Genomic DNA, 143,644 nt, shown 5'->3' with positions numbered 1-143,644 from the left:
AATTTGAGCTAGAAAAAATGATCCACTTAAAGGAAGTATGATTTTGGAAAGAGCTTAATAGATGATAAAGAAGGACCATATGTTTCACCTGGAGAGCTCAGCAGACAGATGCTGTGCCCCTCCTTTCTGTGCGTTGGCATGAGCTTAGGGCAAGAGGAAAATAACCCAAAAAGGCTTTCCCAAGGTGACCCTGTGCAAAGTTCTGTCAGGGGAGATCCCACTGTCTCCAGCAGGTGAGGTGTCCCAATGGTGGTGACTGCAGAGCAGTAGGAAAATGCCCTGATGTGGGTGACCCCCTTGAAAAAAGGTGTGCTCAAATTTGCATAAACACTTAGTTCTCATTAAGCATTTAAATGGAGTGGCACAAAATGCACCCCACAGCTACACCTGAACGGATTTATTCTAACTTAAGTAAGAAGCCAAACAAACCCAGTGGACCCAGACTTGCTGACAGAATCAGGGACACACAGAAGCGGTATAAAGCTCATAATTTTTTTTAGATCCTGTGTTGGATCCTGCTCATCCAGCCCAGAGGACCTGGAGGCTTTGTGGCACTCCCACCGGGGCATTCCATGAGAGCCTGGCTTCTATGCCAGGATAAAACATGGGGCTCTACTTTCAGGGTGATGCCAGGGAGGGTTTTGGGAAGCATATCACTGAGCAGCAGTTGTAGGGGCTGGGCAGTTGCCAAACAATCCCTCTGCAAGATCTCCTTCCCCAGGTGTGTAGGATCTGCCTTGCTCATGGGCTGCAGGTTTTTGTCTCTTGGCAGCTCTGCATGTTGTGCCATGCCATTACACAGCAGATCTGCTGAGTGGCTGGGAGGAACTTCTAAAATAATTGTGCCACAGTTATTCACCAGGGTACATTACATTTGGAATCAGAGGTCACTTTCCTTTCTTTACAAGGGAAAACATTGTGAGTGAACCTGTAATTTTGCGTACACTAACTCCAAGACATTTGCAGATACCAAGTGGTTTCCTGGAATAACAGCCTCTCTCAAGAGAAACGTCAAATGCATTTAATCAGCCACATTTAGAGCTCTGCTACATCTACAAATGAATTATTAACGATCTCAAATGTTTTTGAATGATCCAAAAGTCAGGAATAACATGGCTCTTCAGCTAATCAGCTGTGATTCAGGGCTTCTCCTTTCCACTTTATGCACTAGAGGCTCTGCACCTGCCTGCTGCTGCTAACTGGAGCTCCTGTAGCTCACATTAACCTCTTTGGAGGCGCCTGGGTAGCAGAACAAACGCAGAGTGCAGCTGACATCCAGCTGTGTCTGTATGGATTTGTGCAGCGCGGAGTAAACAGCCGTGGAGCCGGGGGAAGGATGCTCCAGGGAATGCTGCAGTCACCCCTGCACACCCCCAGAGCTGCTCTGCTGCCGTGGTGCCATGTGTCACCTGGCTAAGGGGAGATGGGCTGGCTCAGGTGTGTCTGGAGATGCAGGTTTGGGTCATTAGTGCTCTCATTAGCAGCAGCAAGAGTGGCAGGGTGGAGCTGTGAGACAAAGCACAGCTCAGGCTGCCTGGGCTCCAGCCCTGGCTCCCCTTTGTCATGTTAAGAAAATCATGGCTTATGTCACTTCTCCTGCAGAACAAGTGTCTCGTAAAGTGCTTGGGGAAACAGTTACAACTGTCACATTACATGCAACTCAACCCCCTCCACTGCACCGTGGAAATACTCTTTTAGAAGGAAATAATTGCTACAATCTCATTTCTCCAGTCGAGGTAATTTGGTTACATTAATTTTTGAATCAACAAGTGTTCTCATTTAAGAGCTCCAGCTGACAAAATAATGGAATCATCAAGAGGCAGATGTAAACAAAGCACTTGCAGTAGCATATGAATTAATGAAAAAAACAAAGCAGCATTTACTCTTATGGGTACTAATAAATGAATTCTAGGGTATGTACAAAGAAGAACTACCTCAGATCCTGAGGAAGCTGTTCAGTAGTTTGATGTATTAGCATCAAATACAGAATTTCTGTTCAATCTGCTTGTTGGGGAGGACCTTAAATATGAGGAGACAATGAAGCAAGTTTTAGGAGGAAGATTTGAGCAGAAACATTTTCTTTGCTGGACAAAAGCCACTGACACACAGAGTATAAACCAGCTGCATCTGGGATGCTGTCAAATCATAACACAAAAAGGGAATTAAAAATCTGTTCCTCACTTTGCCCGAGTAAAAATTGCAGGGTGGTCACTTTATTTTGTATATAATTATAGTAATAAGCTTGATAGTGTATCTGTTATGGATTATGCATTCTGTATGCATTATTAACAACATGACTGTTTGTCCCACTGCACCCATAAGGAAAACACAAACCACAGACAAATGAAAGCAGAAGCAGCCATGGCTATTAAGAACAATTAAGTACTACACAGCCTCTCTGCAGGGGGAGGCTCTGGAGTGGTTTAATGGAGCAGATCTCATGATGGGATGTACGTTTGGATAATGCTGTCTTGCATATTCAGGTGTAACTATTGCTCTGCTGCAGGAGCCCTGGTTGCATAGCAAGAGACAGCTATAGCTACCAGGAGAGTGCTGCCTATTTAATATTTTCTCATTTCATATAATTCCAATATAGAGTTGCAGATGAGTTTGTTAAAAATAAAGCTCTTCATAGGGAGATCAGTTGTCTGCTTTCTGTGGCTTGAAGAGGGAAAAGTACCGGTGTAACTTACTAGCTTGAAATCAGCTTGACACTTCCACATAGCTCTGTTGGACAAAGTTCTGTTACTAGAGTTGCAGATGAGTTTGTTAAAAATAAAGCTCTTCATAGGGAGATTAGTTGTCTGCTCTCTGTGGCTTGAAGAGAGAAAAGTACCGATGTAACTTCTTAACTTGAAATCAGGTTGACACTTCCACAAAGTTCTGTTATTTCAAGCACAACCCCCCTTTTGTTATTTGTGAAGATGAACCACAAAGTCCCCAATGGCTTCCACACACTGTGAGTGAGGTGTTCTTCTAAAAAGTGATGTAGTTACTCATGCCAAGATTAGCATTTTCCAAAGCTTGTTTCCTCTTCCACGCAGTGTCTGACAGCACCTGTCCTTTTATGCATAGGTTTGTACTACTGGTTTCTCAGATCCAAAGTCGTTCTGGTATCCAAAAGTGTCATTGAGCTCTCCGTGAGCAGGAGCCTGGAGGCAGCCAAGCAGCTCCCCAGGGCTTTGGTCAGCTCAGGAGCCTGGGTAGCCCAGGGCAAGGGAGTGCTGCAGGCTGTGCCAGGAGGGGAATGACGCTCAGGGACTCCCACCTGTCATGTGTCACCACGTGTGACATCTCTTCCAGGTCCTACACATCCCTGGAAAATCAGACATGTTGTTGTCTGGTGTGCATTCAAGGAGCAATGGCTGGAACAGGGGCTGAGCTCCTGTCTGCTGTGAATGCTCGGGGTAGTGGCGACACTGCAGATTAAGTTTTATTTCTGCAGCCTTTGTACTTCATTAGACATTGCCTGGCCAAAAATCATCCCCACCCCACTTAGCCCAAAATACCTGCAGAATACCACAGGGAAAACCACTTTTAAACTCTAATCCTGGAAATGAGCTGTCCCAGTGAAAACCGCCTCTGACTCACAGAGTTATGCAAGCACATTTCCTTCTGAAAAGAGCCAGAACCTTTCCAGAACACCTACTGCAGGTCATAACAGGAGCTCAAGAGTAATTTCAAGTGCCCAGATAGCGTGCTGAATAGTAAAGGTTTTCTGTGTATTTATGTGACATGTAATGGTCATTTCATGGAGAAGAAAATAATATTTTTATCAGACAAAACAACGCTGTTCCCACAGGGGAGTTCCCTGCCTGCCTAGCCTTGGAGCCTGCCTCTTTCTTTGTGGTTGTCATCGTGAGAGATGGAGGGGGACTCATCTGCAGAGCTCCCCAGAGCTCACCTAGGAAGGTTCCATTTTGGTTTTTTTCAGAGCTTCATCATCAAGTCTGTCTCAGATCATTTGTGTTCCTCCTGCTGCCAATAGATACTGATATACCTCTTAATTATATGAGGCCAAATTTTCAGTTGTAGGTAATGCAGTTATTACACTGATTGACTTCAGCAAGCTCTTTAGGTACCCCCAGTCCTTATGGACCCCATCAACACCAGTTGATGTTCTTTATGCTTACAACTTAATTTGTAGGAAAAATAATATATTTCAGAAGAGTCATCTCTAGAAGTAAAAATTTGTTTCCAATTAGTATGACTTTATCAACAGTCACAAAGAAACAAAGTCGATTGTCCAGAAATAATTTATTCATCAACAATAAAACACTGAATAGAAAAAGCCTTGTAAATAAAACTATATATATATATAATGCTTTATTTTTTATTTGATACTGCACAAAAACCACTACAGACAGTAACAAAATAATCCAATTAATCTTAAAAATTTCAAATTATAATTGTCACTCTTCATTTATCATGTTTTATTAACAATGCAAAGGTCATTTGTTTACATGTTATACTTTTACTTGATATCATTAAATTGTTTCTTAAAACACTTGAAGCAATTTGTTGTTTGCCCCATAATTTATAACATATATCAATAAACAATATAACAGCTCTGAGAAAGATATGCAGACTGTTCAATGGTAAATAGTCTACCATAGGTTGTTTAGTGTGAGAGCAGGAATAAATCACAACTGAATCGGGATAGAAGTCAACACATTGAAGAGAAATAATACTCGGGGAACAATTACATGTTTTCCATTGCTCGCTTGGTGATGTGATCTCTTTCAAGCTCTGATTTCTCCTGTTTTAGATACTCCAGCACCTTTGCCAGCATATCCTCATCCAGGTACTGCCTGCTCTGTGTGTCATCAGCCTCGCCGGCCATGGAGAGCCTTTTGCTGAGCGAAGCCAGCTTGGCAGCCTCCTGTGGTCCCAGCTGGTTTAGGTGCTCTCGGATGGCCTGCTCCAGGTGCTCCTCTTCCTGCAGGCTGCTCTCCGAGGCTGCAGCCGGGACTCGTTTCATCTGGTTGGTATTGATCACCTCGGGGTATTTTGCCAGCACCTTTGCCAAGTAATCAGCCAGCTCTTCGTCCTTCTCGTTCAGTTTCTCGTACTCCGTTTGTCGCCTTTCCAAGTCGTTCATCCAGGCAGCTTTAGGGAACAGGTGTCCTTTCAATCTTCTGGGAATGTAAGACAGTCTTGGCAAATCATTTTCTTGATTAAGACGATTTAGTAAGTAGGAGGGATTCTGATTAGCTAAGTTGTCATTTCCCAGAAGGCTGACAATATCTTCAATATTGAGGTCTTCAGGTAGATTTTCTGGAATAAGAGGCTGCTTCATGTACCCGTTTTTAGAGTTTATATTATTTTTAAATATATCACTCTGTCCTAGATTGGTTTCAGTTATCTCGTCGAGGTCTTCTGGGAATTCCATTTCCTGCTCAGCTTCCAACCTTTCGCTCTGAAGCTGCTTTTTTTCTCCAGCTTTCAACATGTCTATTAAATCCTCAGGAGGAATTTGCAAATTCCTTGAGATTTCTATCAGCTGAGCTATAGCCTGAGGATCAAGTTGTTTATCCAAAAACATGGATGCTCTTTTTTCCTCAAGTTCTCCTCCAGTCCTTAATTTCCTATTCCCAGCACTACCCATCAGCCTCTTCAGGTAGTAATTCATTAGTTTTGAAACATCCTCTGACACTTGATCTTTATTTTCTCTTCTTATTTCATCCTCAAGGTAGCTGAGTTTTCCTGATCTTTTCATTTCATCGTCAATCTCCTCTTCATGTTTATCAATTTCCTCTTTGCTGTCTTTTATCTCTTCCTGGGTTTGGCTTTCCACTTTTTCCTCTATGGGATTCCAATCTTCTCCTCCAACCACATCTTCATAGGCAATGTTATTCACTTTATACACATCATCTTCATCATCTGTATACAATTTCTGGTCCTCATCCAGCCTTTCTTTCTTGTGGCTGCTGGGTCCTGCCATCTTGCCCAGCTCCTGGAACACGGACTCCAGCGTGGCAAGGCTCTGGGGGGTGTACTGCTCTTCCACGATTTCGTTGGTGCGCTTGAAGGGACTGTCTCTTGAGCTGTCTTCATAGTGCCCCAGCGGCATCTTGAGGTACTTCTGCCACCTCTCAGGCCACTTGTAAGCCTCGTAATCATCAGTTACTCCAGCTGGGAAGTTGTTATCTGAACTCAGACCGTAAGGTTTATTCTCCTTTGGGCCAGCTTTTGACTCCTTCTCGGCTTGCCGCAAGGCTTCCAGCATTACCTTAACCCACTGGGACTCATCTTCAGTCAGAGAGTCCCGCACACCATCCGGGAGGTGAAGCTGGTCCTTGCTGTCTCTCTGTGGGAGGAGGAACGGGACACTTTGATAGGAGCTGTAGTCAGGGCTGCTTTCTCCCTTGTTGGTTTGCTTGCGAAGGTCCTCTATGTATTCCAGGGCCTTGATCATATCGGGGTTTGGGAGCCTTTGTAAGTTTTTCATTGCATAGTCTGGGTCTTTCTGAAGCAGCTGGTGCTGCTGGAAGGAGGCTGCATCAACCCAACAGATCAGGACAAAGAAAAAGCTGAGAGCACAGGCTGCTCCAGGCTGGAAGGTTTTAGTTTCTGCCATGTTTAAAATATTTCCTTTGAATAAAGAAGAAGAAAGAAAAAAAGAAGCTGTTAACATATGGCAACAGGCTTAGAAAACAGAGCTATGCAAGAAATTTCTTATCTCTATGCTCCATGTACTTTATGAACATTAATTATCCAATGGCAGCACCAAAGTACAAAATGGCAATACTATATAACTCATGAAATACCCATAGACACACCTACATGTCATTTTGATCATGATAACAAAGCACCTAAATGACAAAATTGATGTATCCATACATTTAAATGCTGTTCAAAATACTAATATTAAAACTACAGACTTTGTGAGATTGCTCCATAGGGCATCTAATTTCATGCCAGGACAATACTGCTCAATGGTGCTAAACTGCAATAAAATTAATGTGATGAAGTGAACATGACATTTAAAATTACTTGCAAGTTTATTTATGTCAGCACTGATAGTACTGAGGCTATTATTTCCTTTGTTTTGATATTTCACTTAAAAAAATTATTTGTGTTACAAGGGAATATCAGTTAATGACTCTATGATTCATCTTCCTAGGGCAATGATCTCTTTTATGAGAGGAAAAATATAATTTATCCTAAAGGTATAAAATAATTTTACTGAATCCTTGAAAGCCCATCTTGGAAATGAGCTCAAGTAGGTAGGTTCTGAGTGGTGATTTCATTCATTTGCTTATTCATTCACTCCAGCAGAAATTGAATCAGGTCCCAGGACAGGCAGAAACATGACCACTGGCAAATTTGGTTAGAATAGATCAGTAGAAGCCCATGTCTGCCCAGCTTACACCAGACAAAAATAAACTCTGGTACAGAACTGGGGAAAATACACCTCTGACAGAATTAAGATGATGACAGCATCCCTGAGCATGAGGACAGAGCAGCAAAAGCCCAGCCTTGCAGGGAGCTGGGCACCTTCCACACGGCACAGGGGGAAATTGCCATCAGTCTTTCCTCAGGACACGCTCAGGCACTGGCACACTGGGGCCACAGGATAGATGAGACTTTTCTGACCCAGTTACATTAACAAATAAAGTACAATAATGAGAAAGGAATGATAAAGATATCAGCTGCTTTGATTAATCGACCTATTTTGGTTCCTTTGGTTTTTGGCTTGGTAAAAGCATCCTGTTGAGACTCTGGTGGTTCATGAGAGCCTGAAAGAGCTGTGTAAACCTGTGTTTACCCTCTGCTGGAAGCAGAAAGGGAGCATGAATACAACTCATTTCAGTTCACTTGTAGATCTTTCCACTCCATTTTTGTCCTTAATGTGACTTAACTAAATAATTAAAGCACTATCAGTTCAGAGAGCTGCTTATTTTTCCCCCTTCAGTATGCACGAGCAGGCTAACAGGCGTAATAGCAAACAATTTCCCCAAACATTTCTGACTTCAAGCCTGGATACATTTGAGCATTGATTTCACAAATGATTAGTTCAACAGCTAATTAGACAGTCCCACCCTCCGGATCTGAGTTTGCCCTGAGTCAAAGCCAACACATTGCTTCATTTTCTGTCACAGAAAAGGCATTAGCCCTGTACATAAATGTAGAGATCCATTAAAAACAAACAAACAAAAAAACCCCAAACAACCAAACATCACCTAATTTTCTATCTCTGTAGCAAATAAGTGAAATTAAGACTTTCTTTTTCAGCAGAGACTGGTTATTAACAGAGTTCTTTTGATCAGCACATGAGAAACTGTCCTTTCCAAGGGATGGGGGAAGGGAGAGTCATTCTATAATCATCTGCCAAGCACCTCCCACTCACAAAGACCAGGAACTCACCCTCCTTCACTGCACACAATTTGGATTGTTACAGCCTTTGCAAGAGCTGTCAGCATCCCACTAGAATCAAAATGTGTGCACCCAGGCAAAGTTTACTTTAGTGCTCCACAAGGATGTTGCTCAATTGGGTATTTCCTTTGCAGGGATAACAGATCATTGGCTCCTCTCTCCATATTCTGTGTGCATTTGCCTCTAGGTCAATTTTTACTTCTAATTTATCGGTAGATGATATTTGAAAGCCTTGTCAAACAGACTTGGGAATGATTTCTTTTACAAGCTCTGAGTTCGGGTCATAAATCTTGTCAGTAAATATACTGCGCTATCTAAGGCAAGAGGATTCCTCCCCAATCTTTCAGACTTTAATTCCACGTTTGTTTTTAAAACAGGACATTTTAGCCTATCTTTAGGAAATATTGTAAACATTCTCTCCTGTGCCTCTCAAAGGACAATATGCTAAAACAGCTCTTTTGTCTCCAGATCGATAACTGTGAAGCCAGTCTAGATGGAGAGCACATTTTCTCCTCTATTAGAACCTAACAAACAGGAAAATCATCTTTTAGCCAACAAACGAAGATGAAGAACCTCCTCTTTACAAAATGAGGCAATCATGAGAAAAATTTAACACATACAAAGGCAATACAGACTGAAAAAAGTTGTCTAAAAAACAGGCACAGAAAATATCTTCTTTCTGGGATGTTTCCATGGTAGCAGTAATTTTCTCTCTGATTCTCCTGGCAGTTCTTTCTGATGTGACTCTAATGTTTTCCAGTGAAATTAAGCTATGAAAGCTTGTAGGTTTTTCCTATAGATGTGTCCCTGCTCTGACAGACTTAGGTGAAACATAAGAACAGTTTTCCATAGGGAAAATAAATATATCATGCACTCTTCCTCTCGTTTATTTTTTGCAATAAAATAACACTACTGCAGCAAATTTGCCTTGTTTAAAAGCATCTTTAAGCATCATTCCACCGCCTTTACCCTGTGGAAGGTACAGAAAACACAAACAAAACAAGCAACGAAGGGTAAAAGCCCAAACCCACGGCAGTCCTAGTGCATATAAGGACTGTTTGCATGCGGATCCATCTGGGAAGTGGCTCGGGGGGTGTTTGCATCGCGGGGAACGCCGGAGCGCGGTGCGGGCATGGCTGAGCGCCGCCGCTCCGGGAGCGCTCCGCTCCGTCTGAGCCCGGCTGACAGCGCACGGCTGCGATACCCGAGCACTTACACACGAACATACCTACATCTTTATGTGTGTACTATATACATAGTGACTATATACATATATACTGCGCTCCCTTGCAAACCCCAGCCGCGGCACCGCCGCCTCTCGGTGCGACTTCCCCGCTCTGTCGGTGTCGGCTCCTCCTGCGCAGCCCTGGGGCTCCTCCGCGCTCCCTACATCCCAATCTGCATCCCTGTATCCCTACATCCCTGTATCCCAATCTACATCCCTGCGTCCCCACGGCCCTGCAGCCTACCTGCGCTGCCGCCGCTCCGCCGCTCCGCCGCCTTCAGCACCGGGACAGCGCCCGCTTATAGCGCCCGCTGGCCGCGGCCCGCCGCGCGTCACGCCGCGCCCCGCCCGCCCCGCCCGGCACGGCCCCGGCAGCGGGAAAGGGGGGCAGAGAAAACGGGGAGACAAATACAGAGCGGGGGAAAAGGCACGAGGGTAACAGGGAGAGAAAAGCAAGGCAAGGAAGAAAGTGGGGGGAATCGGGAAAAAAAGGTTTAAAAATAAAAAAGAAAGAAAAAGGCAGGCGTGATACAGGCAGTGCTTTCTGCTCCTTAGGCTGGGAGGAAGGAGTTGATGAACCCGACCCGCACCTCGCACCAAGCCAGCAGCAGGGCACACGCCCAGGGCTGCGCGGCTGGAGCGAAGCTGGGGGCACACGGGGCTGGAGGTGGGTGCCAGCCCAGCTGTGAGGATGACTCTGCACCCCAGGGTCGGTGTGTGTGTGCCTGGCTGTGCCCATACCCTGGCAGGAGACGGCCTTTCAACAGCTATGGCCAGCAGGGGTTTTTTTTTTAATTTTTTCTCTTTAGTTCATTGACTGAGCTATTGTGGCACATTTCTGGCACTGTCACAGGGCAGGGAAAATTCATGGCCTTGTCATCATGTGTAGGAGGCCCTGGAGCTCTGGACCAACTAAAGATGGGTGCTCCTGAGGCAGGGGGCTGAGGGGAAGGACATCCCTCCATTGTTTGTCTGAGGTAGATGAATAAACTGAAGCACATTGGGAAAATACAAGGCAGAAGGTTCCTCCTACCCCAGCAGCCCCCATCCCAGGCTGTGTCCCTGGATGTAGTGGCTGTGGCATGGAACAGGGGCCAGGCTGGCACTCCTCTGGATGGGGATGGAGCCACAGAGGGACCACCCATCCCTGGGGCACTGCCAGGCACTGCTGACAAGGCCCTCATGGTTTCACCTCCATTCTCAGTACTCAAAAAGGGCAGCACTTGCACACCTGAATCAGTGGGGCGAGTGAATACCACCATGCCACAAATCACAAAACACAAGGTGTAACACATGGCTTCAGCTGATAGGTCAGAGTTTTACCTTGTTCCTTCTGCTTCCTTTCTATTACAGAAAGGTTTTTTTGCTCTGGCTTTTAAATAAGGATTCCTTTTCCCCAAAAATAAATCTTTCCTGACAATTTTGACCTTTTACAGCACAAAATGAAAAAAAAAAAACCCAAAAACCTAGGATGAATGTACCTTCCAAGCCAATAAACATTACAAAATTAAATTATTGTAAGGACAGTAAGCTAGAAATAATTGTAGCCATGAACAGGCAACAAGAAAATCCTGGCTGCATTTGCTGTAGCTGACATGGAGATCTGGAAACAGAGATCATGTTTCGCCTCATGCAGTTTTATGAGTAAAATACAGTACCAGTTTTTGTGCTGAAATTCTTCAGCAGCAGCTTTATTCTGACCCCAGATCCCATCCAACTTTCATTACCAGACCCAGGAAGAAAAGAGCCCAAAAAATATTGCATTAGTGCCCATGATAGCAGCCCTGAGGAAGGGAAACAAAGGCTTTGCTGCAGTCAGCAGAGGGCAAGGTCCAAGTGCCCTCTGAGCAGCTGGGAATGCATTGCTGACCACCACACCCCCTCCAGCAGGGCTCTGCATGCCCACAAAACACAGCTCTGCACACACTGCTGCCACTGATACGCCTCAGTCCACGCACAGGATACTCAATGTAATCAAAGCCAACAAACAAAATAACAACAAAAAGAACCCAGCAGAAAATTACTCGATTCAGACTTTCAGGAATTTTCTTGTGCTTCTGCAGGTGTTTCCAGCAGGCTCTTGTGCATTCTGTCACCAAATGATTGATACTTATGGAGCAAATCCTTTCCCATTAAATCATCCTGTTGAACCCCATCCATCTATCCCTGATCTTCTGCATTAGAGCACATTTCAGACAACCCAAATTATTTGGCACATCAGCAAGATTCCATCCTCCTTAACTACTCACCTCAGATTTACAGCATATAAAGTCAGCCAGACACTTGGCTTAGGTCTCTGCTGTGGCTATTCTGGGTTCAGTGGATAAAATTTTCCAAAGGCTCTCTAGAATCCATCTGTCAGTTTTACTCCATATCAAAAAGTGTTGCCTGGACTTTGTGCTTAGGATGGATTGCATCCACACAGCCCTGTAAGGAGGGCCTTACTGAATGTACTTTTTTTGGTCATGTTGAATGTACAGCATTCTTTTCCTCAGAATGAGTCATGCGGCTGAAAATTGGATCTGTTCTGTCATCAGAAGTTCCATGGCATTTTATACAAGAGTAAGATCACATCACAGCATCTCTCAATTTTAGGAAATTGCATTAGAATTAGCTCAATGTCAACTGCTTAAGCAAAGGAGCGGGGTAATCTTGTTTTTCTGAGTGAATTTTGACCATGGGCATCCTTTTGTGGATCCTGGGAACAGCCCAGCTCTATCTGCAGTGATTTCTCTGAACAGCTTGCCTTGTCACATGCTCTCCCTTACCTAGCCATGCATCATGAGAAGATAAAAGTTAATCAATCCACCCTGCACCTTGCAGCAAAAGGCTTTGCTTTCATTTCATGCAAGAAAGAGGGCATGGGGTTGGGAGGGGACCTTCACTGCAGCAAACAGAGGCTGGAGGGCTCCAGCCCACTCTGTTTTGTCGTACCCCAGCTGGAATATCATCAGTGGGGAAAGAAAAGCAGGGAGCTTGTCTGGAGGAGGAAGCATGGTCTGGCAAAGGGTCCTGGGGTCACTGGTGCCCCAGGACACACCAGAGCCAGGGGGAGAGGGTGGCCAGAGCCACAGCCCTTCATGGGCTCCCTCCACACCTGCCCAGCTCCCAGCAGAGGGTGGAATGATGATCTGCCTGGGATCACCCTCCCAGCACATTTCTCTGGGGCTGTGGCTCTTTTCTAAACACCAGAATGGTTTGCACTCCTGCAGCTCAAGCTCTCTCCTCCTCTAATTGGTGCCACCAAGATCAGCACTGCTTAAAAATAAAGCAGGGTTGCGTCAATATTGATTATTTCCCTCCCTTCTTCTGTTTCTAGTGGCAACTAAAAATAATTTACAATTCATTACAGACATGACATCTCCTGCAGAATAAATGCCATTGTCACATTTAAAATTCAGTCCATATCTGACTTGAATATCTTCATTTACTCTGAATATAATGAGAAAGAGGAGGTTTTATTTCCTCAGAAAAGCTCATCTGCCATCATAGATACAGATTCTTTTAAATTATTTTAATTTTAAAATACTTGAGCTCTGCTTGTATCCAACATCAGACTCATCATTTTCTGCTCATTTTGCATGCTTGAAAGATCAATCACATTTGTATGCAAATATTTTTGGCCTCCCTAAATTTAGTGCACAATAAATGGCTCAAATTTCATTTCCAAAGCCATAAGGGGAGGGATAAATACAGCATTGTAAGGAAAAAGAAGGGTTTTGCCGTTTTTAACCACAGTCCTTTAAAAGCAGGGATGTCGAGGCAAGCATCCACTGGCTGTAGATCACTGGGCTTTATTCAACACTGCAATGAGATTAGGCAGGTTTAACAGCAGCCTGCCCTACACACCTCCCTGAGGGGACATTTCAAGAGCAGGAAAAGCTAAGAAAAAACAAAAAAAAAACCCCCAAATCTGGACTTTTATCCAACATTTACAAGTTCAGGATTTCAGGCTGCCTGCTTATTAAAAAAAAAAAAAAAAATAACAGCAGAGGAGCCTTGGGCAAGGCTTGGCTGCCCCCCTGCAGGTTGGGGTGTGCCATGGGAACCATCACCTCACCCGCTGTGCTCCAGGGCTGGGCTCAGCTGTGCCACGCCTGCTCAGAGCCCTTCCCCAGGGCTGTGCCACCCCTCCGGGGCCTCTCCAGTGGCTGCAGGAGGAGCCCAGCCCTGCTGCCTCTGCTGTCACCTGCCCAGTGACCTGCAATTACTATGGGATGCCTGAAGCTTGGGATAATCCAGCTCCACCCCACAGGAGAGACCCCCTGCTCATGGGGTCTGTCAGCTCGGCCAGGGCCAGAGGGGCAGAGAAGCCTGGGCTGGAAGGAGCTGCAAAAGCAGCAAATGAATCAACAGGGAAAGAGTTTACTGCTATACTTGTTCCAGCACAGCAGCCTCCACTTTGAGTACCCTGCACAGGAATAGCAAAACACCAACGGATTAAGGAATATATGCCTTCTCATAGAAGCACAGAATTATTTTTAACTCCAGGCCTCCCACACACATACTCACATATTTTCTCCTGTGGAGTTTCAAGGCTTTTCACAAGCCTGTGACATCTGCTTACCAACATTTGGTGTAAAAATATCGATATCTGCTCTGCATAGCTGTTCTGAGCGCTACATTTACCAGCCAGTAAAGATCAAGAGTCTCCTGGGAGCTGGCTGGATCAAACTGTCATGATTTCAGCACTGCTTTGCGTCAGACAGCAGAATTTAAAGTCAAAACACAGATAGTTCAGGGAGGAAGACAATGTGAAGCCCTGAGTCATACCCTGCTGAGGGTGAGGAGAACGGATTAATAGACAGCAAACATGAATGAAACTGAAGGGCTCATTTAGTCATGCGGCTGCTTCTGAAACCCAAAATAGGATTTATTTTTAGTTGTCGGGCACGAAAAGAGGATTTCTTTGCACTTTGCCAAGGAGAAGTTGAGAGAAGAGTTTTAATTAGCATGGGGCAGGGTCCCCTTTGCCTTGACACCCCGAGGGGCTCAGCTGCAGGGCTGGCTGTGCTCAGGCAGGGCTGCTGCTCGCAGCCTGCTCCAACAATTCATCATCCAGGGAATGCTGCACGACCCAACAACTTTCAGCATCATTCAGAAGTGGAAGAGGAGCCGTTAGTCCAGCCCCAGCCAACTCTGCTAAAGCTGAGGCACAACAGTCTGCTTGTGGCCAGGGCGGTTTGTTTCTTTTTTTTTGCTCTGCTCCCACTGCTGGCTCTTGGGGAAAGGACACAAAGCAGCCCTGCCGTGGCAGTTGGAGAATCTGCACAGGTCGACCCCAAACCATTGGAGATTGCATAACTGAAACCCTTCAGAGCAGCAGCAGCCAGCAAAACCAGTTTGCCTGTGCCTTCCCAGGGCATGCCAGCTGCTGGTGTCAAGACCCTCAGCTGGTGTGAGAGCCCAGCCTGGGGTGTTGGCCACCTTGGGTGTCTGGCTCAGCCAGGATTGCCCTTCAGTGATGCTTTCTCATGAGAGAACACAAAAGTTTTACATGGGAAGGGGAAAAGTTTGCACAACAGTGATCTGTACACACATTTATGTGAGTTTTCATTTTAAATAAACAGAGAGAAGCGTTTTCACAGCTGTGCATAAGATTAGGTCCATTATTTAGTCCTCTGCTAAATCATTCAGCAATTCTGCTCTGCAGAAACTTCATGGTCTTGGGGCTAAGTAATTTCTATTCCTTACTTACATTAAAGCCTCATTAATTTTTACATTAATCACTCATAAACATGAAGAAGCTCAGTGAATTTGGATCTCTGTGTCTCTGGCAGAAAAGTGTGCATTTTGTGATCTGCTGCCTCGTCTGACAACACAGAATTGGGGTTAGAGGAGCAAAATTGCCACTCCAAATTAACACTTCTGTGCTTCCTCTTTTTTTTGAGAGTCCAACCATTCCCAAAGCATGAGCCAGCATGTTGGCATTACTGCACGTGGGCAAAGGTTCTTCCATGCCCAAGCCATGAGGGCAACAGGTGCTTCAGCAATGGAGCACGTGGAATTCATGTGCTAAAGCTAGGAGGGCAAAAAGCCCTGCTCTGCTCCCTGCCATAAAACATTATCACCATTTTCTCGTGCATTGTCCTTGTCAGGGTCATTTGTTTCCCTGGTTTCATTACAGCCCATTTCACGGCCATAGGTTTGTCCTTTGCTCAGTACATATGTGCATGAATTCCAACCCTATTGCTGCAGTAATTTATACAGATCTGGGTCAAAATAAAATCCAGGATTGGTCAAGAATGTGACAAAAATAGGCAAAAGAGACTCAGTGCAAGGCACAGCACAGAGACAGTGTTATAGAATTCCCTCCTTCTACAAGAAAAGAGCAAACAATTTGATTTGTTAGCTTGTGTGGACAAGGCAAAACCACCCTTTTAAAAAAATGTATATTAAATTAAAAGTTTAATCAAGATAATTATGAGTGATTGCATCAAAAAGAGAGCACAAATTCATGTCCTCCAACGTGGTTGTGGCTATTAGCATTTGTCACATCAGCATCAAAGCAGAAATCTTGTTGTTCTAGGGTTCAGCTGTGCTGACTTGGAATTTCAGGGAGAGATGGCTGGCTTCAATGGCAGCTTCCCTACTCGATTAGCATTTGTCACATCAGCATCAAAGCAGAAATCTTGTTGTTCTAGGGTTCAGCTGTGCTGACTTGGAATTTCAGGATATAGACCCAGGAAGAGCTGACTGGCTCCAATGGCAGCTTCCCTACTCCAGTGGCTGTGGAATGAAGGCAAGTCCAGAGTCTCAGTGCAAAAAGCAGAGCAGGTGCAGGTTAATCATTCACCCCCACTGCTGCAGGCTGCACTCAGAGCCAGCACAGCCCACTGACCTACTGACACCCACTCCTGGCTGCTGAGGGCTCCATGCACCAAACACATGGACAGGAGGCAGATTCTGGGCAGCAGGAGACAGAGAAATCAAACAGTGTGATCTGTGAGCTGCACAATTCCTCAGTGGAATTGAGGAATTGTGTACCTGGAAAGGCACCCTGCTCCATCCAGCATGGGATGGGCTGGGAGCCAGAGGGTGGGTGCAGCTGGTACATGGCACAACATGGCATCCATCCAATGCAATATTAAGAGCTCTGTTAACGTCTGCAATTTGTTTTTTCTTATCACTCAGTCATGAAAAGGTCTCTTGAGGCAGGAAAAAACTGATAGGCAGGCTGCTCCCTTCTCTGGCAAAAGTGGTGACAAGTGGTGACATTGGAGCCTGTTTGGAGAAATAATCTAGAGGACAACTACTGACATTTCTGCAAGCTGGGAAGAACGTTTGTTTGGATGTCCAAACTGTTTTAGATAGCAGTCTCACATCTCTCTCAGCTATAAGAGCCTTGACTGGCAAGTAAAATCCATATAATCAGGTGAAAATGCTGTGATTTTCCCCTAAGGTAAATACTTTCTGTCTTACATGCCTCGCTGGTAAGTGCCTGAGATGGGCTGAGTGCCCTTCCCAGCCCCGAGGCTCCTGCTTGGGAGGGTACATTTTTCACCAGACTTGTAGCTGGTGCCTTTATTTTGAAGCAGTTCTGCCGCTGCCACTCGCTGCAAAACATCATCCCAGGTTCATCCTGCCAGCAGCAGGGCTGCAAAACCCGAAAAGCACAGCCCAGGAGCTGCTCACAGATGCAACTTACATTCCCAAGGACTCAAGGGCCATCTTCCAAAAAAACACCAGGTATCCTGTCATCTGCTCCTCCTGCGTTCAGCATGATGCTGCATCCCATAGAAGTGTTCTGCTCTCCCAAAATAAATGGTCTGAAATTCAAGGCAAAAGCAATTCACTGTAGCTGTTTAAAATCAGGTCAGGAAGCCCTCAATGAGCTGCTGTCAGCATCACCCCAGCGTGGCTCCCAGGTGCTCCTGTGTGGACATGGGGTCACAGGGAGCTCTTTGGCTGCCTGTGGGTTTCCACAAGAGGACCTCAAAGATGGACCAAAAGGCCAGATGCTCTGCCTGGCACTGGAGATCTTGTCTGAAGAACTAAATGGATTACTTGTGCATGCCAGGAGGTTTTCACCATCTGCTGCAGATGTAATTTTGATGAGGTTCTCAACTGTACATAACCATTTCACAATGCTGTTGTATGAAAAGCACACAAACAAAACCAAACCCAGCCATTCCGGGTTGCTGATGCTTGCTTTGGGTCAGGGAGCCACGACCAATCTGTCTGCTGAGGTGGATTCTCCTGGTTTCTCCTGATGTGCTGGTGCCTGTTGTGCAGCTGTGTGTCCCCGTGGTGCCACGCTGTGCCTCTCTGACCAGGGCTGCAGAGACTTTGTGGGGCCCCTGCTGGCTGTTCTCACCCTGAGGCACCCAGGTCCCTTTCTCACTCCTCATCCTCTCTTCTGCAGGGACCTGGTGTGTGGCATTCACATTCTATGAACAGAGAGAGACATAATTCTCTCTCTTAGGGTTTTTTTCCTGGAGAAGCACAGAGAGAAGAAAGAGAAAACAATTCTTATCTCTACTTGCTGCTCCTGTCATTTTTGCACATGTGGAATGCGTTAAGATTGCTTACCTGAAGTGATTTGGCAATTAGATTCTGCTGAATTCTGGCAATTAGATTCACTTTGTTTCCTTGGCCAGTTGGAAAAAGCTGTGTTCTGGCTGTCTGGAGACAGCCACAAGTTTTCTTTAGTATGTAATTTGGTATAGTATAGTATTAATGTAATACAGTTTTAATAAATCAATTGTTCAGCATTCTGAATCAATCATTCCCTGTTGGGGCACCCTGTATGACTATACCTGGCAGGTACAGCCTTGGTCCTGTGCCCAAGCAGAGCCCCCCGAGCTCCTGGGAAGGACACCAACCCCACTTTATTACATTTTTCGAAGCACGGAGGTATTTTGTATAGGACAGGAAGAAATGGGAAGGAAGAACTGTAACGTGAGGAGACACAGCAGGAGTTGGTAAGTGAAGGAGGCAGCCAGCTGCCAGGGGTGCAGCTGCAGTGCCTGAGCCAGCAGAGCAGAGACAGAGCTCCTCTGGAAACCACGGACACAGGCTGGAGCTGGGAAGAGCAGATGGTGCAGGAGCTGAGGCAGGAATGCTGAGTCTCTCTTTGAGAGTCAGTGCCAAGGAGGTGGGACCAAAGGGTAATGAGGCTGATGAGCAGTGATATTAAATGTATTAAATGAGGCTTAAATGTAAGAGAAATCTTAGGAAAAATTAGTTGAAGGGAGAAGCATAACAGAGTGAATCCCAGCACAATCAACCTGCAGGGAAGCAGAAACACAGAACCTGCTCCTAAAAGTAAATCCACATAAAACCTCCAGTAATGCTCCCTGATTTTTACCTACCAAGCACATATATGAATTCCAGCCATTTATTTGCTTTTAAAAAGCAGCAAACCCACGGGATTCAAAATATATGCTTCCGTTGTAATGAGACCAAATATATTTGGAATATGCACAAAATTAAAAACATACCTAACGGCTTTGAGCAGCAGTCAGTGTTTGCTGAATGAGAGCCCTTAACCATGATTTGTAAATAGCATTGACAAAAACTTTAATACTAAGTTCATGTTGTTACTCCTCACAGCTGCATAGACAGGCAGGGCTCAGAGACCATCTATCGACAGCAACACCCACTCAGCACTGGCTTGGAAACCAAACACAACTGCAGAGGCTTCTCTGTGCCAGTGGCATCAGACAAAACCAAACCAAATCAAACCTGTTTTTGTAATTATTATAACCTAGCCCAACCAGTCCTTTTACAAAACAATGACACATCAGGAGAAGAGAGCCAAAAAAACACAAGCAAGCAAAAAAAATTTCAGGCAGACAGATAATAAAACAAGCATTCAAATGTGATTGCTCTGTTGATCATCAAAAGCAACACCTGCAAAGCTGCCTACAATCTACTGATAAATCTGGTATCTTCCCATGGCTATATTGCATATTAGCCTAAGACTACTCTGACCTACAGAGTAGCTGTTGGATTCATACTTTGCATTGTGCTGAAGTAAGTCTTAAATTCATAAAACAACATGAATTTTAATAATGCTGAGCAAGTCTTGCCTGAAATATCAGCTGCAGTAGCTTAAAAAAGATGGATCACCAAATACAATAGTATGCAACCACATGTGCAGAAAATTGTACACACCCCAAAAAGGTGGTTTGATCAGGTTTTTTAGGCAGAAAACAATGCAAAGCAAAGCAATTCAGGCTACATAGTTTTCTGAGTCCCTAGATCCTTACATAGCACAGACAAAAGTTCTGAGATGACCCTGTGCCTCAGTGAGGGCTCTAAGTACTTTGGGTGCTGTGAATCATTCCTCTCCAAAACTTACTTTCAATTGTCTTGTGAGTATAGAGGTCTTGTGAAGTAGTTGCCATTCCTATACATTTCTTTCTGCTTCATTTAGAGGCTACCAAGACACCTTAAAATAATCTGGAACAGCTGTGATGTACAAATAACTCCAGCTGCAAAACAGCATCCTAGAAAGAACCAGGAGTGCTCGTTTTGCTGGGTCACAGCAAGGATATCCACTCTTGCACAGACAGAGGAGGCAGACATGACTCTAAATGAGGGCAAGTGCAGCACTTGCAGGGGACATAGGTGGAGGATGGTTAATTTAACCTTCCACAGACCACTAAAATGCTGACACATTCTAACACATGTTTTTTTCTGCAATCTTGCCTCTCCTTCATCACATTTCTGAGCATTCTCTACTGTTTCTAATCCAATGAAACCCTGGCTGGGACCAGCAGAATCTGCTATGAACAGTTTGTGAGGATTAAATCTCATTAATACCAGTCTGGGGGAACATAGAGCATTTTCTTCTGTCTAACTGGGTTCAGGTTAAAAAAACTTTATATGCAAGTAGGAATCTGTCCCTCTGTTTCTTTAATCCTGGTTTGCAGTATTTAACAGCATCCTACCACACTGGAGTGTAACTCCTCATACAGAACTGGCAGATAGGAAAAAAGCAGCTTCCACTGCACTTTTCTTACCAAGCTTTCCATAATCTTCCTGTAGACTTTCCTGTAGCAGTCCAGGGCAGTCTAAGCCTTGGTGGCCTTGCTGCTGAGTGACAGTAACCCTGTGACCATTCTATTAATGTCATATGAACAAAAGTTCTGTAAGACATTTGCCCACATTTGTTATCTACAGGTATTTTGAACAGCCACCTTCACAGGAAGTCACATCACAGAGACAAGAATGTTTCCTTCACCAATTGTTTGCTATTCTCTGGTGCAACCCTGAAATATTTTGAAGTGGTTTGCTTATGACTCAAGAAAGGAAAAAATAAGTAAATAAAAAAGGAAAGATCAGAATCAAAGATTTTGCAGTTGATGCAGTCAGCTGACATTCATGACCTCTTGTACTATTTAAAACTAGACTGAAGGTGCAGAAGGCAAAGGCAGAGTAGCAGCTAACTTGCAAGATTGATGAGGGAAAGAGAAGTTTCCAAAACTGCAGTGCACCCTTTTGCACTGTCGTAGTGGCAGCAGAGCATTACTCAGGCAGACAGAGAGCTTTCATCTAAAGCAGGAATATTAGCATGCAGAGCCTGACTGCATTTTCATTTGAAGCTGAGCAAGGCAGGCTCATTCTCTCCAGCAAGTCAGGCTGATGCATTCTCCCAAGAATCATGTCTTACAGAAAAATAACCATGAAATATTAATCATTTCCTATTTAGAGCTACAACTGTCACAAATGATGTAGCTCTCTCATGTACAACCTCTTGCTGAAAAGCTGCATATGGAACACAGCAAACGTCACCTGCTTCCTGGGCAGAGAGAAAGCCTGGACTGTGTGAGCAGGGGTAGTGCTGAGTCCTGTGGCCAAACCCAAGCCAGGTCATCCCCTGCCCACTACCAGGCCACCCCAGCTCCCTGCACCACTAGTTTGGAGCCAAGGAAACGCTGCCAGGACCTGCTCACAGAGCTGTGAACAAAGGGGCTCGGGATTGCCCTGCACACAGGGAGCACTGTGCATTGCCCTAGCCAGCAATGAACACAGCACAGGAACACGAGGAGAGCCCAGAAATCCATCTGTGTGAGGGTTTGTGCTCAGAGCACGCCTGTGGCACTGCTGGAGGATCATCCTGGAAGCTCCATGTGAGCTGGGGAGCTGCTCACTCAGGGCTCAGACTCAGTGACTTGCAAGGACTGCCATTCAGGCAAAACTGCAAATGATGAGAAATAATGTCTCTGCATAGCTGATAGGCAATCCAGAGCATGGAGCCATTTGCATAAAACAGTCATTGTCATTTCACACATGCAGATCTCTGGCAGTCAAAACCTCACAGCAGATCATTCAGGCATCGAGGGAGAGAAATGAAATCAGTTGTTTGCTACAAATAACTCATCCAGCTGTGTCTGACGTGACACTGCCTCATCACTAGGTACTGTCAGTGCTGCAAGGTGTGACCTGTGCCCAGGATCTCAGGGCATCAAACCCTGTGTGACATCTGAATGCACACACTTGGCTGTTGCAGGCTGCTGCAAATGGGCCAGGAAGATCAAATTTTTCACATGGGTCAGGGGGAAAAAGCACTCCCAAAATAAAGGTGATGTCCACAGACAGAACTGGGTGATCTAGACCACAAGAAATTGTTTGTAATTGAGTGTTTGTAACTGGGACACTTTTGGGTTTCACGATAATTTTTTTTTTCTATTATCTAATACACCTTCAGTCACATATTTAGTGGGTGTCTTCTGATCTTTTTCAATAACAATTACATTTTTTTCTGAAATAAGAGTTTCCTTTCACAATATAACATTTGTTACATGTGCAATTTCTTGAAACCATGTGATTCTGTAGCACTTTTTCCCTCCTGATACCATGGAAATTAGTTTTTAGACAGAATTAAAACATCCAACTATTACCTCTGTAACCAGGTACTTCTTGGAGACAGAGAGGGAAGCCATTTCAATGGAGCTGGCTTCAGTATCCACAAAAAGTTTCCCAACCTTCAGTTCCAGTAATGCTTGCAAAACACTTTCTTCAGCCATTGCAGTGTGATGCCATCCAAGTTTGGGCTAGAAAACCTTGAAACCCTTGCTAGGGACAATTAGCAGTTGCTCTCTAATGCTGGAAGGCAAATCAGGATTGCTGTGCATCCACATTTACCCGCTTCCCAGCCAAGGGAGAAGGGCTGGATGGAGGTGATGAGCGCCTTTCTGCCTGCTCACAGTGTCCCTGAGGGTGGGGTTTGTGCCAAACACCCACAGCCACCTTCCCCAGCTGTCTCATCTCACTGGAGGCTGCCACTTTGCTTTTGCTCTGTCTCCACTGACAATGGCAGCCTGCAGGAAGAGCTGGCAGAGAAAGCAGGTTCCTCTTCCTAACAGAGCTAGGACGATGTGTTTTCCCACTGAAAACAAAGCAGCTGATGAAGTTTTCCAGCCACAGCCATGGATCCAGGGTGAGGCAGTGGTGGGAATCCAGCTTGTGTGCCCTTCTGCTGGCTGTGTGCACCAGTCTGGCTGCAGGGACTCCATCCCTGAGCCTCCCTGCTCCCAGCTTCTCTCCCTGCAGGACAGACAGCTTTCCCTGCCCATCTCAGCTTGAGCATTAAACATTCAAGACCAAGAGGCCCCTTTACTATAAAAAAAAGGCATAAAATTTTCAGCAGGTTTTGAGGGGGGTATGAAGGCAACTCACAGGATAGAAAACTGCTCAAAATAAACTACATGAAAAGAGAAATGTGACATAATAGCCCCTTGTATTGTGACTGAAATCAACTTTAGTTGATTTGATCTATGTCTTTGTACAGAAGTTACCTGCAAAAATTTCTGTGTTCTATAGCTTGTGGCATTAGAGCAGGCTCTAGCTCTGAAGCACAATGAATTTAATACTATTTTAAAATATAGCTGTTTACAGCCTAACTAAAGAACTTTTACATTTTAAGCTATACCACTGAAATCCAGTGGTGAGAACAAAAAGGCCAGGTTCAGCTATTCAGAGCTGTGCATCTTTTTCTCCTGATGTGCCATACACTGAAAGGCATCAACGCTGTAACAAATATTAAGAAATCTGTCACTTGCTATCATCCAGCTGGAAAGAACAAACTCCCCAGGGCTCACTGTTGACAGCGCTGAAAGAAAGAGCCTCACCTGGAATCACACTTTATTTCATCACAGGGAACGCTTCAGTGTGCAGCCCTTCCCCTTCAGATATGGGCAACTGGCTATTTTCTGCACTAATTAAAGGATGTTAAAATGAAATCAGCCACTTCTTATTGCCTGTCTCACATTTTGTGTTCACAGGCGTGTTGAAGCACGGCTAGGGGTGGCTAAATATTAACCATGAACAACTGGAAAAAGAAAATCAATAATTTCTAGATTAGTTGCCTTTTATTTCCCCATTCTAGTGACTAGAATTTCATATGCCATTTACTTATTTATCATTCACCTGGCTGAAGCACCCCTGGAACTAGTGAATAACCACACATCCAGATCTCCCCCCTAAACTGAAGGATTTGTGGGAAATGGAGCCCAGGATCCCTGTGGGCAGGTACATGTGCATGTGCTGGCAGCAAATCCATGCTGGAGCGAGCAGAGCTCTGGGGCTGCTGAGCTGGGCTCCCCCCAGCAGGCTGCACAGGCAGGCAGGGCAGGCACAGCGTGTGCCAGGTGCCAGTGCCCCCCTCACTCACCCCCAGGGTGTTTGGGCTTTCTCTGCACCACAGTGCTCCTTTCCTGGTGCAGCACGGAAGGGAGGGGACAGAGCTTTACAAACAGCCATGGCCCCACTGCCAGCCTGGCCCCAGGTACCCAGCGTGCTCACACACTGTGGGGGACACAGAGCCAAAAATCAGGGCTGCCCCAGCCCACAGAAACACCTCAGCCCCTGCCCCACCCTCACCCTGAGCCCCACAGAGCCCCAGCACACCCCATGTGCAGTGACATGTCACTGTCAAAGCACACCACAGCCTTTCCACAGACCAGGCTCTGCTACAGAGACAAAGCCACACCACACCTGCATCAGAACAGGTACAAGAAATGCCAAGAATTTCCCCAATGGCAACCACACACCTTGCTTTGCTACGGCCCTACTGCCCACACAAAAGCCAGTTTAGGTTTGTTCCTCCCAGGAGCACAGAATGAAATCCAAGTGTCTCAGCTCTGTGACCCCCCAGGAGCAGAGGGGAGAGCACAGAGACATTTGGGGTGCAGCCAGGGCAGAGCCCAGGGGGTGAGCCCTCGCTGCCTGCTGTGTGCCAGCAGCACTGACAGTGCCAGGGGCAGGCAGGAGGGCACACAGGAGCAGAGAGAGCAGCACTGCCTCTCTCAGGGCTCAGCAGAGAGCTCAGGGCTCTGCTGCTCCAGCCCTGCCCAGCACCAGCAGTACCAGTGAAATTTCACCTGATTGGTGAGAGGAATGATGAGCAGGACTCCATGATATCAGAAGGCTAATTAATTACTTTATTATACTATATTAATCTGTACTATATTACACTACATCTAAACTGAAACTGCACGAGCACTCAACTGGACAGAATCTTGTGACTCTCTCCTGACCAACAGTCTGGACTTGTGCTTGGCCCCGACAGGCAAAGGAAACAAAACCCCATCACTGTGGGTAAACCATCTCCACATTGCATTCTACTTTGGCACAACACAGGAGCAGCAAACGAGATAAGAATTGTTTTGATCATCCTCTTCTCTCAGGTTCAGAGAATGTGAACCCCACCCAGGAGAGCCCTGGCTGCAGGACCTCTCTGTCACAGCACTGATGGCAAGGTTTCCTCTGCTGGGAACAACTGGAAGCCCCAGTGCAGGATCACTTGCCCAGAAAACCAGCACAGCTGGCATGATTAAAGCCTGCCAGCGGAGGGACAGAGCAGGCTAATAATGCATGCTGTCCCCACTGTGTGACACGCCAGCCAGCACAGCACAAGACAGATGGCTGCTGCCTCTGACAGGCGCCACCAGAAATCGTATTTCAGACAAGTCAAATCCATCCATTCTAGCAAAACACCAAAACATCCCAGCTCGGAAGCTCCATCTCCTTACTGACAACAGTGAAAGAAAACAGCTCAGATATCAGTCACACAAGTTTCTTTTTGCTGTTGGCAAGTTAAGAAAGCGCGTTCAAAACAACAGTAAATAATCTGCCTAACAATTCAGAAATATCTGCATTGTATTGCGCCTCTGTTACAGCATTAATCTCCCTGGAGATCCTTCAGTGGCATGGACTCACTCAAAAAGCAGTAGTGCAAAACCCCACATGGCACACAGTCAGCTTGTTTGTCACACGGGCTGCTCTCTGGAGCCCAAAGTCTGAAATGCATCAGGATAAGACAGGAAACAAGATCAGCAGCAGCCTCTGCATCTGCCTGATAGCAGCACAGAATGAGGACAAATTAAGAAACACAGGGCCTGCATTTGGCTATGTCACAGCAAAGGTTATCTCCGTGCCAACTTGTCACCTGGATTGATTCTAATGCCTTGTAAGTCTCTGCTAAGGGCACAGAGTTACCCATCTGCAAGCAAGAGAGAACACAATCTCAACATTACCAGGTACAAAATGTTTCTAGCTCAGGTGGTTTTCCCTGCTGATGAAGCTGAGTCACACAGGTGCTGGGGGTGCACACAGGCAGCTGCCCTCAGCCCCCTCCTCTCAAGTCACCAGAGCTGAGGGTCAATAGTTACAGAAACTTATTGCTGCTGCTGGAACTCCTCAAGGGGAGAGGTGAAACCAAGAGTGTTTCTTGCTCCAGGGGAATTCTTGCCTTTATTACCAACTCAAATTACAGAGAGTGACCACTGCAATTTAAAATCCTCTATCTATGCTTTGACCTCTGTTCCCATGGGGGAAATCCCCACCACTGCACTGGAACACCACGGTGCTCTGCCTGTTGTTCAGCAGCACACTGAACACTGGGAAGCCATTCTTGTGAAGATGACACTCCCCAGGGCACTCTCCAGGCTGGGGTCCCTCAGCCAGCCCTCTCTGGGGGCTGGAGTCAATGCTGTTTCCAGGCTGCTTCAAGCCCAGCCCAGCCAAGGGCAGTTTGAGAGGTGAGAATTGCTCGTCTTGCTCTGGCTGTCCACAGCTAAACTGACTCCACATCGAACATTAAGAGAGCTCAACCTGCATAAGGTGAGCACCATCCAAAGTGATCACGTTTTGAAAAAATCAGCCCAAGTCCTGGCACACATTAGTGACACTCTGTGGAAGATTTCTGCTCTGTAGGATCTGCAGAAGGTGACACCAGGTAAAACCCAGCCCGCCCACCACACCCACACATTCCTGCTTATCAGCTCATGCTGAATTTCAGACACCATTCAAACAAGACAACAGAATTTTTTCATCAACATCAAAGATTAACTATATTTTTAATTAAAAAGACTGCTTTCAGATTGAAATGGCCTTTATAATGTCTCTGTTGCACTGGAAAGGGATGAGAGGTGAGGAACTTCCCTAACTGCTGCTGGTACCAAACTCTGCTTCAAGGTCTCCCATGCAAGAGTAATGTCAATGCATGGGCTCAGCCTTTAAATTCAGCTGAAATTTTAGAAGTACCTGAGTTCATAGGAAGAAATAGCAGCAGTGGCAATGACCACCATCAGTCCCAAAATAGTTTTAATCACTTTTTACTCCACCTTTACTGTAATTATATGAGCCCTCCTTTGCAATAATTACACGTCATACCATGGACAGATGGCTTTTGATTTAGTGATCTCCTTCAGTAACTAATGGTAAGATTAAGACAGTCCTTCATTAAACATTAATGATTAATACATCAATACATCTAATAGCTAAAGATATTAGAGTAGTTTCTTCATATTCAATTATTGTCCAGAATGATGGCTCAGGAGGGCTTCCATAGGAATATGGGGAGTTCTGGGAAAGGGTTAATTATCCTTCATGAGTCGCTAAGCAACAGTGTTCTGCTCCTGTGGCATGTTTTGCCAGCCAGAGCCTTGCAATGATGCAACCTCTCTGCATCTTATCCAGAGAGCTGGCTGAAAACTTGCCTGCCCAAATAGCAAACCCCTGGGCTGCTCACAGACTTAAATTTAGCTTCTGGTAGCTATTGGTTTTCAGATTGATTTATAGCATTTAATTTTCTGTTCCAAAGCAGACTGTTTTTTAATATGAGTTAAATGATGGAAAAGAGGTCTAACTAAAATGCAGCTGTAGAACTAAGAACAAAGAAGCCCTCATATTCCTCAATATTCATATGCCACTAATAAGCCACTTCAAGAGACATGTCAAATATAACAAACAAAAGCAAACTTGAAAGACTGCAGAAATTCAGAAGCCAGGTTCAGGCTTCAGGAATGGTCTGTTCTCCCTCCCAGAGGGAAAAGAGAGGTACAAGGTAGGTACAGACAGTGTCAAGCAGCTGCACTGGAGGTGCAACCCAAACCACACCAAGAGTGCATCAATCATCAAGAATTACTGAGGGCTGGTAACTCATGAATCAGTCTTATTTATTTGTGTTCATCTGGCAACACATAGCTCATAAAGACTTAATCAGAGGGAAGGATGCCTCCTATAATGAGCAAGGCCAAAAAACCAGGGACCTGGGAAGTACATTTCCAGCCTTTGAAAGTTAATTTTCAGGGACTCGCTTCTGCACAGACTTGGGGAACATTTAAATCCACATATGAAAATCAAGATTGTTTTGGGCACAGCACATGTAAATCAAGCACTCCTTGCTCAGCCTCAGTCACTCACTATCAGCCAACCTCTGTGAAACAACACAAAATCTCTGTGCTGCCAGCATTCACTAGCAAAAACTACTAATCAGATTTAATGGAGCCAGGTTTTGCTTTGTTTCCTGCTAATTTCCCCGCTGCCTTATACAATACAGTAAGACCTGCTTACAGTAATATTGTGCTCTGTGTTTGTTCCAGGGGATGTATCCTCACTGGGGCAAGGAAGCTCTCAGCTGCTGCCACGGGATCTGTGCAGGAGCCAGACACAACCACAGGGCTGGGAAGGCAGCCAGCAGCTCTGCAGGTGCTCTCACCCTCCTTTGGTCATCCACTCATCACTAGGTCTTAGCAAAGCAAAAAACCCCAGAGCTGCTCTGGACTAACACCTGGGTTGATAGATGGAAGTATCTGGAGAGGGTCAACAGCTCTCATGAGCAGGAACACTTTTACTTGGGGGCAGAAAAGGTGTCCCTGTAGAGCAGGTCTCTGAACAGCGACTTTGCCTTCTGGAAGGTTGCTTCAAGCAGGCTGGGGGATCTCCTTTGGAAATACTGAAACTAAAGACAAGGTCTGTGTGAAGGAATGTTACATTATATTGCCTTGCTACATAATTATTGCCTTAGGCAGCCAAATCACAAGAAAAAGAATGAAAACCTATGAATTTGTGGTGCTGGCTAGCCTAACTTGACTGAGAAATAAATGATGCATCTAGCTTTCTTTCAGTCTCAATGCTGATGCTGGTATTTGTTCCCTACATTTTATAAGGACATTTTAAAAAGTGAGCATTTTTTCTAAGAAAGCTGGGGTATAGTGTCTTAAGTTAGTTTTCATCTAAATTTCTTAAAACAGGATGACTTCAATATTGATGCAGAACAAAAAACCTTTGCGTAAAGAAATACAAAAAAATCCTTTAAATATACACAAATGCTTGTTTCAGATAATTCTCTATTTTGTAATGAACTGGGTTTGCTTTTAAAATACCTTGATCTCTTGCCATGTGTGGATGGATTATGTGAGGAGAGGCTGAGCAGGCTCATGCCTGAGACCACAGCAGCTCCTGGACTTGCAGCTGGACCAGGGAGACTTGTGGGATGCAGTCACCCCAAGCACTGGGAAACCTGACTGGAAAGACAAAAGTGTGGGGAGCTGGCAGCATTTCTGGAAGCAGAACCAGCAGATGAAAAAAAGAGCTCAAAGAGCCAGAAGGAAACCTGGGAAGAGGAAAGCTGAGGTGGGGTGGAGGTGTTCCTGATGGTTTCCTCAGTAAATTAGTTCCTGAGGTTCCCCGAGCTCAAAGAGCCAGAAGGAAACCTGGGAAGAGGAAAGCTGAGGTGGGATGGAGGTGTTCCTGAAGGTTATTCCCCTCCTGCTCAGACAGGAGCTCAAAGGCACACAAATAGGGCTGGGCACTCAGTCAGGTCCTTCCTTCACTGTACACTTGAGCTTGGTGCTTGACTTGCAAGGCTGATGATATCTCAAGTCCTCATTGGAGTTTGTTCCTGCCCTTGAAACTTGCCCAAGTTGTGAAAGAGAAATTCAGCTCTAGCTCAGATGTGAGCCCCTTTGAAGTCCTCGTGGCTGTGTTTCAGTCCTTGTTCAGCCAGGACCTACCAGCCAAAGCAAACCTGCACAGTTTTGAGCCAGGCTTTCAAACACACTTGCTAAATTCCTGTAGTTCGTGGTGTTTCAGCTCCCCTGTCTTTGGGTGAACTCCCTCCAGTTCACTGAAGTCAGGTAGACTCCAAGTGCCCAGGAATGCAGTCAGACTCTTCCAGGTATTCCAGCAGCAGGGATGGACAGTGACTCAGTGCAGAGAAGTGGAAGTGAGTCATAAAGCAGCATTTCCCCTTACTGAGCCAGGGCCTCTGAACTCCAACGAGATTACATTAGATTTCTGCTGTTTTTTCTGAAAAAGCCAATGAGATAAAGCTGGAGAAGAGAGCTCTGAATGCCCCTCTTGGAAAGGCAGAGCTCCCCACGCCACCAAAGCCACTCTCACAGGAGTAAAACACCCTGCAGCAGGGACCTTCACTGCTGGGGCTGCCTGCTTTTTCAGCAATATGAAAAAAGAGCTGGAATGGGCCTCTGAAGGCTCCCTCCTGCACAACAGTATTAGAAACAATTGATTAACATTATCTAAATTACTTTTATAGGACCAGGAAATGCATACAGACACCCTGAAAAACAGGAAATCTCAGGTAATGCTCAAATGCATGAATAAGGCATGCACTCCCCCTACCCCGCCACAGGCATGCTGCAATACAGTCAGACAAGAATCTGGGGCACAATTATTCCCTATATTTTGATAAAAATCAAACAAAACTGACAGCAGCATGCATTTACTTGGAAACAGTAAGGTAGTTTTCTGTGTGCCATTAATTCACCTGTACTTTTTCCAGCCTCATAACCCATGCTTTTCCATCAATCTCCTGTTTTAGTATCCAGATCAGGTCTGGTTTGGCTCACATCTCCACAGAACTCAACAAACCCTCACTCCACTGGGGCAGATGGTTCAGAATATATCAAACTCTTCTCGTGCAGTTGCTCCCAGGCATCTTTCACTGAAAACCTTCCCCAGGGGGTACTGGGCTAACCTGTCACCTCTTATTTTAACTTGTTTTAAAGGATGACTATTGAAGATAAAGAAAACTAGTTACTTATAATAAGTGCTGACCGATTTTTTGGGAAAAAATAATAATTTCTTCAGCAGCTCTAAATTCTCGTAACCCTACAATTCAATGCTATACTTATAGCTCCACATATAGCTCCATTTGATATTTATGTCTAGTCAGGCTCCATTTAGCCAGGGAAATGCCACTACATGGAAGGAAGCCATCTGTTCCAAAACAATCAGGTTGACCTTGTTTTCCAGCAGGCTGGATCTAAAAGAAGGGCATGTCTTTGTCTCTCTGAGGAGACAAGGTGCTACATGCTCAAAATTCAGAGCAGCTTCACAGGGACACTCAGAATCCTGCCACAAAGTCCAGAAGGATGTGATGGGCAAGATCAGGCTGCTAGAGCAGGGGTGCAACAGGCATTTCCATCTTCATGGGCAGGGACTGAAGGCAGGACGGATCCTGAGCGTTCTGCTCGTGTCTCCTGGGAAGCAGGGAGCAGTCAATCCCTGCCCCAGAGCCTGAGCCACTCATCTGCCTTTCGTACCTGTGAGAACAGCTCCTGGCTGATGCCCTGGAGTCATCTGATGTGCTGGCTTCCCCAGGACAGAGCCCTCTGGAAATCCCACAGTGCCTGATCAAGGATGGAAGATGAAAGAGAAACTCATTCCTGACCTTAGAAGGAAAGAAACACATCCCCTCAGGCACGGGAGAATAGGCACCTCTGTAAAGTTTTAAACTCTTAAAATTTAACTTTTGAAGCTCTTCTTTTTCTTATAAAAGAAACAAAGGACAGAACTATCCCAATCCCATCTCTGAGTGCTCTGTCAATAATTAATGACGACACACCTAATGAAACCAGCTCTGGCATGACAAGAGCTCCCTAATGCTCTGCTGTGTGAGTGAGGCAGGTCCGGCAGCCTTGATCAGCTCTCCCAAGCACAAACTGAGAGGCCAGAAGTGAGCAAAGAAATCTGATGATTTGGCCAGCAAAGAGTTGTGCCTTTTCCTGCACAACACTAATGAGCACCAAGGCAGGCAGCAGCCAGGGCTGTGCTCAGATGAGAGGGCCTGAGGGAGGAACACCCACCCTGCAATGCCACAGGGCTTGGCTTGACACTGATTTTTGCCAAAACCTGCTGGGCAATTTCTAGGTACTGTTGATTTGGACTGGGGAAAGATTCCCAAACCCATCCTTTAATCCCAGGGTTTTTTTGGTCCTTTGTGTTAATCTTTCTCCAATTATTATTTTTCCAGACAAATTCACATTTTTGCTGAGTACAGAGAGCAGAAGATTAAATGGCTGTCTGCAGTCATTAAAAAAACCCCCAAAAGCCTACACTTGCTTTGCAATTAAGAGAAAAAAATGTGTCTGGAGAATAGGGAAAAATTTCAAACTTGTTTTTAAACCTTCCAGCCCTTCCCACAGAGAATGCTTCCAGTAATAGAAATGTCAGAGCAAAGGCCATCAGCCATCCTCATCCACAAGGCAAGGACTGCAGGGAGGGAGCTCAGAGGCTCCCAGGTGCTCAGGATTACAAGGCAGACCCAGGCTTTGGTGTCCCAGAGGATTTCTTGTTGCTGATGGCTTCTCAGTGTTGTAATACACCTCACATGGCCATTTTCACTGGGTGACTTTTAACAACCTCTTCAGAATCTTTTGCTTACTTGCATCCACATCTTTGCAGAAATCCTTCTCTATTTTTAATATGATATTTGACTACACAACACATCTGATTTCCCAGGGAACAATAGCTCTTCAGGAGAACCCTTGTTAATAAACAACTAAAAAAAAGCATCTTCTGTAGAACCAACATTTGAGACGAAAAATATAAATTCTCAGAAATGGTCTTCAGTTTAGATTTTAACTGGTTTCCTCCTTTTGTTTTATTTCCACACTTAATAAATTCCTGTTTGATTTTCCCTATTTTCAATATTCCTCAATTTTTTCTGGCAGCTCGGGTGTGAGACCTTCATTATTATTGCATGTATGCTCTATCTGCAAGCAACACTCTGCTTTGCTGACACCTTTTCCCCCTCTGTACAAATAACCACCCTAAGCTCTGATATCCAAACTGGGCTCTTTCCCACAAGATGCAGTGGGATATCTATCTAGGCTCAGCATCTTGTGATGCTGAAGAATCCAAATCTCACAATAACAGGAGTTATTAGCAAAGCCAGGTATACTTATAATGTCATTTACTTATTAGAATCACATCTTTCAATATGTAAGTCTCTCCAGGGCCTGAAATTAATAGGAATTTGAACATAGGAATCTCAAAGGCTCAGAAGGCAAACATGAAAAGTTCCAGAAGGGACGTGCCACAGGACCAAAGTTACAAATCACCCATCCTCAGACCCCTTTTTTCTCAGGGTTTTTATTCTGTGGGGCACACAGTCACTTGGTTCATGGTCTCCAGTTTCTTGTGACAGGGTACGAACAGAACCTCTCACTGCTGACATCTGTAAATTGAGCTCTACCAGTGCCACAATCAATGCAAACCTCATTTCCTTCTGATCACAGCTTCCATGGGGGTTCGACAACGCTCGCCAGAGCACGGCAATGATCTGGGAAGCTACAACCCTCATAACTACAACTGCTCTCCCCATCCTTCTGGCTCTGGTTTCCCCACCCAGGACAGTCAGCCTGTTGCTGGCATCCCATCCCAGATTTCACCATTCCAATGAAGCCCCCTGCTCCCCTCCGTAAGATTTCATGTATCATCCCTGCTGGGCCTTTGCAGTTACCCCCAAATATCTAAATGCCCACCCCAGCAGGAGGCCTGGCCCTGCTCAAGGAGCAAGGCCAGCTCTTCTGAAAGGGTCCAGACTGGCCATTGTATCTGTAGACTGAGAAGTGGGCTCTGGAATTAATCTCATTACAGAAATGGCAAATCATCAGCTCTTGCAGTTCCAGGACAGCTCTCTTCCACAGGGATGGTGTCTGGTTTCATCTGCCAGGATTTTTTATTTATCAAGAATAACTCAGCCCATTGAATAAGCACCTTTTAGGAAGTTGATAGGAAGCTGTAGAAGTTGGGGCTAATATGGGTATGGAGGAGCTGATAGGATCAGTTAAACTTTGCACGGATCAATTCCAGAAAGCAAACCCACAGTAAATTGGCCACAGTGCTGAAAGATGAAAAACATAGTCAGTTTTCAACAAATCATTTCAAAGTTTCTCTTTCAACAGCTGTAGTTAATTAGGTTCTGCCTACATATCCCTGGGCTTTCAGAGGTCCATGAAAACAATGCCCCAAGATAGAAAGGTTCATCAGACTCAAATGGTTTTGTTGTGTTTTTGTCTCTCTTGTTATTTGTCTGACAGGCAGAGCAACAACTTCCTCATCACATTGTATAGATAATTAAAGTCAGGGTTTGTAAGCACTCTTACACTCCCCACAGTCCCAGCACACCACCTGTGTAGGCAAAGCTAAGCCTGGTATTTCATCAAGACCAAGCATCATCCTTCTGTGATAAGGCAGCTTCAACTGGCCACCTAAGGTTTGGGATTGCTTTGGGAATAGAACTGCCCATCTTATTCCACCTCTGGTAAAAGGCAGCAGCTCTTGTCCAAGACATTTAAAACTAGAGAGGAAAAGTTCAGCAGAGAATAATTCAGTATTTAGGAATTAATCCAGTTTTGACATTGTCTGAAATAAAAGTCCTACTCACCCAAAACAGGATCTAATGAATTCTTTGATCATGGCATGTTGGCAGCTAAAGTTTAAAGCTCATCACAACGAGTGCAACTTCTCTTGTCATGATCCCAATTTAGCAGGAGCTCTAAATGATCCAGTCACTCCCAGAATATGTTTATGAACAGAAGAACTATCAGTGAACAAACCTAGAACTACCAGTGAACAAACCTGGACAACTCTGTGGGGGGATGGAATGTAAGAGGATAGAGACAGTGCAGAAGGCAATCTCACCCCTAAGGAGCTGCAGCTGTACTAATTACCAAAGATTAGGAACAGGCCTGCCCTTAATGTGTGTCCAGTGAGGATGAGTGCTACAAAAGAGTGGATTAGCTGGTTGAGGAGGGAGCTGGAGTTTGTTGGTTGTGCTGTGAGGAGCTGTCCATGAGAAATCACTGAGAAAGTATGGAGGATTTGTAATAATATGACAACACAACTCTGCTTTCTTTGAGAAGACACCGCTTCAGGCTATGAGATACATAGAGAAATCCAACCTTCCAGTAAAATCCATGTCTTGCCCTATCAAGGGCATTTGCTTCCCCAGCAACTCTCTTCTAGAAAACATAAATATGGTTGAAGTGGTTGTGGCAAGTGAGATGTAGATGATGGCCAGAACTATATTACAGAAGCTTTACATGAAATTGTTAAGTCATGCCTATGCTTTACTGACAACAATGACTATCCAAAAGCTATTTACAGTGGTATCACCAAATCAGTGAGATCATTGTCTTCTTCCCTCACTTCCCAATACCTGGATTCTAGCAGATCCAGGTAAATCAACTGCGTCTTCATAATGAAAACAGAAATTTAATTATTCACAAGCATTCCCCTTGAGCTTTCTCTGGGCTTTTTGTGAATGATTAACAGAGCAGCTGCTGCAGACAGCACTCTCAATCCCTGCTTGCTGGCCTGTTAACAGCAGTGACTCATCAGCACATGACGTCAAAGCCTCCTCTCCTCTGAAATGGCAGGAAGAAGGTTTCATTAAAAAGATAAAAAAAGGTATCAACATAACAGCCTGAACTTCCTCCCAAACACGGGGGTTTGGTCAGGGGTCATCTCTGCTGCTGCCTGAGCATGCACCACAGCACCTTCCAAGTGTAAACTTTTCTGTTGAGACCATAAACACTCTTCAGGCACACTGATTTATCAGACACTGACTGAGAAATGAAAACCAAGCTCCCAGCCCTAGGCCTTCTGGTGAGCCCTGCTTGTGCACCCCAGGAACCCCCCTGCTCAGCAGAGCTCTGCAGGGCACTGAGGGCACGCCCTGTCCTGGTCCTCCCCGTGCTCAGGGCAAGCTGGGAGGGCTCCAGGAGATGCTAGCACAACCCAAAGCTGTTCATCAGCCCTTGAAATGCCCCAGAGATGCTGCCCAGTAGCACCTGATGAGGGTGCCCAAACAGACAGGAAGAGCAGCATCAAGTCTGGTGCTGCAGACCTTCTGTCCTCTGTGTCTTGCTAAGGCCATGTGAAATGTGAAGACATGAAAAAAACATACACAAACACAGCCCTGAATTTGTGAAACAAATGAGGACTGAGAGACATACAAGTTAAAAGCAGAAATAACCTAGAAAGGGACTGTTTCGATGTAGTTAAAACTCAGGTTTTCACTTGAGGCTGCAAGTCCTGTTAGATGGACCGTGGCATTTTACCCAGAAAACCTGCAAAGTGACGGAGAGGGGAACAAGCTGGGTAACTTGAGATTTAGCTCTTACATGGGATTAATTACTAACATCTGTGATATATATTTTCTCTGCTAGCTTCAGGCAGCACAGCCAAGCCCCAGGCTCCTGTGAGGCCAGGCAACAGCTCTCACTCCCCAGCTGGGAAGGGCAGGGGATATATTTAGCTCCAATCCTGGCTGCCTGGAGGGCAGCATCACTTACAGCTCCCCAATCCCGACCTCCCAGCACCGTGTTGGAAGCAGAAATACTGCTGTTAGCTCCATCTCTTCACCAAAGTCAGTCAATGGGGGAGCAAAGTGGAGGTTTGGGAAGGCCATGGGGCGATGTGGGGCTGTCCACACACAGGGCTTTGTGGCAGACATGGAAAAGGCTGCTGGAGCACGGCTGTGCTCGCACCCGAGCTCCTTTCCCCCAACCTGCTCAGGCTACAACCTGTAGTAGTATGAAAGGCAAGAATGACTGAAATGGTAGACCATTTTAAGTTTCCTGCCATCCAGAAAAGCCCTGCCTGTTAGGGGTGAGCTCTTCTGCCGCTTCCCAGCTGGAAAATTACACGTGGGAACCTCACACCCACAGCCAGAACCTGTTAGAATTTAATCAAGCTTCATTTCTCATTAATATTCTCTTAAAACATTACTCCAGACTTATAACAGTGAAAAGAACTCCCCTTTTCCTACACCTGGAAAGAAACAGCAGTTCCCTCAGTGCTGAGCCAGCCAGGCAGGGGGTAACTTAAACTCAAAAGTACAGGTACCTCTTTAAAGCAGTCTGAGCTTTCTGCCATGTTTGTAACAGGGTAGAAAGTACTTGCTGAATCCAGGCCTCATACTCAGCTGTTTTGACCAGTTAGTGTGAGAAAACAGGAGAAAGGAATTATGCTCCTGATTTTAACTGGTTTAGTTGCTATTTACACATTTCTGACCAGCTACTCATCGCCACCACTGAATGCAGTTCATGAGAATCAAGGTTAAAACCACCCAACAGCCCATAGTGAAGGCACTGCCAGCCTTGAGCTTCCCTGCTCCTGAGCATCACCTGGGAGCTGGGCAGCAGAACAGAGAACCCCTTAAAGGGCGATGCAGGGAAATGGAATAGAGGCTTTTCTTTACCTCTGCTTGCTATCACAGGTTGTACTGTGATACCCCCAAAGGGGCTGGCATTAGGAAAACATTTCATCTCAGAAGGGGAGTTTAGTTTCAGGGCAGATCCTTCAGGAATGTTCTGAAATGTCCACCACAGGATGATTTGAAGAAGTTACAAAAACATCACTCAGAATTTAAGAGCAGCTGATCCTGCCTGGGACTGAAGGATGAACAAGATTTCTTGAGGTCTTAGGCTTGCCACTCTTGTGCCAGACTTAAGCATAAATACTGGAATATACATTAGGACATAACCTTTTTGACAATTAATTGTTTTCATCATCATTCAGACAGAACTGTCATACTAAATGTTGATGCTTCCTCATGATATTAACCCAAGCAGAATGAATCAATGTTTTACTACTGTATTTTAAAATAACTTATGATATTTCATTGCTCTCTGCGGTACCTTTTTGCCAGCAGAACATTCTTGTCATTGCCAACATAACCCTGTGTCAGCCTTTGCCAAGCAATAACTCATTATCCAAGCCAGTTTTCCCTCTGAGAGCAAGCAAGGACCACCTTGTCCTTGACAACAGACACCAGAAAAAACCCTCCTTCACCCCAGTGTAGCTGTCAGTTTGCAAACCCAGCCAGCTCCTTGTTCATTTTCCCAGAATATTTCCTTCTTGCTACATTGTCCGATTGTGCCTTCAGAGCTGTTATCCAGCATAACACTCACCTAGAGCCCCACCTTAAGCCCTCTGGAGAAATATAAAGATTCTTTCACCTGTAACTTCTGTGAAGATGTTCCCCTGTGACTTGTCATTGCTGGCTCAGCCCAGCTAAGGCTGACTCCTCACTGTGAGCTTGGAGGAGGGCCCTGAAGTGTGATCTCCACAAGGCAGGGAGACTTAGAGCTGCTGGTAATTTATTCATGCAAGGTCCTAGTCCAGAGGGCAGCTGAAATTCACAGCAAGTTGTAATGAATTTGTCACCCTGTGTAAAGCAGAGATTCTACATTCAGCGCTGTTTTTTACAACAGATACACAAATTCACCTTTGCAGGAGAAAAACATTCTATTCCCCATGGCAGAATTTGGTGTGTAATGATACAAATTGGGTTTGGAGCAGGGACTCCAGAAGAAAGAAGCCTGAGTGGGAATTCTAAAAGGAAATGGGAGAAGGGTGACACCAACCTTAAAACACTTTTTTTACGTTCCCCTTGCCATTTCCTTTCAGCATTGGAGAATAGCAATCTTACCACACCAATATACAGGAGTAACCAGATTTCTCCTAATGGCTAAGTCCACAGAAGTGTTCCCTACCTCATATTCCTGAACTCTCCGAAACCTACAACTATAGTCAAAAGGAAAAAATCCTCAGCTAAACTGCTACTGTCCCCTGGCATTCCAGCCACAAGTTTGTCTTCAGTGTGCTTTCCACAAAAGTTGAACAAATATTGTAGTGTACTGGGAGTGCAAGTAACATGCTAGTTCTTTCTAGTCAGCCAAAGGATTAGCTTTAAACTACTTTCTTTGCACAAAAACGGGTTATAAGAGCTGTTGAATAAATAAATTAAAAGACAAGGTTAAGTGAACTAGACAACAGAATTTGAAATAACTAAAATTCATAGTATTGTATACTGCTAGGGGTTTGCTGAACACTAATTTCAAGAATAGCTTCTTCCTTTCCCTTAGCCTGTGTCATTAATCATGTTCCAAGGCAACAGGTTTCCATGACAGCAAACATTAACTCTCTTGCAGCACAGCCTGTTATTTCTGCTACAAACACAAAGCTTTCACTAGTACACTGTAACCCAGCCCAGCTACCTTCATGAAAAAAGATCCCTGAAATATGCTAAGAGACATTTAAATCAACAGCTCTATTTCCTCTGTACTGTGATCCTGCCAAGGAACACTCACACTACTAATTCAGCAGGAATGCTGTCAGCTCCCCAGAAGGACACTGTTACCTGCTCTGAGCTCAGAGTTCTGCCAACTAAACCTGAAATGCAGTGATGCAGGAGGATGATGCAGACTCCATGCTCGTAAAGACACTGGATAAAGGTAATGAAAACCCCACCACAGGGATCAGCTGCAGAACTGAGACCTTTGGGTTTAGTCATTCCAGGCAGGGTGAGAGCAACACCCCCCTCACAGGAGCTGACAGAAATACCTTCACACGCACTTCAGTGCAACACAGCGTCACGGGCAGGCAGGGATGGCAGCTCTCCCTCCTCTCTGTGAACTGCCTTGTTCTTTGGAGGGGACTGTGGACTGAACACCTCTGGGTACCTTTGAAACCCCCACTCACACTCTGATCTTCCCTTACAAGCCAGCCCCACCCAACACCTGATGTATTCATTCTGCATGCTCCATTACTCCAATGCAGAGGAATAAAAAATATGTTCTCTATTGAAAGGATTGTGAAATAAAGGAAAAAAAAATAGTAATTCACTCTTTTGTACGTACGTTATTCTGTCCAAGGAAAATTCAGATGCAGAAGCACACCTGAACTTTACCTTGAGTTTCCCACTGGGGTTTCTGAAAGCACAGGTAGGCTGCAGGAGCAGCTGGGGAAGGTATTGAAGACTTTCAGTGGTTCTTGGTTAAACAAAAGCTGATAGGAGGTAACCTAAATGTCAGCTTTCTTAAATTATTTTAAAGAACTGACACCTTTTAATGAACACTCAGAAATTCACAATGAAAAAAGAAAAATTATAAAAATTCATGAATCCTGTGTGATCCTGCTACTCTTGCCTCTCTCTCACGATGATTTGTCACATTTCTATTACTTTTGACATTATTACACTTATTTTTATCCCAGTCTAATGTTTGCCTCTTCTGCCATGGTGTGTTCAGAGGTGTCTCAACTTGTGTTGCAAATAGTTGCACGACAGAGAAGCAGCTCTGTCCCAACCAGTGAGCAACAAGATCACACTAAAGAATCCTCCAGGCAGGGATGCTCACATGAAAATTAAGCAGCTTTTTGTTACATGCAGCTGGAGAGAGCAAGAAGGGAATCTAGGCTAGCACCATGACTCTGATTAATGGTTATTTTAGTAAATGCAATTTTGCAAACTAGGACATGTGCTGGAAGCTTGTCAGCAAGGTTAGAGTTTAGGTAACAACAAAAGATTATGAGATGGGAATATTTAAGGAGCTTGATAATAGTTTTTTGGTTAATAATTTCATAAAGTTTCTCAGAAAACTTTATATTGAGCATTACCCAGGATAGTCAGGCAAGTTGGAAAGAAAAACATCAACAGCAAATATAGATGGCAATGCTTCAGAGATTAGTGAATATGTACAATATATATGCACCTACCTCCTGCTCCAAGAAAAATCATGGAACTAAGACATCAGGAGACACAAATCTTCTGATGAGCTACGCACTGCAGTGCACTAATCTGTGTAGGGTTCTGTTAGTGGCAATGAAGTTCACAAAGTTCAATACATGCAGTCTGACAGCAACCTAAAGGTGACCCAGCAACACCTGGGTTTCATTTGGGCTTCCTCCTTTGGAGAAAGACCTGAGGTGAACTGAATTCCATTGCAACATTACTTACCTGAGTGATCCCTTTCTCACTGACGGTTGTAAGAAGTTTAAATACAAGTTTTATGTTTCAAACCCATCTGTTTTTAAGTATGCAGGCAAAAGCCACATCAGCTAAGGCTCACCTGCCTGCTTTGTGCGGCTTTCCTACATGCAAAAGCAGCAGGAGTCTGTAGATGTTTCCTGAAGCATGAACATAATTCAGCAGTTCTTTCAGAGTACTTAACATGCTTTCCATTCATCTTTGTAGCACAGAGGCAGGTGGCACAACAGGCATACCATATTCCAATGAATTTTTGCACTAGGGTAAGGAAACCAGACTAACTCCTTCACACTTACCAGACTAATTCCTTCACACTTCTCAAGCTGACACTGGATACACCAGTTTGGCAATGCTATTTATTTCAGATGCTACACTGATATCGCTGGTATAAGTACCTCCACCCAGTCCATTATTTTCTCCCATCAGGAATTGTCTTCAACTTGAAATGATGCAGAAAGAAGCCTTCTACCTCTTCTTAAAATGACTGAAAAGACAGGCTTTTGTACCAAGAAATCTTTTTGGTACTCCTATTTTGATCTAATTCAGAATTCAACCAACATGACAGTTTTAAAAGTCAGAGAATCACAGCATGGCTCCAAAAGAGAGTAAAATCAAACTACTGATTTCAGCCAGTAGAAGTCACTTATAAAGGCAAAGAGCGGGAGGAGCCTCTTTGCACATTCTGAAGTGATTTCTTAATCAATTAAACACTGTACTTTAAAAAACTTAATTTCAAACCACAAGAAAATAATATACAAATCATACAATTTCATTAATTTACTATTAAATTGGATGTCTTCAGAGCTACTAAAGGCTCTTCAGCAATTTTCACTGTCTTTTCCAGGCTGAAAGTATGCCTTTGACATCAATACAGAGAAAACAGATGGATAAAGTAATTTTAAAAAGAGCAACATGATGCTATGAACCAGTTTGTCACAGTTTTACTAACAGACTGGAAAGCACAGGCAGAATAGTGGGCTGACAATCAGCAAAGTTGTGTTGTGTGAAAGTGCCCCCACTCTCCAAAAAACCCCAGCGTCCCTTCTGTAGGAATATACAAACTGATGAGGAAGGAAGGAGCAGTGACAAAATCAGAATAAGCATTGAGGACATTTAAAGATTAGAAAGAGCTCTGAAAGAAAATATTGATTGCACATGCCAGAAATCAAGGGGAATGTACATACTGAAGGGAAAGGCAACAATGCTTGGATCATTGTGGCATATTTGTCTGGTAACTTCCCTAATTTTTGTGTAATTTCATGACTGGACAGAAACAAAACATCTAGCTGAGTTACGGCTTCAGATAAATAGAATTTCTCTGAGCTTTGGATTCTGTTAAAGGAGGACAATCTCTCTAAGGGACCCAGTTCAATCAGTTTATAGACTCTAAATGGCAGTGAAAGGCAAGTTAGCACACCTGGCTCCACACAAACTCTGCTGCAATGGTTTGTAACACACAGGGGGTCACACAGCCCAGCTGACTCCTCTATTTTATCCTTTTCACAGCTTGCAAAGTTATAAAAAGCTGACTAAATTGCTCAACCTTCAAAAAACAGGGCAACTTCAACTACTATAAAGCTGACCATCCCAACAGGCACATGAATTTGAGACTGGAAAACTCTACTGGGAAATACAGGTTTGGGATACCAAAAGATAGACAAGATTGTCTTCCAAAGTCTGATTTTTTTCTCTTCAGAGCTTCTCCTACACTCATGCAGCACAATATCAAAGTTTGGAGCCTTTGGAGAGGTCCAAAGGGATCTAGGAAGGGGATAGGAAAATGAGGAGAAAGACAGAAACAGGCCATCTGCATGCAGCAGCAAAAAGAGGATTCATTAAACTTAGGAGAAGCCTACCTTCACAAACAGTGTTCCAGATTAAAAGGAGGCAGGGAGTGTGCTCTAGGAGCAGCTGGAGCAGTCTTATTAGCAGACTAGAGCAGAAAAGAGAAGGAAGACTGTGAAAGAAAGGAACTGCCCCAAAGAGACGTGTATTTCCTCATATAATTCAACAGTTAATCTTGACACAACAAGTTTGTGAAATCAGGGCCCACAACAATTTAGCTTTTAGAAAAAAATTATTATTACAGCAGAATAACCATTACATTCAAAATAATGGACACTTGTACAAAAGTAGAGTCATACAGTCAGCAGTGAACAAAACTAGTAAAAATACCTCTTCAAAGTATTGTCAGAGGAGCATCTTGTGATGACAAAACCCGTAGCTAAAAGACATGGTACAAAACAAGAGCTGAGTCCAGCAACGAGAAGAGAAACTAGACTGGGGCAATAACAACTCTGAGAAACTCATGTACAGAGTAATGCAAAGCATGGAATTGTTAAACCCTTTGCTACATTAGCTGACCTTCATCTTCACCATTATACAAACAAATCCCTTCAGTTATTGGTTTTTGGTATTCCTCTGAGTATCTGGCACATTGGGAAGAATTTCAGGAAGTGCACTTGAGAGGTGCATACAGCAGTTTTCTCTCCAGGTAGTTTAACATTAAAATGCAGGCTTGTTCATGTATTCTTCCACGGTCTAGAAAGAAAAACAAAGAAACAACTGATGCATTATGGAGTGGTACAGTAATATTCATAGAAATCCTCTTGTCCTCTTTGAGGACAGCTGTAGTTTTGCACGAAATTATATAAAATTTATTAAAGCGCAGAAATAACTCCGCTTTAAAAACATGTAACAGAGTGGTTTAAAATCTGACATTTAAATCATGCCATAGCACAGCTGTGGCTAAACTCATCATGCCAGTGGCCTTTGCACACAGTGGCAGAGTTCCACGTGCACAGGGCAGAGCAGCTGAATCCTGCTCAGCTCCCACAGCAGGGCCTCAGCCAGTTCTACCACTGTGCTGCTCCCTTCAGGATTGTGATGGATTCTTCACTACCAAGGAAAAATAATGAATGAAACCCATCACATGCAACTGGTTTTTGCCATTCCTGGCTCGTTGTATGTTACTTGGAATACTCATTACATGTTACTCATTACATTCCAAGTTACAAGAGAATTCCTGCAGGGTTCTGAATAAGGTTACATATCTGTGCCCTGCAGAAAAACTACACAGGTTCTTCTGAAGGAAAGCAGTTTGCCAGCAAATACTCTTTCCAATTTTAAATGTTAACAGAAGGTCATGTTTCCAATGCTATTAGTGAAATAGAAGAGATTTTTCTGTATTTACATATACATACATAAAATATAACCTTAGATTATGTTCTTATATTAAATAAGTATCTTAGATACATCCTAAACTATTTATTAATAAACTCTAGCAGTTAAGCTTCAAGAGAACAACAGCTTTATATAAAGGCCCTCCAGATGATACCCAAAGGGTTGAATGGAAAGCTTATGTAACTGCACTGTTGTACCTGATGAAACTGAATGTAAGACACACTTGGATAATTAAGTACCAGAAGAGCTTAGCTGTGTTTTCATCTCCTGTCAAACAAGGAAGATTAGGAAGATGAGGTGTTTGCCTTCTGTACTCCTCTGCCTTACCTCCTGCAACATGTCAGAGTCTTCTATGGCTTTCACTGCAGTCTTCTTTGAAGTCTCTTGTACTTCTCCACCAATTATAAACTCATCAAGAATAAAATAAGCTTTTTCAAAATTGAAGATAATATCCAGCTCGCACACCTGCCAGAGCAAGAGGCCACAACCACATTTAAACCATTTTTACAGTATTCTAAGCACTACTAGGCCAAAAGCTGTTGTGATGATCAAATATCCTCAGCATGAGCACCCCTGAGCAGGTAGCAGGGAAGAAACAAACTGCGTGTTATGTAATATTGAAGCTCTGCACATGTTCTCTCCACACATACAGACTCAGAGCAAAGATATTCCACTCATTATTAAGTTCATTCTGGCTGTCAAGAGATCCAAGCTGACTTCCTGGCCCACAAACCTCATCACAGGTCCTACACAGCCCTTGGAGTATGGGTTACCTAGGTTCAGTTTCACAGAGCAAGAAAATTCCCTGTCCAGCAACAGCCACCAACTGCTTTTTAGTTTTGAAGCAGTAGACAGGTCATAGCACACTGATTTAACTAAGACATGAATTAAGGTAGGCAGGATAATTTCAAAAACATTCAGAGAAAAGAGTCTCTAAAGACTTATTGAAAGACTTACTTGGACCTTCTCTAAAGTCTTTCCTTTATAAACACACTGATTTTATCTTTTGCCTCTATGTCCTTAATTGTTACCAGTATTATGAGACAAACAAAACCAGTAAATCTGAAGATGTCAGGAGAGAGAATTAAAACAAATCAAACAAAATTAAAACAAAGCAAATCAAAACCAAACCTGTTCTGAGTTTTTTTCCTGAAGTTTTCCCTTCTAATTCTATACCAAGACAGACATACAAAGCATCAAGGTTAATTCTGGGCGAGTGGAAGAAGGAGGGGAAAACAATCTTATGACCATTTCAGCACTGCTTTATAAAATACTCTAATAATTAATTTCGTTCTGGATTGACAGTTCCTGCGGGGCAAGTGCAGCAGATGGAACACAAACCAAATCAGCTCCACATAATTTTGTTTATCAGACAGACAGGAATGAGTTCATGGGAGAAAGTGAAACCTACGTTTCCAAAGTATTTGTCCAGGAGCTCCACATAGCGATGAACGACCTCTAGTGTCAGCAGCTCGTTATCCTGGTCTTCTATTGCACAGCAGAAATACAAACTAGCATACCTGGGGAGACACAGCAAAAACATGGCAGTGAACAGCTGGGACCCCAGTGCTCTGCTCACCTCTTACAGGTCATTCATGACAGTTAATTCTCATCTAGTCTCTAAAATAAACATTTTCTTTCACTCTTAAGAGTGTCCCAGAGAACACTTCTGAAGATCAGATGATTTAAACAAATTATTCTTTTAGTTAGAAGAACCAACTCCACCCTTGGTAATGTGAGACACCTGTAACACTGAAACAGGCAATAAATCAGTAGTAAGCAGTTCCTTCAAGTCTCCTCCTCCTGCTGCAATAGCACTACAGTAAGTGGGGCTAATTAGACTGCAGGAGAAGCTACTCCTTCTAATTAAAAAAATAAAAATAAGGCAAAGGTGAAAAAAGCTGCATCTGAGCAAGCCTGCTGGCTGTCAAATGACAGTGTTTTACAGAGGGCCAGAATGCATGAAGCTCCTTAGACCAAAGAAGCTTTGTAACTAACTTGCACCAAAATTTTATGTTTAAACCAACCCAAGATCTATTCAGCTTGCTGATGCTGTGACTGGAGGCTAACTTGTCACAGCTTCTGATCAGATGTTTATATCCCTCCCATCACAGCATGGAACTCAGTTTCTGCTAAATGGGAGATGATTAATTTACCCAGTGTACTACACATTAAGGCTACATTTGTTTGCTACAACTTTAGGAGAACAAGTAGGCAGTTAACATTAGGAATCGTGCGACTGGGGACCAGTGATTTCTTTGGAAAAGAAAATGGGAATTAACACTTTCCTGAGCAACAAATATTTCAAATACAAAATTTGACAGAATTATGAAAGTGCCTTGGAACATTTCCTCCAATCTCCACAGCTGATAAAACCTAGCACACCCATCTCAGCCAGGCTACCCTGGGGAATTTGAAGGGGCAGTCAGGTCTAACACCTTCTAAACACCAATACCCATTAGGTTACTCCTGTTTTTCTAATTTGACAGACTGTACAAGTATTTTGCACCCCACAATTACCCTGCTGGTTTGTCCAGGGACACTGCCTTGTTATACCCAGATTGCCAGTGGCAGGTTCCTAACTCAGCCCAGCACTATGAGTGTTGTTTGCTGCTTTTCCTTAGGTGAGCCTTTCTTTTTCCTCTTCTAGCATGTGTTATTCATATGAATAGTGATTATATGTTCTCACAAAATTACTCACACCTTTTGTAAACAAGCTTGAGGTCTTTCCAGTCAACAAAACTACTTGTTTTTTGATTGCGAGACAAAATAATCTGAATAATTTCTCGAATGATCTTTTTCTTCTCTTTATCAGGTAGCGTCGTGTACCATTTCTGAAGCCTTAACTTCCCCTGCCGACTGAACAGCAGTATAAAGTGTATCTAGAGTAAACAAAGCAACATGGTTAACACCAGGGCCATGGCCAGGGAAGAGCATTCCTCTGCCTGGCACCAGAAATCCGAGTCCTGGCCACACACCTCCAGCCCTGGCAGATGGTTGGACACGGTGTCAGTGAGGTCTGGGGGAGGCTCAGCATGGGAAAAGATCTCTCCTCTCTCCTTTTTCTTTCCCAGGCAGCTCTCCCCTCCCTGTGGCACATTTCCCTAGGTAAACCCTTTACATCCTCTCCTACCCATCCTCCTTACCTTGTGCAAACAGCAGCTTTGCTTCCTTTTCTGCCCCTGCCCTGGGGAACAGGAGGAGCCTCACCACTCTGCAGTGGTGAGAACAGGGCACCACTCCCTCCTCCAGCAAAATCAGATAACTCAGTGAAGGGAATAAAGACATCCACAACAGCAGTAGGGAAATCAGGATCAGTGTGGCAGAAAGCTAGAAATATGACTGAGACAGTAATCATAATCACTAACAACTCTGATATTCTACTATTTCAGATCACAAAACAGCAGGTTCCTAGAAGAGGCAGTAAGGGGCAAAAGAAACCTACTTTGCAAAGGAAGCATGACTGGTTTTACTGAAGAAATCAGGACATTACAAAGCTCAGACAACTACAATGATGAAGGACAGACCTCAATGAGTGATACTGTATTAAATACAGTATCCATACTGTTCAAAAATTTCCACTTTAAAGCTAGTCATAACTTTACAAGGTTTGATCTATAATTGTTTTATGCTTGGCATAAACTGTATTACTGAAATACACAAGAGCCAGCTTTGAAATGCCAGAGGGGCTTTGGGAGAAAAGTATCAATTCACGCTTATATAAACAGTACTATTAGCAGGTTAAAATAACTGACCATAGTGTATATTAGCAGTACAGCATCCCATTCACCCAGAGCATGAAAATGGCTTTATGAATGCAGGACATGAATTTGAGCACATCCTTCTCCAATAGGACATCTCCTGCTAAATGGAAAAAAAAAACCAAAAACAAAAACAAACCTACAAACCCACCTGGGAGGTGTGGATGAGATAGAGATGTGTTTAATGGCTGAAGACACCTGAACTGCCCTGCTCCTGCCAGGCATCCTGAGTGCTGTTCTCACCAGAACCAGCACCAGGGCCCAGGGTCTGCAGGAAGGGCAGCTGTAGCTGCATCCACGTGTGTGACAGGTACACTGCCAGCTGCCCACACAGGGACTCGTGGCTTCCCCTCATCCTGGGGGGGACCAGGGAGAAGCACAGGAGCCTCACTTTCCTCACTTGCTCCCAATCCTTGCAAAGCCCTGATCCAGCAGGTCTCTTACCACATCCTTCACAATTAGCCTAACCTTATCCTTCCCTAGAGGTTTTCCAATCTCTACCCTAATCCCTTCTGCTCCTTACTTCCTGTTCCAGTTTATTGCTGCACCTATACTTCATCACATTTCCAAGTGAGGATTACAAAGTTAATGTTCACAATCACTATCAAGATTACAATGCAGATTTCTGTGAAGATACAATCATTCCACACTATGGCAAAGTCTGAGCAGGGAAGTCAGAGAAGTTTCTACACAAAAGAAAAAAAAGGAAAAGCTACTGGATTTTAAACAAAGCCTTCATTCATAATTCAGAACCATTCTCTAACTATTGAGTTGCATAGTTGTTGAGTAATCTGGAGATAAGAGTTCTGACTATACTGAGAAAGACTTCAAATGTGGGATACTTTTTGGGAAAGGAGGAAGGTTTTAGTCATGTGTGTCTTTGGCAGGATCTACTGCTGGATATAAGGCTCTTGCCATTGTTAGTCTAATGTGCTTGATAAAATTACAAGGATTTTGTAGCTGCATTCTGTTGAGTCCTATAATACTCTCCAGACAAGCTTGCTAAATAAAAACAAGTATGCTGCTGGCAGGACACATGGTCTGATTACAGCGAAGAGCAAAGCACCATGGTTCTGCCTTTCTCTGTTCATATTACCAGCTGGGTTTGAACATGGGAATCTTCCAGCTGCCAGGGTTATCCCTTCCCAGGTGATGCAGGGACAGCACTCACTGTCCACACATTGCACACTGAGGGGAGCTGGCTGAATGAAAGGCTGTTTTGCTTGCTGCACAGCACATTAACTCCAAAACCCTTGCAAAGATGAGGGTGTTTTGAAAACAGAGCCCAAGTTCCACAGATAAGAGCAGCAGGTCAGCAGGAGTCCATCTATAAGCCATTGGGTAGAGTAGCAGCTATCTGATAAACAAATTTCTATAAATATGGTGAATCATCAGATAGGAGAGGATGATCAGATTTGACTGAAAATGCAGGGAATGGGTAAATGAATATCAAAAGCTGACAGCATGTTCAGCATAAGACTGTGAGCTTTGATGACTGCAAACATCCTTTGCCTGCAGTGTTTCAATAGGAAAAGAAAATTAAAAGGTATTCTGGTTTAGGGTCAGCTGTTGGACCCAAGAGACCTTAAACTGGAGTGCCTGCATGTAATACACATATATATCTGCAGAAGTGCAACCTTATGCCTCTAAAAGGTTAAATACCAACAAACCAGGGAATCACTGTGAATATTACCACCACTTTCTGCCAATTAGTTAACTGTAGGATGTTATGCTTCACCCACAGGAAAGTGAGCTGCCCTCCACTTAAAACTGCTTTGAGAACTCCACTGTTTCTTCTACACATGCAGGTGATGTCTCATCGCCACTTTTAAGAGCTGAGGCAATGTTCTTTGCAATCAGAAAATATCTATTAATGCTCTTAAATGCATAAATGTTCATACACAAGCTCCAAAAATCTCACTGTTTGGATCTCCTGTTTTATATGCAGACTATAACTGCGTACCTCACATGACAATTTTATTATTACAGTAATATATGCAGTTAGAAAATAGAGCCTGTCCTGTAGCACAAATCTAAATTTTGTAGTCTGCAGCAAAATAGTGCACCCTCAAGCCCAGGTACATATCACTGGCCAGCTAAGAATTACTGAACAAAACAACTTATTAGAAAGCTGCAGGTACTTAGAAGCAAAAATATAGTGTGTGGGGTTTCTCCTCTTTTGGTTGTTCTTCCTTTTCTTAATTTCTGAAGCCCCTTCAATTTGGGGAACTCTTAGGAAGTAAATAATACATTCTTAAAAGGTTAAATGGCTTTCAGCACTTTCAATTTCAACGCCCAGTGCTGTTCCATTCAGTTCAGCTTTGCTCTGCCCTGCCCCACTGTTGTGTCATGTTGTCATGACACAACACATTCCTCACTCTCACTGCTCTGTTCATTACATCCCACTGGAAAGACTCTGATGCATCAATAAACCTAATAATATTGAAGAACTGCACAAACACAAATCTAACAGCTCATCTGTTCCTTGCTCCTTGACTGTGAAAACATATTTGCTTTCCTGTAGTGCTGACGACAAGACAGATATTGATTAAGAAATTTTTGGTTTGTTTTCAGCAGCCAAGCTGCAGAGAGAAGTAGATTATCCTGCAATGCTTTATTCATCTTTAAAAGTTCTAATTCCAGTGGAAAACAAAGGTAAATTACTTGCTACAAGTAGAACACCTTAGAAAGCAGGGTGCTTGGTTCCCTTTCTTACCATCCCAGGGCTTGCTGGCTGTGACTAACAATCACCAGACCCAGGGTGATGCCAGAGGGAATTTTTAGGTCCAAGACTGAGTGGGTTGGGATGAAGAGTACAGTTCCTAAGAGAGCACTGGCTTCCTTCACTTGTGGAGTCTGTGGAGACAAGCTTTGGTCTGGGAGCTGAGACTAATTTTATTAGCTTATTTTACTGAATCAGACCCAACCACCCACAGCACTGTGCAAAATGATCTCCATAAACGTCAGCAAGTAATCCAAATGACTGCATTTTTTATTTCTGGGCTATTGGAAAAATAGTTTGTTGGGGTATTTTTTATATCAAACATTTAAACCATGGAACTCTACTCCCTTCTCATCTATGAATCAATTGCAGCAGTAAGTCACTAAACAGACTGGAAAGTTATGGCACTGTGTTCTATCAAGATTTACACAACTGTACCAGGATAAAAACCAATACCCTTAGTTTCAAGGCTACAAAAAGAAAATCAAATGCTAGACTTTGACATGAAATAATTTACCAATAAATAGAATAGACATCCAAAATGCAGAATACAGAAGGTTTGCATATTCATGAACAACAAATACAAGAGAGACAAATGAAACTAACACACACTGTCATTTCTTTCAACCTTCCTGGGGAGACCTTTCCCTCCTTTAACTAATGGGCTGTAATAATCTGATAAGCAGCTCACCCAAGCTTGTCTTCTGGACTGCTCCCTGCCAGGACTGCAGCTCCCCTTTGGAGCAGCCTTTCCCACTGTTTGGCCATTACACACTTCAGACTTACCAAACACATCACAACTGGCTCAGTAGGTTTAAACTTGGATCATTTTTGCCTTTACAGAGGGTTTAAAATTTAACCTAATCTGCAACAATTAGTACAACTGTCTAAAGGGCTGCATTTCATAACATACACAACAAACCACCAGCAGGGGTAGCAGGCAAAACTGAATACATGGGAAAGGGGCTTTCCTAGCTTTCCTTTCCTACAGTAATTTCTCCAGTTCACTGTTTAACAGCACAAACATGTAAAAGATGCCCCATTTCTTCCTGCAACGTGATCTCCATGGGGTGTGCAAGAGGCTCTAACTCATCACACTGTGAGAAAGAAGAATGTGCACTAGAACTGCTTCTCCTCTTCCTGTAATTCAACCTGAACAACACTTACTGACTGGTTCCAAACCTGTTCTGTGGCATCTGGCTTCTCCATGTCCCTGGGGGAGGAGAGGAGGACAGACATGGGAACTCATCAAGAAGCCTCAGGGGAGGGGAGGCAGAAGAGGAAGACTGCAAAAAAAAGAACAAGAATCCTCTTTCCCTGTCTGGGTGTCTGGCTGGGCAAGGATTTGCTTGGTGAGGCAGCTCTGTCACTTCAACAGCTCTGGGCTTACACTCTGCTTCAGCTGTAAGCTCTCCAAATTTGCTTAAGTGGTCTCCAAAATCAAAGCCACCTTTATAAACCAGACACCTGAAATTCACATGGAAGTAAAATCTGCAAATTAGGAATTGCTATCCTTAAACAGACATCTTGGCAGAGCGAGGAAACTTTCAGCTTTCCTTAAAAGCTTTCTGTAGGGCAACAGACCATACAAGACATGCTAATCAATGAAAATTCCCAGACCACATAAATGGGAAGTGGGATGAAAATCCAGAACTTAGCTGCGAGCAGAAGCCTGGGGAAAACCAGCCTGACTGGCTGTACCTGGTGGAGAGGAAGTGACTTGCTGTGTGAAACTTCTTTTTTAACTTATTCTGATTCCCCTGAAGTCTGCTTGAGCTACTGACACTGTTTTAGTCTAACAAGAGCTCATATGCTGCTTCTCTTTTACTATTTTTCATTCTTTCATCTGATATGAAAGAATCTATTTCCCAACACAGACAACTGTCCAGATGTTTCTATCAGTATTTACTTTTACATCACAACTGAAAATGAACAAAACTTATTTTCATTACATTTTCTCTTTAAAAAAAAAGTGAACATTCACAATATTCCTGTCATTAGCTTTTTTTTTTAAATCTCCAACACATTTCAAGAATAAAATATTCATTTTAGTTTCTGCTTTGTTTAGTGAGGTTTTTTTGTTTTGTTTTGGAGTGGGGGGAACTAAATACTGAAATTTTAAAAAAAAAATTGTGAACATACAATTGGTTTGGAATGCCAGGTTTTTAGGGTGAAATGAGAAACATGCACTGAACTGACTTACTGACCTACTAACAATCCACCCACATCAGGACAAGACAGAATACCAACACACTGAAGTACAGGTATTTTGGTATTCTGCTGTTATATGAAATCCCACCTGGCTACTGGCCTTTAATACACACTCTGGGGTTTCAGACACTTCTAAAACAAATATGTAAAATTCAAAACAGACTGCTTTATTAAAAATATTAATTTCCTTACTTGTTTGCTCTGTCACTAAAACGTTTATTCACAGCAGCACAGGAGCTGACAGATGTTTGTTAAAAATTGTTGGCTCTCAGCTTTAAAATTTCAAACACGTACTTAGTCTGCATGATGTAAGCAAATAAGAAAAAAGAAAATATGCACAAACCCAGCAACACAGAAATCCTGAAGCAGTGTATTGCTGCCTACCTGGCACAGGATTCTTCCTCACTTAATCTCCATTAGGAACATTTCTGAGCAATTTCCCCTGAACAATACATCCAAAGTCCATGCAATAAAAGCTGTGCCAGATCATTACAAGCACACGTGCCCATAGTTACACATTGATTTTATGCTTTTCATGATGCAGCAGTCACCCTTATCTTATTGCTGAAGATTTTAAATGGACCAGCACACCAGCATTTTAAGGATATTTATAACATATGGTATCGATCCAGACAGCAACAATCTTCTTGATAGCCTCACTTGAGTTAAATAAAACTATAATCAAAACAGTATAGCTGAGCTCAAGCTGCTCCCTCCTGATCCCTAACTAAGGACCAGAAAACGAAGCTCAAGGAGCTTTCTAAGTGCCCAAGCTCCCTCTAGCTCTGCTCCAGCTTGTCTCTACATCCAGCGGGTTGAGTCCTCCCCTTGGTTCAGCCCCCATAAACTGGTGACATTCCTGCCCAGTGTCCTTCCTACAGCAGAGGCATGTTCTGGTGACATTCCTGCCCACTGTCCTCCTACAGCACAGGCATGGACTGGTGACATTCCTGCCCTGTGTCCTCCCTACAGCACAGCCATGCCTGTGCCTCCTCCTCACAGGCTGGGCTGTCCCACCAACAGCACAGATTTCCTGCACTGCTCTGGAGAGCAGAGGCAGCACAGCTTTCCAAAACAGCTCCAAAGGGGTGGATGCAGGCAGCAGCATCCTGTTCTTACAGAGGATAATTACTCTTAATTTTCTTAAATTTTTATTCCTGCAAGTGGAATTACTCCAGTTTTCAGGTAATAAGCAAGCAGAGACCCAGACTGGAGTTTGCCTCAGGCTCTGCCATAGGAGAGCAGGCCAGGGAAGCAGGCACACCACTGTCCCTTCAGTGCCACCACAGGACACACACAGCAGGGATGAAGCTGGCGGAGCTCACAGAAAGCAGCAGTTTGAAGAGATTTGAAGCAATTATTAACTAGGTAATCACATCCCTTCTGCCTCCTAGGCTGGGCTCTTAGAGGTGTTTTTATTTGCTGACATGCTTTTGGGAGCAGAGGACCCCTGCATTAGGCTACTGCAAGGAGGAAGGGACCAGGGGAGAGGCTGAACAAGCTGCCAAGAGCCACCTCGAATTCACTACAACCCCAGTGCACTCTATAGGCACAAGAAGCTATTTTTCCAGCCTGTTCCTTGAACTCCAAGTGAAGAAACAGAGCTAAAATTTCACCCCGTGGATTCCAGCAAAAGGTGCAGCTCTTTTAGTTTCATTTCCACTTTGCCTTATCAGTTATTTACAAAGCCCTGCTACATGAAGGCACTGCAGTGCCCTTCCCTTGCCTCTGACCTCTCTAGCAGCTAAGTTAAAAACCTTTGCTCTGGGACAGGGCAGGCACACCCAGATGGTGACAAGCTAACCTGGCTCCTCAGGCAGCTGACAGACACTGCTCCAGCCTGGTGACTCCCAGGTGTGGTGGAGCAGGAACAGTGCAGACTGGCAGCAGCCTCACACCCGCTCCTCCAGCTCCCAACAAAGATGCTCACAGAAAACCTGAGCTCCAAAAGGACTAAAGATACATGTGAGTTCAGATCATAACTCTGAAAGAGCACAGAATAATCTTTTGGAAACACTGAAGCATTTAACTTAGGCATTTTCAATTGAGAAATTCTCCATTTTCCCTTTTAAAATGGCATTTTTTTCATTAAGGTAAAAACCAACATGGATTTAACCTAAGCATAAACATAAAAGAAGCAACCACTGTTCACAGAAGGAAGGGCCAGAACAGAGAATCCTCCAAAATGCTTTATATGTTGGCCCAATATTTAGCCTGTAGAATGAGAAAGGATCACAAATTCCAAGTTCTGTCATGAGACTTCAAAGAAAGGAAATGCCTGAGGTACTACTGCCTCTTTCCCATCCCATTCCCTGAGCCCAGAGGCTGTTGAGAGTTTCATGCAGCACTTCCCACAGCTTCTCTAGAGCTCAGAGCACACAGGCACTCACCCAACACTTCACCTGCTCTCCTTCCAGCACACAGCCCTGCACAACAAAGGCACAACATGGTACATTTCTGCATTTTACTCAAACAACAGTGAGTCTGTTCTCATTCCTTTGTAGTTTGTGCCCATCACTTACCCAGGGGGCTAAGAGGAGGACGGTGATGACCTCTGAACTATCCCCAAGCTCCAAAGGCAAGCAGCAAGGCAACAACAGGCATTTACTGCTTAGTGAAGAGGGACTTCAATGCCCTCCCTAAGAGAGGAGAGCAGATGGACATCCTACATAAACTCAGCAAGCTAGAGAAAAAAAACACTGGTGAATGGAGTATCTGAGGTTATGTCTGTAGTACTGAGAAACACACATCAGGACATTCCAGAACAGACAGGCAGGTCTGGCCAGAAAGGCATGCCAAGCTTGCCTTCAAATACACAAATGCAAATTGCACCTTCCCATCCTACCCCGATGCCTTTGCATGCTGTACTCCTGCTCCCAAATGAAGTGCCATGCTTGCAGGACTGGATCTTGCAACTCCCTCTCTACATTGCAACATCTGCAGAAATGCAGAGGCCCAGGGGTGGCCACTTAAGAAAACACAGAGCCAATGCAGCCAAGAAAATGCAGATGACAGCCTGCAGGAACAGGACAGCAGGAAATGAAAGGACAGGGATGGAAACCAGTATCTGAGCACATGTGATACAGACAGAACCCTTTTCACATGAGCAGTGTTGTTTTATTTAGGCATCACTAGCAAGAGCATGACTGGCTCACAGAAATGCCTAAAGTGGATGCCAAAGCATAAACCTTGCAGGTACTTGAGGGAGGGGCAGCTCTATCTGCCCTCCCTGACTCACCAGTTTCCTCAGTACTTTCATCACATTGTCCTTTTGCAGCTCTTGCAGGTAACTGATGGCTTCAGAAGGTCCATGGGATCATTTATAAGCATGGGATTTTGAAGTAACTAAAGACATGGAAAAGCAGCAAAACCAGCCATTTTCTTGCCTCAAGACAGACCCAGCTGCCCATTATCCCTCCAGCCTTCTTCCTGCATTTGCCCACCCTAAATGCCATGGCTTTCTCTAGGCATCCCATATCCTAGGAACTCCTGGCTCTGACATGCCTGCAGTTTCCTTATTTCTGAGCAAAAAATATATGTATTTTCAAAACCAAAAAGCATTACATTGCTAATTATTAAGAAAATAATCAGCAGATGATCTACCATGACATTTATTTTGCTTTCCAGGAATGAACTTAATATCCAGGGACAGTAAAGCATGAATGGGAATTCCTGCATGGCCTGAGTAGGCTCCAGTATTAAAGAGTGACAGTCTGTAATGGTCGTGGGCACTTGGAGAAGGAACATCCAAAACTGGTAAGTCAGAGATTACACGCTTCCAAAGAACTGTAAAAACATTTTTCCTCACAAATCCCACAAAATGCTATTCTAAAGTCCGACTGAACGACAGGGTATAAGAGAATGCCAGATTATGGATCAACCCCTCAGCTTTACTCTGACCTAAGCAGCTTCCAGAAGGGCACAAGCATAAGGAACAGGGCATGTGTAAAACCACCTGGTAGTCCCACCACCAGGAATCACAGGTTTAGGAATCATGGGACAGAAACTGCATGCCAACAACCCACCTGTGGCCCCACCCTCTAGGAGGTGCCTAACTACTGGGACATCCACAGCACACTCAGCAGTGGATTGAAAACAGTCATCTACACTGTGTGAAAAAGTATTCCCATTTATTTTTTATACATTTAGTGCCTAAAAATTTCACAGGATGTACCCTGATTATTTGTGTAGCAACCAATCTTTCTAGTGTTCATGATTTCATGTGTTTCTATCACTTCCTCTGCAGTCACCTCTTTGTAAGCAGAAAGTCTACAAACTCAGGATCTTCTCAACAGGATGCCATTCCACTGCCATTAGGAACTACCACAGTAAAATTTCACTACAAGACAAATTAACAAAGAAATACCACATCAACTTTTTTTTGTCATCTAGCATAAGAACTGCTGCCTTCAATAACACACTAATTTATTTGTCATTTTCTCTCCTCTCATCTGTTCTAATCTGTTGCCCCCCTTGCCCTTCAGAGGGAAATGCCTAGAGGCAAAGTTCTTTGTCCTCCTGAGGCCAATACAGGTGTATCATGAGTGGAAAATAAGCAGTCATTCTTAGAACTGTAAATAGTAAGTTCTGTGCAGCACTGCAAACATCTTTTGCAGATCTACGTCCATTTTCACAATTAAGGGCACTGAGAGTGTTGATGAGATCAATATTCAGAAGAGCTGAGAGTTCATTTCCAAACACTAGGGAGGTGTCAGCAGCTGCAGTCACAGCAACTGATATTTCCACCCCAGCTTCTAGATCAGTGACTGGTTATCAAATGTCTTGCTAAGTGGAAACAGTGCTGCCAACTCCTTTTCTATTCAGGCCAAGTACATTTTTAGAGCAACTGTGCTCAATGGGATTCTTTTGATCTTTCTCCAGGGTTTCAGATCATGCCCACAAGTACTAATTTGTCTCCCTGTAGTGATGAGTAGCACAGGTAGGAGGGAATCAGACCCTTTACTATACAGGCACCAATTCTGCATGCAGAGCTACGCAAGCAGAGCCCTGCATTTATTCACAAAAGTAATCCTGATAACACTGAGACAGCAGTAGGATCGAGGTGTTGCAACACTTACAGGTACAAGAGACTAACAGCAACACACGTCCTTGGGGAGACTTATCTTTTTCTCCTCTGTGCTCTCTCCCCACTCTCTGACTTTGTTGAGACAGCAATCCTTCATGACATGTATCTCTGCTGCACCCACATATGAGAGGAAGCAGAATTTAGTCTTCCTAAAAAGTCATTTTTTTAAAAAAACTGTCACAAAGCACAAGCAGGGCATAAAAACTGTGTTTCTCAGCTGGATAAGAAGTCAGCTTTGCTAAACAGACTCTTCCCCGAAACTTACATGGAAATGTGCAAGAGAGCAAACAACTGGAACAACCCTCTTGCTAAGACATGGTACCATCTGCACAAGCACCTTTAATTCCACCTCAAAACACAGTTGTGGCAAGCACAACTCATTCCAAAATTTCAAAACCTAGGAACCAGTTTATCGAAAGTTAAAATTACCTGTGTAAAGTTCATCACTCATGAGCCTGGATAAGGCTTACTCTTGGTTTGTAAGTCAGCAAACCCTTTTTTCTTGACCTATAACCAAGTGTTAACCACCCCTTTCCAGAGACTAGATGACAGAGAAATTTAAAGCTAGAGCTCCCTGACAAACAGGGTAAGGCTGACAGCACTAATATAATGCAGGAAAACCAGCAAGTGTTTGTCCTATGGCCTCAAAAAGAGGAAAAATAAAATTCTTACTTGTAAGAATGCACACTCACCTTGTAAAAGTCTAACCATCAGTACAGCAGCCAGACTCCAGATCGTCAATAGCAGCACTACTGTAAAAGCAGTGCTCCCCTGGGACTATTGTGAGTGCTTTGAAAACTGGCATTTGTGAAGTACCCGCATCAAGAAGAGTTCTGAGATCAGATTCCCTGAAATCAGCCCCCATATTTACTGACCTTCAAGGGCAAAATAGGAACTCCAGTTGTTTACATAAGCTTTACCAGAGGGAACTGGGTATGTAGGGCTGTCTCGGGGTGTAACCAGAAAAGTTACATCTCTACTGGGACTTAAGGTGTGGAGACTGCACTGCCATCTGTAAACTCATTACTGTGCATATTCTATTTGCAAATATAATGAGAGGTACACCTTTCTAAATACAGGAGACTAACACATATTTAGCATTCTGGCTAAACCACTGAAGAGAAACAACACAGCTCTGCCTTTGAGGATAGAGACAAACAACAGCACTTGGCCTCCACTGAAGGAGTTGAGAGGCTTCTGTTCAGCTGCACTGCCAGTAACTGGTATTACAGGTGCACACAATGGGCAAATTGTGCAAGACAGCAGCTCGGGGCATGCCCGCAGAACCTGCCTCAAGCCTGAATTATCAAGCAGTGAGATGGTTTCTCTATTAAAAGGCATCACTGACCATCTCACTACTTGGGAGCCTGCAGTCCCCCCCTGGGGAAAATCCAGCTATCGTTGTCTGGATGCTGGCCATCATTCTTAACAAAAGAGAGCATCCACAGCAACCTTTTCTGATCTCAGCAAACCAACACCAAGCGCAGCACTAGAGAGGCGAAGGTCTCCCTTCCCGGATCCTGGAAGGGAGACCCTGTAACCCGAAGGGCTGCTGCCCCTTCCAAGCTCAATCACGGCCCTGCCAGCGCTGGAGCCGGGTCGCACAGTGAGACTGGTGACCGACAGGAGGTTCAGAACCAGAGCCTTCCCCTGCAGCTGATGAAAGGCGCGGCCAAACCCCAACAAGCGCCGTCAGACGCGGCAGTGGGGCAGAGGCAGCCGGGCTGCAGGCAATGCTGCAGTGCGAGCACTTACCTGACAACAGGGAACACACCTGGGGAAAAGCTCTTCCCAAAGATCCCGTCACAAGAAAACCCACCGCCCAACAGCGAGCCGCTGTGCCCCCAGTCACCGAAAGAGAGACAGATCCATAGGAAACCTCACTCGATCCTTCTCCAGGCATTGGAGCCGACCTGCACCTCAGCTCCTCGAGTTACAGGAAGACTTCATAAAGGCTCTCTGTAACAGCCTTGTTTCCCTCACTGTCTGAGAAGGGCTCTCGGTGTGACCCGAGCTCATCCCGACGGTCGGAAAACAAAGCGGAAAAGAAGAGAACTTTCATTTCCCCCGAGCAGGTGCAAACCTCGTCCGAGCCCGCCTGGGAACGGCTTTCAGCATGCCGGTGCCGAGGGGCAGCCCCGCTGCGCCCGGCCTCGCTCCGCGCCCTGACAACGCGCCCGTCCAGGGGCTCGGCGGCTCCGGCCCGGCCCGGCCCCGCTCACTCACCATGGTGCGGCGGCTGGCTGGGAGCCGGCCCAGCCCGGCCCGGCCGCCTCCGTCCCGCCCGCCCCGCTCAGGTGAGGCCGGGCCGCATCGCCTTCCCACAATGCCCCGAAAGGAACTGCCGGCGCTCCTCCCGCCGCTCCGGGCAGCGCCCGGGGCACGGCAGGGCCGGCACAGGGCAGGGCAGGGTTCCGCAGAGCGAGGGTGCGGGCAGGCCGCGTGTGCCCGCACGGGTGACCGCACCTGCTGCCCCGTGCGAGCGTGAGCCGCCCAAAGGGCGCCCGTGCCACCCCGGCATTCCCGACATCAATAAATACAGTCCTTGCCATCCGCTGGCTCCCGCTACTCCCCCGTCAAGCATTCATGCCCTAAAGCCACGGTAGATCTACAGGCATGATTGCTGTGCTGCCCATCTCCATCAAAATGGAACTCTGATAGTTTAAATGCCTTCAGTCCCTGGGCTTGGCTCAGCGGTGCTTTGTGATGCAGCTGGATGAGAGGCCAAGGCATCAGCAAATCCCTGTAACCTGTGGCAGGGATTTGCTGATAAGCAGCTGGTGCCAAAAGAATGTGTAACATCCACAGACTCAGCACTTGAATCAAAGGATCTAAATCCAGGCCTAAGGCTTCTCAAAATTGTACTAGGAGTCTGATCCAGATGCAAACTACCACTCCAGCATAAAGGGAGAAGACTTAGCATGCTGAAGTCCCATGTCTGTAGTCTAAAGGAGAGGCATCTCCCAGAGCACAGCATGCATCAGTTCAGGATACGGATCCCAGCTGGTCAGGCAGGGAACAACTGTGCCCTGCTCCTGGGTGCAGTGGTACATGTGAGCCATCAGTGAGAAAGGGAAAGAAATCCATAGGGACTTGGAGACTTCAGGGGTCCCTGTGGTGTCAACGACAACGCCTCTGCAGCCTCTGGCTTCAGGGAAGGGAGACACATCCCTGGCCAAAAGCAATTGTTGCATGTACAACCGAGAGGGCAGTTAGGTTGAAACCTGCTCCCAGTTGGAAATGCAAATTTGCAAGAGCAGAGTGCAAATGCAGGTGTGTGCTCCTGCACACACCTTATGCTCATTCAACAGTGGAGATAATTTCCATATTTCCCTAACTGTGCATGACCCTACTCCCCTCAGCCCTCCCTGAGTTTTGGGTTGGTCAATACGCACACACTGCTCCTGCTTGCTGGGCTCTGGATCACTGTGCCGTGATGCTGCCAGCTGCCCAGTGCTCTGCTTTCACTTCTGGTGTGCACCACACACAAAGTACAAGGCCCAGCTGCCCCACAGATCTCAGAGATTCTTCATTGCTCACTTGCCCCTGGTCCCTGCCCTTCCTGAGTACACATCCCAGGCCCATAAAGCAGCACTATCTCCAGAGGGCAGGAACATCTCACCCTTCGTGCTGTGGGGTGCAGCACACACCGTGCCGTGCTGCCAGACAGCACTGGCCTCACTGGTTTTACTGGGGCACCACCTTGCCCTCACTGAGCCTGCCAAATACATACTTAGTACAATCTGAATCTATTAAAGCAGACCAAAACCTTTTACCAGACTGAAAGACCCACACAAAGTGCCACAGCACCCACACTGCCTCTCCCAGGAGATAAAGGTCTGCCTTGCTCACAACCATGTTCATGGCCCTTGCACCCCCCAGCTGTACCTGCTGTGGCCTATGCAGAAAACAGAGGGCTGACTCTGCATTTAAACCCCAAACACTCCCTTGCTCAACGGGGAATGTTCACTGATAACACTGCAGCTCTGGAAAGCCCGGTCTCAGAGAACACTCAAAACTGGATTTGCCTAACACACAAGAATGTGGACACCACAGTGCAGCTGTACTACAGATGTGGGGCATCAATACTTTCATCTCCAAAAGGAATTTAAAATTAAGGGATGAATATACCCCTCACTGCCTACCTGTCTAATTTACTCAGGTGATGGACAATAGTATTTTTTTGCTTAACAACTTTCCCCAATCATTTTACTTTTCTGTGCAAAGACCTTACCTAATTAGGCCATAAACTCAAGAGAACCAGCCTGCTGCTTGTGTGTTTTTGCAAGTAATCAGAAAAAAGTGGCAGCAGCAGCAGCAAACACAACATGCATAGAATGAACATGAAGAGCAGTGGCCAAAGCCAGCCTATTATGGCCAGTCTTGGAAGCTGGCAAAGAGAAGCCCTACAGAAACAAGCCTGCAGATATAGGATCATGCCTAAATTAGATGCTTTCCAGCTCAGAAAACCAGGCTGCACTTAATGACTGCCTAACTAACCATGGTAAGGACTTGGAATTCTCCCCTCCCCACTGCCACTAGCACTGTGTAGCTGTATAATTTTCTGATAAAGAAGATAACCATCAGTAGTTCCTAGCTGGGAAGTTTGAGCTATTAGTGTCACTCAGCAGGGGGAGGCAGCTGGGGCACACAGTTGTGCCAGGTGAACCAATGGGAGAACTTATATCAGTTAAATGCCACAACATGAACTCCTTCCACTGCTTCCCTTAGGCATTGAACACAAATGTTTGCAAAGTAATGCATATTTATTTCTCTAACTCAAAACTGCTGCAAAAAGCAGTTTTGAGACCCTTCTTTTTTGGCTTCCTTTTCTGCATGGAAGGAGTAGAAACATTTTCTTTCTTAAGGGTTCTTTGAAACAGGCTTTCAAGAGAGGCAAGGAGCTTTTTACTGCTGTGGCATATTTTATCCTCTTTGCTTATATTCCACTCTCCTAGCAGCCTGTCATATTCAGAAGTAGAAAACATTCACACCAAGAGTTGCAGTGGATTCAGTGAGCCTTGAGTGCCTACACCTGATGAAAAACCTTCCCTAGCTCCTAAGCAGCCGTTTTGGTGGGTCTGGGCATTATTTATGTGAAAAGAAGTCATTGCTAAAATGTCAGATGCCTACATCTGCGACGGGCTTTGTCTTGGGTCCTCCTAATCTCTGCAAGCTTTGTGCACTTCAGAAGCTAATCCTGAACCATATAAGTAAAGCTATATATTCCGCAAGGATTTACAATTAATTAGGAAGTTATTTTCCAGTGCATTTTAAGAGAAACAAATCCTGTCAGCTTCAATTAAGAGACACAAACTACTCTCTAAAGAACAGTAAGGAATGAACAAAACCTAACATTCTCACTTCCTTCTAAACAAAACTGCACAAGCTTTCCTTCTGAAAAAAAAACCCAAACCACCCTTTTATTGCAGGAAGAAGCCTTTTCACTGACACTGAGTACCACAACAAATGAGACAGAGCACTGAACGCTTCTGATTCTAGCCAGCAGATGCTTTGGTGTTGTTTTTCAGTCCCTGAACTGAGCTCACAGACTCCTTCAGCTAAGTCGCCCTGTGCCAACCAAGGAGTTGAGGCTGATGAACACTCCACTTGGTGATTTTATAGGAGACTTGCTGTGCAGGTTTTTAACCACTTGATACTAAGTCTGTGTGGGAAAGAAAAAAAACTTTTAAAGCCCAATTTAAATTCAGCTGCAGGAGGTAGCTTTTAATTGCACTTCTGATCAATAGAGAAGCAACCTAACACTTGCACTTGGTTGCTAGGTACGGCTTGTACTTTTCCAGACTCCTTTTCCTATGTTCTCTTTTCCTTATTTGCTCACAGAATCTGGATTCTCCACAATTTAAGTGCAGAACAAAGCATTCATATCACTAGAACACATACCAAATCATGTACCTGTGCCTCAGATGTTGGTACCTTATCAGCAGCAACATATGCAGTAAGTAGTCCCAACATTTGTAAAGTATTAGAAAAGTGTTAAAAATAGCAATCCAAATAATTATAGTCTGTACTGAAGTGACAGGTGTACACAAGCACTTAAACGGTGTTAAGTAGAATTCTACTTCATTTCCTAGCTGTATAAAATTAAAAGCAGGCCAAAAAGTAAACAGGCATTACCAAAGCTCCATCAAGAACTTTCAATCTGGAGAAAACTTGTTCCTGTAGCCCTCTTGTGTTCAGCTGGATTAACAGCTATTACAGCCACAACACCCTTCCTTATCTCCCCAAAATCACAGCTCTGCATGCCTTAACCACACTGCCAGTCAGTTCTTTGTCCTGTACACCCACATTTCTTTCATCGTTTTCCTCTTTCCATACTGGTTTTAAAATCAAAATCCATTCCGGCTCCTATGCTCCTGAAACAGCAGAGTGCTCAGTTGGTATATTCACACCATAAACAGGGAACCACTGCTTTGGAGTAGGTAAAACACCCCTCACTGCCTGCGAGCATGCTGATATTCCCAGCATTTCTTCTCCATACAAGGACTGTAATGAACACAATTTACAGCCATGTTTCTCTCTTTCAGTTAATACCTGTGAGTTCAATTTTTAAATTGAGTGTCCCAAACAAACACCATTTAGACACGTGCAATTCTCTACCCTTGCAGAAATCACCCTGACATTCTCCACACTCTGACTATTGACAGTTCTGTTTATTCCACACCTTCCCTGCCAATCACCAAGGAATGGCTGCACGGCTATGGGTGGCTAATGGGATGGAGCCCTGTAACTGAGGATGAGGAAGTGGGTTGTTTCCTAAACCACACTCACCTGCCATGTCTGCTGCCTCAGTCATGCTTCATTCAGCCACTGCAGGAGAGATCAGCAGGCTCAGGTGAGCAGGGCAGTTCAAGAGCTGCTATTGCCTGTCTCAGGGAGCCAAACTCCAACATGGATGTGCTGCTGTGGAGGAAACCTGGAGAAGGAGCCGTATACTATGGAAGAAAGAAAGAGAAATGAATGAGAACAGAGAAAAGACCAAGGACAGCAGGAGAACTGACAGCCAGCCATGGCTTAGCAGCAATGCCATCAAGGAGTACAGGCAAGCAGTGCCCACTCTTGATCAGCTGCACAGGTGTATTGAGCTCATGAAAACTTAAGAATTTTGACAGATATACACATGTAGATTTTGAGAGCAGCTGAAAACAGGCTTCAGAAAGAAGACTCAGTATAGGTAGAGCAAGGCATAGTATCTTGGTTACTTGAAAGACAGCTAGATAGCAAAGCCAGGAGCAATTTAAACCCTAATGTGTATTTCTCTATGAACAAGGGAAAGAGGAGAAAAACATGTACCTCCACAACCCATAATATCTTTGTGATACAAAGCAATTTAGGAATGAATGTACCAAATTTTCTGCAGACAAACCAGTCAGTCCCACCAAAATTAATATAATTCATCAAGAGTAAGTCAAAGAACATGCTTCTGCTTCTTTGTGTGATGAGATTATACACTAAAACTTGTCAGAGACCCTGGGTACAAATGTGAGTCAGACAGCAAGCAGGTGGTTACAACAGCTCAGAGCTGCTGATATGTTGGGGGAAAAGGGTCATGCATAGAAGCAGAAATTTCTAATGACCCCATATATTTCACTGTATTAATTTTATTTTAAAAATTGTATAGATTTTATTACTGATATAATTTTGATATTTCCATTGCCAGAGTAATAAAACAAGTAATGCTGTCTTCGAATCTGTTCAACAATTAGCTTTTGTATATTAAAAGTTGAGCAGACTACACAGCTGCCTAGAGCCCATGCCCTTACATCTTCCAAAGGGACAAGAAGCTTTATAGGATCGCTTGATAGCAGTCACTTAAGAGATCCTTGATCCTTGCCTTTTGTGAATGAGAGGCCACATTGAAACTCCCTGTAAGATGGTTGATGACAAAATCAGTTTTTAAACATTAGGCTGGCAGAAATTCATCATTTTCTGTAGCATTTGATCATAGCATTTCACAGTCAGGCTATTCATCACTGAGGACTTGGTCAACAGAGACAAAAAACCTTAAAGAGCCTTCCTTCTGAACTGTAGTAGTGAATCTGATCAACACAAAAATCTGTCCCTTTCCTCCATCTAATGTATTCTAAATCTCCTCAATGAGTAAAATCAACACTGCAGCTATCTGGCACAGCTATCTGAAACTTAAATCAAGTTTTCAATATCAGGAATTTGAGAAGTGATCAACTGTGCATTCTCAGTTAAAAAACCAATACATCCATTTTTGTGCTTTCACTACAAGTACACCATTTGCAATTCTCCAGCATCTTCAACTTTAACTAGAGTTCATATGCCTTATTCAGAACATAAGATGGTCTATGTAAACATCTAAATAGGCTCTTCTGACTATAGATCAACAACAGCTTCATTTTTTCCAGTCAGTTTTCACTGGCTTGGGAAATGTGAGAAGTTTAAGCAGTTCAAAATGAGACATATCATGTTAAAAAAAAAACAACTACCTACTAAAATTATTAAATATCACACAGGCTCTTCAGCCCTCATTCAAGGGGTGGCAAGTTTGTCAAACTTTTCCAGATTCCCTCTCTGACTCCCAGATACCCCAAGGAAGCAGTGAGCCACACAACATACTGATCAACCAGCATTCAGACATTCCAAGTGTTACAGAGGCAGCCAGTGCTGTATTTGAGCCTGTGAAGGCTGTCAGCAACTGTGAGGGATAAAGATGCTTTCCAGTCTGTCTCCATCCTTTCCCTGTGAGAAAGTATCATGAAACAAGTGCAACCACCTTGTGTGGCTGCAGTTTGTGTCCTCTGTGTATATTATATTGTAGGCTGTGCTCACCCCATCCACCAAAATTAGCATTTCTTTGGCACCTCAGCCAGGTCCAAGGCATCTCAGGAAAGGATCCTGTGGTACTCTGTAGATAAGAACCTCTGCAGAGCTCTGAAGGGCAGCCAGATGAACCAGAGGAGATGGCTGTATGAGCTGGCAAGCAGAACACAGCACAGGGTTACACATCCCTAAGTGGGATCACACAGCAATTGCTCATGTCTCAGCTCACTAGTTCTTTGTGGGCCTTTGACCTGCTGCAGCTCATTCAGTTCCAATACAACACACCCAACAAGCTCTCCCAGAACCTACAATTTGTACATGGGACACGCAAAGGAAGAGCCAGAGCACAAAATGCAGATTGTGCTTTCACAGGATGGAAAAAAAGATGGATCATCCAAATAGACTAAGTCAATATCAAGAAATATTTTATTGTACATGTAATCAAAATTTAAAAAACAGACAAGGAGGAGCAAAGAACAGATTTATCTAGATTCTCTTAACTATGAAGGGTACAGAAATACAACTAGGAAAGAATTAACACATATTAGTACCCTTTGCTCCCCTTCCCTGCCCCAATGGAAGAGGTTACACAAGCGAGATCTGTAATGCTTCAAATCAAGGCTTCTCAGTAATTGCACACTTGAGCTGACATAGCTAAGTATGTTCAGTTTGATGAGAGAATGAGTGCCTTCAAAATAGTTGTTTATAAACAAAACTACTCTCTCTTTAGTGGTTTGTGAGCATTACTCATTCAACACCAAGAGTATACTTAAAAGACTAATGATTTAGTGGCCATAACTGTCATTATATCTGAACTGACACAATCTTTAAGTATATCAATTATAGAAAATAGATTCCTTAGGCAGTAGAGAATATATTATCTGGTGGCAAAAACATAATGTAAAGAAGCACAGGAAGTATTCACAGGGAGGGGAGAGGGGAGCTGCGTGCTAAGCAGGGGCACATTGAGTAATCAGAACTAAGAAATGAGTTCTGGAATGCTAACTGAAAAGGAGTCACACCTCAGCATCAGGAGTATAGGTTTCAGAATGTCTAGGTTTAAAAATATGGTACTCATTGCACACCTACATCAATCTCACACCTGAACTCATACCCTAGATCCTCCTAACCTATTACAGTGGGACATTAAACAATTCTAGCACTGCAATTCATGTTCTGCCTTACATGCTGTGAGGAAGAAGGCATCTGTTCTCTTCCAGAACCAGACAGGACGAAGTCTGAAAGTGAATGCAGAGACTTCCCAGAGCTTATGCACCCCACAACACTTTCCTCCCTAGTTTAGAAGGGTGAAGGCCTTCAGAGTATAAAGCTGCAACTGTTCTTCCACTGTAAGCTGATTTTCTCTCAACATTTGGAAATAAGCCTTCCCAAAAAACCTAAGCTATACAGCATGTAGGCAGAGTTGAATCAAATGGGTGTGACAAGTGTTAAATCCTGGACTGAAGGCAAGACAAGTTTTGGGATCCCCACAAAAGATGGTTTTGTTTATTCTTCAGTGGCCTAATAAGGCCAACAAATAAAAACTCTTCACAAAACTTCCAGAGAAGGCCCATGGAAAAGCAGACAAAGTAACAGTAACTATCATATTTTGTATTCTAATGCCCTTTGGAGACTATCAGATTTTTGGCTTAAAATGCAAGTGAATCACGATGCATTAATGATCTTAATCTATTTCAGCCTACAGCATGGTCCAATGCAGATTATTAGTGTCAAGTTACACACCTAGGACTTGAATTCACCAACACTCATAGCACCACTTGATTGTTGCTGTAAGTAAAGACAGTCTAACCCTTAACTCTTCTGCCAGAAAGAGTGTATTAGCTTTGAAACTGTGAAACACCACCTATTCCAGGCCAGCTGACCTACCTTTTTTTGTCCTCACACATATTGCATGTCTTCAGAAAAATCTTAACAGCTCCAAGCTTAAACTCTGCGACATATCACCTTAGCTTCCAAAGTTACAAAATAAATTCTTCTTTACAGTCGTTAAATGTAGGAGATTTACTCAACTGACAAACCAGTTTACTGACAGTATCTCTCACTAGTTGTTTCCCTTATGTGCCAACTGCACAGTCATAAAAGCCTCACAGCTCTTTTTCATATTTCTCAGCTTTGAAACAGGAAAGGATCAATATAGGTATCTCAGGATAACACTCCTAGGTGCAGGGGAAAAAGCAGCTGTTCTGTACCTCAGTAATTATTGCTCAGTATTTATCTGTTTTAAGCAACATCAAGACAGTATTTGAATTTATGCTGTACTTTAGCAGAGACAGATTCCCTAACATTAAAGAACATCAGCCTTTCCACAGAAAAAAATCTCTAAAATTTAGCTGGCCATTTCTTCTTAAACATTCCTTGTAACAAGTTCAGATTTATTTAGGTTTCCATTCTAACAACATTACAGCTGTCAGAGTACATGGCTCATACCTGTGACCAGTCTTTAGGGTAGGTGGGCTGCACGTTTTCATAACTATAGAAGTTTATCAGCTATGCTAAAACACTACATAAAAAGCCTGGGATTGTTTGCAGACTCACCAGCTACCTACACAGAACAGCTGTTTCACAAAAGTGATTTCACTAACAATTGAACTTGAAGACAAACACTACAAGAAAGCCAATAAAAGATCTTGTGTGATCAAAGGTTCTCTTACTATCTCATCTGAAAGAAGTTACCTTCCACTTTAAACTATCTCATCCTTCCATAGGAATAACCAACATACCTTTTGGAGGCAATTTAGATAGTGACTGCTCAAAAACATTTCAACAGAACTGCTTTTTGGATGAGAAAATAAGTTATTTTACTGTTTGCACAAATTGAATTTACTACACTTGTTTTACTCTGGTAATATTTTAGCTACAAGGTATCTGTACAAGATATATCAGCAGAGATAGCACATTGTTAACACTACATATGTAAACTGAGAGACAACAGGTCCTTCCACCCAGGTGTCATATTGCAGATAAACTGTTTATGTCAGTCTGAGAGGCTGCGGAACCGCACTTCAGCACCACGGAGATTCCCGGGGAGCCCAACAGAAAAGCTGTGCTCTACAAGGGTGACTGTCCATCCTGGAACAGCAGCAAGAGGAGAATCAAGCAACCAGTGTTTGCAGTAATATTCTTGAGGAGGGTTCCATTAATTCGGTGCATATTGCTGTACATAAGGTGCATAAACCTGCCACGGAGGAGATCAGCGGGAAGAGAATCCAGTGGCAAGGCTGCAACCAACTACTGGTGTCATGTCCCAGATCTGGAGGAGAATTGTGGAGAATTACACAGCATTAGTGTCAGGCTCACAGGTCTTTCTGCAAGAGGCATAGAAGCAAAGCAAAGATATCCCCGGACACAACGTAACAACTCCTTTTTAACTATGCTTGAGGAAAATCTCATAAAGAGTTACAGCAGCATTACAAACCAAAAGCCAAATTTGGAGCTCAAGAGTCTTGAACTTCTGTGTAGGTCTGTTTTAAGAAGTGCTATGCGGTTTGTCACAAACTGCAAATGCTTAGAGCCAAACAAGAACAGGATGGCACAGTCTCAGTTCTGACACGCATGGTGAATGTAGAGCCCAGGCACAGCAAGATTTTGTCTCAGTCTGAGCTCCATGTCACTGCCTCATAACAAGGGCTTGCAGTGGCCATGCTCCAAGCCATGAAGCTCAGAGCAAAGGAACCTGCACATTTCCTCAGGTCTGTGTCTTTAAGGCTGCTGGCAGATTCTCCTGCTGCCCATGCCTCTATGTTTGTTCAGAGACACAACAGCTGCACTCCATACAGTGGAGTTACAAGTCATTTCCTCATTCAGCTGCAGAAGAACAGGTTAGCAAATACAATCCCTTCCTCACACAATAGACAGCTTGTAGCAATAGTTGTCAGAAAGAAAGGAAGAATATGCAAAAATGAACTTTCTATTAAATATCTCCTAGAAATGCAGGAAAGAGATGCAGCAATACCTTCACAATCCGGTCGCTCCCACAAGTCACCATGAGCCCTCTGGAGATGTCCATGGACATGTGTGAAATGTTGTGCTTGCCTTCATGAAAAGTTGCCAGGGAAGTACGGCTGCACAAAAACAATTGAAATGAAAGCCAGCCATCAGATGAAGCTTCATGGCATCATTATAGTAGTGCAAAATAAACTGAAAAGAAAATTAGGTTGCTCAAGTACTAATAAATCTATTCCAAGAGTTGCAGTGCCGTATTAAAGAGGACAGAATTAAATTAGCTAAGACATGCAAAGGCACTGCTTGTGGAGTTGTACAGGTGTGACATTTCCTGGCTTCTGCAGCCTGACTGTAAATAATACTACAGCAGAAGTGGGACACTGAATTAGCAAATATTTCTACTCCTGGTTCACAAATTAAAGTTCAGGTATATTTTTCCCCTGCTGGCTACAGAAGCTAACTAGAGCACAGCATCCTACTTTTCAAAAAACCCAACTCCAAGCAAACAAAAAGTCCCAACAATGAAAAACCCAATAACGCAACAAAAAATCCCAAACACTCCCAAAATTTTCACATCTGATTACTCTGTTCATACCAAGAGAGAAGGGGTTTCTTCACTTCTAAGAAAAGTTTAATGAGGGAAAATAATGTTGTTTAAATAGCGAAAATAATGTTGAGCTCTGAAAAATATTCCCAATGTTTTAAAAAGTGTACATGAACTAATGCACATACATCCTGGCAGCTGTAATGCATTGTCTGGCACCCACTTAGCAATGTTAAGTGCAATCAATAGCTTTTAACTAAACTGAAATGTATCTTGAGACAAATGTATCTCAAGTCTAGATCTGGGCTCCTGGAAAAGAAGAACTAAAAAAGGGTAAAAATGTTGTAATTCCATATCTGATCCAAATGCACTTGCAGAGGCAGATGGGGGATCTCTGCCATCACAGTGCTTTCAGTCCCCAAGGCTTAACAGCAGAGAGCCAGCTCAGTGTGCTCTGTAGCACTGTGTGTGGATGTGGAGCAAGCCCAAGGGTTTCTGCACAGCAGCAGTGTTATTACAGTTTATTACTCCCTAATACTCACTCTTCATCCTTGATCGACTCAAAACAGGAATCACAGACACGGACCTGGAACTCAAACCCCATGATTGGGTAGCTCGACCGTTTGGTGCTGCACTTGCCACACACTGCTTGCCCACATTTTCTGCAATGATGCTTCATGGAGGAAGAAGAAAATAAAAAGTCAGTATACTATGACACCGTACAAGTGTCCACTGCACAACAAAAACAACACTTCTGTTTGCAGCCTGTTAGAAAGCAACCTGCTAGGAAACACCCTGTTTCTTCAACCAAAGACCAACGTCTCTGGAGTTCTGAACAGTGGTTTGGATCATTAATGGATTTACCACCATATTCTGTGTATATCCTCTTCTCTGGCAAGCTCCTTCTGGGAAAAGGGGAAAAAGAGGCTTAAACAAACAACCAGTTAAAAACATTCTGGTGCATTAAGAACACGGCCATTAGTGCTTCACTAGATGCTCACTGGAGAGAGCATCTACATTCTCTGCTATGGAGAACCATTTGCCATTTTTCCTAGCACAGCCTGCTTTGGCCTGTGGCAGAAGTTCGATGCAACAATTTCACAGAATTTGTCTGTGAAATGTCTTAGCAGTGCTAGAAGCCGTAACTTCTCAATATACCTCACTTCAAAGCAGAAAAAATACCAAGAGATGAAAAGATCTACCAGCCTTAGTGGACTTCTATTTACATTTTGCTGAAGTACAGCTAAGCCCTGAAACCAGCCATCTCACCTGTCTCAACCCTATCGTCTTTGTGTCCCACATTTGCTTTATATTCCAGAAGAAAGGTTGCTCACACTTCTGACAGGAATCACTTTCTAGCCACTGAGGAGCCTACAAAAGAACAGGAAATGTAAGCAATCAGAATTGTTTTCCCCTTACACAACAGTCAAGGAAGTTTAAGAACCCAAAGTCTTACTTGGAAAGATGCCCTGGTTCAGTTCTGGAAATTACAACAATAAATTGCCTAAAGCACAGTACAAAGAAAGTTTAGCACAAAAACCTCAAACCCAAGAACACAGTTATTGGTTACCTACACACCTCCTACACTTTTTAAGCCTACAGGAATATGTTATATTACTGCCTCAATAAGAAAACTCATTCAAACACCTACATTGCTAAACCTGCTGCAGGCATTCAAAGACTGCTGCTCTGGTTGTCTGGATGGCTTTTAAGGACCAGTGTCGTCCAAACTGCAGAAGCTGTGAGGCAGTAATCCCCTTTAAGAATGGGGGTGTCCAGAAGTAAATTCTGTGAGTAATCATCTTTTCTACTTTCATGGGATTGCAGTGTGAAATAATTAGGAATTCATCTGCATTTTCCATCCTGCCCCCATCTTGGTTAAGCATCCCTTCTCACACCCACACACTTTTTCTGCCATAAATGGACTGGGCCAAATGAAAATAGAGCTTTTACACATTTCAGCTCTCTCAGATACTTTAACTGAACATCCCTCTAAGAGATAGAGAGGCACAATATTTTTAGTACATGGACTTGAATTTGAACATGTATATTCTATACAAATTTATACATCTCATGAGGGAGTCTGCCTGCAACTTGACAGGAGGACAGCTGGAACAACAAAGAATTTTTTCTTTTCAATTCACTTACATTGCTGACAATAAGAAAACAAGAGCATTCTCACTTGTACCACCACGAATATGAACTGATGCAGAAAGAAAGTGTATGGCTGGGTCAATTGCTGTGTACTGAGATCTTTAAAAAAAAAGTTGCCTGGGGACTGAACCTCTGCCTTCTGAACTGCATCTCAAAATCTGCCTCTCACTTCTTTACCTGCTTTGACACAAGCTGAGAACTTATTTCAAGATTATTGAGGCACAGTCCTTTGGTTTCTTTACTGCAAGAGTTTGACTGCTTTAGATTGTTCCAGAAGCAAAGGCCACAGCCATTCCAGTGAACCTGTTGTCTCTGAGATAAAACTCTAAGCAGTCCCAAGCATCTTCTGCACTCTTCCTGTCCTGGGAACCCATTTACTACAATGCAGCATGGACAGCCATTAGAACAGAACAGGCTTCAATAATATAATTCAGCTTTAAAGTGTCAGACAACATGAGGAAAGCAGCCTGCAGAACTGACCAAGGAAAGTCACATTAGTCTCTGAAAAGGAGAAAAAAAATCTTTGAGCTATGCCATGAAGTTACCTCTTCTCGGCTGATATCCATGTTCCAAACAGCAATTCCCCCATCAGCTGAACAAGACACCAGCTGCCGTGTCAGCTGGAGGTAGCAGATAGCCTGCACCTTGTCACTGCAGACAAAGCACACACTAGTTACCCACAGGTACTCAAACAAAGCTTTCTCAGCAAACCCTGAGTTATACTTGTAAATAAAGCTACTGAGGAAGCCCCAAACTGATTTTCAGTTTGCTAAGTCCACTGAGTAGAGCTCTGAGGATGAGTGAACAGATGCTGTCACCTGAGCACTACCCTGGCATCAGGATGTTGCTGAGAGTGTTCTTACAGGCCTGACCAGAATACCAGAGGTACAGTTCCATGTTAACATTTGCTGGCAGAAAGCCCTGATGGTAACTGAGTGTCAACTGACTCAGAGTGCGTGTGCAAATACTCTCCTGTGTTGGCAAGGAGAGCCACTTGTCAAAACAGAAACAAGTGGGTAAATAAAGAGAAATATTTGTTTCAAGATGCAACTAAGCAGAGAGAGGTTCCACTTTTGCTAACAAATCACAGTAAGGCAGGTTGTAGCTGCAAAGCAAAGTATGTCTTCCCCAATAAGACAATTTAATCCTACAGAAAATCATGTCAAAACAAAAATCTGCCTTAAGAATTTAAACAAAGAATCTGACTAGTATCAGACTGCTTTGCAGCAACTAAATTGAATTAAAAAGTCATTCTGCTTCTCAGAAGAACTTACTTTCCCATTCAGTACAAAGAGAACCTAACTTTACAAGTCTTCACCGGGACACATGAGGCAGCAGTAACAGCAGTATAAAGTCCTCCAGTCACTGACTTCAGTTACTTTTTTTTTACCAAGGCTCTATTTTTAATTCTTTAGCTATAAGACTAAACTCTCAAGATTTAACAGGTGTTCTAGAGCTAAGGCTATCTGTCTTGATCAAGGTAGATGGAAGCATCTATGGAACTAGACAAGAGGGGAACACATAATACAAATATCTTTAAATATAAACAGAATCTCTACTACCAGTGCATTTCTAAGTAGAATATATCTTCAGTGGTGAACTGCCTGTCAAATTGAATTAGAGCCCTACATTTAAAAATGACAGCTAGTGTTGGGTCTCTAAAAATTAAGAGTTGATTGTTACAACTACCTCAGCTTCAGAAGAGGGGAAACATGACACTTTCTGAAGTTGAGAGACTACCCCTGTAATTTAGCCAATCAGTTATCACTGACAGAAAGACAGAGAGAACAGGAACGTATTGAAGCTTATTTTATATGCATACATGAATATGCTTATACATGAAAGTTTTAGCCCTCCTCTCACAGGTAACTCAGTGCAGTATTTACAATACAGACACATGCAATTTTTACATAAAGGCGAAACCAGATTATTTAGGTTTTTTACCCACCTCTTTCTATAAACTACTTCTGTGTTACTTCTAAACCATGGTAATACTAACGTATTAAACATGAAAAAGAAAAAAGATTTATCAGTAAGGTCTTCCTAGTACTGTTTATCCTTCTTTCCCTTCAAAGTACCCAGGGTTCTGCAAAGAGTAATTTTCTCCATTATTGACAATGATTCAAATATCTTGCCACGCTATTGAGTCTGCCTGGGACTGTGTGTTCATTACAGGATGTGTATGAAAAATAGGACTGCATTACATACTGATGTCCCTGGAGCAGCAGCGTTCGCCCCTTCCTTCCTCCAATATCCCACATGATAATGCTGTGGTCAGAGGCACCTGAGAAGAGCAGTCGCTGGACAGGATCCCACCACAGGGAAGTAATACTCCCTAGGAAAGAACATTCTGCAGTTAGATGTAAGGGACTGGCTCCCCAACACAGTGATGCCCTCCTGGAGCATTAAAGTGAAACCTGAGGTACTGCCTTACTCCACTAACATATTGGAAGCCTTAAGGCAAAGGAAGCATCCAACAGCAAAGTGCAGTCCTGACAGAGGCAAGCAGTACTGGACAATAGAACAGATGTCCCTAAGAAAACAGACACAGCATAAGCCAGAAAGTCTGAGTTCTGCCCCTTGTATTTAGGTAGGTGATTTTAAGAGTTGCCAGGCTGCTATGTGAGCTTTGGAAGATAGAAGCACCAACACTTGCCAAGCAGAAACCAGTATCTACAACACAGTGGGGTGCTTGGTCAGTGGTTGCAGCACAGCTCACAGTGTTCTCAGCTAAAGCAACTCCCTCATGTAACCATTTAAAACCTTAAAATAGCTGGACTAAGAAACAAAGTGAGAACTTCACTGCTGTTAGCAAATCTGCCACTACTCACTAAATTACAAAACTAGATTTCAGAAGGCTCAGTGTGACTGTGAATTAGGGATAGAAAGAAATGAGTCATCTGACAGTAGCAGCCTTATACTAAACCCATACCCATGGTAACCTAGCCAGTACACTAAAGGAGTAATTTTGTTACTCATGCCACCTAAAGTTGTGAAGTTGGGACATTTCATTTCCTTGCAGAAATCCTTCCCTTTAGAGAATCCTTCCATTGCTCACTTGTCATCAAAAGCCTTGTTAATCTGACACCAAGATGATAAATGGTAATTAGAGCCCAAATCAGTTCTTTCCAATGGTCTGAAGAAAGACTTTTTTGCCTCCTTTAGGGCTATGCTGTTTTCAGACTGACCCATTGGGAAATAGCATGTGCTCCAAAAAAGGCATTAACACTTTGAGTATTATCTCAGCATTACACAGAGCAGGCTGTTATACATGGTGAATTCTGGAAGCTAAGAAAAAACTCTGAAACCATTTAAACTGCAAAGCAACTGCTGGCTTATGAAGTCACACTTTGCAAGAGCTAGAAAGCAAACAAGATGAAATCAGACTTTTAAAGTCTGTCAAACAGAACTGCACTCAAAGGAGAATTGGTGCCATTTAAGTTTAGAGTTACTAGATCTTGAGAATATTGCACAAATATGCTGGAGAAAAAAAGTCACACGTAATATGATTTGCTTTTAAAAAAAAAGTAATAAAGAAAAGAAGTTGAAATAACTAGTACAATACCACTTGAAGAAAAATCTGTTTCTGCCCCTGAAATAATTTTTTATGGTAGCTCAGTTCTTGTTTTAAGGATTACAGTCCCCATATGGAAATATATGAGCCAAAGATGGCTGCTGTGTGGACAGCACTGCTGAAGCTGGTGCTTGGAAGCCCATCACAACTCAAGTGACAGAACACACACTACAAGAAAGTACCACAGAGACAAACTGCTTTCAGACTAACTGTAACATCTACCAAGAAGTTGCATTTGAATACAGACCAGTGCAAAAGAGAAGCAAAGGAGTCTCTGGGGCCAACAGAATTATTTTATTCTAAACTGAAGCAATCTGAAATTCTCCTTGAAAGCAGAATAGAAATTTATCACTTGAAAATCTCAACTTGCCTCCTGCATTCAAAACCAGCTGTATCATTTTACAATCATCTGTAGATCAGGAGTCTACCCAGCTTTAACAAAGCCTACTCTGTACTTCCAGCTGTTAAACAAGGCAGCCTTTTCCAGTGGGTCAGAGACTCATCACCCAGCAGTTCATCCCTACCCACATGCAAAGTGTCAGCTGATTTGAAAGTTGCAAGTACCACATGGGACAAGGCATTCTCTTGTTTATTTTTCTCAGCATATTATTAAGTTACACATTATTTTGTGATTTGAGTTCTTGCCTTACTCATTGCAACAGACAGTGAGTGGCTCTGTATCATGTTATGGACCACCTGATTCTTCATCTGATATAAGGACTTCAGCTGTACTGTAGAGGATGAGACATTTGCCTTACACTAGGCAGTTTTTCCAATGTTGAGACTAAAGCTTTTAAAGGTGGCCATCTAGTGGATAACGTGTTTAACTGAATGCATGTGTTTACTTTTATTTTTCATCTATAATAAAAATACCTGTAAGTATTTATAAGGCTAAGATTTCCCTTCAGCAAGAATGTGTTTGTTCTTTAATAGGAAGTCAAGTACAGCTTTCAACAGCTTATGATAACCACTACCTTGGACTGTTTTTTCACTCACTATCTCCCCTAAGAGGCAGATACGCAACTGAGCATCTCACCCCAACTTACAAAAAGATGCCATGTCTGGGACAAGTGGCTTTAAGACAAAGAGTTCCTTTACCTTCATGCCCTTTAAGGGTTGTGATAACTGAACAGGTATTCTGCTCCAGCTTCAGAAGAGTGATCTGTCCAGAATAATCACCAACAAATGCGTGCTGAGTTTCATGATCGTATCTGAACACCAGTCAAGGAGAAGCTTCATTTGTTCAAAGAGTATTTTACATGACTGAAACAATCAGCTATAGAGTAAAAAAAAATGGAAAAGAACATTTTAATATGCCAGATAAATTTACATAGTTACTTTTAAAGTGGCTGGAGATTGAAATAAACCTTTTTGATTCCTTCCTTCTCATCACACTTCCCTACATGTGCAAGTAAAACTGTACAGAAAATAAGAGAAGAGTTTTAGACAGCCACTGGAGAAAGCCATGCCCTAGCTTAAGGCAAGCCAAGTAGCTTCAGACCATTTCTAGCAGCTGTTTACAGAACACACTCATGAGTGTCTACAAGATGCCAAAACTCATCAAGCTACTGTTGCAGTGCAGAGCTCTCTGCAACCATTAGGAGCACCTCACTGGACACTGGGCTGCATTCAGTCTTACCTAGTATCTTCTTCAATAAACCCTTTGTTTTCTAGCATGTTTGTAGTTGATATCCCCAGGAGAGGGAAACCAAGATACAAAGATGCTGACTCTCCACAAGGAGTTCACCTTACAGTGGAAGTACACCCACAATGTTCTAGCTGTTGCCAAGGTGAGACTGTCCAATTTCTTGTCCTGTTCTGGACTTCCCAGTTCACCAATGCAGCTCCTCGAGTGTGGTATTGAAAACTGACCTAATTTCAGAAGGGATTCTGTCAGTTAGCACTGAGATAAAAGCCACACCACATCCTAACATGGGATCCATTACCAAGGTGACACATTGGGAAAAGCATTACACCTCGTAACAGTTCTGACACTCTGTTTTTGCCACGATGCAACTATGAACTCCAGAAACCAGAGCATGACAAGCCAATGGAACTAGGTAAATTGCTGCTTTTAGAAGACTTTTGTTATTCAGAATATAAGCAAGAGCTATGAAAGACCCATGCAGCTGACACCACATAACCCAAGAGCTATGTATAAACTTACTTAGGTGTCCTCCTTGAACCACACAAAAACACAAGCAGCAGATAGAAAAGTAGCCTCTGCTATCCAACAGAGGTTAACTTTAAGACAGTCTACCAAAAAGCCCACCACCCTGAGTGAAAATGCAGAGGCTCTGCCATCTGATGACAATCCAAAATCTCTTAAGCCTTCAGGATCATGAGATAAACAATTTGCTTTCAACAAATCCTCTAACTCCCTGCACATGTGATCCTTTCTTCATCTTGAAGTTCAGGCTTGCCTTATCCCCACTAATCCAGTAAAGAATAGGCACTCTGCTGTGTTTTTCAGAAGCTTACACACAGGATCATTAACAATGTTCTAAGGAACCTCCTGATAGGGAGGCCAAGCATCTAGTACACACACCAGCAAGCTGGTTCTTCCAAACACAAATCCAAAGGCAGATAAATTAAAATGGATTTTCAAATGTCAAGTTCTTCAGTGGAAATTTATTTTTATATTGATACAAAAGGTCATATTATTTTCTCCATTTTAATAATAAACTGCCATTATTTGCAATAGCATTAGCTATAGAAGCCACTGAATTCACTGAGGCTCAGACTGTTCACCAGTCTGCAATACACACACCAGCTTTAACCTGTTCTGTGCTGCATTCAGCTGAGGTGAGCTGCACATGGAATGTTTTGTGGGACACAACTCCCCTGGACTGTAAAAAAGAGCAGCAGTACAACAGCACAAACCTGACAGTTCTTCAGTCAGTAAGGCAGGGTCTGCAGAGATGGGAAACCTCAGAAGGACAGACATCAGCTGGCAAGTGAGTTTTCCTCCCAGATTCTTACCAGGACACAGGTAAATAGCCTCTCTAGAGAGGGCTTCATGTTTTCAAGAGATGATGTTGACCTGCTTAATTTTTCAATCCTGCTACTTCTAAAACATTATTGCCATCAAACCTCATACAGCAACCAATACCTTCAGTTACTGTCTGGCCACATCTAAACTGCCACCATTAACAAGTGCTAAAAAAATAGGTTTGGTTTAGTTTAGTTTGCTTTCAAAAACTTTGATATGTGAACTGCCTTTCAAGCTACTGGTTTGTAGTCTTTTACATAGGGCAAAGAATGCCCTGAAGTACTTACAGCTGAATAGATAGAGTATCTAAGCTGCAAATGCTGCAGTTAAACATAGTTTGCAGAAAACAAATTGTACACAGACAAAATACTACTGGTGAATAAAGTTTCAATATACCTGGTAGCTTAAAGATAGAGAAGATTAACTTGAGCAAAGACAGAAAAATTAAAGCAGTCCAAAGGGGTTTCATGATGTTTTATGCTCTGGAAGGACTCAAAGGCACATTGGCATCTGTTGAACAAAGTGACTTACCAGGAAGTCTGTGGACCAGGCTATAGATACTGTCACTGCCACAAGATGCTACAGACACCTCAAAATTAGGAACCAGTACAGACTGGGATTTCTGCAGCTCAAGGTGTCTTCTGCTATCTAATACCCACTAACAGAAATAAAGGTATTAAACTTCTAATGAGAATAAGGGTTAGCAGACATGCAAGAAATGTCACTCTAGTTTTTATGCATGAAAAGTTGGGAATAAACTGAGGTAAAGGAACAAAGTACTCTTCCGTTTTCAGAGTAGCAAGCATTTTTTAAAGGATACTGTAGACACGAGGCCCAAGAGGTGAAGTAATGTCTGCCCAGCATGCTCCCACTCCTGGTGCACATCCAGCTGATACACTTGTCATGACCTGTGCTGATAAGCCACTCTGATGCCAGGCAGAAAGTAATAGCAGACACTCGATTCTGGTGAGCTGTGACAAGAAAAAGATTCTGGCTATTTTTCCCCAAAAATCAAAGTGCTGTATACTTCCATTCCAATTCAGACAGACAGAGGTTGAAGATGATATCTAGGCAACGCCCCAGGGAGATCTTTCACCATTATATTGTACTTGCATCTTGGCTGAATGAAAAGGTCCCCATAGCTCTGTTTAGGATTTGCCTCCTGAATAGCTCGAGTGAACCAAACCCATCACTCAGCTGATGTAGGCCTTTCCCCAGAGAGAAGCTGAGTCCAGCCCAGACACCCAAGGTTAAGGAACAGACAAACCCTCAGCTTCCTCTAGCTAGCTCAGGACTTCTGAGCAACACCTCTAAAAACTTGAATTGCTTTACTAAACCCATCTTTTCCTAACCCCAGAGATCTATGCTCACATTCATTATCCTAAGCACCTGAAAGGATATCTAGTCCATGGCATTCAAACTGCTTCCTGTGACAGCAACCAAATCCCACCCAGCTTTGTTGAGAATGCTGCCACTATGCAAGAAGTTACACATGCTTTAAAAAGAAGCCTCCCCTGCCCCCCAAGGTGCAAGTACTTCCCTTGACTGAATTGTCAAATCATCTCCCTTAGGATAAAGGGAGCTTTTGTTGCTTTAAGAACAAGGTCTTTTTCTCCCAAGCAAGAACATTGCTTCTATCAGTGTCAGGGAGTCACAAGACAAACTGCACTTTGTTTTGCTACATAATCTGCAGTCTTTAAGAGCTTCCTTCAGGCCTTATACCCTAATATTCCAACTTTAACTAACAAGTGAGTTTTGTATTTCTCTAAAGGATGTGTGTAGACAAATGCTGAAATTAGTATCTCTATAAATATTAGAACAATCCCACAAACCCTGTTTCCCACATACTGGAAAAATTAGCTCTTTTTCATCCCTGTTGCTTTCCTAGGATGACAGAGAAGGTACGGACTCTTACCTTGAGCTAGGAGTAACCAAGCACATTGATTACAAGAAGTAAGGACACAAACTGCAAATACCAAAATCACCTTTAGGAAGCTCTTACACCAACACTCATGTAGTACAACTACCCCAGCTGAAGAGCAAATCCAAGCTCACTAGTTCTGGTTCATTACACTGCAGCCTAATGATGGAGTGAACTTGATAATGACTACAACTTGGACTCAGCTGTCTGACAGAACATTTTTCTTATGGCAGTTATCCCCCAGCTAAGAGACAATTGTAAGGTCAGTCAGAATTAAAGCATACTTGGATTTGATTAATCTGTGACTGTGTCCAGTTTCCCAAGCATTGTAGATTCCTTCCCTTTACACAAATGTTAGTGTAGATAGTGGTTAACTGTTTACCTGGATAGGTCTTCACAAAGTTCATCTTATTAAAGTCCTCAGAAATATGAAACTCCTAAAAGCAAAGAGAAATTGTTAGAAGATACCACAGCGGCTTAAGCAACATTGATACCCAAAAAGAAGCAGCAACCTCACAGACCAAAATTTGCATAGCAGCAGTATATCCCACAAAAAAGAGGCAACTTCTCAGCCTGGAGCAAAGCCCACTGAAATACCAACTGTGAATTAAGGTTTTAAGTGAACTGAATTTTCAGCAGGAAACATCCTTTCAGAACTGAGTTTACTGAAGGGAGATTATAGGAAGAGGTAAGATCTTATTTGTCCCAAGCAGAAGCAAACAAAACTATCTCGTAGTACTTAAGATTTGTGTGTTTGTGACTTCACAATGGACAGGTTTAAGTGACAGTGTTCTCTATTTGATCCACTAGACTTAATAAAATTTTAGAAGTCTCAACTGGAAATTTCCAGTAGCTATCACTAGGATTCTATGCAGTTCTTTGTAGGCTATTCATAGCAGTTATCTGTAGAATCACTCTTTATGACACTCATGCAGTACCCTGGCTCCTTATGGGGCAGTTATTATTTTGACCTTATTTTCATAGAGAAAGGAAAGCACTAAAGCATCTGAGAGTCACAAGATTTCCCTCCTTTACCAAGGGGGGAAGAATAAAACCCAGTTTCTGTTCTGCCAAGTGTATGCTCTCCAAGACAGGGACAGCAACTACAGCAAGAACACACAAAGAGAGAAGAATTCCCAGCAAGGTAAGAGATGAACCCAGCCTCTTATAATTTTAGAGCTGGTGTTGAAATTTCTACATCATAAAAATATCTGCAGCAAGCAAATCTAGAGATGTGTGCATGGCAGGATAGGGACAGATCCATGTTCCTGGCTAGGGGCAAACCAACTGCAGTTCACAACCCCTGTCAGAGCACCACCATGGCACTCTGCCCAGCTTACTGTACTGCCCTCAAAATAACTCCCTGGCCAAGTGTAATTGTTTGGGTCTACTGCTGCACTAATGGCTCAAGGGCTTCTTGAGGCTACCTGGCTCACATCTAGCCAGAAGAACCTTTGCTTTGCAGTCCTCCCACATACATCTCAGTTGAACTGCCAAGAGCTCAGCCATTTAGCAGTAGCTGCATTCCAAAACAAATGGAAAGAAAACAGACTATCAGCTGCCAGCAACACATGGACAATCTGAGCAATTCTAACCTACATTCAGAAGAAAAGTCAGAACAACTTACCATGATAGCTCCATTATCCTGGCCAACAAATATCCGCCTGCTGTCATGATGATAAGCCATGGCAGAACATGGTGCTGTCAAAAAAAGCAAGTACATTACAGTATTTAAATAGAGGTATTAGGATACACACGACTTTAATAAAAGTCAATTCTTTCACTCAGGACAAAAACTGTTTAAGTAGTTAGATAGAAACTAGTCTGCCTAGTTAACATCCCTTGGAATGACAGTTCAATTCCCACGTGTGAAGCTGAGGACAGCAACATGACTACTGTAACTCCAATATACCAACAGGAACCATATGCAAACATGATTTCCTGCCACAAGGTGCAACTCAGCAAGAGGAATTTTACACAGAAAAAGCTGAAAAGATGAGCTAACAGCAACAGTTGGTTACACTTAAGAACTTGAGCTCACTAAAATTATCTCAAATGCAGCCCTGAAAGAAAAAAATGCACACCTTGGAAAGCTGAGAGTATTCTTACATCTCAACTTTCAGACAGTAGTTAGAAAAGCTCACTTAACTGGCAGACAAATTATCTGCCATCATCTGAGGCACCTCCAGCTGCACATCCACAATGATTTACCTGGTGAAGGATGTGGTTCTGACTGAACACTGCCACAGATCTCATCCACCATGCAGCTAGTTTCAAATCAAAGTCTGAGCTAGATTTGCTGCAAAGTTCCCAAAATCAAGATCATTGAGGGAATCCAGCCCTTGGGGAGATGAGGAGGTATTCCTACACACAGCACAGGTACAAAACCCATACTAACCACTTACCACATCCATACTGTACTTACATGCCATGGTGTGATAGATGCTGGGCCAGTACTGCCCACTGTCTCTCTTCAGCCATACCCGGATTGTCCTGTGCCATGGGAAGAGCAGGAAGAAGCCAGCTGTAAGTGCATCACTCCCCACATCTGAATCACTTCATTACTTATGGATCAGCTCCACTGCCCTTAGCTTTTGTGCTGCTCAAATATAATAAAGGAACGACATAACAGAAATAACAGCACTCAAATACTGCTCTAACATAACAAGAATACTGGTACTAAGAATAGGCACCCTTGAAAGTGCCAACACCCTTAGATTTGGAAAAGTTTTCTTTAAAACTATTTATACATGAAGCTTCAGTAGTATGAAATGTAAATACTATTTCAGCTCACTTCAGAAATTGCTACAAATTGCATCCCTTTACTCCCTTCTTGCCTCTGGCTGATATTAAGCCAAATTGCAGAAACTTTCTATCTTTGGCAGAGCCAAACCACAGTTTGTTTATAGCAGATTAAGTGTCTGGTACATCAAAAAAAAATGCAAATCATTTCTTAGGGAAGTCCAAACTTTTAAATTTTTACAGCATCTCTGTGTAACTCACCCTTCAGCAAGCCAGATACTGAATATTAATAACAGAAGCACTTCATTTTCTAGACCAGCACATTACGACATGTCCATCCCCAAATATGAAGAATCCATAGAGGACAGCATATCTAACTCAGTATTATTTCCTCTGAGCCATGCCTCTAATCCCTCATGTAGGAATGCAAAGGACAAGCAACATTAGTTGCTGTTGGTTTGCACGGCTTCTCTGCCCTAAGTATGATCAGGATTGATGAGCCAGTCTAATGTTAACTGAAAAGCTGACAAGATTATTTGGACAGCATGCTAAGATTCTTTATAAAATTTGCTTTAGTTTGCAATCTTCCAGAATCATCTCTTGGAAGGAAAGGATAAGTGGTCTTGTGAACATTTAGCATTACACTACTCTGATGACTGTCAAATCCTGGGAGGAGGATGAAAGAGTATCAGCAAGGAAGTGGAAGTTATTGTCAAAGCATTTCTACGACAGACACATTGAAGAAACTCTACATCAAGAAGTTAAGAGCACACATGTAGACAGTGTTAAGGTTAAGTCCCCTTGAAATTTCATCTCCAAACCATTGTTTGCCTTTTTGTTACTGCTTAAATCCAACTTCCTCATTCCTAAATGATCTGTAAATATATGTCCCTGGAAACACTGTCTAGAGGCTTCACTGAGATGTGCTGTTCTATTTACTGTTAGCTAATAAAAGTTCTGCTATTTAGATTTCTCTAGAAAAATACTAGGGGACTGATCAGTCAGACATCATGTAGGATCAACAGTAAAAAGTTTAACAAAAAGAGCACAGAAGGGACCCAGTGTCTTGCATCACAAACAGAACTTCTCAGAAGTTTTACTGCTCAAAATACAACAGCAGCATTCTTATTTTGCAATCCATTTAAAGGCTTTTCCTTAAAAGACCATTCAAATATAAAGCAGACAATGCCCACCCTTAATGTACTACTTTTTGAAAACTTGAAAGCAATACAGGTGAGCATACGCTGCCCCAAAACAACGATTTTCAGCTTTTAAATCAAGTTACTTTTTTACCAGTTTAAGGCACTAATATTTTGCATTAAGACTGTCTCTCAAAAGCCATCACTTCCTCCTTACAATAATCAACAGCCTACCTTATGCCAGTGAGTCACCACTTCAGAGGAGCAGTTGCTATTTCTTGGTAACACAGAACATGGGAAAAACAATATTTTCAAGTCATTGTAATGATGCCTAATAGCACAGGTTGGCACCTATGCACCTTTACCAGCTTTTAAACGTGCTTTTTAAAGCAGCTCCATCATACTCAAACTGTTCTGAACATCTCAGATGGTGACTTCCACACTTACTAATTCAACTCTTCACTTCTAGGCAAAGTTATGTAATTATCTTTTATTTTAAAGAATTACATGATAAGTTATCATGGTGATCAAAATCATGCATTGCTGATTTTTCAAAAGCAGACTTCGATTCCTCTCAGTATTGTGGTTAATTGTACTGAACTAGAATAAAGGAAGCAAAGATCCATTTTTTCTAAGAAATTATTTAATGGGAGTATAACTTCTGTGCTGATCATCAATGGTACAGCACCTCAGTGAAGTTGACAGCCTAAGCAAATAGCTGCAAGAGTTAGCAAAATTAACTTCTGAAAGCTTCTTATTTTGGTTTAAGTAAGATTTAGACTCTGCTCGCCTCATGCTTGCAAAGATAAGCTGTCAGACTGCTTTGTATCTAATTATATAAAGCTCTGACTGAGCAAAATTTGAAGAGATCATTCCACAGCAGTCAGCAAGTGACCTCTGCCAAAATGCCACTTCTCCCTGGTTCTCCCTCCTACAGACCTGTTTTTGTGATGCATCTCCTTATCTTGGGACAAATTAATTTGTAAAATACTAGTTCTTAAAGCACTAGAGAAGACCTCCGGTAATGCTGCTTCCACAATCTCCTTCAACCACTCAACTGCCTTAGAGTCTTTAGCACTTTCCTCAAAACTTGGTCATTATTTAATGAAGAATCCTGGGCTCAGTACCTGAGAAGAGCTGGCTACCACTCACTTCTCCTTAAGCATTCCCTACCAAGGGCCTGGAAAGACACAGGTTTGTTTGACAGCAGTCTCAGTAAGGATATAAAAATGCTGGAATTCATTCAGAGATACAGACTTAAAAAATTCTAGACTCATATCTCTGAGAGTAGCAGAAGGAAGCAAAACATTTAAAAAAAAAATTAGAAATTGCCTCCAAACTTCCCTAACATTCAGTACTGAAGCAGAAGATGCTTTCAGCTGGGCAGCATGCACATTTATACAAGACAATTCAAAGGGATTTTGGCATAGGATTTTTTCATGTAATATAAAGAAAGACACTCAAAAGCCATCTTCAAACAATACTGACTGTGGCCTTACCAATTTCTAATAGTTTTTATTGTTCTCAATCACTGTTTCATTTACAGAGTGAGTAAGCAGCCAAGAGTGTTGGAGAAAAACAACAAACCTGGGGTTTGAGAGCAGAGACAATGCTGTGCTCCCACAGTGTCTGTGCTCCTGCTACACCAGCTGCCCTCTGAAAGTCACCAGGTGCCACAGAGGGAGAAGTGATGGAAGACCTGCAGCCAAATCCCAGCCTGTTACAATACCAGCACTGCTGCAGGTCCTACACACTGCATCAGCCCTGTTCCCAGCACTGCATCTCCTAACTCCTTCAAAACACCAACAACTGCTTTCCTACTCAAAATCAACCATTGGCAGTTGTTTTCCTAGCAAGGACAGAATACTGCCTCTTTCTCGTAGCTTATATCAAAAACATTTATACTGTTATCAACCTTGTTCCCAAAACAGCATTAGGAATCTGGTTTAATCACAGAGCAATGTAAGCTCAAAGACACAGCTGATAGTTTTATTAAATTTCTGCTAAAACCAAACCATGTTTTTGACCAATAAATAAGTTTCACATGCAAAAAAACCAACAAAAGCTAATACTGTACTTTAAGCAGCTACTGATGGTCACCAAACAGCAGCACTGAAATGTGTCAGTGACTCCAGACTCCTGCAGTAAATACATGACTTTCAGCTTGCATTTAGGGTCTTGTACACAGCTGATCATCCCTCAGCATTCCCAGCTGCAGCTGGCAAACACTCCTCTTGCCTTAGCTATTTGTCTGCTGAGGGACACACTGCAACAATTCCCAACATTGTCTTGCAGCCAGGGTCAGACAAGATGCCAACAGGGACACAGAGTTAATCATCCTTTCTAGATAAGTTCTGAGAAAGCTTCACAGATGGCAAGTGTCCTGCTGAAAAATCCGATTGGGAAAATTAACTCTTGGTCTCCTGCAGGTATTCTTGTTTCTTTTTTCCTCTTTAAAAGTGAAAAAAAAATCATAGAAATTCACAGATCTACTACGGAATTTTTTGTATCCTCTGAAAAAATAAAACCATTACTTTTCATTCTAGGAAATATAATTTAAAATAGGAAGAACTATAATGAGTAGCTGTAATAAGAGAATAATCTGCAACATTCCCAGGGAATGTTTGTGCACCAATGTTTTCCTCACTACCCAACTTGTAAACACATTCCTCTGACTGGTTATTATGAAATACTTGACAGCCTTAGCTGCATTAAGATGCAATAAAAAATACTTGAGCCCTGCTCTTAGTACACAGAGCAGCTCTTGTGCTCCTTGTACTCTGCACTTTGCTGCCAGGAGCACAAGCAGTTACGCAGCATTAACACCTACACCCCACTTGTAGAGAGCAAACAGGGGAGCACTGTTTGACAACATGCTGAACTGTAGGTGAAAGCTTTGATGTACTGGAGGAGGTATTCCAGATTAGAGGTAATACAGGTTTCTGAAAGTTTATTAAGATTTCATTTCTCACAGTAAGGTGGGTGACACAAATTCAGCCACAAGCCCACAGACTCACTTGTAATTGCACACACCAAAGGTGGGTGGTGGCCTCTCTCTCCTTGCACAGGTCTGTATCTGACATCAAAACTTGCCCAGATAAAGATGCAGCTCCATCCTTGGCTCTTATCAGCAGTCTAAGCATGCAGACTGCTTAACCTTCAGCATTAAGACCTTGAGTTTAAACACTGGCACTGTCTGCCCACAGGCAAGCCTCTGCAAGCCTGTATCATGAAACTCTGTAAATGCTGAACCCTGATATGGAGACTTAAAAATCTTTATTTCCTCTTCTCTCCTTCAGGAAGCCCATCAAACTAAACACAAACAATAACACCTAAGTGACTGGAATGAAAGGAAGCTGCCCATTCCCATCCAAAATGTACTGCACAAAGCCATCTCCCATAGGAAGGGAGGACACAAACCAACTAGACACCTGATCTGTTTGCGCTTTTTGACCTAAAAATAAATTCCAGAAAACCCATTTCAGATAACACCGTTGCTCTGCTGATTTTCAGCACTCATATCCTCCTATTTCTCACAAGGTCAAGCTTTTCAAACAAAAATTCATGTAAATACTAATGCAAATTTAGTTTTACAAGTTTTATAGTACAACAGTAAAATTATCCCCACACCAAGCTACACCTCCAAGAATGCACTTTTGTACTTTTAAAAGCACACCGTTGCTTCAAATGGAGTCACAGTTTCTTAAGAAGCATCTCCCATTCCTCTTCACCTTTAAGCGTCACTTTCCACATGGCACAGGTAAATTCCATCTCTCCCTACACACTGCAGATCCCTCACCACTCTCCTGGCCACAACCCTCTGTACTACCTGCTTCCTCATTCCCACTTTCCTTCCATCCGAGTAACTGTTTAACAACATTAGCTCCTGTGGCAGACGAGCCAGCGCCGAGAAGCAGGGTCAGACTCTGAAGACACCTTCTCTTCCAAGCAGAAAGCGCCGTGCACAGCAGCTCATCGCCCCCTCTCCCCTCAGATCTGCCAACTCACTCCCTGAACGGCTTCGGCCAGGGGGAAGCATGTTTGGGACCTGCACACCGAGCCATCAGAATGGGCTCGTTCCACCGGCGCAGCTCGGGAAGCTCCAACTCTCCCGACGGGCACGGGAAGCAGTGACACACTGCAAGTGCAAGAGCGGAAGGCCGAGGGAAACACACTCCCTGACTCCCGGTTCTGCTCATAAGCCCTGCAGGACCCATTCAGAGAGGACGAGCTGTGCTTTTCCCGGGGCTCCGCAGCGGCAGGACAGCGCGCACGGAGCACCGCAGCTTCCCCCGCCGCTGGGAAAGGGCCAGCCCCGCGTCCCGAACCGGGCGGCCCGAGCCAACCCTCCCTCAGCTGACGGCATCTTCCTCCCTGGGACCGCGGCTCCGCGGATCTCCTCACGGCCGCGGAGTCCCTGCGCCTCCCGGCAAAGGCACAGCGCACAGCCGGATCGCCCTCAGCAGCCCCGCTGCCCCGGCTCCCGCCCCAGCCCCGCGGCCCGGCCCTGCCCGCCGGGGAGCGGGCCCCGGGTCACCTGTCCTCGCCGGCCGTGATGACGCCGTCCTCCTTGGGGATGAGCAGCGCGGCGCTCACGGCGTCCTGGTGCCCCTCGACCTTGCTGAGCAGGACGGGCCGGCGGCTCTGCGGCCGCGAGTGGATCTCGGCGGCCATGGCCCGTCAGGCTGCGGGCAGCGGCGCCGCCCCGCCGCGCCGAGCTGTCCCGAGCAGCGGCGCAGCCCCGCCGCGCGCCGCTGCCGTCACGGGCGGGGCGGGCCGCGCCAGCCGAACTCACCGGAATAGAAGGGCCGCGGGCCGTACTTCATAGAAGAGCGGGGAAACCCATCTGAGGGGCGGGCTGCGGTGTCCCCTCCGGTGTCCCCGGGCTCCGCACAGGTTTCTGTGCTCTCCCGTGCGCTCTGTCCAGGAAAAGCCGCCGTGACCCCGGCTGAAGGAGCCCGGTCGCTGCCCGCCCCCGCTGGCATGGGGCCACCGCCAGGCAGCAAAGGAAAGGCTGTTCCCCCTGGAGTAATTAACGGAGGGATATGGGCTGAGGCAGGATGTGTAGTCACAGGAAATACATTAGCTCCTTTCTGTCTGTTGAAGCAGCTGTAATCCTTCATCCTATAAGTTCTTAAGCAGCTGGATTGTGCTGTTATTTTCTCTGTGTTCACTGCACGGGAATGTTGGCCACATAGCTGGGTAACCAGCAGCAGAATTCCTCCCCTCAGTGCTTGGTTTTTGGTCTTGTATCTGAATACCAGCTTTTGGATGTAGCCAACATACACTGGGCTTAACTGAAAACACTCAGACAGAGCTGAGCCCAAAGAGATGAGCTCTAGGTGAGGTGCAGACATACCTGGAGCAGGGAGCTGGGGATTGTATCATTTGATAAGCTGTCACAGCCCATATCACACACCTGCAGTCAGGGAGGGTGAATGAGGCTTCCCCAGGATCCTGGGGGAGAGCAGCAGACAGCAATTATCTTTCCCCTGCCCTGTCCCAAGAGAGGAATTTTGCAGCTGAGAAAAAGGGAGATTGGATATACAGCAAAGGAAACAGACACAGCAAGAATGGGTACAGCTTCAAAGATACATGTGGTTAAATACTCTTAGTTTTGCTTCAGTTTTCCCCTGCTTCCTTATTTTTCCTCTGTATTTCCAGAGTGACTTGGTCACTGAGGACAAGATTATTACTCCAGGTCTGGCCTAACAAATCATCCCAGTCAAAACAACAGGCAGTGACCACTTAAGCAAAATACCTGGATCTAAAATCCTTCAAACACAGTATTTCAGGCCTTGGCTCTGTTTGCTGTGGAAGGTTTCCCTGTGCTTGTGAACAGCAATGCAGTGCTTGGCCCAATGGGCATATCTGTAGTCAGAATGATAATTTGTGATCCAAGCAGACACCAAAAGGCACCTTGCCCAACGTTCTGGTTATTATTCAGTGTTGTACACACCTATTCCTCTGCTTTTTAAGCCTGACCTGCTTATCTCCTGCCTGTTGTCTCTGCCTGAAGAGGGGAAGACAGCATTCTCCACACACAGAGGCTTCACAGCAGGGATTCTGAACCAACATGCAGCTCTAGAATGGCATACCCACAGGGAAGTGATTTCAAGAACTACTATCCAAACCCTTTTTTTGATGACTAGTAGTTATGAGCTGTTTTTAACCTTCCTTTCTTATCACATGAGACATTCCCTGTGGCCCCATCATCTGCTACTCATCACCCTGCTGACCTTGGCTAGGAACGCGTGGTGGTGTTTCGGCTTGGAGGTACAGCCTTCTACCGGCTCCTCCGTCTCCTGGGTGGGGACCCCCGTCCCGCAGGAGCGGGGGATGTGCTGATTCCCGGTGTTTTCCTGCTCCCGCACCAGGGCCCCGCCTGAGGGACCGGCACCGGCACCGGGCTGCGCCGTGCGCGCAGGGCCGCCAGGGGGCGCTACGGCCGCGCCGGGCCCGCGCCTGAGGGACGGATCGGCCGGAACACGGGCAGAGGGGCTAGGGGGATATGGGGACAGCGGGATTCAGGGACAGAGGGACATGAGGACAGGAGGATGTGGGGAAAGGGGTACAGGGGAAATGGGGATGCAGACAGGAAGATATGGGGAAGGGGGAGAGGGGGAGAGAGGGACAAGTAGATACAGGGAGATGAGGACCGGGACAGAAGGATATGGGCATATGGGAAGATGGGGACAGAGAAGAGGGTGACAAGGACAGTGGGATGTGGAAAGCAGGGGATATGAGGATAGGGGGACAGCGGGATATGGGGACAAGGACAGGAAGATATGGGGCAAGGAGAGCAGGACAAGAAGATACAGGGTGATGGGGACAGGGGTATGGGGACAGCAGGATGTGGTGACAGGGGATCTGGGGAGAGGGGAACAGGGAGGCAGGAGGATATGAGGACAGGGGGAGAAGGGAACATGGGGAAGTAGGACAGGGAACAGGGGGATACGGGGACAGGAGGACACGAGGAACCTCCTGCTGAGGTTCATGAGGACATGAGGAATCTCACTGCCTCGCTCGGGGGCCAGCCAGGCAGAGAAGTCACCTGTTCAGCCCCTCTGCTTGGCCCTGCTGCTTAGAGGACACTGTTAAGAACTGCCAACAGGAAAAAAACACCCCAAGACCAGAAAAAAACTGTTAAAATGTGATCATTTTGCCTCAGAATGGATTTAGAGGGGTTTGAGGGGGCTTTTCTTTGGGTGATGGTTTTGTTATTGTGTTGTTTTGGTTTGGGGGCTTTTCTAAGCCCAAAGTGGAGCATTAAGGGTGGCAGTGCTTCTCAGAGGGACTGACAGTGCCCTATCCCCCAGAGCCCCATTGCTGCTGGGGACAGCCAGCGGCCAGCCCGGCCCAGGGGCAAGAAGGGACACAGGTGACACAGGGCTGTGCTTCCCATGGGCACACAGCTGCCAGCAGAGCCTTGAACAGGCCAACTGCAGTGTCCTCACCTCAACCATTTCAGGAAATGAGAATAGCCCAGGTTGGTCAGATACAGAAAAAGATACATCCCTGCCTTCCCCCTTCTCCACCACCTGTTCTGATCCCAAACCAGCCAGCACGCATTAGTCTGGACGTGAAACAAATGCTGCCTGTGATCCAAGGAGACAAACCCAGCCCTTCTGTCTAGGACAGGGTGGCTCACAGCCAGTGTAATTAACTGATGGCCACAGGCTCCAGGTGCTCAGTGCCCCAAAGAAAAATCATCTGATTCACTCCCTCTATTGCACAAGCACCCTTCAGGAGCTTACACACTTAATTACAGGGAACATGGTGCATTAGGAGCCCAGATCCAACATTCAGGGGAGATGCCATGGACTAAGCAATCCAAAAAGGCTTGGGGAACATAATCCTTGGATCAGAGTTGATTGTGCATTGGCAGCACATTGGAATGGAAATTACACTGTGTTAATGTACAATGCGTGGCACATGCATCCCAGACAGGGCCCAATATTTCTTCCAGTCTGTACGCATTATCCTCACCACGATCTTGAAAGGAAAATTAGCATCCTTTGAGCAGGATCTGAAGAAAAGAGAGGACAGCAGAGCACTGAGCTGGCCGTCCTGCTGTGAGCTGGCAATACACACCCATCACTGCTGCAGCAGCAGCACAGCAAAGTGCCATCTAGTGAATGAACAGTGCCCACCTGGCCACAGCACCGAGCCCAGAAACAAGAGCAAGGAGAATGCACCCTGGCACCAGCACCACCTTCTTGGGGAGGAGGGCAACTGCAGCTTCTACCTTTGGGCTTCCCTACAGCCTTTGATAGGAGCTGATCTCCTCCTGGGTGTCACATCCAATACAAGAACATCACAGCTTCCTGGCACCACAGTAATAATGGAAATTATTAGTGTTAGACAAGTTTCAACCACTGCAGGTATTGGTATTATTATTACTAATAAATGCACACAGTTTAAACTGGTGGGGCTAAGCTCTTTAGCTTTTAGTTTCTTTGAAGTATGAGGGAGAGTTTTTAAAATGTTGCTTACAAAAGAGATATTTCAACTTCTTGCTCTTTTTCATCTTTATTATGCCATGCTGCTGCTGGAAGGCAATGCAGCCATGTTTTTAAGTTGCTGTCAGAAGAAGGCTGCCAGCAGGGAATGTGCTGTGATGCCAAAGGGTGAACAGTAGTTGTCCCTCTACACATGCTGAGGAACTGGCTCTTCCCTACACTCTCCACTCTGTCCAGCAAACAGGATTTGAAATCAACAATGTAAATGAAATGTGGAAGTTGTAAAAGAAAACCAGCTTTTTTAAAGCTCTCTGAAGTTAGAAAAACAAAGTTAAGACATGGTTTGGCAGATTAATAACCTATTTTACCTGTTAATTACTTCATGACTAACTACTTTCTTCATTATGTACCTGGCTCAGGAAACGTATGGCAAGGTTTTCCAAACTCTTTCTCCCTACTTATTCTCTAGGCTAAAGCAACTGTAATCACAAGTATTTTCCACAGTCATTTCCTGCCCAGGGTTTCAGTCTCAGTCTGAAGAGCAATCAGTCTCTCAGGGCTTTCTACCTCAGAAAAGTTTACAAAAAAAGGATCTGTGCTTTTAAAGACTGAGAAACTGAGGTGTCTGTAGAAAGCAGCCAGGAACAGCAGACAATGAGACCATCTGAGCAGCAATCCTGCAATTCCTGCTTGAAATTACCCATCCATTACTATAGTAAGTTAAGCTTCCCACATTCATGGTCTCTGTTCTTCCTTGAGGATGGTCCCTTCCCAGCCCTCCTACCCTCAAACATGGAAGGGCTCAGGGGCCCAAAACCATCTCAGCTTTGCCAGGATGACAAAGTTCAACTGTGAAGCAGTTGGGAGTAAAGGAGGAATAGGCTGAACCAAGCAGTGTGAGCATTCACCTTAGATCTGACAGTCGTAGAGACAAAGAAGACTTTGAAAAAAATTATCTTGCCACCTCTACTGACTGCATCAGATTCCCCAAAGCCTTCCAAGAGCAGCTAACAGACTGCTACACTAAGGGTTAATGGACTACACTAAACACTGCCTTGATGCAAAAACATCACACTGAACTCATTACTCTGTCAAGCAGGACTGGAAATTTGATATTAATCAGCTCCCAGGATGGAACAGCAGTGTTTTTACAGCACTACTGAAGAGGAAGATTTTAGCAGCTAACCTGACCCCCACCTTCCATGGCTTTTAACTCATTTCACTTCACCCCAAGCTCCTCTACCCAGTTTACAGGCAAATACCACCAGCATCTTTGTTCAAACCTGCATTTCCAGCACCAAAAAAAAAAGGAAAAGTGCTGCCTAGGAGTAGCAGAGCTGAGCTCCCCTTTTTCTGAGTGGTGACATATTTCACCCTTGTACTGCAGAAGATTGAAGCTCACCAGGAGTAGCTGTGACGTGTAGCATTCTCCCTCAGTTTGCTCAGAGCTCAGCTTGGGAAGGTAGTCCTGGCTCCAGCAGACTAAATAATCCTGTTCACCTTTGCCAAGCCACCCTCTTCACTGTCCACTTTTGGGGGAAAAAAAAATACCCAGTTACTCACTGTTGATGTTCTAAAGCAATCATCTTATTTTACAAGTTATTTCAGAACTAACAGAAGGGACTGAAGTTGTTTACACAGAAACTGTGCTAAGGCAAACCTGAAAGCTTATGTCACTGCATTTCTTTCTTGCCCAAACCTAATCCCAAACCTGCTTGCTGCCCAGAGCAGACACTGCTGCTGTGTGCAACTCCTGTGGGAGCTCAGTTTCAATGCCAACCCCAAAATATTTGAATTCTTAACACAAACATTAAATAGACGCAACTGGAAAATTAATTCTCATATTTCCATTTTATTTTGATATTAAAACAGCAGCTGTTACTCTGAAATACAATCCCACGCTGCTTGAGAGCCCAAAGATGACGTCTTGCACCCCACTAGTCAAAAAAACACGTGTGTGTAAATTAATTAAGTCCATCTCAGGTCCTGGCTCTGTAGTTTCTGTGAGGCAACTTTTCTCTATTCTTGCAGGACAAACCATATCCAACCATATCCATGCAAGACAAACCAATGCAAACATCACTGTAATTGTTTACAGCCCAGTAACTACTCTGTTGTTACTTGTGCTGCTTACCTCCACGAGATGCAAGGAACTGAAGGCAGGTGTGGTTGAGTTACAGCCAGGAGAGGTCTCCTCCTCAGCACTGGAATTTTCAGTTACATGATCCCCATACTTACTTATTTTCTGGTTGTTGCTTTTGGGAGTATCTTGTTTTCGTTCCCCACCTGCAGGGTTCACTTTCTCTTCAACAAGACAGGAAGACAACAAGGACATGCTAGTTTCTCCATTCACCTATTGCAGACCTAGCCCTCAGCAGCAGGAGCATCCCTTCCCCAGCTTACTTGGAGTGGGTGGTAGGCAGTGAATACATCCCATAAATCACCTACAGATTTATTCTTCTTGGTGACTGCAGTGTTCAACTCCAGCAGGAAAAGAGAGGCTAGTAGATTTGTTCAATATCTAGCAGCATATTATGAGCACTCAGCCTGGGATAAGACTGGCCATGCACAACACATTCAGGTATTTTCAGCTGGAAGCATTTTCTCTTCATCTTTTCTTACCTGACCAAGAGGATCAACACTCCACTTAGAGACATACTACAGTCACCTACTTCCACCAGGGCTGAGTCTGCAGGAATTTCTCCCGACACCAGCAGCCTCTTCTCCCTGAGTGTGCCCTTCAGAGCTGCCTAAGATTTCCCTTACCCACCCCAATCCCTCGGTTGCCACAGAAGCAGTACAATAAAGAACCATCTGTGACAAGCCAAAGGGATTTACTGCTTATCTCTGGGAAAGAGTTTTGCACTCAGCAGAGTCCTGCAAGGGGCATGAAGAGGTGCCCACATGCATATAAACTTCACCACAGGGAAGAGGAGGAAAGGCCCCAAAGGTGCAGAGACCTCCTCCTGGGGCAGTTTCCAGCAGTAACTTGGGCATACCAAAATAGAGTTTTCTTCAGATGCCAAACCTATGGATAGTTCATCACAGCAGAACAACTTCAAAAAAGGTAATCAGAAGGAGGGACTAAAACAAACAAGCAAAAAATCCAAACAACCAAACAAGCCTCACCACAAAAAAAAAAAAAAACAACAACACCCCCGCTACACACAACAAAAAGGTCTCACAAAATATCTCTCTCCTTTCACTCTTCTTAAATCTCAAACAATTACACAGGGCTCTGGACCCCAATATCCTTCAGCACATCCACGATCCACAACACTGACTGTTCATAATGCCGCTTTATTTTTTTTCCTTTGTACAAAAACAAATATAAAATTTAAATCCAATAGAAAGTGTATACTAGCAATGACAAGTTTACATTACAATGAGACAGGACAATGCGATGTGTATTGAACACCACATTAGTTTTAAAACTCTCAGTGATACATGCACTATATAAAAACTGCTAGAACTTTTATTCTATTTCTACCAAGAATATCCAGGTACCAAGATACTCAAGAACCAAAAGTAATCTTGATAGGTGGTATCTACAAAATTAGACCTTTTCCACACACAAGAAGAAACCAAACATTAATAGAAACATTTATCATTCTTTGTTAAAATCCTCTCACAAAAAGCCATACATAAAATTCTTAGTAGATACAGAAAAAGCTCAGAAGCTGCTAGCATGGGTAACCATTCAGTAGTTTACAGAATCTTTTAGACATTTTGAAGAGAGACTGTAGTTTTCAATTTGTATTTTCCCCACAAAGCCAGAACTATGTCGACTCCTGTTTCAAAACCTAGTCAGTGGTTAAAACTAGTTCTTGAGTGAAGTCAAAGAGTAGTGTACAAAATATTTAACAGAACAGGGGTGTGCCTGTTTACTTCTTGAAGAAAGTCTTTTCCACATTCAAGGTTTGTTTATTTGTCCCATAAACAAGATTGTACCTGAGGGATGAAACAAAAACAAGGGTTTCCATCATCTGTAAATAGAGTTAAACTTTTCCATGAAAGCATTAAGTCCACAGAGCACAGCCAAGCCACCTTGCCAGTCTTGTCCAGCCTCCCTGAGGTCTGTGAGCCCAGGGAAGTGCATGTTTGGATAGGTGGCCAGCTCCTATTTCCAGAGACACACAGCCCTGTTGATGCTCTGTGGAGCCTGGGGATGGGGCCTGCTGCCAGCAGCCTGCTCTTCCCCCAGTGCTGGCAGCAGCACCTTGTTCCTCACTAAATGACATATTGATCCTGCAGGTCACTGCAAGGAGGGCAATTCTGCTCTGGGAGAGGCAGCCCACACTGCAAAGAAGCTGTGAGCATTAAATTGGAACACTCACTTATGTTCAGGGCAGGCTGGAGCAGCACCCTGGACCCCCAATCCCCTATTCTGCCTTGGCCCTCACTGACTGTCCGGAAAGCTGCGTCCTGTTCAGCAGTTCACTACCAGTAAAGAGCTGTTTCCTCTGACTCAGGGGAACTATGACTATTAAAGACTGTTCTTTTATACCCACAAACCTGCCATGCTTGTTTCTGTTACCTTGACAACCAAAAAAGTATTTTTTCCCTGCTCCAAGTTGTATTCCCAATAAAATAATATAAAATTAAGGGCAAAAAAAAAAACCTCCTGCAAGTGCATTTTTATAATAGTTATTAGGTAGCTCCAGATTCTTTTGTCACTATTACATAGCTGATACTCAACTTCTAAGCCAAAAAGTATTTACAGATGCTGCTTACCTGTAGGATTGTGCCGGATGAAAAATACAAATGGTCTGTCTACTATGAACCAAGGAGGGGACGACCTGGCTATTAAAATTGCAGCTTGCAAAAAAACAAAAAAAAGTTTGGAGTGAGACAAATCAAGCACCATAATGCAGTTTATACTATATCAAAGTAAAGTTTCCTTGTAGATATATATAATGTGTATGTAGATATATCTATAGGCTTGAACAGGTGTAGACAAATGCCTAAAACCTACTAACTTGGACATTTAAAGCCACACAGGTCACATGATATTCTTACAGGAAGCATTTAAAAGACATAAGACCCACAGAGAACTGAAAGTCTTAGGTTGTCACCCAAAGGCTGTAGTAGCTTACTTCTTTTTGTAACTTGGATAGTCAGAATGTGCCATAAGTGGTCTGATATAAAGCCTAAGCTATGGGAAGACACTTCTCTAGGTAAGCCTGTCAATATTTCTTACAGTGATCAACACTGGCAATTTGAGATTTGACTGAGAAATCACATAAAACCCATCAACCGATCTGAGTCTGAGATCACTGCACACTGCTGCAGTGATCTCCAAGTGGGCTATCTTTGCCTAGTGCCAAAGCCTTCTAATGGAGTTTTCCCAAGTCTGACAGCTATCAGTACAACTGCTTACTTGTTGCTGCAGAAGCTTTGGTTCCATCTTCACTGACTTCAATTTTTGTCTTTTGCAGAACGTTGGATACATGAAGACCTTCTGTTCCTGAAAGACCCAAGGAGAACAGCACCTTCAGTAAAACTCACTGAGAGAGTCCTGAAGTACTGTGTAGCTAAGCAGCTCTGTCAGCATGGCTCAGAATACTAAAAGCTGCTACAATCCTGCTGGAATCCCAAAGCTGCAGTGCAGAACAATACCTTTGAATACAGTCACTAAGTGAGATTATTCTCCATTTTTGTAATTACTGTCTTACTCCTTGTTCCTCCCCATGTCCTAAGTTTGCTTAGTTTAAGTTAGAAGTGCCCACATGCATTTTTAGTTTTAATTTTAAAAAACGTGAACATTTTTTGCTATCTGAATTTAAGTTACACTCCCATGCGTCTCAATGTGAGGGGGAAAAAGCACTTAGCAACATACCTTGCTTTCAATAAAACACAGGTGTTTGTTTTCAAATTAAGCCAGCACAAGGTAAGCTTTTTTGTTAAGACAGTGCTATAGAAGCTAATCAGGATTTTAATAAAAGCAGAGAAGAGAAATAAGATATTTTACAGCCATGAGTTCAAAAGTGTTTACACCCCATTTTCAGATACTAATATTTACAGCTCTGAGTTGGTTCAGTTCCTTAAAGTGTGAATGTTTTCCATACATGCTTTCTTACAGCTCAAGTCACTAAACACATACTTCAGGGAAGGTTACATACTGCAGTTGCAGTATTTACTACAGACTAAGATATGGTATGTCCTGCCAAAGATTTCAGACAATGCTTGAGACCCTCAGTTGCAATATCAAATCTTAAAAAGCTGACCAGCATGATTTACTGCTGTAATGTAAGATGAGGGAGGAAAAAAGCCACTGCAATGTTGAACAGAAGCAAGCAGTCATGCCTGGCTGGCTACAACATAAAACCAGCTCCAATGTCATGGCAACATTTAGCCAAGAGAAAGCAGACAACTGCTCTGGTAAAGCAGCACTTAATTCAGAGCTAGGAACTATGAAGGACCACCGTGAATTAAAACAAAAAAAACCAAACCTTACTTGTTATTTTTGCAAAGTTTGCCTTTGACTGGTCAAACATATCTGTAATACCAAGTGCTTGCAGAGGTTCCTTTAAGTCTGTTTCTGCTTCTGCTGTAAATCTGGTTGGAACAAAAAAAAAGAATGCATCAGTATTATGCAGCAAAGTCACCTGAAGTATTCCTTCTCCTGTATCAGATGAGATACATATAAATAACCCCCCAAACACTCCCTGAAGAAGGAATGGATTGTATAAGTACTTACTTTGGTAAAATAACCTGCACTCTTTTTGCTACCATGGTTGTCATCCAGCTTCCTATTGTTTTTGTGCTGATGTGGGGGATGATAGCAGAGAGCGGCGTTGTGCTTTCGGTGGGCAGTGCAATCAACATGCTGATCATTTCCCCGTGGTATGGCAGCTCAATGATGTTGTACCACAGCTCATTTGGGGTACTTGTAGTGCCTAAAGTAATAGAAACAAGTAAACCCAAACAAACTAGTGAGTCATAGCCATTACAGCCTTAAATCTCTACCTTAGCAAACCTACTGCTAGAAGAGCCTGTCAGGAAAGCTTTGCCCACATCTCAAAACCAACTCTAAAAGTCCCACAGTTCCTGATGGACCTTCAAAAGGCATGGGCTCTGTATGGATGCTAGTATGAGAGAAAACACAGGATGACACCACGGAGTAGATACCTATTTAGCATACATACTGTTTCCCAGACCAGCCCAAAGCAGCAAGCCAGCTATGCTAGAAGTGACCAGGTCTGTGAATTATCTGGATTTCTGCTCCAGATCTCAGCTGTACCAGAACTAGCTGTGAACTGAGAAAAACAAAGCAAGGAATAGCAGCAGACTATCTTTCCAAACTGAAGAGGTTTTGCAGACAAGCTTCTTGCTCCAAGAGTTATTGCAAGACCTCCTAGTTCCTGTCTGAAGTAGTCTGTTGCATTTGCTTAATTTTCTTGCTTAATAAGGATCTGATTAGGAAGCAATCTGAAGTCTCTCAAGATAGTGGAAAGCAGCCACTTTGAGGCAGTGTGAGAGGCCAATTAGATGAGATGGAGGGAGATAACACATCCAAGTTACAGCAAGACTGTCTTTGAGCAGCCCCCTCCTCCTCCAAGCTGCCTTTGCTTACTGTGGGATTTCTGGCGTGTGGCTGGGAAGCAAATGCTTTTTATAGCAGTTTCAAGTTAAAATTTGTCAGTTTGACTACAGACAGTATTTCAGGCAAGGTTTTAGGATAGTAACAAGATCTTATTGTCTTTCCCCCTTCCTCATCTAAATCTGTACTTGACAGTCCAAGCTGAAAATCAACAGCTTCATTACAAATTTAATCTTGTTGCCAGCACCATGAAAGCTGCTCTAAACTCATATTGCTACAAATCTGGCAGTATTGCACCTCTGTTTTGCAAGAATCATGTCAAAACTGGCAGTTTCACTATTCCTTTTATTATGGCAGTGGTTCTCAGGCTGGATCCTACACATCTAACACTAGTTGCAGAAGTCAGCTCCAGGACAGTCACACAAGGCAAACTGCCCAACAGGTAAGTGCTGCTCTCCTGATTTGCCATGTGCTGCTATCATTACTGAGGCAAACTGAACAGGAGGGGAGCTCAGCTTCAGTCAGTTGATGGGACTGAAGATACTCAAGATATTTTAACTTTTAAAGATCCCATTCCAAGCATGGATAAAATAGAAGCCCTGTGTTAGGATATCCAGAGATAAAATACCTCATTTGGGTCCTCAGGAAATTAGTAACTCAGCAATATTTCTTTTTTCCTTTTTAGCCTTAATAGTTTCTCTACATTAAATACAGGCCAACATAATGGATACTATAACCAGCATCAGAGGTCAAAAGCCTTCAAGGTAATAGTCTTGCTAAACCCCACCTTAAGTTATGAACTCATTTGAAACTCCAAAATTAGTATATACTGCAGTATATAGTCACATTTTCAGCAGTTAAAGTATTACAACACGTCTGCTCTAATATACAGGATTGGGACAGAGTCACAGCTGTTTACTTAACATAAAGTCTACTAATATTGGTTGAGCACTACTGACAGTACAAGTAGGCATTTAAAAGCACAGTATCTTGCTTTTAGATTTGTAGCAAACTGTATTCTCAGGACTACTTCTCAGAGTGTATTTAGCACACATGGAAGTAAGTTCCAGGCAGCACTTCTTAGAAGGATGCAACACAAGTTTTTAATCAGAGCATCCATCTTACTTTGACCACTAAAATCCCCATAAGGCTGTAAACTGGAGCTCTGAAGTACATTGTCAGTCACATCAAGCTGCTGGTGTCAGCTCTGAGACTCTCTGATGGAAGTCTGGCAGAACCTGCTCAACTTCTTTTCACTTGTGACTCAATCTGAAGAGCAGTTTCACACCTCGGGAGATACAGCCAACATTCTAACCCAGCTCCTCTGGCTCCCATAGGACTGGAGACCGTGCAAGTCCCATTTCTCTATCTGCAGTAAAATATAAACGGAAACTCCAATCTTTCCCTCATACACAGCTCACCACCAGGTAAACCTCTACCATTCTGCCATTCTGCTTTCCTTTATTCTCAGCCCTTATAAACACGTACTTTTCTTTCTTACAGCGAAGCTTAACCAACATGCAAATTTTGCAATTTGGATACTTCAGACTTTCCCTTTTGAAGGCAAAGGATAAGGCAGTACTTGATAGAGCATCCAACCTTAAGGCAACTGTTAAGTACCTTGTCCATGCCTCAGCAGCAGGAGACACTCCTATAACACCATCCATCTATATCAGCTACAAGAAGCAACACCATTAAACACCACATACACAGCAAGCTCCTGGAAAGAGCAAACTCTACACCCTTTGTTGGTGGTAGTGGGAGTCTGAGCTTACCACAGCGAAAGATGGACAGCTGGGACAGCATAGGAACTTGGTAGGTCTTCCCATCAGCTCCATAAAACGGGCGTTTCTTGGTATTTTCAGGTCGAAATCGTGATTTCCATAAGCCCTTGAAATACACAGCATTCACTAACACCAGTCTGGTCAAAGTGCCTTCAATATCATCTGGAGCTACAACCTGATCAATCATACCTAGAAGAAATAAAGGAATTCTTGAGTATTTGCTGTTGTAACACTGGCCAACTGTTTTTAAAGAACCTGACACACATTACTTTAAAGCCCTTGACCCGAGAGTGTGCCAGCTCCTCATGCAACAATATATTTTAAATTCAGTCAATGGTATTCTTTGTCAAAAAGTAAACTTCTGGAATAAACATATCTTGCTAACTGACAGCCTGATGTTTTAACAGCTAACAAGGCTCTACCCTTTCCAGCAGCAAGCAGATCTAACTACATGGAATAGTTTCAGCTGAAACACCTCCCCATTCACACACTGCTTGCAACATTGCTATGCAAAACTGGTGATGTGGTCGAGAAAGAATTTAACAGCCTCATTTGACAAATACCACATTCAACATCGTTAACACACTCCTCACATCCAGGAGAGACTTGTTTTAGCTCCAGAAGGTACCAAACACATAATTGCCCTGGACTGGGAACACACTGCAAAACGTGATCTCTGGCTTTAGTGTATGTAAGCTTTACAACTGGTTCAAGAGGCTTGAAGCATGAGGAGTTCTGCCAAGGCAGCCACCAAATGTGAGTTCTAAGAACAGGGTCATGTCTTAGGACAGTTTAGAGCAGTCAGAGCAAAAGCTGAACTGCCCTTCAGCTTCCTGTGAGTCTGATTTACTGAGTAAAACATCTGAGTTGCCTGAAAGCCTCTACGTTTGAGAGAAAGCATGGACCCAAGATAATTGTACTTGGATTTCTCACATGAATGCAAAGAAGAGTAAAAGCTGATCTGATCCCATGGATGGATGGGATGGACACACACCCCAAACACATCCCTCCAGGCTACCACACAGGCACATCTGCTGGGGCAACAAGATTGCTGGTTCCTAACCCATCAGTTCTAAAGCATCACACTAATGCCAGCCAAAAGACAGTTCTGAGCTGCAGAACAGAGCTTTCTCTACCTCCCTGCATCTTTCTCCAATATTTCCATCTAAATTGGTGGTCTCAGACACCACCCTGCCTTGGACAAAGGCACTCCCCAGTACTCACCCCTTGTTTCATTTTTCACCCATTGGTTGATGGAATCACATGCTGCATTTGGGTCCTCGAAGTCCACACTCTTGACACTGCACTGAAACACCTCTTTGTTCCTTGTAACAAAAGGCACTTCCATTTTAAAGCCATTCTTTGCAAACACTGCATTAGCAATTGTTACAATGTCTTTATTCTTTTTTGAGACTATCAGCCTGTTTATCTTCTTTAAGGCTTTACCCACTCCTAGTTGGAAAAAACAGCAAGTTTAATTTAGAATAGCATGATAAACCAACAGTTAATCTATATGCAACCATTAATGACATGAAAAAGCCAGACATTAAGTGTTGGACTAGAAAAGGAAGACCAAAGCAAGCATTCTGAAGGCACTTCCAAAATACTCATTTCTGATGCCTCATCTGCATAACACTACTGATTCCCAGCAAAAACATGAATCTCCACTATGATGCCTGCTGCACCCCCAGCTGTCTGCTCAGTGTTACAAACAGTGCTTGGGATTACACTGAGGTTCAAATATTACTGTAGAGCTACAAATCATGCTCTTCCACAGAACAAACTGTTCCAAAAATACTTCATATCATATAAGCCAGGTCAATTGTCAGTTCTGTGACAATGACAAAGCAAGTCAAAGGGTGAGCCTACTCACTCAGAGTTCTGCAGGATTTGCATAACAAATGATCTTGAGTCTCAGAATGTAAAGCAAAAATTGTTTTCTTTACTTCCTTTCCATTTGCTGGAGAATAAAGGAAGCTGTCAAGAGTTGTATAATAAACTTCCAAGTTGAGTCTTAGTTTCCTTAAAGACTAAGTCCTGGCTTAAATCAGCTACAAGCAAGAATTAATCTCTTAACACATGAGCTTGCCTCTAAAAAAGGAAAAGGGAAAATAGTAGGTTCCAGTGCTTAGTTAAGATCCATAGGACCTGAAAGCAGATTGTACCAAGTGCTTGCTAGCTCCTTCACTGCATGTGAGGGAAAGCATATGGCAGCACAGAAGAACTGCAATGTTCACCAGAACCAGCTCTCCTGTGCTACGCCTCACCAATGAGTGCCTGTCTACATAGGGAAGGCTCTGCCAGGCAGGCAACTTCATGTTCAACCACTGCATCAAACAGCATCCTTGGGCGGCTGTTATTAAAGGGTTCCCTCTGCTTCCCAATACAATTTAGGCAGAAACATTTCCTGACTACTTTCTTATATAGACAAAGAAGAGATATGACAGGAATAAATTAGTTCAGAGTTATTCTCTTAGCTGCATGTAAGAAAAAACCTCAGATGGCTTTGCTGTTTCATGTGTCATGAATGCTTTAAAAGCACCACTGGTATGAATTCACTCTCCAATACTAGGGGCAAATTCTTTTGGAGAACATACCATAACAGAGGTTCTCAAACTGTATTCTGTGGACCACTGGTGGCCCACGGAGCACTTGCTGGTGGTCCGGGGAGAGCTGGCTGGTCTCATGATGCTGGCTCTCCTCTTTGCTTCCAGCTGCTAAATTGCATTAAAAGACAGCTAAAGACAAATTAAAAACTTTCCAACTAAAACCTTTCCAAAGAAGCAGTTGCTACAGTTGCCAAAGGACTTTAAGGTAGTCATGAACAAGAGCAGGGGAAACCTGAGCAAGGACAGAGGTAGCACCATAACAAGCCTCTAACCAGGCAGTGGCTACCTTCTAAGGTGTTTGAGAACCTCTGTCTCTCAGTTAGGATTAGGAAGTCTGAAGGCCAAACAAAACCAGTTGATATAATACTTCAACATTTTTTGCAAGTGCTTAGCTTTTAAGCATTCAAATACTCCTAGAGCTGATCATCCCATGAAGAGATTTCAATCGACATCATTTAGATGTTAAGGTGTCAAATAATTTTATTGTACTTCAAATCCAGGACCAAAACAGCAAAGCAAATGAAGACAGGACAACATGTTATATGACAACATGTTATATGACAATACTGCTCAAGATTTAAATGTGCACTTACCTCCTGGAGGGTTTTCTATTCTTGGAAGTAAGGCAGAATGCTGGCACTAAGATGTTAAGTCTTGCTGGCAAACACTCACAAAAATAGCATGCAAATTAAAGCAGTAAGAATCTTCAGCCTACTCCCTCTGGAGGGGCAGACATTGGCAGAGGAATATGAACACAGATGCATGCAGTGTCAGGCACAGGCAAGCAGAAATGGCTGTTTCAAGAAGAGGGCACTACAAGAACTACACATACAGGGGTTCTGACAGCAGAAACAGGTGAACAAAACCGCAGAGCAACATGAAAGTACCGATTGTATGGTTAGTTTGCACTGCTTTCAGTGAGGTGCCAAGAGATATCCTCTTGCCCTGTTATCTAAGGAGTGGCACATTAAAAGTCGTTCAGCACAGCCTGGAATGGAGTACTGCCACCTTCCTGCTCAGAGCTAGCACTGGACCACCATCCACCCTGTTCTGGAATACCAATTTGGCAAGGACAAAGGCAGGTCTAGCCAGGGCCCTGAAGGCAGTAACCAAGCTACTTATAAGCCAGTTTGGGTATATGTACATGCCCATGCTCAAATTGCCAATTAACTTCAAGCATGTCCATTCTGTGCTTTTGTAAACAGAGTTAATTGGTGCATGATGCAATCTACCACACTTTGAAAGCCATCTCACACATCATGAAGAGTCTGAAAAACACACCCAAAACCACCTTAGGATCACTGACCATTTACACTGTATCTCATCATAGTTGTCAGCTGCTTCTTTGTCTTGCCATCAGCTCCCAGCTGCAACACCCCCAGGACAGATGCAATCCCGTGAGGAGAAACAACAACATTGTCCTGAGGCTTAGCTTTCACTATTTGATTGAAGACCTGGATTCCAACATCGGAGCTAAGCTCCTCCAGAGGATAAAAACTGAACTGGGAACATACAGACATTAAAGTCCCAAGAACAAAGAGGAGTGAAAAGTGCCAGTTCATGATTCCTGGTTGGAGATACCTGTAAGAAAACAAGAGGGGGAAGTTAAGTCAGCTTTCACAAGTATAGCATTTTAAACATAAATTCTTATAACTTACCACTACCAGGATTTTAGGTGTAGGTAAGAAAACAAGAGGGGGAAGTTAAGTCAGTTTTCACAAATACAGCATTTTAAACATACATTCTTACTCACCTGAAGAGCAGGCAAGTCACACACCATTGACAGAGCTCTGGCAATGGGACTCACACAACTCACTGTTTTACTTACCACTACCAGGATTTTAGGTCTAGAGGTTTCCAGATGCACTGATAATCATGATATAGCTACATATCAGTGAATATATGAAGGACAAAAGCCACCAAGTTAGGAGACTACATCCCACAACACCCTAGCTCAGACAGTTTTGTGTTTCAGGTAAATGAGCCTTGGCATTCTATTTAGACTGCCCTTTATGGTAAATGAGTGCTGAAAAGTGTGGTATGGTCCTCACCCACTAGTATGTGATGCACAGTACACCTCATAGATCATTTTCTGCAGTGAACAGAAGCAGATCTACATATGCAAACGGACCTTCTGGTGTGGGAATTTACACCTGCCTAGAACAATAAGAGTTAGCTGCATAATTGGCATTCTCAGTAACAGGAACATAGAATAAAATTTTAGATTTTAAAATGCAAACACTGAACTTTGATTTCAACCTGTACTCTTTCATTAAAGAAAATAGAGCACCTAATGAATACAGAATGAAGTTAATATTCAAAATGGGTGTATCTTCATCTGCAGGTCGCACACCTGACAGAACTCACTATTATTATCCATGAGCTCCAAAGAACTGAAGCACAAGCAGCAACAACATTTTGTTCAGGACCTATCAGCAACTGATTTTAGACAGCCAAGCCCAAATGTCAAACACTGAGCACTGTAACTACTGTGCTGTATTTCCTCCTCATGAAATTGCATTCAACCCTTTTTGTTAGGGCTAAGAGATACTTAGAGTAACATGCAATAATCTCCAATTTCCTTAAATTATGTTCCCTGTTCACAACATTTTTAAGACATTTCATTTATGCAGTTCACAGCCCTGACATCCATTTCCAGGCCAGCCAGGAGCCAGTTCCCTCACTGACTTCAGAAGAAAGGCTGCAGAAGGTGAAGCGTTATTGGCATAACAAATGCAAAACCAGGTCTCTGCTGCCCTGGAGCCCCCTGTGCAGCAAGCTGCACACTTGCTCTTGTAGGTGCAGCACCCCAGGGCGCTGGGGCCCAGCAGAGGCACAGCCTTGTCATTCCCAGCCTCCTCCCACACACCCCAAGGAGCTGTGCCATCGCCAGCCTACCTACGCTGCGACTTCAAACCATGCTGGAGCACTTGACTACCAGAAAACCAGCTGGTGTTTGTACAGATTTGTTTAATCATCTTTTAATAGCATGTACTTTAACTGTGCTGAAACACTTGAAAGCGACAAATACAGCATTTCCACTTTCTTCTACACCATTTGAGGGGACGAAGTTGGCTTTGTCGCAGTTTGTCGTTGCAGAATAAACCAAATGCTGAAAATGCAATAATGCAGGAGTTTAGACGTCCTTCTCCCCCAAACCCAACTTTAGCATACTTCTGACCAGAAGAACGTGCTGATTTAAGCTATGCAAGAAAAAGTGAAAAGGCTGTCCTACAAAGTGGGATAACAGCCCACCCAATAATTAAGTCCTCTCCACAAACCTACTAATCCCCCAAGCAGTTCTGAAGTCACTTAAGCACAATTCCTTCCAAAGGAGCTTAGTATCAGCCATCCACTGCAACTACTCGAGCTTAGCCCAAAATTTAGACTGGACTGGGCTAGCTGCAGCTGAGACCAGCAGAACAAAACCCAAGAAGAAGGGATTGGGTTTGCAGCCCCCTGAGGCAGGTTACATGAGTCACTCCCACATTTGTCTTGCACCCCTCATCATCAGCTACAGCAAGAAAATGTCATGGGGGAGAGCCAACAGCTTGACAGCAAAAGTAAACTTGCACTTTTCAAAATAAATTACAATTGTTAAGGAACATTCTTCTGTGTTCTTTTGATACTAACACAAACCACCTGAAACCTCTAGTTTTGCTCTTAAGGGCAAGGATTCCTTCTCTCACAGGCATCAGCAGCACACTGATGGCGCTGCTGCCTTGCAGGAGGCACTCCAAGAAAAGCCACTTCTAGGGCTAGCTTTTGGGGTTTTCTTTGGTGGTTTGGTGGCCAACTCTTCTGCCAAGCCTGGAAACCCAAGGGGTAGTTTAAATAAATTCTTAATCCCAATATTAAGCAGACTCATAACTCTACCTAGTATCTTGGCAAAAAGAAACTTCCAAGTCTTACTGGATGCACTTTGAAGCGAGGAACAGTGCATGTTGGTGCAAGACAGCCTGTCCCACATAGTGATGGACAGGGACAGTACCAGATCACAATCACAGAGCACAGTTTGAGCTGCAATCTGAAAACCAGGCTTTTGACTAAGGGAGCTCCACCTGACAGCAAACCACAGGAAATTGGGCTATTTTGAGGGCAATCTACCCTTGATACATTATATGGCAAGAAGCATACTATGAGGGCAGAGACAGGAGTGACACTTTGAAATCAAATAAAACAATTTTCATTGTCATTTAGGTACTTCATCTGCACAAGCCTAACTGAAGGCAGACACGACACTTCTTGCCTTTCCCAGAATATATTGCAAGTCTCCAAGTTTTCTACTTCACTGGTGACAGTCCCTGACAAACTCAGGGTGACAGCCTTGTATTCTCCACATAACATGTGGAGCCTTGTCAAAAAAACCCAACTCTGCTCCCAAGGCCACTGATGCAGAATTTTGGTTTTTTTCTGTTTCAATCAATTACCTTCCGCATCTGGTTTCCCCAGAATTCTCCATATTTGCCTAACCTCTCCCTCCTCACACACCATTAAGATGGGCTGGTCTCTGTTTTGGAGCACAACCTCTAGCAAATAGCTATTCAGTAAGTGAAAAGAATGTGTGCAGTGCTCAGAGCATGAAAAAAGAGTAAAACCATTTTTGATCACAAGTTATGGAGCAGTCACTTCTTGGCCTGGCCCTGCTCTGGCCACTGTGTACCTTAACCAGGTAACTGGGGAGACAATTGGATCTTTGAGAAGTGGCATCCCTGCAACTGAAGTTTCCATTGTGGATTTCAGTAAAATCAACTTCTATGCAGTCCAGTATCAAGAAGTGCATTTGCATATCCTGCAAGAAACAGCTTAAGCACAGTGCTGGGAGAAGAAATCCAAAAGGATGTATGATGTGTAGGATGGAAAACAGCTGACCTGCTATACAGAATATCAACAAGCTTTCAACAAGCTTTCATAACACTGAAGCAAAAAAACTCAGTGATAGTTAAATCTGAATCTAATGCTTCAGAAAACCAAACAAAAATACAGGCTAGGCATTTCTTTGCCTATGACCTTTATATTTTTTACAAAGTTAAACTGAGAAGGAGGAAAGTGTATAGGCGAATTCATTTACATAAATGTGGGCTTTTGAAAGATTCTGGATCAAAAAAAAAGTCCCTCTGTAGGGTAGGCTGCCCACTTCTTAGACTGAGCACTTACAGGAAGGGCAACATCCACAATTTAAGCTTCTCAACACGCAATGGAAATACTGTCACTAACCCAAAGAAACATAGCCAGTGTTAGCATACATTGCAATTTGTTATGCAAATCCAGTTCTTAACCCTATGCTAGAGTTTCTGAGCAAAACAGATCAGTGTCACATCCCTCTATATGAGAGATGCCATCTCCACAGCAAGCACACCAAGAACTCAACTCCCCCTGCCTCACAGAGCAGCACCACCCCAAGTCCTGTACATCACACTGAGGTACCAGCTATAACTAACTGCATTTTTAGACAACTGCTCCAGTCAGGCACAGAGCTCTGGGGAAGGCAGAGGAGGAAAACAGCAGCATGTCCTCTGTGCACTGATGGTTCTGTGCTGTTTCATGATGGAAAGTCTTCAGGCTCCCAAGCTTGGGATGAGCTCAGCTTCGTGCTGGTGTTGCAAACACTGACTCTCAGATGTACTGGGCAGGATACTCTACTCTCACTAGTCTCAACTATTCAGATCACCACCAAAGTACCCAGTTTAAATTTTTTTAATGAAATTATTATGGAAGTAGTTATATCAACAAAGAGGATGGGATGCTTTCAGCCTGCATTTACAGAATGCTGTTACAAAAGCAAAGTTATATCAATACAGGCTGTTTAATCTGTGTCTAGAAAAGCATTTGGTGGAGGAGGGAAAAGTTACATCTTCAGCCCCAGGCACAAAATACTGCTAAACAATGAAGATCCTCCTACAGCAGAAAACAAGCTTAGGAAGGACTTCATTTTCAGAGAGCCAAACCAATCTGCTGCAATCTTCCCAAGAGGAAGAACAAAAATTAGTTTGGTTCAAGATCAGAGGCAAAAACATGATCTGAAAAAATGCCAATATTTAATATCTAAGTTGGAGAAAAGGCCTGTCCCAGAGAGGCTGAAGTACACTTTGCAGTGGATTGAGGATGAAATAATCAACTGTACATAGATTTTTAGATATCTGTAATGACTGCACTATGAGACACCTCCAAGTGTTTATTTTGAAGCCTGACTTCAATAGCAATAATATATAATCCAAAAGGCTCATTCTTGCAGTTGCAAGATTGATTCTGTAATTTCTTTAAAGATACATCAAGCACAAGGAAGTTTAGACACCAGACTGCACCTCTGTGAACAGCTGCAATGAAACAGCAGCAAGCACAGCTAAAGGCACAAACTGAAGAGCAGTCCCACAGCACTGCTGGTCTCACTGTATTAAGCCCAAAAACCTCAGATCCCCTGAGCCCACGTGGCAGGCACTGGGCAGCCTCTGTGACCACAGAAAGCCAGCCTGGAACAAACATTCAGGGACCTCTCCAAGTCTGAGATGCTGATGTTTCCATGCCACTGTCATCTGGGCTACTAATTTGAAAGTCTTATTTCAATTGACATATGAGCTGAAAGCAGCTTCACTTCAGGCATTTAACCAACTCTTCAGCAGGACTGAATAAACACTCAACCAAACTTGTTAACAGTCATTAAAGGAGCTGGCTGAACACACAGCAATTGTTTCTCCCAGGCAAGGAGACCACTCCGGTTGCAGTGGGAAGGTCACATGCTGGGTCTTGTTTTTCAGCTGATGCCCACAGCAGCAGGTAAAACACTCCAGCCTCTTGTTCCCTGTGCTTCCCTGCATCTCACAGGTGTTCCTGACTCCCCTTCTGCCTAAGCCTCTTACAAACCAGAGCCTCAGCTTCAATATCCTCTCCTCATCCTGAACCTGAGTGCAGCCTGCTGAAGTTCTGGCTTCTTCCACATGACAGATCTGGGAAATGTTTCACCCTCATTCCCCATTTTCTGGTCCATCCTGAATGTTGGCTCTTCCTTTTCATCTAGCAACTCCTTCTATTATTACTCAATACCTGGAAGGTTTAGTATAAGCAGAGCATTTCCAATAAAGGATGACTGCTAGGTTTTAAACAGCTCAGTACTCACACTGCTCTGAAGAGGAGTAAGTTACTGTCAACAAGATATAAACATAAGTTGTACACAGAGATAAGCTGAAAGTGATGGGTTTTTTAAAGAAATAATTTTATATTTTAAGACATTGGTCTGACTTCAGGCACAGCAGCCAGCACTGCACATGAATGCAAAAAGCATGGTATTGGTTCTGAAGATTTCCTCCCAACCTTTATCCTTTCTCTGCTATTCCTATTTCTCTCAGGTTTTTAGTGCATTCTGGAAAGCCTGTTCAGCTGTGTCCAACCAGCCTCCCCTGCCAAGCGGGAATTTCCCTGCAGAGCACCAGCTTGTAAAACCAGCTGGTCCCACACAGGAACCATCTCTTTGTCCAAGCCCTGCTCCCACATGAGCAGAAGCTGGAGTTCAGTGCTTCTTCATGAAGAGTCCTGACCACCACTGTTTGCTGGGGGTTTCTGTTAAGCATGAAGTGCAGAGATACCAGTTCCATTTCAAACTGTGTGTAGCCTCATGACCAGGGTCTCCAGTTCACAAGCCAGACTAATTTTTCTCACCAGTATCCATCTATCTTGTACAGCACTTGCTGGTGGTTCATGGTAGTCAATTACAAAGATCAATTTCACATATGCAAAGCTGACCAGAGTTTTTTTACTTCACCACTGAGTTGTGACTGTACAACAACTACAGAGGCACTATTCAGTTTCAAGAACATAGATATGCTTTTATGTATCATTTGCTTTTACTTCCATCCCTCATTTATACATTACTTAAAAAGCCAAATTAGCTCTGCTTCAGTTGACAGGACAGGGGGCTTATAGAGACTTTTTACAGTACTGCACAATTCTATCAACATTCTCAAATTCTATGTGTTATGTTCTCTTGTTACTGTAGGCTCAACTAGAATTGCTAAAGTTTCTAGGTATTATTTATTCCTGTATTTAAAGTAGTTTCCACAGAATTCTCCAGTATCAAGTCTTACAGTATCAGAAAGATTAAAGAGAATTATGTTTTTAATTTACTGGTGTCCCTTTATTAAAGAAGTGGTTTGGTTGATCTTAAGTTCTTTATGCAATGTGGGTATTTTAACATAATGAAGAAACAAGCATGGCATAGTCAGCTCATCGAGACCAATGCTGCAGAACCAGTTTTCCCAAAAGAGGGAGCAGAGGAGTGTTCCACAGCACGGTGGGGAGGCTGTACCCTCTTCTCTGGGCTCACCCCAGTAGAGGGAATGGGGTTCAACAATCACAGGCTTTGCCTAAACCCAAGCCCCACTTTTAGTTTTTTAGTGCAAGAAAGGCCTCATGGAACCACAGTTGCCACATTTATTATACATGAACAATGCTCACTATGCAACCACAGGCTCGTCAGGAGCCAAAGGCAAGCCTGCAGCACTGCAAGCTCCCATTAATGAGGTACAGGGTATTAATTCTCTGGCAATGGGCTGTGTAAGTACAGATTTATGACGGAAATAGTCCACAAGGTGCTGGACTAACAATGGCTGGTGTCTTATCAGGTACCTCACACCACCTTCACCCTAAGTCCCACCTCTGCTTTAGGATTTCACCATCTTTTCTTCCTTAAAAAATATTAAAGGGAAGCCCAGTGCCCTTATTAATTTTCACTTGGGGCAGGTATCTTGGTGTCACCTGTAAGCAAGACTCTCACACCACTACATCCCTGCAGAGCAAACAAATCTGCTTCTCCTTTCCTCAAGTAAATTTTCACCTGCTGGCCAGTGACACATGCCCTCCCTGCCTCTTGCACCGGCCAGGCTGGGAGCATAGGAACAGCCTTGTGGAGATGGCTCCATGGCCACCTGGGAACTGTGCTTGGAGAAGAATAAGTGCCAAGACCTTACATCCTTCTTCAAAAGGGTTAAGACACACCAATTTCTCTAATACTTGGGCTCAAAGAACTGTCAAGCAAAGGAAAAAAAAAACCTGTGTAAGAAATAAAGAAAACTAAAGGTATAGAATTGAGCCCTCAAGCCAATAGTATTTCAGAGCTTTGAAAAGGCATGTGAGGTGCTGCAGAGTAGAAGAGAGATGACTGTTGGCCTTCAGATTCTACAGCTTTTAGGTTTAGGTTACTCTACAAAAGAGGTACTTACATTTCCTACTAAACAGTGCTACAAAGCCCCATTCCCATCACTCCACACTCTATGGTTCAGTCAGAGTTTACAGCAAAACTGAAAATTAGCCTTTCTCTGCAGCCATACTACTGTTCATTATTTACATTTTTATTACTCCTGGGAAGCTAAAAGAGGTGGCAGGATCTATCAGCCATACAACACCTAACTAAAGCCAGCTGGGTTTAGGATGCCCCACTGGCAACAGAAGATTAAAAGAGTCTCCCAAGAGAACTTGAAGAAATCTCACTTTAAAAATGCAAGTACTATTAAATTACTTGCATTATTTTAAGTTTTTACTTATCCCTCCTCCTTCAAGAGGAAAGACTATGGCAGTAACAGTGTTGGCAGTTACTCTAAAGGTACATACAGTCATTTCACTATAAAAATGGATTGGAACTCCAGTATTCCCTGTTCATAACAATGAAATTCAAAAAAACTTGCACTTACACAAGCTCATTGACAGGCAAAACCTGATACTTTAAGCATTTATACATAGGGAATGCTACCAAATGAGAAATTACTTGGAGATATCAGGAATGCTGTTCTAACCATTTACTGCACTTGTGGCTGGAGATCTGCAGAGTAATGGGTGACTAGCCTTTTATTTATTTATTAATCACACTGTACAACATTAGCAATCAACCACTTCCTATTTGCAAGCTAATTTAGAAACCTTATCTGAAAAGCTAGATAACAAACATAACCCTTAAAGTGTAATGTTGCCAAGTTATTAACATTTAAGATGAAAAATGTATATTGATTTTCTGTATCCAGGACAGCATCGCTGAAACGGACCTAATCTCACAGGAACAAGAGATACTAGTTTTTAGTGGCCTCTTCTCAGCCATTCCAGCCCTAGCTTGAAGGTTCCCCAAAAAGGTTAAGGACATTCACATTTCTCTTTACAGCACACACATTTAGTTATATTCATCTTTTGCCCCCAGAAAGCTGCAGAAGCAGAACTAGCCAGCCACAGGAGCATCAGAAGTCCCAGATGCTGCAAGGATGCAGGAATGAAGCCTTGTGCTGGGAACCTCATCCATATGCTCAGGTAGACACCTCCTCAGTCATCTGCAACATGACTTACATCAACCAATTAATAAGAGAGTTACCAGCTATTTAAAGACCTGCATTTAAGAAAACACTCTTTTTGTTAAACTGACCTCACTTCTGACTGATCCCACTGGCTTTACTAAAGGTTTCTGGGAAGACAAGACTTAAATTTCCATAGTAAAAAAAGGGACAACTGAGTATGAACTATGCACAAGAATTCTCCAAGAGCAGGTCGTGACCTGGTATATTAAACTGTCTGATTCAGTTCAGCCTGAGAGTTTGTAGGCTGAGTTGTGAGCTGTGTTGGCTGAGCCTCCAGGAGTCCATCACTATTTCTGTAAGGCAGATGACGAACCTCTGCAGAGGAAGTAGGCAATTAGCTGGGAAAGCAACCTCTTCAACCCAGCTGCCAGAGCAGCTGGAGCCTCAGCTTGTTTAATGCTGAGGAAGCCACATGAACGACTCCTTCTGCAAGAGGAGGGTGCATAGCAGGATGGAGACACAGAGGTAACAGACAATGCACCAACTTCTACATGGCATTTCTTGGATTGCTTAGGGATGTAAAGTTACAGGATAACAGAATGGAAAAATTAGTCATGTTCAGTTCTCCTATTGGTTTTGTACCTGTAACCTGACAGAGCCAATGGGAAACTGTCCCTCTCCTAGTCAAACAAAAAACCTCAAACCTTGTTCAGCTGTGGGCAAGCAGAAGCTTACAGCTCACACCAGATGACAGAACCATCTGAAGAAGTGAGAAATGCCACTAAATACCTCAACGTGTCCTTCTGCAAGAACAGAGGCTTAAAGAGAGAGCTGTTCAATAATACAGAAAGCATTTAAGTAAAAAACCAGGTTTGGTCAAAGCAACATAACTGATGTACATAAATTCATATCCCCTGTATACATCAGCCAAACTAAAGGAGGTAGAATGTACCAGCATTTGTCACTAGTGCTTCTGGAGTCTCCAGGGGGACTTACTCCTGTAGAAATATGAGTTACCAAAAGACTGTAAGCTAACAAACCAACCTACCTGCACGCCAAGGCCACCACATCTACACAGCCTTGAACAGGCTTCTTCAGTTCAGCACTCACAGGCCATCAGTCTTGGTCCCTTCCACAACTGCTTTCATGGTCCCATAACACTGAAGAGAATTTCAGGCTGCTGTTTCCAAGGGATGCCAAGAGAAGACTGCCTGAAGCTCACACTTTGCACCACAGGGCTGAGCATGGTCAGCAAAACTGACATTTTCTCCATGGGGAGATAATTCCACAAGATGAATATGCTTTCATACTTAAACTGCTTTGTGGCATAATTACTGGAGTCCAGCATAAGGTACCTTCTGATTTCAGCATGAAAATAAGGGAAAAAAACATCTTTCTGGCCATTACAGGTGAACACCAGACCACAGAAAAGACACAGCAGCTGCCAAAATGCATGTTTTTCCACAGACACTGCCCAAGGAGAGGTGCTAATGGATTTAGAAAGCATTTCAGTTAGCATTTGAGTGTATTTCAAGGCCATGATAAACAGCTCAAGAACCTATGACTTATACTAGCACTGCCACTAAAATTGCCCCATACTTTTCCATTCCCTGATTACTGGCTCTCACTTCAGCAGGGACCTCAGCTCTCCTTACAGAAATCACGTATGAACTAGAGTCTGTCCCTAAAGAGACAGGAACAAGCTGAACACAGGACAGCTTTTTTTCCCCCCAAAGCATGCCAGCCTAAACGTTTGTGCAGCTCCAGCTGTAGAACGTTACCACCTCTTATTGCTTTCCTCCCACCACTGTAACCATCACAGAGGAGACACCTGAACACATACACAATTGCACATATTCAGCTTTCTAGTTTTTACACAAAGAAGCTATCTACTTGAATAATAATAAAAATGAACTTCTTATATTTTCATAGATCCCTAAACTTACACTGAATCTTTACATTTACACTAAATCTTTAAATTCATACATAGGTGATTTACTATTCCATGCTACCACTACCAAAAAGAGGCAATTCCTTATATCACTACACTTATTCAAAAGATGTTTATGGCTAACAGAGGTGCACTGAATTACATGGTTCTGACAGGCCAGCACTTTGCTGTAAAACTTGATTCATTAGCCATGTCACAGGTGACTGGGAAGATGCTCAGAGGCACGTAAAGATGACTGTATCTAGCAACACTTTGCAGATTAGTGATGATTATCCATCTTTTCCCTGTCTTCTCATGTATAAAACCTTGGACCCTAGAGAATCGCAGAATTCAGTTAACAAACCAAGTTGACTGGAAATGTTTGGATGATTAGAATTCATTTCCCCATAATTAGTATTACAAAAGCATGCTCTTTCATGCACGCTTGTGATTAAGCAATTCAAGCAGCCCAGACAACCCTAACCCCAGCTTCCAAGAAAACCCTTCCACCGAGGCTCAGCTTTTTCAAGAATGAGCACAGTAGTTCCTATCAAGAATCAAAAGCCACCACCAGCTGCATGAGCCAGGTAGATGCTGTGCTCACCACCACAAATCTCTACCCAGAGCTCCCTCTGAATGATCCCTTGCTGTGGATACATGCAATTCACATGCATCTCCATTTTAATTCCTGTCAGTAAGGTGAGGTGGTTATTTTTCAGTATTTATACAGACACATTTGCTTCAATCTATTCTAAAAATACCTGGTGCAACTTACTGGGCTCCCTGCTTGACATTTTTCTGCCTAGCAGATGCTGGTAAGAAACTCTGGGTTGGGAACACATTTCTGCCTGTGTGATTTAGACACTCAGGCTAAAAGTCTCCACATGCCACCACAACATGCTATTCTCCTGGTTGTCAATGACAACACCAAACAGAAGCTTCAACACTTCTGTATACACCTTGAGACAAAATCCACTGTGGGTTTCTGTTTTCTTTTTTGTTCTGACATGAGTTTCTATTGCCTCCCACATGAGATGCATGGAGCTATATATAGATATAAATGTATGTGTGACTATAGTGATGGCCATATCACCAATCAGAGCAAAGAGGAGTTCTTCCACCATCCTCATACCTGGGGAAGGCATAAAACTGCAGTGCCCAGAGAAGCTGCCTTTCAGCACCTCAAGAGCACTTGACACAATTTGCTTATAGGCTGCCTGACATACAACTTGTCTGTAATTGCAAAAAGCTGTGGACTAGCATTCATCACTCAAAGTTTGCTCCTGTGCCAAACAGCTGCTATTCTCATGAGTCTAATCACACCCCACAAAATGCTACATCTCCAACCTAGTACATCTTACATGCAGTTGAATTAATCTATTTTATAATTCTGCCTTGTTATTTGCATTGGTCTTCCCCTCACACACCAAAGGCTCATCTGAGCACTCAGCAGGCATGAAGCTGCTTTTCACTTTCCTCAAGGATGTCTGCAGTTTCTTCGAAGCTACACAGCAGCACAGCTGCTTACACCTACGTACATTTTGTGAATAGTCCCTACAAAATCGGGTTTCTAATGAATTCCTGTGGCAAGCTGGGGACAAGACATTACTAAATGCTCACACCAGAGAAAGTGAAGGAACAAGAGGTCATTTTTCAGTGCAATGAAAAAAAAAATCATTCTACCAGGTTTCTCTTTCAGGAAGTTGCCCAAGAATGCGATTACAACCACAAAAGCCAGACCACGTTCAGAATCGTATGCAGGCATGAGAAAGGGGGAGAGAAATAAATCAAAGGCCCCTAATCCATAAACAGACATTCCCTAGTTTTATGGGAAATTTGACATTTTAACACCTATTTGTTACTACAATGGTTTCTCCAAAGGTATTTCTCTGTTAAGATCCTCCAACATCGCACAGTACTGAGCCAAAACATCAAGCACCATTTCCACCAAGAGACAAAGGACTCTGTCTTTTTCCAAATCTCCCCAGAACAGCGATACACGAAGCAGCTCCCATATCACCCCAAAGTGAGCCGAGGTCAGAGTTTTGGTTAACCAGCTCTCCGCTTCAGCGCACATCGTGATGCCACCAGCACCGTCTAAATCCTGTTACAGTATCAGGATATCACCCTTTCCTCCCCAAAGGGCGATGGCCCTAAATGTTTCTCCCCCGTTACTGTGTCACTCGAAATGCCAAGAAAATTTCAGTTACTAAGTGAATTATGATTTATTACTTTCATTTAGCACAACGCCAGCAAGCGTTTCCCACAGAAGACAAGGAACACGGCTGAAAGGGAGCAACTTCCAGTTTCCAGGCTCTCCCAGGGCAGCGGGCGCTCCAAGAGCCGCCTCTCCCGCACCCGGGAGCCAAGCGGCTCCCGCGCCGCGCTGGCGGAGCCGCTACCGCGGGCTGCCAGCTTTCACCCCGCTCCTTCGGGGGAAAACCCTCCCTGCTTTCACAAAGCCAGCACGCCGGAGAAACTCGGCGCGCCACCAGCCCGCTGCCGGCACAGCGCCCACGCACCCGGCGCTGGGAAACTTGTGCGAGCAGGTACCAGGAGCGACCCCCGCGGCCTCCGGGCGGCCAAACTTTGGGTGCCCCGCTCCCCTCCCGCCCGCCGGGCGCCCCTCCGGAGCAGCCCCGCTCACCTCTCCCGCCGCTCTCCGCCGCNNNNCCCGCCCGCCCCTCGCCGAGCGCCGCGGGCCCGCCCAGGGCAGCGGGGCGGGGGGCGAGCCCGGGGGCCGGAGTCCCGGACCCGCATGGCCCCGGGGAGCCTCCTCAGCGCCGCTGGCTCAGCCGGGTCGGGGAGAAGGGGAAGCCGAGGCAGGGTGGAGGTGCCCTCGGCTCGGCAGGACGCCCCGGAGCTGGTGAGGGGACACAGAGCACCGAGGGCAGCTCCGTGCTGCGGGGCTGCGGGATTTTGGCCAAGGGACTCCCCGTGTGCTCCCCAGTGCTCCCACGGGATGAGCTCAGCCTAGGACCTCCATCCCTTGTGTGGCCCTGGCGTTTTATCTGCACAAACGACGGGAGGGATGGCAGGGAGCGAAGTTGTTGCTGTTTCGGTATAGCAGCACAGGCACAGAGCAGCGTGGCAGGACAGAAGCGCAAACCTGGGAAAACACATGTTACCCGTAACACTGACTGACAGCCCTGGGCTTCGTGACTGACAAAGCACAAGAAGGAATTTCCACTCTTTGTACAAAACAGTAGTGCTGACAACTTCAGGAAAACTGGCAGTGTGTTGGTGCGGCAGTGGACAGCACTGCCTTGTTAAGTCATCGTTTCTGCTCCCGGTTTCCAAAAAATTTTCATGCATGGCACAGTTCAGCTTTGAAGAAACAGGATGAGTATGCAATAAACCACATTTCTTCCCTCAGGAGTTTGGACTTCTCTGGATAAAAAATCAAAACAGCCCATCTCCTGGCACGAGCCGGAGCAGCAGTGGTGGCAGCGGCTGCTGGTCTTTACGGTGGAGAGCCTTGTGTCCTTCAAGGTGGCTCTCCCAGTGCAGGGAGAGTGGGCAAAACAGAAATGATGGAAGCATGGAGGAGAGAGGTGGCACAGCAAGGCAGTGCTCAGAGGCAAGGAGCTCAGCCTCAGCCAGGGCATGGAGAATTAGGCCAAGATAAAGTGCTGATGCTAGAAGGCTGGGCTGTCCAGGAATGGTTTCTTCATGGGCAGGGCCAGCTGAGGTGGACATTTGTTAGGCTATTTACTAACCAGCTCGATTTTTAAATGTTAATTAAAATTTAGCTTCTTTTCCCAAAATGTTTCATACACAGATACATTTCTGAATTGAAAATAGAGATTAATTAAGAAACCAAGAAACCCACAAAAATACCCAACAGCCACCTTTTGCATGATTTTTCATATTAGCAGAGACAACCCTTGGGTATCCATTTTCCCTCAGGCATGAAGGCAGAAAGCTGCATAGACCATGTCAGATCTCTTGCCCAACCACTCAGCATCATGCAAACCACATGGGAAAACACCACGGAATGATTTTAGGAGCATTTTGGTACAATCAGGCATCTGGAAGGTAGCTGAAGAGCTAGACCCTGACTAGCTAGCTGAACTCAGAACTTGGAGCAGGAATCCTGGTTCTAGTCTGACAGCCTGAAGACCTAAGCCAAGAGCCAAGCCCCCAAACACCCTCAGCTTGGATCCGAAGCCATCCTCTGCACGTGCAGACTTTGTAGTCTGTCTTCAGTAGAAATGGGACAGGGAAAAGGAAGTTGTGTTCCAAGCACATGAAAATGACATGAAATTGTCCAAGTTTTGATTCCAGCCGGTTTGGACAGCACAGTTCCAGCCCGGTGTAGCTGGAGCTGAAGAGTAAAAGCCAGAAGTGCAGTTCCTCCCCTTAGCTGTTGCCACATCGCCCACAGCTCATTCAGCTCCTGGCTCTGGGCATCACCTCCCACCCAGGCAAGACACTGTTCCTTCTCCTTAGCAAGTGGCTTAGGTGATCAAATTTGTGCCCACTAAACAGTTAACAAGTCAGGCTTTTTGGAAAGAGTGAGGCACCACACCTACTAGAACTAATTTGTGGAAATCAGGCAAAAATAGCTGAAGTCAAGAGGAGTTTGAGGTGAAGCTGCAGGAGATTTGCCCACCCAACCAAACAGCTGCCAAAAGGAGAGCACTGCCATCCCCTCCTTTTCCCTCCACCCTGCTCAGAGTCTCAGAGCCCCACCAGCTCTGCTGCCTGCCCAGTCCTTGTGTGAGGCATCTCATCCTAGAAGGGAAAAAAACCAACAATGAGCTTTTTTCCCCTTGAATTTATTATCTGATTCCTTTAGGTGGGACACATTTGGTTGCTACTAGAATTAATTTCATAGATAAGCACCTATGCACAGAGATGAAAGATGTGTACATGAAAGCAAAATTCACTGACAAGTTGTATGTGCTGTGAGGCTACACTTAAAAGCAGAGAGGCTCTTAGATGGTATCTCACCTTAGAAAGGGCAGATTTCAAACCGTACACCACATTGCTAATGAGGATACAGGAAATCTCATCCATTTTTTCCACTTGATGCAAAACATCTCTTCCCACAAAGGGACATGTTGATTTTTCCCTGTATGATTTAGTCTGAAAGAGGAAACTGACAGGCAGAAAGTCACAGTGAAATAGAAAAACTGGCTCCAACACAAACAAGCCTAAGCTTGACAAAATAGGCTGTAGTTTTAACAAGCAGGTTAGGAGAAGACCAAGGCGGAGGCCCTTAAAGAAATTTACTGCCTTTTGAGGCCAAAAATTTGAAAGCAACATTTCTCAAGCAGTGCAGATAGGAAATCCTACATAAAAGGTGAAAAAAGGAGAAACTTCCCAGTTCTCATCCATGTTTTATAAAGCTAAAGAAAAAAAAAATATGGTAAAAGTGATAAGCCTAAAGAATTTATTGTTTCATGTATGGTTTTGACAGGTTGCCAAGAGAATGGTGCTGCTCCTTGGAGAATAGAAGAAATGACATTTTCTTTGCTTTAGATTGTTATAAAATTTTCAGTTCTTTACAAGCCCCCAGATGGTTTTTATAACCCCTTCAGGGGTTGCAACATATTGACTGAGAAATACCGATTTATATAGCAAACTCCACTCTCTTCTTGCTGGCAAAAATTACTGCTTTGTATCTGTGTATACACACAGTGGCTGAATATAAATAAAAACCCAAAAATAATGAGATCTGAGGCAAAATCCACCACCTGGCAGTACATTAAGTTGGATGAAATTTCCCTAAATTTACACTGGTGTAAATAAGAGGAATATTTGGCCCTAAATCTTTTAGGTGAATTTGGGATTGAGGATTAAAAAGTTTGTACTCTCTTTCACCCTTGCAAACAAGCAGGCTGCCTTCATTGGTGTCAGAAATAAGGAAACATGTCCAATCAACAATTCTTTGGAATTGGAGGATTTTTTATTGGCTTTCATTGTGTTCATCTGCAGTGTTTTAACTGAGAAGTATTGGTGCCTTGGGACACAGCAGGCTTAAAACACAATCACCAAAGCAGGTGACCTTAGCACCTCAGGAGGAGCAACTCTGGAATGCTTTGCCTGTAATGAGCAAATACTGAAGTAAACAGTGTGTCCAGTTTTTGGGTTTTATAGACCACTAGAATCATCTGTATTTTGTACATTCACAAGAGTATAAGAAAATTCTTACCAAATGGCCACTTCACAAAGAATGTCTAAATCCAGAGTGGACCATGAAGAGCTCACATCCCTTGGGGGACTAAGCCTGAGCTTCTGCTCTTGCCCACACTCCTGTACAGTCAGGCTGGTGGTTTGGCTCACTGGGTGACTGGTCACTGCTGAGACTGCCTAGGTAAAAAATACCACAGTGCCTGGTGCTGTGCTCCAGCTCACAGCTAGGGAGGAGGTAGCACCCCATTCTTCCTGTACCTCAGGGTTAGGTGGTCACTTAGAACACAGGGAGTGTGATTTTAATTCCAGTGAAGGCAGGAGGAGAGTTGCTGGTGTTCCCAGGAGAAGTTTCTGTCTACCCTCTCTGAGGCTTTTCTGGAGAGAGAGATTTTGGTGCCTTCCTACTTTGCATTAAAGAATTAAAAATGCATTTGAGCAGGCAGAAGGAAAGGAAGAACACAGCATCGTAGCTTCGTATTTAAGTCATCCTTTGGGAGGGTGGAGACTGCAGTTCTGCTCCTGCCTTGCCAGGCAGAATACTTTTGTATTTTACATTAGTCAGCCAGCGGATAAAATACATGAAGAACCCTTAGGCTGGTCAGAAAGTTTAACTGATATCCTTGTACTCAGCATCTCTGCTCCTTTGCATTGCAATACCTCACTCTTCTTGGAGCTGAGCCTTAACCTGTGCCCTGTAGCTCTGCACGGGGAAAAGCAGAACTGCTGCACTAAACTTTCTGGCAGTTTTCATTATGCAGATTTTGAAACCTTCAGATCACAAACTTTCCCTGTCAAGGCACGCACAGAGCTCCCAGCTCCTTCAGCCCCCGTCTCACGCTGATATTAAGGCAGCAGTGAGCTGCTTCCAGATTACCTTGGATTTGTGTGGATTTAGGGCTAAGTCCCATCAGCGAGGCTGCTGCTTAAACGTTTGCGCACTGTGTTGAGGTTGTAGGACCCAAGTGAGCAGAGCTGGCAAGGTTTTAGTGTTGGTTCAACTCTTCCTGCGCACTTGGACAGCTGTTAAAAGGGCAGGCAGCAGAACAGCTCCAGACCTGAAAGGAGGCAGCAAAGCAGACTTGGCAGAGGGAAAAAAGCCCAGGCAAGTCAGCTGGCTCAGGGGAGGCAAGTCAGAGGAGCGAGCCCAACGCAGAAACAGCAAATGGCAGCCCCGAGGCTGGCCCGGCTCCTGGTGGGGCAGAGCCGAGCCCGGCCAAGGCAGGGCTGCTTCCCAAGCTCAGACAGACGCAGGGCAGCGAGGGGGATGATGTGCATGAATGGCACCGGGCCTTGGCTGAAATTTGCCTGTTCCTTCAGGCTAGAAATGGTGCCATTTGCCATTGTAAATACTCTATTCAAAACCACGGTCTCTATGGCACTCAGCTGAAGGACTAAAGAGCTCATCTGCAACTCCTCAGTGCTAGGAAAAGCCAGCACTGCTGCGTCAAGCCTAAATTAACTTCCCCGTGTGGGCAGGATGTAGCGCTTAAACTCCTTTGACATGTATTTCCTAGAGACAAATGGCAATTCCCTCTGTGGCCCATCATTTACTATCTACATAAAAGCAGAAGGAGATGATTAGAGTGGGGAACTGCCCTGCTTTTTCTATATTTAGTGCCCTGTCAGCTCAGCCTATAACATTCTGCTCTTCAGTTGTAAATAATACTCCAAGGAAGGGAATAAAATGAATATCAAACATGGAGAAGCTGGTATAGAAAAGCAAACAAAAGACTGTAGGTCCAGAGCACATGGGAATAAACCTTCTGCTTGGGTTTAAAAGCTGAAGGAGGCATTAATGGAGCTGGTCCCACCTCCTGCCCCGTGGCTGAGAGCGATAGAGGGTTGCAGTCTTTGGGGTCTTTTAGCAGAAAGCTGCATAAATCAGTGAGTCTGGCTGGCTCCTTCTGCCTGGCACCTGACAATATGGTCTGACACGAAGGCTTCCAGCACTATACCTAAAGGAATTCTCACATTTATATTTCAAAGAGTTCTGGGAGGCTGCACATATTTCTTTTACGTGTATGTATTTAAATCTATTCAAATTTGTTCCTCTTAAGAGTGAATTCCTCATCATAAATCATCATCGGGATTTATTAGCTTAAACTCTACACAGAACATGCTTGTAAGGAAAAATACAAACTGTATATATGCCTTAAATAATCCTGTGGTAGCTGGACATCTTACAGCAATAAATAGATTTTCTAGCAACAGCCTCATGAGGTAAAGTGGAATATTCCCATTTTCCAGAACAGTAATGGAGGTGGTCAGCCCATGGCTGTTGTGAACATCTGCAGAAATGACCCCAGATCTCCAGTACTTCAAAATCTTTGCTAACCCGCAGGACCAGCTTCTTCTAAAACCAGATGGAAAGACAATGCATAAAGGAAAACAACAAAAAAAGGGTTTGGTTTGGTTTGTTGCCAATGAAGAGTAAAGGAAGAAAGCCATTAACAAAGCATTTTCCCATGTGATTCAAATTAGGGCAGCCCATAATGGCTGAAGACAATTGTGCTTTTATTCTTTTTCAGTGATATTTTCAAATTTGGGAAAGTTTTTGTTGTTCTTTTGCCATTCAACATAAGTAAGTTGAGTTTGGTTCCACCACCAGAATGATTCACTGCACTGAAGAAATTCAGAACATCCCCAGTAGAGGAAGTACATTGCTAAATTTTAAATCTTGACCACATCAATACAGATTTTTCTGTGCCGGGAAACAATTTGTCTACAGTCTAGAGGAAATGCTCTCTAACAAATGAAAAATGAATCCTGTATTGTAAACCCTACTTAAGTTCACTGGGTTGTTGGTTGTTTTTTTTTCATGAGTAAGAAATGAGTAAAAACAAACAAACATTCTTTTGGAAATTCACCAAAAAACACATAAAACATTAGTCAGGCTTTTAGCCATAACTTACTTGGAGATCCATGGTCTCAGTGAGTTTTTGGTCATGCTCTTCAGGAAATACACAACACATAGTTTATTCAAGATAACTTAAAGCAAACAGCTCGAGGCATTTTGGTTACAAGCTGTAGGTTTCTTTATTCTGACTCATTCTTCTGGATACCTGGCTCTGGCTCCACATTCTGCCTGAGACTGGTTTTTGTAGATTTTAGTTTCTTCAGTTCTTTGAAAATGAAAAAGAAGAAAAGAGGTTATAAGGAATATAAAGCAAAAAAAAAAAAAAATCACACAAGAATTTCAATCTTGAAGTTTCTCTTCACTGTTTTATGGCTTCTTTTGTCTGAAAACTCCCAAAATTCAATTCTTAAAATAAATATTTATGAAACAAGCATTTGTAAAATGTGCTTGCCTGCCAACTCCAGTGAATACTTACTGATTAACCATTTTTCCAAGACTACCTGGGTGTTTTCATCCTCTCAGTTCATAATACAGTTCAGTGCATTGCCTTCTCTGAGAGTTCACACTCTGCAGCAGCAGCACATAAAGGCACTTTGCATTTCATTGAACAGAGTTTGGATCTGTTCTGCTCCATATGCTGAACATGTTTGCATAATCTATTTGCAGGAGCAAACCAAAAAGCCTGGAAGAAAGGACATTTGATATGATAAATAATGGCAAGTTGTAGAGGTGAGGCATTTAGGACTACTTCCTGCATTTTATTGATAGAGAAACAATAAAAAACTAATATTCTCTCCAGAGATTTACAGATTAGGAATTCAGGGTTTTGGTTTTGTTGTGTTTTATCCACCCATTCAAGTGGCTTTTGGGGCTAACAAGTACATTGTATCCTCTGAGTGTGGCAGTCATATTTTCTGGAAAAATCCTCTTGCCCAGGATTCTTCTCCTAGGAACCTGAGATGCCTCAGAGAAAAAGGAAAACAATATTATCTCATTTGCTTCTTCTGTGTTTTGCTGCTTTGGAATGTGGTTGGATATTGTTTATCCAACAGGTGATTGTTTCATTGGTTTCATGTGAATTGTTTTGACTTATTGGTCAATTTCAGCTGAGCTGTGTCAGAGCTCTGAAGAGAGTCACAAGTTTTCATTATTATCTTTTTAGCCTTCTGTCTGTATCCTTTCTGTATTCTTTATTATAGATTAGTATAGTATTCTTTAATATAATATAGTACCATAAAATAATAAATTAGCCTTCTAAGAACACGGAGTCAGATGCATCATTCCTTCCTTTGTCTGGGAACCCCACAAATACAAGATCTGAGGTAAGTTCTGATAGTCAGGCCACGAATATGAAATGAATTTTGATTACTGTTCTCTTTCAGAGGCCTGTAGAGATGAACAAGGTTCAGGGTTTTGGTTTCAACCTGCTTGGATAAACAGGCTGCTGCTGAGCCTGTTGGAGAAGGCAAGCCATGGGCCAGCAGTGAACAGCTACAGGACAGAGTCCAGAAGAGAAATGCCATGGCTGTGATGCCCCAAGGTTTGAACCACCCTCTGAGGGAATTAGCAGCTGCAGCCTGTAATCACTGGCCGCTGGGGCAGCAGGGAAGCCCAGCAGCAGCCAGGGCACAATGCCAACGTCCCTGGCTCCTGCCTGAGCCAGCCTGGCTGCACTTTGTGCACCAGGGCTTGCCCCAGGCGTGGCACTTCCAGCTCTCTGCTGCCACAATCCTCCCTCATCACAGGGCTGCCAGACCTGACCCCTCAGCCAAACCTTAGCCTGCCTCTTCCCAAAGCAAAGGCAGCTTCTGAGTTTGCAAGCTGAAGAGACACACACAAAATCTGGCTTTGGTAGTGGTGCTAAAATAATGTGTAAGATGGCAGATCAGGCAGTCTCTGGCTAAAAGTAAAGGTTTCTTGCCTTTCCACTAATAAACATACTTCAAGGCTTGCTTTGAAAACCCTGTTATTTCTTAGCAAGGTATTTCTGGTCTCTTTATTTTCCTGCCTGCACTTGAACTCTAATCATGCTAATGATCTTCATCTTCTGTGCTTTCTGTCAGGTTTTTTGTGACCTCTCTAGGTCTCTAAGGCTTGGCAATTAAAAACTCAGCTCTGGATAAGGTGAGTTTTTTTTATATTTATATATATACATAGATATAAAAGTTTTATATATATAAAGCACCTACCATCATATTGACATTCTTTTTCTAGTTTCACCTATTTATTTCTCCACTCACCACTCTGGGGTATTTGGTGCCTCAGTGTCTTGGGTTTGCCCACTCCCTTCTGCATTCCAGCATGAGCTTCTCCCAGGAATCCTCTCTGCTTGGGAGGAGAGATTCTTGCCTATGGTTCAGTCCAGACATCCCACTGAGTCAGTTTGTGCTCCAACAACAATAAAGACAGGATTAACTGGTTCAAAGTTTAAAGAATTAATTTAAGACTTGATGGGAAAGGTCCTTTCCCCTGTCCCCCTCCTGGAGATGGAGTCCAAGCTAACAATTTCAAGTTTCTGAAGTTTGTGGCATTTCATTTTCTGAAGGCAGAAGTAGGCTGAATGGTTCACAATTCAAACTCATTCTTTCAGAAGAGGGTGGAGTTTGTTTTAGTAATGCCACACTAATTTGTGAATTAATGTCTCCATTTTCTGAGGTACAAGAGCAGTCTGCTTCGGAGGAGTGGTATGTATGTAACAAAAAAAACCCCAAAAAAACAGGTGAAATCTAATTCTTTAAGTTTGGTTTCTACTCTGCTTTAGGACTATAAGACCAACTACCCACTATCAGTCAGTCTGTAAGAAAGGTTTAATACATTACAATCCATGGTGAATGTATAAAAACATATGACATAAATATTGTTTGGGGATTGGTTTGTTTGTTTGTAATTAAAAGGTAAAACCCAGCAGCACTATGGGAGACAGATACTCTTAAAAAATAGAGAAACAGTAAGGTTCAGAAATTTTTTTTACAACTACCAATAACAGAACAGGCACCTTTAATCACAAAGGACATTTCTTTAGTACAACCAGCTAGTCTGAAGCTTAAATACGCCACATCTGCTCAGGTCAGTGCTCACAGGGAATGATACCACAAGGGAAAAACAGAGGAAGCGGGGAACACACAGGATGCTGAAGTGTTCCCAGGCCTCAGCAGTGCCATTCCCATGGTGTGTGGGTGTTGTGGACAGATGCAGCCCATGCTCTTGCCCTGTGGTTATCCTCCACAACTTCCCACCCACTTCATTTATTTCTGTCCCTTTGGGTGGCAGTGCCAGCTCAAACTCTGTCCAGATGGCCAAGGCCAGCCCCTGCCACACACGAGATTGTCTCTGCTTGTCCTTTCCCTCCTGCACCAGCACAAACTCCTTCTCTTTCTGAGCCTTCAGCAGATGCACCCATCATGGATCCTATCAGGAAAGCGAGGGAAGATGCTCAGCCTGTCCCAGGCTGGTCACCTTTCACCCTGCCAGAAGGTGGGAGCCTGGACAGTTGCACTGGCCAGTGGTTCCCGCAGTAATTAGGAAGTAATTAGGCACACTGAAGTCGTGGTGTGAGGCTGAACAGCTCTGGTGGAGCACATTTCCCTCCCAAGTCTGAACCTCTGGCTGGGGCCCAAGCACCAGGAGTATCCCCTCCTGAACAGAGGATGTTGCCACAGTGATCCATCTTGCTGTGGCTCCACAGAGAGTGACTGTCATTTCCACAGCTATCATAACAGTTCTGGGGGTGTGTTCCAGTCTCCAAGCTGTGTAGGCTGTCTGCACTCTGAAACCACGTATAAGTTGGTGGGCTCATGGACCAGTCTCAGAAAACCTCAGCTCTGCACCAAAGTCTCTCTCAGGGTCCTCCCTGGGTCAGCACCTTTTCACCCCAAACACACACAGCCTAGAAGACCAGAGATTAAAGCTACCCCTTAACCAAGACAGGACACAGTGAACCAGAGGCTGTCCCACATCCTCTTCTTCTAAAAGAAAAACATGACTTTTTCTATTTTTGTTGTGCTGGATTGATACTTCTGTCTTCCCCACCGTGTTCCAGTGTCATAAGAGGGGACATAAATCAAGGTCCAAATTCCCAAGCCTTCTCTGTGCCCATCACTGCATGGACTACCCTGGCCACACAAGAATCCTATTTTTTTTAAACTGGGCTGAGATGATCTATATTTTATTTGCAGCTTTTGTTTTGCTCCAGTCCTGGCTTGCCTCCATCTACTTTTGTCAGAGAGGATTTTGCTGCTTTGTTTCCCAGTTACACCATTTGGGCCCAGTGGATGAGCTGTTCAGTCAGAAAGCTCCCACACAGGCAGCAGCATCCTTGGCTCAGGCTTGCTCTTGCCCCTTCAGGCTTGACAACACTGCAGGAATGATTGATGGGGTAGCCCCAGTGCCCTCCCTTGGGATGACAGCACTCAGGAAAGCTGTCAGTGCTCGAGGAGAGAGGATCACCCCAGAAATGATGGTTCCTTTCAGCTTGTCTCCAGAGTCACTTACTCAAGGATCATAAATACATGGATGAAGGTTTCTGCCTTCATGAGTTCCTGGATAATTGACAGAGAGCTGTATTTCTGCAGCAGAACGTGGATGTGCCTCCCCCAGGTAACAATGCCATGAAGCAGCCAATATCTGCAGCTCATTTGGTGCACTCTGTGGTTCAGAGGTCATGGAGGGCCATGTCAAACACCTGCCCAGGCTCAAATATCTGCAGATAACCCTCACAGAGGGTTCTTCTAACTGTGCCTGGAGGGGTAAGGGGCACATGGTGTGTGAAGCAACAGGAGTCAGACACCTGATTTTGCCCTGGCCTTACGTTATCATTCTCATGTCCTGTGGCATCAGAGGAAGCTATTTTGGCAATCATATCACCAGGAAGGTGCAGGAAGGTAATCCAGATGGCAATGAGCTGCATAAAGCAAATTCAGCTTGTCTGAGGAATTTCCCACTTGTTTCATACACTAGACCAAAGGTAGTGTTCCTACCTGGTGCCTTCATGCCTGCCCCTTGTGCCTGGTATTTGTTCAGGCTGAACAATCATTTGTGTTAAATAAATGGCACATATCAAAGCAAGGGTTTAGTAACTTGTAGGAGAAAGTCTGGGTATTGGGCCTAAAATAGAGAGAGCTCAGAGCACCAGCATGTCTCATCCATCCAATTCTTCCAAGAGCACTTCAGATTCCCTGTGCTTCTAGAGAAACCATTTCTCACTATCACATCTGGACAGCCCTGTCCTCAGAGGTGCTCTGGACTTTGCTTTCCTAGGGTGGCTATTTCTGTCACAGAGGAGTTCCTGGTAGCTTGCCATGGTTTCTCTCAATAAATCTTCACATATCCAATTTTTATAAGCTTTTTCTCCATGTTAAGTGTTGAGCAATCTAATATTACATCACTTGTACTGAGTGCTCACTGTCATCAAGAACAGAGAACTGCCTACTGGATATTATTTCCTTTCAGAGGTAAAACAAAGACATTTTTCTTAAGCCTGTTTCAGTCAAATACAGCAAGTCTGACCCCAGCTTTTCACATGTGTGTAGAACCAGTGTCAGGCAGCCACCAAACACCACAGATCTCCCTCACCTTTCAGGAGAGGTCTGTTCACACTTGCAGAGTAACACAGGACAACTGAATTCCAGTTCAGCAGCATTTGGAGTCCAGTTTGCATAGAAATAAGTAATTACCCAACATCAGAGTCAGAGCCCAGGATCTATACACTGTATTCAAGATGCATGGAACCTTGCTGGTCTCTTTTTTTTGTGATCATCTTGTTCTAAGACACTGTTATTAAAGAGATTCAAGGTACATTACATCTCATGGTAATGACCTTCAAGACTCGAATTTTGAGTTTCCTGTTTGCACACACCACATCTCTTGGCATTGGCATGGCAACTGTGTGCACAAAAGTGGCATCTGTGCCCACACATGGCCAGCTACTTACCAGAGGGACTTGGACTGTGCTCCCAGGTGGGACACATGGGTCCCTCAGAGCAGCTGACTCCTGCTTTTATTAAGTTCCTGTCAAAAGAGTGCAATACTAGAACAGCAGAAGCTAAAAGCCAACTCCAAACAACGAAGACAAAACTGAGCTTATGGATCACTCAAGCAGTGCCAGCAGCTCCTTTGATCCTGCATCCATCTTTCCTAAACAGGGGAAATAAAAGCAGCAGATACTCTTGCTTCAGTCCCCACCACACTCACTGCTCCATGCCCAGACCCCAGTCCTCTCTCCATCCTTTCTGGATGTAGAGTGGGAGAACTGCCACTGCTAGCAAGTGGGATAATGCTAAATGCCATTTTCTTCTTATTCTTTATAACAACTTCCATTGAAATATTTTAAAAATCAAAACTAAAAAAAAAAGCAAACAAAAACCCCAATACCAAACAAAAAATTTCACAAAGCAAACCAAATCAACCAAATTCCTTTGTCCTCAACAAATCTCCTTGTCTTCCAGCTCTTCACATTTTCCTTTTGGTGCCCATTTAACAGAGACTCCCTTAACACTGGCAATTATCATGGATTCTGCCATGTCTGACTGGAAATCTCTAAGCAGTCATTTGAATATCAGGCACTTTAAGATACATCATGACAGCACCATCTCTATTCACACTTCTCCAATATGCCCTTGATAAATCATCTACTATATTTTCAACTCCTTTTCTGGATTGGCATTCAAACCTTCACTTGGTATTTCTGGAGTGTTAACAGCTGTCTCCCTATTCCTGGTGGATGCTTAGTGAAGGTTCTTGAAAATAATCTCAAACACCCAGTGATGTGTTTTAGGGCTGCTCAAGTTTCCCACAGATGCACTGTGGACACCATGAGGGCACTGCTGCTGCAGCCACACCTTGTGACACTGGTATCTGGGTTTGCTGAGCACTGCTTGAGATTAGAGATACACTTATAAGAGACAATGCAGAGGTGGGATGGGAGAGAAGTTGCAACATAAAAAGAGCAGATGGGGAACTGAGGCACGCTTGGCTTTCAACCAAATATGCAGAGCATGCTCTATATAAAATATGAGAGAACGAGGAGGTGGCACTGAAAACCCTTAAATCTGTCAAAGGAGAAAAGAGTAACAATTCTGGATTATTAACAATGACCCATTTCACAACTCGGAAAAAACCCCACACCTCCAGTGGCCAAAGATTTAGCTAGTTCTTTGGGGACTTGGGTTCAGTCCTTGACCTGTGAACAAGGTGCAACCTTTAGGAAATCATTTCATTTGCTTCCATCTACCCCGCTGTCTGTAAAATGGGAATAGTGACATTTCTTTACTGTGGTGCCAGACAGCAAGAACTTGGAGCATGGAGATGCTCAGATGTCACAGAGTCTACTACTGCTCCTAAAAAGTTGAATATTCCCCATCTTTATGAGTGGTTTTTGATATGCATGGAAACAGAGGGTAGCTAACAAAATGAAACAATTAGTCTGTGACATTTTCAGCTGCCTAATGAGTTTCTCTTCTGCTTGTCACACAAATATTTCAGAATTCAAGCTTGTGTTACCAGTTCTCAATATTTTATGCTTTTTCAGCCTGAAATTCAACAGCTGTTTCAATATTGCTGTTGGAGCCAATATATTCCATATAGACTTTCTTCAGTATGTTGCCAGTTTTAAAAACCTTTGCCATGCCTCTGCTTCTTGTGCTTGATCATGGCTACCTCTTCATTAGAAATCTGGCAGTGGAGTTTTTATCCTAAAAATGTGTGAACTGAGTTTGTTTTAATGTCAGTCAGAATAATTTCTCAGGAAACTCAGGTTTCTGTCCCAGCACTTTCCCCCCACTCTCCCAAGCTGCACATCATGTGCTTGTTAGTCAGTTTTCCACAAAAATACCACAAAAGTCATGCACAATAGTGCTCTTTCCAGCCTTTCTACTTCTCTTTCTAGTTTCAAGAAGGTATTATATTTATCACACATGTTATTGGAGGGATTTTTTTTTTTTGGTCCAGACCTTATTTCTTGGAGCTGGTCCAGAAAAAAATTTCCTTATGACAGTTGCATATGCTATTGTTAGTATTATTCTCTCAAAAGTCCTGTACTGTATTGGGGATAAGCCTCCTTTTTACTCCTTCTGACACATTAAAAATCCATCTGGTGGGATCTATACTCTAAACTGGCTTTTCTCTCCTGTCCTGAAGTAATCTCTCACTTATGTTCCCTGTCCTGACTTCACCAGCCCTAATGACAAGGGACATAAGAGTCTTGCTTCCTGCTATTAGAAATAATTACAATGCCTGTATTGATTTTAAAATTAAGCTGACACTATCTTTGTCACCTGTACATAGATAAATATTCTTTCGAGCTTTTCATTCCTGCTGTGTTGCACATCCCACAAGAAGGAGCCCCTTTCTTTGTTGGAAGGACTCCCTGCAGCAGATCCATCACTGTCTAGGGCTGGAACACACCTGCAGATTTTTATCTCTGAAAAGCTTTCAGCCATATACTTTGGGCCACTTGAAACAGATTTTTTTTTTTTAATACAGTATTTAGGACAAAGGAAAATATACCTTTGTATTTGATAGTACTTGAAAGTGCTATGAGAAAAATGGAAAAAAGGCTCTTGTGTGAGCCTTCCTTCGCTGCTGGATGCCCTCTTGCCTTGGTTCCTGCTTTGTGCTCCTGGGGACCCAGCTGTCCCACGAGCCCTGCCTGCCAGCCTGGGGCTCGGGGGCACGGCCTCAGCCCAGCCCGAGGTGCTGCCTGCCAGGACAGCCATGGGCACCCACATCCTGCCAGGGCTCAGCCAGGCAGAGCAAAGGGTTAAAAAACTGCGAGCCACGGAAAGGAGGCAGAAAACGGAAACCAGGCTGAATTTAAACTGAGGAGCTCATTCTTCCGCCAAGCCAGTCGCTTTCTTAATCAACTGGGGCCTTGTTTCACAGTCAGTCATCAGAGGCTTTAGAAAGGCCTTCTGACAAATCTGTAAGGGGAGATCCACAAAGGATGTCTTTTCTGTGGCACTCCCTACCTCGAATGTGCAGTGCTGGGGCCAGGGCTGCCCTCAGTGGTGCTTCTGTACCGTGGAGCACAATGCACAATGATGCTATAGGATACTGCCACTACTGAGCTCCTGCTTATTTAAATATGCATTTAATTAAGGAAAGGACCATAGGAAATTAAGCAAGGAGCTTTCCCAATGGTACTTCTCCTCCTTCCTAGGAGAAAATCTGTCTCAGGTTTCGGAAGTGCTGCAGTCTGCTCCAAGTCAGACCTTTCTTTCTCTCATTAGCTGTGCAGTCCTGTCGCTTACTAGATTTCTAGCTCCTAAGGAAACTATTCCTCTTTTTTTTTTCTTCTCAGTCTAGTAATGCTTTGAATGATTTCTGAGAACTACACTTCTATTACTCATTATTATTGAGTCAGGAGAAAAAAAATACCTCACATAATAGCAGAAATCTAATTATTCTGGGAAACTTTGAAATTCCCTTCTCCCGTGGTATTCTTTGATGTGCCTATTAAATAAATCATGATTTTTACATCTAAGGTTTATCTTACAGTGCAAATACACCATTATCCTCAGCGTAAAAACACTTTTCATTGTTAGCCACCGTAAACATGGGCTGAAGCTGTGATTCAGGAGTGCTTGAAGCTGACCTGCCCAGGTATGGGGCAGTGTAATTTTTTCACATTAACAACTTGTGAAGGAGAAATGGGCCATGGAGACAGAGGCACTGCAACAGGGGGAGGGAAAGAAGAGCTTAGATCAAAATAGAAATGTCATGCAGGCAAAAAGAAACTAGCAGGTACTCTAAAGACAGAAACATACCTGATTAGAAACAGAATATGAGTCTTTTCACAAGATTTTTCAATCACAGCCTCGGGCACTTTGTGTGACAGTGGGAAATAGGATGACATTTCTGGAATAGTACATAATAAAAAATAATAAAAAAGGGATCAGTGTTTTCCAGAGAGGGTACTCACTAAAGACTTCAACAATGGTACATTACTAGATAAAGTCACCTGAAGTAAAGTTTTTTAATGTATTTACTTGGTGTGATAATGGCTTTTACTGTTAAGTGTGCAGTCTGGAGTCCAGCACTGCTCAGTACCTGTTCAGCTCTCTCCAGGTGTGCCAGGAGTTGTGCTCTGTGCCAGTGACTTGTTGCCCTCCCTGTGCCCCTGGGAATTGCCTCAGTTGCAGCCTGGGATGGAGCTGTGCCACAGTGGGCAGGGGCAGGGCCAGGTGCACATCCTGAGCTGCAGAGGGGAGCTCTCACAGACCCCACAGGCTGTCGTGGGGAGCTGTGTTATCTGGGCACTGAGAGAGCCCCAAAGCTCTCTTTATCATCTGACTGTCACCACAACACCCCGGCCTGGGGAAGCCCCTCTGATGCCACACACAGGCCGTGCTCCTTGGCTTGGCTGCCTGCTGCTGGGCTGGCAGGCAGGGCACTTGTGGCAATGCCCAGCTGGGCAGTCTCTAGCTGTGTGCCAGAGCCATCCCCTGCAGCAGCACGCCAGGAGAGCGTGTGGGACTCTCTGCAGGGAGAGTGCAGAGCAGCAGCACGCCCACACCGAGCTCAGGGAGAGCAGGACAGGGGAGGAGAAACTGCAAGAAGAACTCCCATGGTTTTTTTGGCTTTTATCCTTACTTTTATGTCCTGAGCTCTCTGAGGTTTTGCAGGGTTTTTTGGTTGGTTTGGGGTTTTTTGGTTTTGTTTTGGTTTTTGCATCACAATTTAAACCAAGAAGTTTAAATTGTTCTGTCTCTCACTTTCAGTTCCCATCTATGTCTTCTCAAAATTTCCCTGGTCTGCTGCTGCTCCCAGAAGTTTTGTAACACCTTTTGTGACCACTCTGCAGGCACACTCATGAGACAAGCCTGGAAGAAGCAATCACCACAGGCTTCTCAGCACAGAGAAGCAATCTTGTGCTCTGGCAGCCAGGACCTGTGCAACAGATTGCTGGAAACTGGGAACTTACCCTGGCAGAATGCTGCTCTTCCACTTGTTTCCCAAAACAAATGCCCCTTTCCAGAAACCAGAGGTGATAAACCTGGGATGTGTTCGCATCTGAAATGGAAAAGCTGTGTTTAAAATGAAGGCATAAGAAGAGCAGTGATGAAAGAGTTTTTATTTTGGGTTGTGTTCCCTCACAGCGCTGTGCGAGCACTGAGCCCCTCTCCAGCCCTTCTGATCCCTGTCCTGAAACAGGAGCAAAGAACAGGAAAGGAAATGGAAGTGAGCTGTGCTCAGTAATGAAGTGAATGTGGGAAAGGACATTTATCTGGAAACCAGAGCTCCTTCCTGGCCTCCCAGCTGTTCACTTGTATGAATGTATCAGCAAACCCATCAAACCATCCTTGGCTGGCTGGTTTCTTCCAAGTGATATTTCCAAAAGAAGGCTCCTCGTTTGCAGTCATGCTTACTGGAACTTGGTGCAAGGCTCCAGGTTTTGTGTGCTTCCTACATGAAGTAACGAAGAGAAACTTTCAGTGGTTTTCTGATTTTTAGTCTCCTGAGCTGCTGGATCCAGTCCAGCCTGAGCATTATTCACTTCTGTGCAGTCCGGTTTCTTTGTAGGCAATCCAGTCTAAGTGAAGGCTACCAAATAGAGCACATTTCTCCTTCAGCCCTAGGAGATGGAGCCTCCTGGGTCAGATTCCTGTATGCATAGTTATGGCCTGACACAAACTGAGCCTACAGTGAACGTCATCTGCTTTGTACTGGGTGAACAGCATGGTCTGAGTCAGCCTCACAGCTCAGGGACACCCAGGGGCAAGAGAAGGGAGAGGGTGGGAGTGCTCATGTGGGGTGTGAGGAGGCCACCTCTGTTGGAAGCAGCTTGCACTTAAATGGGATTAAGCAGTTTCATGAATTGACACCCTTAGTTAGATGGGATTTAGCTTCCAGGCCACTCTTACTCATCACAGTTTGCAGCGTCCCTCCCAGAGGCTGCTCCACAAAGCAAGTGCCACAGCACACCTTCATTTCCAGCACTTTGCTCCCTTGTTTGCCCTGGGAGCTGATGGGAGGGTTTCTGCACATCAGCCCCACTGGTTCCTTACCTGTGAAGACCCCTCCAGTGCTCCTCTCAGACTCAGGGATGCAGAAACCACGGGAAGCCTTGGCCCTGGGCTCTGCCCACGTCACAGCCCAGCAGCTGTGCCTGCTGTGACAGCCCAGATGACATTGCTGATGACATTGCCCATCAGTCAGCATCAGCCCAGCTCCAGACAAACATGCTTAGCATCTCCAGAGCAAGCTGATTATATCCTGGGCAGCACAAAAAGCCACAGGCAGGTGAATTAACAGAGAACAAAAATTAGCTCCAGCCTGTGTGGCTTGCCAAACTGCAGTTGGTTTCATGTCCTCAATTGAGTTAAACATGATGGCAGTTCCCAGTAGAACACAAGACTTAGAAAAAGCCCTAAACCTGGAATGGTGGGGATGGCAGCTCCTGCTGTCTCAGAGGATGAGCTAATCAAATTACACAAGAGGGAGAGGGTGGCAGTGCTCAACTTTCACCTTTTCTGAACTGTTGCAATTTTTCCAGGAAGGGTGTTGGTTCTTTCAAGAAATTCACTCATCTCCTGTAGATTCAATAGTGAAGGTGCTTGCAGGTACTTTTAAGAAGCAGCCATGGGCTACACTTGTGATTCTCAGCCCCAGGTCTGCTGAGCAGCCTTGCTTCTCCTTTTCTTCACATCTGTGGCCAGGCATGGTAGCACATGAGTCCCAGCTCAGCAGAACTGGTGAGAGTGCCCAGAGCTTTACCCAGCTGCTTTGGCTGCAATTCTGTCACTGGGCAAGTGAACCTAAAATCGACGTCTCTGGTGCTCTCCTTGCCCTGGCACTGGCTGCATGCTCCTGCCTCTCTTCCTCACATCAGTGGTGATATTTTTCTGACCTCTGGAACTGAGTGGAGCTCCAGCTGCCAATCGGGCAGAAAACCAACCACACAAGGAAAAAGGAATAGGTTTTCGCTGGTTTAAACCATATCCACAAACCCAGAACTGATCTGAACCCTGAACTGAAGACAGTTTTGAATAGTAAGTTACTGTAAACTCAGGCTCCTCTTATCATTCTGCAAGATGTCAGATATGTTTCACAACTACAGTTAAATTTTTGAAACCATGAGTGTATCTAAATACCTTGTTCTTCAGGAAGTCTTTCTTAAGTCAGGGAAAAAAAACCCCAACAATGTTTTCCTTCTTTCTTAACTCAGGGGAAAATCCCAAATCTGCTTCTAGGAATTTCTTTTTTGAAGCATTTTCAGGAAACAAAAACTTGCAAGATTATTACCCACCTTCACAAGCAATGAAAAACAAACAAAAAGAAAAAAAAAATAAAGAGAGAGAAGAAAGAAAATTTCAGTTGAAGAAGCAAAAATCTTGGATAATTTCTTTCCAGTCTTTTACTGGAATCCAATAAACACATTACCAAATTACGCTGTATATTTTACTAGGCAAACTTATCTCTGTGTGTATTAGAGGCACAGCAAGAAGAAAAACAATAAAAAATATTAACCTCCTTTGTATAACTCAGTAAGAGTTATAAAAGATCTAATTGAATAAACTACATTTGACAAGAACAAATGGTGACATTTCCATTTAATGTTGTCTTTTTGGCTTCCTGACAAAGAAAAGCTTAAGGAACCATGAGTTTTGTTTCCTAAGGGCAATTTCTTCTTCTTGTATCAACTCAGCAATCAATAATAAAGTATAAGCATAAGCACTTTTAATTTATGAACTGTGTACTTTGAGTGAGTTTAATGGTTTAATCTTACGCACGTTGCTGTGTGTTTATTTTTGTTGTACTGCATAGAACTGCTTAATGGAAAATACTGCATTAAAGCAGTAAAGCAGCCATATATGTAGAAAACCAGAAAAGGAATAATTAAGACACAGTGAAATTACACAGTGCTGATTTCTTGTAAGCAGAAGAGCACCATTACATTGAGGGGGAGCAAAACCCCAAACAGGGAGCTTGCACTGGGATCATCTCTCAGCAAAAGAGCACCAGATGACCAGGCTTCCTCTTCCCTGACAGACATTTGTCACTCTTCTTTTTCCCTCAAGGAGTAGAGTTCAGCACTCCTGAATTTTGGTACTCAGGTGCAGTTTTGTAGCCAGTCCCCAGTTCTGTCAGTGTGGCTTGTCCAGTGTGTCCCCTCCAAACCAGCACCCCAGTGGAGCTGCCAGCTTGCATGAAGCTGGGAGTCAGCCAGGAGGGGTTACGTGTGTTGGTTTAGGCTGACCTAGAAAGGGCTTACCAACAATAACACTTGTCTGTAAAAATATCCCTCCCATTTGTCTCTGGGAATGAGGAGTGGACTTTATGAGACTGGCTGTGGAGTGAATCACTGCTGTCCATTACTCACAGCTGAAAATGGACGTGACCTGCACCTGATGTTAGGGAGAGGGTGCCTTTTCCCACCCAGCTCTCATTCAGACCTGATAAGGATTTTCACAGTGTGTATTTCCCCTGTCAAAAGCACGCTCTCTCACTTTGGACTATTGATGTTAGGCATGGATGGGCTTCTGGTTGCCATGCAGGTGATAATGTTCCAGTGAGTTTCAGTTAATATTAAATGGAAAGCGGCTCAATCTGCATGTCTCTCTAGAAACAACAAAGCAACTGTCTTGAGAATCAATACTGATAATACTCTGAATGTGAAGCAAAAAAATAAACACAGCAACAAGGAGCACATATCATGTGGTGACTCCAACAGCTGTTAAGAAACTGCAGTATCATACAACAGGAAAAGCAGGACATTTAAAAGAGAGACAGTTCTTCAGAACTGCATTCTAATTAAGACCGTGCACTAATTATCAGACTGTAGATCATCTATACATAGCAAAAGCTTTACCTGCCAAATCCATATTCTGCTGTAGGTGAGCACCACGGGCAGGAGCAACACACAGGGAGAAGAGGCAGACCCAGGCCAGCTGCAGTGCAGGTCATGGGTGGCCTAGGAGCATTCAGGGGTGGAAAGAGCCCTCTCATCCCTCTTTGGCAGGGGAACACAGGGCTGAGGCAAGCCCACATTTGCATTATTGGATGTGGGATTTTTGTTCTTCTTGGCCTATGAAAATGAGATGAGGCAGCAGGTAAGGAGGATTAGTTTTGTAATTCTATCTCAACCCACATCACACACAACAAAGAAAAAAGGTACTTGCTCACTGAGCTGCTTCAAGCAAGGATAAAGTGCTCATGACCATGTGTGGGCTCAAGCAGCTCACATGGACCTTACCTTTCTCAGAGAACTTTAACTTCTCAACATGGTTATGCAGCCAGTAACTAATGGAAAACTGTATTATTTAGCATTTCTACACCAGCCAAACTGATAACCTGTTCTGTTTCAACAATGTCAGCTTTCTTACTTTAATTTATGGAGGAAAGCTTTTCAGGTCCCTTCCAACCCAGTGGCCTGGGTTGGAAGGGACCCTAAAGACCATCTAAGTTCCAGTGCCCCTGGGTTTTTACACTTTTTACTAGACCAGGTTGCTCAAAGCATATGGAGAGTATATTTCTTAGCTCTCTTTATATGAATAGTAGCCTGACTTCTGCTAAGTATTTAGCTAAAATAGATTGAATCAACTTATCAAAACAGAGGATTGTTTGAATCAAGACAGTTAGTGTGTCTCATCACACAAGCAGGATTCTCTTTTATTTAAACATGAGCATGTTTATGTGCACGTGCAAGAATTTTTCTTTAAAAATGCTGTGTTCTAAACAAATTTAAAGCAAGCAAAACCACAGAAGACAGAACTAGGAAAGACACCCTGTGGCTGGTTTGGATCTGAACCAAGAGAAATGCATTTTGGCCTTAGTTTGTCAATGTGCTTATCCCAGGAAAGTCCATGTTTCATCCTAAGCTCCTCAGTGGAGGACAGCACTGAGATTGTGGACACAGGTGAAAGATAAAACGTGCAAAATCACTGAACAACTGGCAGTGCTGGGGCAAACCCTGGCTCAGGGCTGGTGCTGAGCCATTCCACCAGCCTGGATGCAGCTCCTCTGAGGCTAGAGGCAGGCAGCCTACTCATTTCCTGATGAGCAGGGCAGATCTTCATCATCCACGTGCAAACACAAGAGAGGCATGTCACAAACTAACCTGGAATGCAGAAACAATTTGTGCATCACTTAGCAGAGTGAGGGAAAACAGTACATGAGTGATTGCAGTCCTCGAGGAAGGGAAACCAGAGACCAACGTTGTCAAAGCTTAAGTAAAACACAAATGAGAGTGTTTGTGTGTTCCCTGGTTGCAGTCTCCGCTCTCCAGCCGGCTTACGCAGGCTCACCCCTCACCACGGCACTGAGACAGGAAAAAACATGAGCTCAGCTCAATAGGCCATGATTTAATGCCCTAGAAATCAACTTAATTT

At 43.9% G+C, this 143,644-nt stretch overlaps 4 protein-coding genes and 1 long non-coding RNA gene across 8 annotated transcripts; all 5 read right to left on the bottom strand.

The window, feature by feature from the left end:
- Nucleotides 1-4,238: 4,238 nt before the first annotated feature.
- SCG2 (secretogranin II) lies at nt 4,239-9,945 on the bottom strand. The gene is made up of 2 exons (XM_039722419.1): nt 9,849-9,945; nt 4,239-6,594 (listed from the first exon to the last, which is right to left on the bottom strand). The coding sequence occupies exon 2, from the start codon at nt 6,578-6,580 to the stop codon at nt 4,703-4,705; it is 1,878 nt and encodes a 625-aa protein (XP_039578353.1). The 5' UTR covers nt 6,581-6,594; nt 9,849-9,945; the 3' UTR covers nt 4,239-4,702.
- Nucleotides 9,946-42,984: 33,039 nt separating this feature from the next.
- On the bottom strand, nt 42,985-60,452 carry AP1S3 (adaptor related protein complex 1 subunit sigma 3). Of its 2 annotated transcripts, XM_039722283.1 has the most exons (5): nt 60,112-60,397; nt 46,809-46,987; nt 45,517-45,625; nt 44,433-44,570; nt 42,985-43,463 (listed from the first exon to the last, which is right to left on the bottom strand). In XM_039722283.1, the coding sequence occupies exons 1-5, from the start codon at nt 60,112-60,114 to the stop codon at nt 43,428-43,430; spliced, it is 465 nt and encodes a 154-aa protein (XP_039578217.1). In that variant the 5' UTR covers nt 60,115-60,397; the 3' UTR covers nt 42,985-43,427. The 2 variants fall into 2 exon arrangements, with proteins under 2 accessions (XP_039578217.1, XP_039578216.1); XM_039722282.1 differs by lacking the exon at nt 46,809-46,987 and having other exon boundaries at nt 60,112-60,452.
- A 6,652-nt stretch (nt 60,453-67,104) lies between these two features.
- Nucleotides 67,105-90,612, bottom strand: WDFY1 (WD repeat and FYVE domain containing 1). The gene is made up of 12 exons (XM_039722281.1): nt 90,263-90,612; nt 84,270-84,337; nt 83,472-83,545; nt 82,227-82,281; nt 80,744-80,894; nt 78,030-78,142; nt 75,566-75,692; nt 73,903-74,008; nt 72,473-72,574; nt 71,746-71,876; nt 70,670-70,778; nt 67,105-69,967 (listed from the first exon to the last, which is right to left on the bottom strand). Exons 1-12 carry the CDS (start codon nt 90,397-90,399, stop codon nt 69,908-69,910), a joined length of 1,233 nt encoding a protein of 410 aa, XP_039578215.1. The 5' UTR covers nt 90,400-90,612; the 3' UTR covers nt 67,105-69,907.
- Nucleotides 90,613-97,467: 6,855 nt separating this feature from the next.
- On the bottom strand, nt 97,468-120,999 carry SERPINE2 (serpin family E member 2). 3 transcript variants are annotated; one of them, XM_039722392.1, is made up of 10 exons: nt 120,969-120,999; nt 107,430-107,704; nt 106,112-106,231; nt 104,739-104,966; nt 103,506-103,703; nt 100,888-101,086; nt 100,645-100,745; nt 99,568-99,654; nt 98,922-99,005; nt 97,468-98,138 (listed from the first exon to the last, which is right to left on the bottom strand). In XM_039722392.1, exons 2-10 carry the CDS (start codon nt 107,683-107,685, stop codon nt 98,101-98,103), a joined length of 1,311 nt encoding a protein of 436 aa, XP_039578326.1. In that variant the 5' UTR covers nt 107,686-107,704; nt 120,969-120,999; the 3' UTR covers nt 97,468-98,100. The 3 variants fall into 3 exon arrangements, with proteins under 3 accessions (XP_039578326.1, XP_039578327.1, XP_039578328.1); XM_039722393.1 differs by having other exon boundaries at nt 106,112-106,228; XM_039722394.1 differs by lacking the exon at nt 106,112-106,231 and having other exon boundaries at nt 97,473-98,138.
- A 15,978-nt stretch (nt 121,000-136,977) lies between these two features.
- Nucleotides 136,978-142,334, bottom strand: LOC120508593. The gene is made up of 3 exons (XR_005629020.1): nt 142,126-142,334; nt 138,238-138,326; nt 136,978-137,171 (listed from the first exon to the last, which is right to left on the bottom strand). It is a non-coding gene; the product is annotated as an uncharacterized LOC120508593 (long non-coding RNA).
- Nucleotides 142,335-143,644: the final 1,310 nt, after the last annotated feature.

This window comes from Passer montanus, unplaced genomic scaffold (assembly GCF_014805655.1).
Source record: "Passer montanus isolate IOZ18808 unplaced genomic scaffold, ASM1480565v1 scaffold48, whole genome shotgun sequence".
NCBI lineage: Eukaryota > Metazoa > Chordata > Aves > Passeriformes > Passeridae > Passer > Passer montanus.
Note: the sequence above shows the minus strand (reverse complement) of the source record. Positions and strands in the feature narration are given on the sequence as shown.

Excerpts from the sequence above, each read along its gene's own strand:
- SCG2 (XM_039722419.1), bottom strand. The coding sequence starts at position 6,580 with ATGGCAGAAACTAAAACCTTCCAGCCTGGAGCAGCCTGTGCTCTCAGC.
- AP1S3 (XM_039722282.1), bottom strand. The coding sequence starts at position 60,437 with ATGGCAAGGACTGTATTTATTGATGTCGGGAATGCCGGGGTGGCACGG. Across the intron at positions 44,571-45,516 it reads TGGACAAATACTTTGGAAAC|GTGTGCGAGCTGGATATTAT; the intron begins GTAGGTTTCACT and ends TTGCTCTGGCAG. Across the intron at positions 43,464-44,432 it reads ACTCTGACATGTTGCAGGAG|ACCGTGGAAGAATACATGAA; the intron begins GTAAGGCAGAGG and ends TTTTCTTTCTAG.
- WDFY1 (XM_039722281.1), bottom strand. The coding sequence starts at position 90,399 with ATGGCCGCCGAGATCCACTCGCGGCCGCAGAGCCGCCGGCCCGTCCTG. Across the intron at positions 80,895-82,226 it reads CTTTGTGAAGACCTATCCAG|CTCACCAGAATCGAGTGTCT; the intron begins GTAAACAGTTAA and ends TTCTTGTCACAG. Across the intron at positions 70,779-71,745 it reads GAGTCGATCAAGGATGAAGA|CCGTACTTCCCTGGCAACTT; the intron begins GTGAGTATTAGG and ends GTTTTTGTGCAG.
- SERPINE2 (XM_039722392.1), bottom strand. The coding sequence starts at position 107,685 with ATGAACTGGCACTTTTCACTCCTCTTTGTTCTTGGGACTTTAATGTCT. Across the intron at positions 100,746-100,887 it reads GTGCAGGTTATTTTACCAAA|ATTTACAGCAGAAGCAGAAA; the intron begins GTAAGTACTTAT and ends TGTTCCAACCAG. Across the intron at positions 99,006-99,567 it reads CAAAGCTTCTGCAGCAACAA|CTGCAATTTTAATAGCCAGG; the intron begins GTAAGCAGTTGT and ends TTTTTTTGCAAG.